At 52.0% G+C, this 141,027-nt stretch overlaps 5 protein-coding genes and 1 long non-coding RNA gene across 10 annotated transcripts; 3 read left to right on the forward strand and 3 right to left on the reverse strand.

Moving 5' to 3' along the window:
* The first annotated feature begins 4,641 nt into the window (after window positions 1–4,641).
* LOC308609231 (putative bifunctional dTTP/UTP pyrophosphatase/methyltransferase protein) lies at window positions 4,642–30,789 on the forward strand. 3 transcript variants are annotated; one of them, XM_081222869.1, is made up of 14 exons: window positions 4,642–4,787; window positions 6,308–6,439; window positions 7,559–7,606; window positions 9,592–9,656; window positions 10,397–10,458; window positions 11,913–12,021; window positions 13,880–14,267; window positions 16,437–16,517; window positions 16,991–17,153; window positions 20,216–20,403; window positions 21,508–21,625; window positions 22,419–22,562; window positions 25,792–25,914; window positions 29,589–30,789. In XM_081222869.1, exons 1-14 carry the CDS (start codon window positions 4,695–4,697, stop codon window positions 29,789–29,791), a joined length of 1,917 nt encoding a protein of 638 aa, XP_081078995.1. In that variant the 5' UTR covers window positions 4,642–4,694; the 3' UTR covers window positions 29,792–30,789. The 3 variants fall into 3 exon arrangements, with proteins under 3 accessions (XP_081078995.1, XP_081078997.1, XP_081078996.1); XM_081222871.1 differs by lacking the exon at window positions 6,308–6,439; XM_081222870.1 differs by lacking the exon at window positions 16,437–16,517 and having other exon boundaries at window positions 29,589–30,669.
* A 61-nt stretch (window positions 30,790–30,850) lies between these two features.
* On the reverse strand, window positions 30,851–33,780 carry LOC308609234. Its single transcript, XR_014014291.1, has 3 exons — window positions 33,309–33,780; window positions 32,721–32,980; window positions 30,851–31,678 (listed from the first exon to the last, which is right to left on the reverse strand). It is a non-coding gene; the product is annotated as an uncharacterized lncRNA (long non-coding RNA).
* Window positions 33,781–34,748: 968 nt separating this feature from the next.
* On the forward strand, window positions 34,749–37,733 carry LOC308609233 (ADP/ATP translocase 3). Its single transcript, XM_081222874.1, has 4 exons — window positions 34,749–34,985; window positions 35,580–36,066; window positions 36,619–36,759; window positions 37,184–37,733. The coding sequence occupies exons 1-4, from the start codon at window positions 34,875–34,877 to the stop codon at window positions 37,339–37,341; spliced, it is 897 nt and encodes a 298-aa protein (XP_081079000.1). The 5' UTR covers window positions 34,749–34,874; the 3' UTR covers window positions 37,342–37,733.
* On the reverse strand, window positions 37,596–61,092 carry LOC308609232 (interleukin-3 receptor subunit alpha-like; the record flags this gene model as incomplete). Of its 2 annotated transcripts, none has more annotated exons than XM_081222872.1 (11): window positions 37,596–39,648; window positions 39,925–40,006; window positions 40,945–41,041; window positions 41,678–41,798; window positions 43,498–43,524; window positions 45,948–46,066; window positions 48,187–48,365; window positions 48,453–48,585; window positions 49,893–50,007; window positions 52,737–52,864; window positions 61,029–61,092. In XM_081222872.1, the coding sequence occupies 11 exons, from the start codon at window positions 61,090–61,092 to the stop codon at window positions 39,574–39,576; spliced, it is 1,140 nt and encodes a 379-aa protein (XP_081078998.1). In that variant the 3' UTR covers window positions 37,596–39,573. The 2 variants fall into 2 exon arrangements, with proteins under 2 accessions (XP_081078998.1, XP_081078999.1); XM_081222873.1 differs by having other exon boundaries at window positions 49,893–50,026; window positions 61,029–61,055.
* A 26,550-nt stretch (window positions 61,093–87,642) lies between these two features.
* Window positions 87,643–106,643, reverse strand: LOC308608429 (granulocyte-macrophage colony-stimulating factor receptor subunit alpha-like; the record flags this gene model as incomplete). Of its 2 annotated transcripts, XM_081221468.1 has the most annotated exons (12): window positions 87,643–88,374; window positions 89,099–89,180; window positions 90,995–91,091; window positions 92,723–92,858; window positions 93,557–93,586; window positions 94,090–94,223; window positions 96,466–96,638; window positions 96,731–96,860; window positions 100,134–100,257; window positions 101,244–101,386; window positions 101,838–101,945; window positions 106,585–106,621. In XM_081221468.1, the coding sequence occupies 12 exons, from the start codon at window positions 106,619–106,621 to the stop codon at window positions 88,279–88,281; spliced, it is 1,290 nt and encodes a 429-aa protein (XP_081077594.1). In that variant the 3' UTR covers window positions 87,643–88,278. The 2 variants fall into 2 exon arrangements, with proteins under 2 accessions (XP_081077594.1, XP_081077595.1); XM_081221469.1 differs by lacking the exon at window positions 101,838–101,945 and having other exon boundaries at window positions 106,585–106,643.
* A 20,122-nt stretch (window positions 106,644–126,765) lies between these two features.
* Window positions 126,766–140,749, forward strand: LOC308609502 (cytokine receptor-like factor 2; the record flags this gene model as incomplete). The annotated part of the gene is made up of 8 exons (XM_081223143.1): window positions 126,766–126,892; window positions 129,214–129,316; window positions 131,381–131,544; window positions 132,604–132,737; window positions 134,633–134,795; window positions 135,561–135,666; window positions 137,986–138,070; window positions 140,080–140,749. Coding segments are annotated over 8 exons (1,149 nt in total), but the record flags the coding sequence as incomplete, so codon positions are not given.
* Window positions 140,750–141,027: the final 278 nt, after the last annotated feature.

Raw genomic sequence — 141,027 nt, forward strand, 5'->3', positions numbered from 1 at the left:
CCGGTGCCTGGTGCGGGCTCCCAGGGTGGGACCTGCTTTGTGGAATCCAGTCCCTCGGCTTGGAGGTGCGGCCTGGAGGGCCCCTTCACCCTCCTCCGCCCCAGGCCACGCAGCTGGGGCATCTCCACAGAGGACAGTGTCCGAGCCAGTGTCTGTGTTTACAGGGAGCTGAGAGCCACCCTCGGGAGCCTCAGAGGGACAGACGGACATGCCCCTGAGGAAGGACTTGAGCCCGTGGGCGGAAGGGACGAGAAAAGGGCAAGTGTCAGGGACCTGGATGGTCCGTGGATGGCGTGCCGTCCCCCGACTCTTCCCGACTGTCCCAAAGCCGAACCCTAGAAAGCCAGGTCGAGGGAGCAACAGTCTGGGGGTGGAAACCCTGAGCCGGAGAGACAGTGCCGCCCACGTCTGGGCATGGGCCTCCAGTGTCTGATGCTACAAAGCTGTGAAAAACCTCAAACCACCCTCACAGGACGTTCTGCTGCTGCTTTGTGCTTAAGCATCACAGCTTGAATTCAGAGGAAGCCAGTCTAGGTAGTAATACCCTCCCCCAGTGGATGTCACGTCCCTCCAGCCTTTGGGTCACAGAGGGCTCTGCCAGCCCTTATTTGGCTGGCGGCCACTCAGCCATCCAGGGCTGTCGACGCCCCCGTGACTTCTGCATTCTAGGGGCCCCCAATTCCACCGCAGTTCAGGAGGTCCGACAGGGTCTTTCGAATTGCTGGGAATTTCCATCCAGAACTTCAGGTGACCGTCAGCCTGTCCGAGAGGCCCGTCAGATCACCTGAAATCCCAGGGCGGGATCTGCCCCTCTTTCAGCCTTTTAATAATGTTGTGTGTGTGTGTGTGTGTGTGTGTACGTGTGTGTTCTCCCCACACACTCGTTCAATCTGTTGCCCTCTTAAGCCTCCTGTAAAAGGATAACACATTTGCATGTACATAGACATGAGAAAAAAACAAGATGTGATTCTGTGATTCAGCTCTTGGGAGGGTGTGGGAAAAGGAACGCAGGGACCCACATCCCTGACTTCTCCCTGTGTGCTGGGCGGACAGGTTTCTCCCTCTGACTCCTGAGACCCCTGCCTGACCAAGACCCTCCCATCTCACGGCCCAGACGTCCCATTACCCTCCCACCAGGCTCCCTGGAGTTTCAAGGACGGCAGAATCATGCTGTTCTGGGCTCCTGGCATGAACCGGGCCAGAGAACACGAACGGGGCACAGGTGGAATCCAGGATTGGTTGGGTGGGATGATGGGGCTTTGGCTTATGTTAAAAGAGATCCTAAAATGCTGAAGGTGTGAATGAAAATAGTCCTGGGCGGACTGCTACGACGGTTGATGCTTGCCTTAAAATATGAGAGCAAATACAGGCATGCACATACATATGTGCGTGCATACCCATATATGCACACTTCACACACATGTGTACACGTGCATGCGCCCACGTGTTTGTGTGTGCACACACGTGTGTGCATTTGTGCCTGTGTATTTGCGGACTGGATGAACGAAAACTACCAGAATGCCGATGGCTCGTAATGCTTGAGCCTGGGTGAAGGGAACACAGGGTTTCATTATATCATTCTCTTTACTTGAGCCTGTTTTAAAATATCCATGCTGAAAACAGGTGGTTTGTTGGAAACTCTCGCACGAAGACAATTGATTTATTTTTTCTTCCAGCGTCTGATTTGTCTTTGGAAACCTATACGATCCTGTAATGCCAATGAGATTCCTTAGTGCTGTTAAAATACCTCTAGGGTAGGAGTGGATGTAAATAAACGTGCAGGGCGGGGTCCTAAGGGGGGATGAGATGTGTAGGATTACTGCTGTGAGACTCACAGATAAAGGCCACAACGGTGGCCCGGAGCTGGTGAGTTAGCCAGCAGGGAGTCGAACCCAGCACCTGCCCCAGAGTCCCGTCCCACACCCGTGGGGACCCAGCTTTGGCTGGTAACTCCTGCTGGACGTCCCTGGCTACATCCCTAATTTACAGTGTGTCCTGTGCCAACCACCGTTCCTTTCTTGCCTTCCTCGTCACCTTGTTGAGTTTGTCTGTCACCAAGACTTTCCTACAGCGTAAGTCAAAGCCATCAAGACATCCGTCAGCCTGCTCCCTTCCTTGTCCACAATCCTGAGAAAGATGGAAGCTGGAACATCTAAGGAAAATGAAAGGATCGCAGACTGGATCCCAGAAGAGCACTGGGAAAACGGGCGAGATTCCAACACCGATCCCTCCTTCGAAATGGACCGATGTCGGTTCTTTGTTATGGTGGGAATGTCGGGTGTTAAGATAATGGGGAAGGGTGGGGAAGGTGGCTGAGGAGCCTCTGTACTATGCTGACAACTGCCCTGTACACCTAGAACTTCCTCAGAATAAACCGTCTATTTTTGTAAGCAAGATGTTCGGCTTGTGCATTGAACTGAACAGGAGTCTTCGGGGTTGGTTCTGGAGACTCGGGGGGAATTGACCCCATCGGACAGTGATCCTTCATTAAATGGTTTTCCAGTTTGCCTTTGCAATACCTTCTCTGATGTCTTCATCCAGATAAAACTCAGTGACACCAGCATCGACAGAGGAGAACCAGTAAGGGGGCCTCAAGCTCGGCTGGAGGGTGGGCAGTTTGACACCTTTTCTGCTGTGCAATTTGAAAACAGGTATTTATGCCTCCGTCCTGACCTTTCCAGCTAAATATTCATTGTCACTCTCTGAGGGAAGATGATTCAGTGATAAAGATGCTTCCTGACTGGTTGAACTTTTACATTTCCTTGAAATGCCTAGAATTAGAAAGAAGAAGAAGAAAAAGAAGAATTATTTCTAACTCTAGACATTTGAGGGAAACGTAAAGTTCAACCAATCAGGAAATGACTCCCCCAAGATGGGTAAAGTTTGGGGCAGGGTGAGTCCACATGGAGAATCAGAACTCACTGTGGAGGGCCTTGCTGGTGGGTGGTCAGCCCTCTGATGGGGTTAGGGTGGGGACCTGGGGGGCTTGGTGCACAGGGACCTGGTTTGCACGACCATCCGATGCCTCGTGCGGGATCACCCAGCACAGAAGTTTAAGGGGAAAAAAATAGGACATTACGATGCCATCAAAACATACATTAGGGGCTTCCCTGGTGGCGCAGTGGTTGAGAATCTGCCTGCCAATGCAGGGGACGCGGGTTGGAGCCCCGGTCTGGGAAGATCCCACATGCCGCGGAGCAACTACGCCCGTAAGCCACAACTACTGAGCCTGCGCGTCTGGAGCCTGTGCTCCGCAACAAGAGAGGCCGCGATAGAGAGAGGCCGGCGCACCGCGATGAAGAGTGGCCCCCGCTTGCCGCAACTAGAGAAAGCCCTCACACGGAAATGAAGACCCCACACAGCCAAATAAATAAATAAATAAATAAATAAAATTAAAAAAAATATACATTAGGATGTCACGTTGATATATACCACATACCATGATATACCATATATATATATACAGACACATGTACATCTACATACACATAGGTATGTATTAGTTTATATATATGTGCTATGTATTAGTCAGGGGTCATTTTGGTTGTCACCGTGACGGCGAGGGGTCTCCTGGCACCTGGTGGGTGGAGACCAGGGATGCTGCTCCACAGCCCACAGTGCATAGGACGCCCCGTATCAGAGCCCCCAATGTCAGTAGTGGGAGGCTGAGATCTCTGACTAGAATGACTCTATCTGTCATCTATCTATTAATTATCTGTGTATCTATCTATGTATCCATCCATCCATCCACCCATCCATCCGTCATATCTATTTGTCTCTATATTAATAAATAATCTACCTCTATCATTTATCCATCTAGCATTTATCTAACATCTATTTATCTATCTACGATCTATGTATCTGTAGCCATCCGTCCATCTAACTGCCCATCCATCCATTGTATCTATCAATCATCTATTCACCTAATCTATCTATCTATCTATCTATCTATCTATCTACCTATCTATCTATCTATGTATCATCTATCTATCTATAGCCCTGGCACACAACGAGGGGCGATTCGGTCCCCCAGTGGATAGGACATGCGCAGACGGTCGGTTGTCCACAACTTGGAGGGCAGCTACTGCCATCTAGTGGACAGAAACCAGAGATGCTGCTAAATACCCTGCAATCGCCCAGGGCAGCCCCACAAAAATGACCTGCCCCCAAACAGCACTAGCGCTGAGGCTGAGAAGTGCCGCACGCCCACTGCGCCCCGTCGACCCCCATATCCGCCCCCCACCGCGCTCCGGGGACCCCTCATCTCCGTCCCCCACAGCACCCGCGGGGACGCCTCCACCGATTCACACGGACACTCCTTTTTTTTCCCCATCGCCCGCTCAGTGCTCCCAAGGTGCCCCTTGGTCTCCGGGTTCTGGGGACCTGGAGACCGCTCTCGCCCCAGGCCCTCAGCCGGCGTCCAGCTCGCGTCGCCGGCTGCCGGGCGGGGGCGGGGCGAGCGTACGGGCGGGGCTTCGTGGGTGGGGCGGGGCTTCGTTCGGGGCAGCACGGAAGCGATCCGGAGCCGCTTCCTCCGAGGAGGGTCGGGCCCTGGGCGGGGCTTCATGGGGTGGGGTGAGGCCTGGGCGGAGCTCCAGTGGCCGGGGCGGGGCTTGGTTGGGGCGGAGCCGGGGCGGAGCCTGGGCCGCGGTGGCAGGCGCGGAGTCGAGCTTGGGTCGGGTCGCGGCGGCACCATGGTGCTGTGCCCGGTGATCGGGAAGCTGCAGCACAAGCGCGTGGTGTTGGCCAGCGCCTCCCCGCGCCGCCAGGAGATCCTCAGCAACGCGGTGAGCGGCCTGGGCCCGGCCTGGGCCGGGGTCTGCAGGGCCGGGGTCTGGGGCGGGCCTAGTGACCCGGGCCCAGTCACTAGGGGCCTAGTGACCCGGGGGCTAGTGACCAGGACTTAGCTGGGGGCGGGGTGGTGTCTGCAGGGCCGGGGCCTAGTAACCGGGAGTGTCCAGTGTTGGGGGGGGCAGGGTCTGGTGGCTGGAGATGAGTGACCGAGGGTCCTAGTGACCTGGGCTTAGTTGGGGGCGGGGGCACGGGGGTCGGTCGGTCTGCAGGGCCGGGGCCTAGTGACTGGGGCGGCCTAGTGGGGGTGGGGGTGTGCAGGCCGGGGCTTCCTGATGGGGCCTAATGACAGGGTCTAAGGTCCAGGGTCTGCAGGGCTGGGGCCTAGTGACTGGGGGTCTGGGGTCTCTGCAAGGCTGGGGCCTTGAGGGAACAGGGGGCAGGACCCTAGTGACCGTGGTCCAGGCCTGTGGGCCCGGGGGAAGGAGGAGTCTACCTGATCTGGGGGCCAGCGTCTTCCAGCCAGGGCCTGGAGACCTGGTGCCCTGCCGGCCGGGGTCTGTGGGCCTGAGCCGAGTCTGTCCAGGAGCCGAGAGAGGCTCCAGCGGGGGCTTGGTCTCGATGGGGAGGCCCTGCCTGGGTGGGGGGAGTGGGCTGGGGTAGGGGTAGGTGCCGAGTAAGGGGTGCTGCCTGTACCTCCCGGGGGAGGTCGGGCGGGTGCTGTGCTGTGTGGCGTGGGAGGGTAGGGGAGAGGGGAGTGGAGGCGGCCCTGGCTGGACATGGGCGGGGAGAGGAGCCGTAGGTGCAGAGTGAGGGGTGCCATCCGTACCTCCAGCGGGACGGCTGGGGTAGTACAGAGCCCGAGGGGGGCTCACAGTGTGGTCCCGGGGGACCTGGGGGTGCGGGAGGTCCGTGATGGAGGGGAGAGCGCTGGGATGCAGAGAAAGTAAGAGCCAGCTGGGTGCTCCGCGGGGTTCCCCGTGGGGATGGGAGTTTTACCCTCTGTGGGCAAGACCCGCAATCCCGTCCCCATCCCACTCTGGGTGTCGCTGTGTCCATGACCTGCCTTCCACAGGGGCTGCCTGGTCACACGTGTTAGGGGACCAAGTTAAAGCAGCCATATTCACCCTCGTGCAGCCCTCGTTAGTGGCATTTTTGTGGCAGTTCCTGCAGGCGGTGTCACTTCAGTAGTTTGACCCCTGTGGAGGCAAAGCCTTTGGGACTCTCTGGGAGCCCTTTGACCCCTCGCGGCTGCAGGCCCCAGCATCCCAATCAATACAGCCCTGCTGGCCTCTGCGTGTGCAGAGGTCTTCCCGCCAACGCCCCCCGGGGCCTCTGCAAGTCCCGCGCCCCCTGCGGCCGGGGCTTGGCGCTTGGTCAGCATCCAGTGCCTAGACCAGATAGTCAGGGGAGGCGGGCTGCGCGGGGAAAGGCCAGTTCCTGCAGAGCCTGCACATCCGTCAGCATCCTCAGGTTCCTCCCATAAACCCTCCTGACCCCTTCTGTCCTGTTTCAGGGCCTCAGGTTCGAGGTGGTCCCTTCCAGGTTCAAGGAGAAGCTGCATAAGGCCTCATTCTCTACCCCGTACGCATACGCCGTGGAAACGGCCAAGCAGAAGGCCCTGGAGGTGGCCGGCAGGATGCACCAGGCGAGCGCTTCTGCTTCGGCTTCTCCCTGGGTCTCCTGCTAGGAGGGCGTCTTCAGGTTTTAAACATACGGGTTATAAATAAGTGCCATTTGCAGCATGCAGTTAGTCTAGCGTCTGTATAGCTGAGGGTCCCTGTGTTGTACACTGCTGTGATTCATGTGATACTATCATTTATAGACCGTAGCTTATCCCTTCCTTTGCTACGACGTAACGTACTATTGCAATTCATATCATAGGACCATTTACGTAAAGAATCGATCTACCTGATCTGTTACTAGGTGTTACCACGTCATATGCTATTGTCACTAATATAATAGCATCGTTTATGATATAGAATTAATGTGGTTTATCTGTTACTAAGTGTTACTATATAATATATTATGTTTACTATAACAGCATCATTTATGATACAGAAATAACCTAGCTTATCTACTACTGTTACTATATAATATACTATGGTATTTAATATAACAACGTCATTTATGATATAGAAACAATACAGCCTCTGCATTCCTATGAGTGTTACTATGTAATATATCATTGCAATTAACATAACAGTATGGCTGACGATATAGAATTAACTATAGAATTAATGTACCTTATCTATTATTAGGTCTTATTATATAATATACTCTTGTAATTAATGTAACGGTATCATTTATGATATGGAATTAATGTAGCTTATCTATTGCTGTGTGTTACTATATAATATACTAATTAATATAATAGTGTCATTTATGATATAGAATTAAAGTAGCTTACCTGTTACTATGTGTTATAATAATACCTAATCGCAGTTAACATATATGACCCATATATTCAAGTTAATGCTGTAAGAAGTATTGGTATAAATCAATGAACATGGAGGGACTGATTTCCGGCCGTGGAAAGGTTAGAATTTAAGTGCAGCCAGAGCAGAAGGTTGTGTGCAGGTTTCCAATGAGTGTCTTGGAGTCATGTCTTCCTTGCTTGCTGTGTCGAGGACGCTGAAATCTTGCTTTCCAAAGTGAGGCTGGATTCGCAAGTGAGCAGCGATGCTGTGTCATGTGCGTCATGGCATGAAAACGTGTAAGATATGCAGAGTCGTCCTTTCTAAAGCTGAGTCTGGATTTCTTGCAGAAGGACCTGCGGGCCCCTGATGTTGTCATCGGAGCAGACACCATCGTGGTGAGTCTGCTTTCTGGCTCTCCGTGTGGCGGGCGTGTCCTTGGTAACCGAAATCCAGGCCTCGGCAAGGCTGGTTCTTTCTGGAAGACCTAAGGAGGAATCCGTCCCAGGCCTCTCTCTCCTCTCTCTCTCTCTCTCTCTCTCTCTCTCTCTCTCTCTCTCTCTCTCTCTCTCTCGGCATGTGGCCGCATCTCTCCCATCTCCGCCTCCATCTTCACATGCCTTCTCCTCTGTGTCCCAGTTTCCTTCTTCTTATAAGGACACCAGTCATCATGGATGAGGGCCCACCTACTGCAGTATGACCTCATCTTAAGTTTTCTTACATTTGTAAAGACCCTATTACCAAATAATGCCCTGTTCACAGAGCCGGGCATCAGGACCTCGGCATATGTTTTGGAGGGAAACGGTTCTCGCTAAGATAGGGCTTTTGGCCACTGCGGGTTGGACTTTTTGGTGGGAGGTCACAGTGATCGGTACGGCAGCTCTGCCATGCTGGTGACAACCGTCTGTCTGAGACCCTCACTGGCCTGATGGCAGGCATCTCCCAGGGATGCTGGGCCTCATGGCTAGGGTACCATCATGGTCTCCAGGCGAGGGACCACCTGTTTGAAAGAGTCTGGAGTTCCTGTGTAGAAGAGGGAACTATATTCAATATCTTGTAATAACCTGTAATGGAAAAGGATCTGAAATATATATATATATATATATATATACATATATATATATGTATATGTATAACTGAACCACTTTGCTGTATACCTGAAACTTACACAATATTGTAAATCAACTGTACCTCAATTAAAAGAAAAAAAAAAGAATCCAGGGTTGGAAAATGCCAGATGGGGTGATCCCAGGGTCTGCCTTGCCCTCACGTGGCATTTGTTTCTGTGCAGCCCAGGTGGATGGGACCTACCTGTGTGCAGGTGAGAATCAGACATCATTTCTGGTTCATGGTTAAGGCTACATGGAAGTAAAAAGTGAACGGTGCAGGTTCTTCAAAATGTTAATCGAAGAATTACTCTATGACCCAGCAGTTGTGTTGTGGGCTGACTTGTGTCCCCCAGCCCGATTCCTATGTTGAAGTTCTAGTGCCCAGGGCCTCACAACATGACTGTATTTGGACACGGGGTCTTTAAAGAGGGGATGAAGGTAAAATGAGGTCATTAGGGTGGGTCCTGATCCCATAGGAATCGGGTCCTTATAAGAAGAGGAGATTAGACACAGACACACACAGAGGGACGACCACGGGAGGACACAGGGAGGAGACGGCCGTCTACACGCCCAGGAGAGAGGCCTCGGGAGGGACCTGGATCTCAGACTCCAGCCTCCAGGACTGGGAGACATAATGTCTGCTGTTTAAGCCGCCCCGTCTGTACTGCTCTCGGGCAGCCCCAGCTAAGACATCTACTCTTAGATATAGGCCCCAAAGAATTGAAAATAGGTGTTCAGACAAAAATGTGTACGTGAATATTCATAGCATTATTCGCAACAGTCAAAAGGTGTGAACAACCCAGATATCCCCCCCTGTGATGGACGGATGGGGTCCATGCACACAGTGGAATATGGCTCCACCATGAAAAGGAGTGAAGTTCTGACACAGGCTACCACGTGGATGGACCTTGAACACAGGATGCTCAGTGAGAGAAGCAGACCCAGAAGGACACACAGTGTGTGATTCCATTTGCAGGGAATGTCCAGAACAGGCAAATCCACAGAGACAGAGAGCGGGTTAGGGGCGTCAGTGGCTGGGGAGCTCATGGGGATCGAGTATTCCAGATGATGAAAAAGTTCTGGGACTCAACAGTGGTCCTCGTCCAACCCTGGAAATGTACCACACAGTTTAGTTCAAAATGGTGAAATTCACGGTATACAAATCTCTCCTGCTTAAAAAAAAAAAAATGTGAATCTAAAAAGTGGACAGCGCAGCTTGCACAGACCAGCCCAGGGAGCAGAAAATGACGCTCTCCCTCCCGTTTCCCTTGCAGGCGGTGGGAGCGATGATCCTGGAGAAGCCTGTGGACAAGCAGGACGCCTACCACATGTTGTCAAGGTGGGTGGGTCTTGGCCGTCCTACGGGGAAGCATCGGATGGAGCCTGGGCCCGGTGGAGGGGCCGCGCTTCCTTGGGGTGGGGTGTGGGTGTCCGTGCATCACCTCCCCCATCTCCCACCGGCAGCCCCTCCAGGTTCAGGTCCGAGGATGGGCCGGTGCCCTCGAACTTACGCTGTGCTGGCTTTGCCCTAATGGGCTCATCCGGGAGCCCCCGTGTCTGCCCCTCCTCTCCTTCCTCATCCCGACTCCCCCTGACTTGTCTCCCCAGGAGCCCAGTGCCCCTGAGCTCCCGCCATGGGAGGCAGACCCTGTCCCTCTCAGCGTCCCAGAACCCTGGCCCTGGGCAGGCGGTGGGGGCCACACCATCACCCACCTTCAGGGTCTCTTCCTGGCTCAGCCCCCCTGTGTGTCCGCGCCCAAGAGAGCGGAGGGACCCGAGAAAGAGCCGCTGAGAGCTGCCAGGACCCGGGTCCTCCTGGCGTGGCCGGCGACTCCTGTCGGGGCCCAGGTGCTCCGTCCTTGCATCCCGTGAGACGGCCCCCCCATCCCCCAGGCCCCGCTCCGAGGGCACCGAGCGCCCTCTCGCCTGGACCTGCGCGGTCGCTGCGGGAAGGTTTCCCCGGAGGCCGCGTGGCCGGGGCCGGCGGGTGGACCCGGGGCTCGCGCCCGGTGGTGGCAGGGATGGCACTGTCTCGGACACCCCACACGGTCGCCCGCTGGGCCCCGTCGTGTCTTGCAGGCTGAACGGGAAGGAGCACAGTGTGTTCACGGGCGTGGCCATCGTCCACTGCTGCAGCAAAGGTACCACGGCCACCTCCGTCCCCGTCCCCACCCCCGGAGTCGGGCGTCGTGAGGGGAGCCGGGGGTCTTCGGGGACCCGGGTCCGCAGGGCGGCTCTGTCTTTGCTCCACGTGACCCTGCCTTCCCGTCCTTCCTGGGAAAGTCAGGGTCCCACATGGAAATCCTGGGGTTCACCCTGAGCGCCCGATGGAGACCATGCTGGGGGGCGGGGGCCGTCATAAAAGCCCATCCAACGCGACCGGCCCAGATGCTTTCTTTGAGGTTTTTGGTCTGGAAGGTGTGTTTTCTCTGTGTGTGTGTGTGTGTGTGTGTGTTGGCCGAGCCATGTGGCTTGTGGGATCTTAGTTCCCCGACCGGAAATGAAACCCGTACCCCCTGCAGTGGAAGCGCAGAGCCCTAACCACTGGACTGCCAGGGAAGTCCCAAAGTGCCTTTTTTTTTTTTTTTTTTAATGCACAATTTTTAAAGCTGCTTAAAAGACATTTTAGGTCCAAGAAGGACCCTGAGGCTGAGTGTGAGTCCTTGGGCTCCCCGAGCACATCCCATAGGTGGGTGACCGCGCGTCTGTCTGCTAATTAGCGATTGGGTTACTCTTACCCTCTTGGTCCGTCCTGGACTTTAACCTGTGCTCTTTGGGGAGAAAGCACTTGCTGGACAGTGCGGTTCCTTTACCTGGGGCTTGAGACCACAGGCATCCATCCTTCCCCATCCTGGGGACCACATGTCTGAGGTCAAGGTGTCCCAGGGCTGTGGTCCCTCCAGAGGCTCCAGGGGAGGGTCCTTCCCGCCTCTTCCAGCTTCTGGGGGCTCCAGGCATCCCTGGGCTCGTGGCCGCATCCCTCCCGTCTCTGCCTCCGTCTTCCCAGGGCTTCTCCTCTGTGTCTGTATCTCTCCTCTTCTGTGTCTTAGAAGAACCCTGTCATTGGATGTAGGGCCACCCTCCTCCAGGAGGACCTCATCTCAGACCCTTCACTTCATCACATCTGCAGAGACCCTGTTTCCTAATAAGGTCCGGTTCTGAGGTTTTCAGAGGGCATGACGTTTGGGGGGCACCATTCACGCCAGGACGGCTGGTGTGGAGAGCCCTCACGATTGGCCGCCACGCATAGCCACCGTACTGTGTGCCTGGGGCATTTCCAGCCCCACAGCTGAAAGCCTCGTGTAGACTGCAGCATGACCCTGTGGTAACTCTCCTCCATGAATTAGCACAGAAACCAGAGGCCCGTGCCATCCGGCTCTGCGGGCGGCAGCTTTTTCTCCTGCTTGCCCATTCTGTTGCCCTCTTTTCTGTTTTATTCTTTCTCTTTGCCCTTGTCTAAAAGGAACCGTTAACGACCGTGTGTGAATTCCACGCAAAGCTCAGGCCAGCTCCCCCCAAGGGCAGCGGCTAGAACCTGGGGACGCGGGGGCCTGGTGCTGGCCACGTACCCTCACTGCGGGGCCCTTCCTTGCAGACGGCCGGCTGGACACGGAGGTCTCGGAGTTCTACGAGGAGACCACGGTGAAGTTCTCAGAGCTGTCCGAGGAGCTGCTGTGGGAGTATATCCACAGCGGGGAGCCCATGTGAGTCTCTTGGGAGCCGTGGTGCCGAGTCCCCGCTGTGGGCGGCAGGCATGCCGGGTGCGTGGCTCAGCCTGTGTTGGGGGCCAGTGCTCCTGATGAGCCCGGTGCCCCGGAGCCTGGAAGGTGCTGGAAGGATGCCTTCCTAGGGGTCCCCGTCCCGTGGATGCAGCCCTCCCAGGACACCATGCCCGCTCCCATGATGGTGGGGCAGCCAGTGCCGGTCCCTGGAGGGCAGAGGTCACCATGACCCCAATGTCACACTGACCGCCCCAAAGCGCGCCGGGTCCAGGCAGCAATCTTCTCAAGGTCACGGAGGCTCAGCTTGTTCTGAAACCTCGCTGGCTTCACTCCCCACCCCCGCTGGGGCTGGGCTCGGCGCCAACTGGTGGCTGGTGGCCTCGCCACGGGTCTGACGGTGCCCCGGGGACCAGCCTCCCCATGTACCTTCAGGAAGCGGCTCAGGGTGCTCGCGAGGGGCCGGGCACCGACAGCCGTGGGGAGGTGAGCGCAGAAGCCCCGGGCTCTTGAGACCGAGGGTCCGAGCACGTGTTCTGCTGGTTAAAGCCGGTCTCAGGCCTGTTCAAGGTAAAAGCAGGGGAGAAGAGTCTCCCTGGGGTATTGATCTTGTGGAAGCAGCCACAGCAAAGGAACTCCCCGACCGGCTTGTCCTTCTGGTGGGCGTGGGGGCCCCCGTTGCAGGGTAGTGAGGGGTGTGCTGTGCGCCCGGCCCTCTTCTCACCATCTTCTGTGATGATGAGTCCTCACAGGAGCCTCCGATCTGTGGCATCCTAGTCTGCTTGGCGTCCTAAGAAAGCACCACAGGCAGGGAGCTTGTAAACAAGAGACATTTATTTCTCACTGTCCTGGAGGCTGGAGGTCTGAGATCCTGGCGGGGCCAGATTTAGCGTCTGGTGAGGCTGCTTCCTGGTTCATAGATGGTGACTCCTGGCTGTGTCCTCGCCTGGAGGAAGGGGCCAGGGAGCTCCCTGGGGTCTCTTTTAGAAGGACACTAATCCCATCCATGGGGCTGCACCCTCATGACCTCATCACCTCCCTGAGGTCCCACCTCCTGACACCATTGCGTTGTGAGTTAGGATTCCGCAGGGCACCGGGCTCTGGGTGGTGCCGGCTGTCCAGAGCGGAGCTGCTGGGTATCGGCGTGTCTGATCAGGACAACACACCAAAACGAGAGGCAGGGTCAGACCGTTCACTGCTGCAGCTGCAGCAGGACCAAGTGGCCGAACCAGAGGGCATGCCAGCTCCCCCGTCCCCTTTCCCCCAGGAAAGGGCCCGGGCGAGGGTTGGGGGGTGGGCGCAGGCGTGGGGACCATGGGGGTGGGTTCACTGCCGGAGGGGCCCCAGATCACTGCCCCTGTTGCTGGCACGGCGGGAGAGGCAGGGGGGTCAGGGCGGAGGGAGGGGCTTCACAGGCCCCTCTTCCCCCGTAAGGAGGTCTCAGCAGTGGCGCCCGGGGAAGACCTGGGCCGAGGACCCACATGAATGGACATCTGAGGGACGGGGATGCAGGTGGCAGGAGAGCACAGCCAGGGGCCTGGGTCCTTGACAGCAATCCCCCTCCCCTCAGAGAGCCTGCTGGTGGCCATGCGCCAGGCCTGGGGTGAGGGGCAGCTTCCTGAGTGGCCGCCAGGTGCCCCTCATCACGTCCCAGGGGCGGGACCGAGGGGTCACTTGGGATCTGCGCCCGGACGCCCCAGTGCACAGCCACCCCGGTCCAAGGTTGGCGGGTTCCCCTGCAGGGGTCCTGGCTGCAGGTCTGCTGAACCCAGGAAGGTCAACATCGCTGCCATCTTCTCTACTCTCCTTCCCTCCCCCTGTGGTTTCCCACCCTCCGCCCCAGGGACAAGGCTGGCGGCTACGGGATCCAGGCGCTGGGCGGGATGCTGGTGGAGTACGTGCACGGGGACTTCCTCAATGTCGTGGGCTTCCCCCTGAACCACTTCTGCAAGGAGCTGGCACGGCTGTACTACCCGCCCCGCCCCGAGGACCTGCGGCAGGTCAGGCACGACTCCATCCCCACCGTCGACACCTTCGAGAACCTGAGTGACATGGAGGCAGGTGGCTCGGACCCAGGTCAGAGCGCCAAGGGCGGCCTTGGTGGCGAGCAGGCGGACGCAGACTGGTCACAGACTCCAGGCGCGCTGGATGCAGCCCTTAACAGGGCGGACAGCCGGCCCCCGTTCCCCACGGGCCTCCTGGAGCTGATGGACGGCTTCAAAGCATCCAAGGTACTTGTGTGATTCATGACCACATGACCCCAACACGGGATTCTAAAACCGCAGGCATCCGTCCTCCCCCATCCCGGGGACCACAGCTCAAGGTGTCCCAGGCCCGCGCTCTCTCCAGAGGGCCCCAGGGAGGGTCCTTCCCGCCTCTTCCAGCTTCTGGGGGCCCCAGGTGTCCCTGGGCTTGTAGCCACATCCCTCCCATCTCTACCTCTGTCTTCCCAGGGCTTCTCCTCTGTGTCTGGGTCTCTCCTCTGTCTCTTAGAAGGACCCTGTCATTGGGTGTAGGGCCACCCTCATCCAAGGGAACCTCGTCTCAGACCTTTCACTTCCTCACCTCTGCAGAGACCCTCTTTCCACATAAGGCCTCATGCCCATATTTTGGGGGTCAGGGCATGCACATATCCTTTTGGGGCCACCAGTGAGCCCATAACTGTGGTCTGTGCCTGGAGGGGGCAGGGCGGGGTCTGTGCGGGTGTTTGAAAGTAAGCAGGGCCCACGTGACCCCAGCGAGGGGCCCATACTATGTCCCCAGCCCAGGGAGGTGGGGCTGTAATGCCGGCCGTGCGGCCGCCTCTGGGACCCTGCAGCCCTGCTGGCCGGGCAGCAGGTGGATTGTGGCCCCCAGGACACCAGCTGCCTGCAGGGCAGACCAGGTCAGTGTGTGTGTCGTCATCGTCCTGTGGCCTCGGGATCCCGGGCAGCTGTCCCAGCCAGAGGGTGTCCTGGGCAGGGGAGGGTGCAGCACTGGGCCAGCTCGATGCTTCCTGGAACCAGCAGGTACCTTTGACCACAGGTTGCCCACGTGCAAGGCAGCTGTGTGCAGGTGTTTCAGGGAAGCCCCAGGCCTGGGGCCCGACGGGAAGTGGGTTGGGCAGCGGCCCATCCAGCCGGCCTCCACCATCTCTGTGGCTCTTGCGGACGCACTTGTGCACCCGCCCAGCTGTCACACATGGCCCGGCCCTCCCCCTTCCCCAGCAGACCCTCTCCTGCAGCTCTGGGCTCCTGGGGGTTGGAGCAGGGGGCGGCCTTGCTAGTGCTGGGGCCCTGCAGGGGCAGCGTCAGTGGCTCGTGGAGAGACAGGACACTGGCTGGGGAAGGACTGGGGGCCTGACCTTCCCCCCTCCACCTTCCTGTCACCTCCTCCTCAGGAGAGGGGACCTGTGTGCCTAGGACAGAGGGTGGTTATGCTGCGTTGTAGGTCAGGTTCTCTGATCCACCTGGAAATGCTGGTGCAGACAGCGCTGCTGCAGCCCGTCAGGCTGGCAGTCGGTGGAGTTGTGCTGTGCTTCCACGGTCTGTCGATCTAGCATCTCTCCATCCATCCGTCCATCCATCTCATTTGTCTGTCATCTATAGCATCAATCTATATATACTGTCACTATCGTCTGTCTATGTCCCTATCATCTGTCCATCCATCCACTGATCTAGGTGTAATCTATGTCCGTCGTCTATGTGTGTCTACTATTTACCTATATCTATTGTTATTATCATCTATCTACCTTCTGTCCATCCGTTCATCCATCCGTCTCCCTACCTATCACTTATCTGTCCACCAATCTATCAATCATCTGTCCATCTATGTATCATCTATGTCTATCTATATCTATCATCTATCTATACGTATCATTATATATATATATATATCATTATCTCTCTTCTCTGTATCCACCATTAATCTAGCTACCATTTACCCATCTATACCTATCTGTTATCTATATTTATCTACCTACATCATCAGTGTATGTATACCTATGGTTATCTATCTGTATAACTATCATCTGTCTGTCCATCCCTCTACTTATCTGTGTATACTTTACATTTATTATCTCTCTATATGTGTTGTTATCATCTATCTTCTCTCCATTGTTCATCCATCCACGTTCCTATCATTTGTCCGTATCTATCTCTGTTTATCTACCATCTGTCTATCCAGTCTATCTGTATCTATCGTCTGTGTCTATTATTATTCCTATCTCTGTATCCACCCATTTATTTATCATCTCCATCTATCTGTACAGATCATCTACGTGTCTATTATTATCACCTGCCTACCTGTCTATCCCTCCATCCACCCATTCACCTATCTATCACCTGTCTGTATCTGTCACCTATCTACATACCTCCCCATCTGTCCATCCACCCTCGTGTGACACGGGTCTCCTTACAAAGGTCTCCCAATGGCTGACCACGCCGACCAAGCCGGGCTCTGTCGGGGGTCTTGGAGTGAGTGTCACCCACACCCCGCCCCAGGTCAATCGCGGTAGTTCTGGACGCAGCTCAGGTGGGGCCCTTTCCCGAGGTGCCCCTTTACTTGCCCCTGGAGGTGTCTGCGTCACAATGAGGTGAGAGCTCCAGGGAGGTTTACGGTGTCACGTGAGGGTGTGTCCTGCGCAGAGGCCCCGTCCCCACATGGTCTCATCCTGAGGTCCTGAGACTTGGGGTGTCGACATAGGAACCTTGCGGGGACGCCACACAGCCCCTGACAGCAGTGCTTTGGTCTTTCTCCGCTGGGACAGTTTCTCTGCTTGGTGTTCATCGACTTGGTCTTACCTGGAGCAAATCTTGTACCACCTGGAGCCTAAACCCACTCTCCTCTGCAGAAGTTTCCCTTGACGAGCTCGATGTTTCTGACCGTCCTGCCCTCCCTGTTTGGAGTCCCTGGGAATAAAGAGGAATTGATAAGGCACGTTGTGCGTCTAACGGTAACTGTTCTTCACGGACAGGTCCTGTTCACGGCCTGCAAGCTCAAACTGTTTGATGTGTTAAAAGACCAAGGCCCCCTGAAGGCCGTGGATGTCGCCCGCAAACTCAACGCCTGCGCGGGCAGGACTGAGCAGCTGCTGGATGTCTGCGCGGCCCTGGGTTTACTGGAGAAGACGCACAGAGGTGAGGGGCTTCCTGGGTGTCTTCCCAGCACCTTTGCCTGCGAGACCAAGTCACCAAGTGACAGTGGCTTCTGAGCCGAGGCGGGGAGGACAGACCATCCATCTTCCCTCTGCCTCAAGAATGCCCCAGAGGCTCAGGAGCAGGGGATGGATGGACGGAGGAAACGCGTGTGTGCATGTGCGTGTGTGTGTGTGTGTGGTGTGTTAGGAGACAGACTTCTTTATGTGCTCAGAGGGCCTGTATCAGCCAGGGTTCTCGAGAGAAACAGCCCATAGGGTATGTATGTGTGCATAGCATATAGATAGCTGTTTATTCTTACTCATTTGTTTAGATAGGCAGACAGATGAGATGGATGGATGGATAGATAGATATCGATTGATAATAGAGATGATAGATAGGTACATGGATGGATAGATAGATGATAGATAAACAGACGATACGTGGATGGTGAATGGACAAATAGGTAATAGATGGGTGGATGGATAAATAATAGATGAATAGACATGATAAAAAGTTAATAGATATGATAGATACATAGATACATACACAAATGCTAGATGATACGTAAATAAATAGATACATACATGGATACATGATGATGAAGATAGACGATTACTAGATGAGACACATACATGTAGATGACTGATAGGTAATAGATGGGTAGGTAGATGCATAGATAGAAAGACAGATAAAACGAAGTAGACGGCAGACGTGGTAAATGGACGGATGAAGGGTGACAGTGTGGGTTTGCTAGGTGCACAGAGCTCTCGAGGGTGTTCTCAGAGCAGAGGGTGCTACGGATGGTCCTTGAGCAGATGGAGAGAGGCAGGGGCTCAGAAGACCCCAGAGCAGGAGACACAGCATCCTTTCTGTGGTGAGCAGGGACGCAGGGTGCTGGCGGAAGCCCCCCAGAGCCGCCCCTCATATGAGAGGTGGACAAGTACACGCTAAAGATTTGGGTCGCAGGATGCAGAACTTCCCCCCAGCCAGAGCATCTTAGTAACGTTCTCCTCCATTTTTAAAAAAATATATTTATTTATTATGTTTGGTTGCGTTGGGTCTTTGTTGCTGCGTGCGGGCTTTCTCTAGTTGTGGTGAGCGGGGGCTACTCTTCACTGTGGTGCATGGGCTTCACATCGCGGTGGCTTCTCTTGTTGCAGAGCACGGGCTCTAGGCGCGCGGGCTTCAGTAGTTGTGGCTCGCGGGCTGTAGAGCGCAGGCTCAGTAGTTGTGGCGCACGGGCTTAGTTGCTCCGCGGCATGTGGGATCTTCCCAGACCAGGGCTCGAACCCGTGTCCCCTGCATTGGCCGGCAGATTCTTAACCACTACGCCACCAGGGAAGTCCCTCTCCTCAACTGAAAATAATGACCAAACATGGAGAAAGGGTCCGAGGTCCGGACTTTCAATCCCTGCTACCTGAGGAGCGTCTTAGAAGTCTTGCTGGCAGACGCCCTGCAGGGTCCTCACCTGAGCCCTATAAGCCACTCCTGTGTGTCTGCACGGGGCCTGGGGTGGGGCGGGCGCGGGTGGGTACTGCCCTTCTGAGGACCCCAGGCCTCAGAACTAAGAACACTCAATCATTAAGGAACTCTGCTCAGTATTCTGTGACAACCTAAATGGGAAAAGAATTTGAAAAAGCACAGATACATGTCTACGTACAACTGACTCACTCTGAGTGCGCCTCAAACCAGCACAGCATTGCTCACCAACTATACTCCAATATAAAATAAAAAGGGTTTTAAAAATGTATGTTTATATAATTAAAGATAATAGTCTTTAAAAAAACGTGTGAGGACTTCCCCGGCGGTTCAGTGGTTAAGGCTCCACGCTTCCACTGCAGGGGGCCTCGGTTCCACCGCTAGGATCCCGCGTGCCGTGCCGTGCCGCCACAAAAAAGAAAAAAAGAAAATTAAGCAACAGTAAAAATTCAGTTTCTAAAACAAAAAAACAAAACAAAGACAGCATGTAAAGTGCCAAATAGGGCTTCCCTGGTGGTGCAGTGGCTAAGAATCTGCCTGCCGATGCAGGGGACACAGGTTTGAGCCCTGGTCTGGGAAGATCCCACATGCCCTGGAGCAACTAAGCCCGTGTGCCACAACTACTGAGCCCGCTCTCTAGAGCCCGTGAGCCACAACTACTGAGCCCGTGAACCACAACTACTGAAGCCCGTGTGCCTAGAGCCCGCGCTCCGCAACAAGAGAAGCCACTGCAATGAGAAGCCCACGCACCGCAATGAAGAGTAGCCCCCGCTCGCCGCAACTAGAGAAAGCCCGCATACCGTAATGAAGACCCAACGCAGCCAAAAATAAATATAATTAATTAATTAAAAAATAAAGTGCCGAATAGACAGTTGGTTTCAATAAACTTTTTAAAAGTTCAGAAAAGGAGAACCGTAGACACCGTGCCGTTCCGTCTGTCCGATGACCGGTGTTATGTGGGGCTGTGGGGGTACAGGGGGTCTCAGCCACAGTCCCCTCTGCCTGCAGCCTCCAGTTCTGCAGGTAGGGGTGTCCCGGAAGGGCCCTTGGGGGCCGGGCCGGATGGACAGCCCGCCAGGAAGTGGGAGGAGAGCGGGCCGCCCCCTACCCCTCAGGGCTCCGGAGAGGCAGACCCCGCGGGATACGGACAGACGGGCTGCGAGCAGTCGCTGTCCGTGCCTTTGGGCTCCGGCGCGTCTGAACCCCTGCGGCTGCCCGCTCGGTGCTTCTCTGCTCTCAGGGCCGTCAGCTGATGGGATGAGACCCACCCACGTTACCTACCGTCACCTCCTTTACCCAAAGTCCGCTGACTTGCAGGTGCCAAGCACGTGACCAAACCACGCCCTCTCCCCGACGGGGACGTCTCACTGGGGACTGTAGCCTGGCCAAGTGACCGTCTCAGGGGCTTGGAGGGTCACCTCGAGGAAGAGCAGCATCCTTGTGTCGTTCTCTGGGCCGCCTGTGGGCGTCCGTGCGCTTGGCACTTAGTCAGATAGACGATGCTTGTGCTGACATCCCGATGACGCTGGCGGTGGCTCGCCCCGTGGTCAGCTGAGCCGTCACACGACGCCCTGTCCTTTCAGGTTACAGCAACACGGAGGTGGCGACCCTGCACCTGGTGTCAGACGGCGAACACTCTCTCCAGGGCCTGGCCGAGTACAATGACGCCCACGTCTGGGGCGTCTTCACACGTCTGGACCTGGCCGTGCGGGAGGGGGCAGACCAGACCCGCGGGGCTCTGGGGGCGATGGAGGGGGAACGCCTGTCCCAGGTACTGTAACCCCCGTGTTCCTTTTCACGCCCCATCTGTGCTGCGAAAGGACCAGTGGGCACGGAAACATCTCAGACTCTGGCTGTCGCGGGAATCCCAGCGGGAGGCTGCAGATGGGGAACAGCGGGGACGCCGTGGCGGGGAGGGTGCGGCTGGCTGGTCACAGCTCCTGAAAAGAGGGCTTTTCTAGGAAGGGGCTGCCTTGAATCAAGGCACCGTGTTTCCTGCGTGGCGTTGCATTGCACAGACTCCTGGTTCTCAGCGCAGCGCAGGGTGTGCAAAGGGCTTCCCGGCCCTTCCCCCGCCCCCTGGCACCCACGACTCCTGTTCACTGTTGTGTGGGAGGGTAGGGGTCTCAGAGGGTCTTGGCTGACCTTGGAGGGTCTCGGAGGGTCTTGGGTGGTCTCAGAGGGTCTTGGAGGGTCTTGGGTGATATCTGAGGGTCTTGGGTGGTCTTGGAGGGTCTCGAGGGGTCATAGGGGACAGTGTCCCGGGAGATGCCGAGGTCCCCAGGCCCCAAATCTGGGTGAAATGGCAGCAGCCCCCTCGGGCCCCGGCCTGCACCCCCCGCCCCTTGGGATTTCGGCTGACTCCCTGCCCATCCCTCGCCTCCTGCCCACCCTCAGGAGCCCTAAGAGTGTCCGGCCCAGGCGGGTCCCCTGCACGCTGTCCTGCCGGCCTCCTTCTCTGCCCCAGGGACTCATTCCCTCCCGCCCGGGTGGGGCCTGAGCACACATGGACCCCACGGGGGAGCTGGGCAGGGAGCCCTGGTCTCGGTAAACGATCGGATCAGCTCATCCTCAGTGAGACGACAGCTGAGGGGGCACGGGGTGCCCTACCCAGGACCCCTCCCCAGCCTCCTCTACCACAGACCCCTCCCCACCCTCCTCTACCACGGACCCCTCCCACCCTGCCCTACCCAGGACCCCTCCCCACCCTCCTCTACCCCAGGCCCCTCCCCGCCCTGCCCTGCTCCACCCCAGACCCCTCTCCATGATCCCTGCTGAGCTCCCCACCCACACAAGTGCCGGGTGGAACCTCATCCCGGGTGCAGGACGGCCTGGGCTCCGGGTGGGTCTCCTCAGACCCTGCTTCCACCACCAGAGCAGGGAGATGACGCTGCAGTTCATGAGGGCCATGCACAGCCTCAGCAAGCTGACTGCCCACCACGTGGCCACGGCCTTTGACCTGTCCCGATTCACCTCTGCCTGCGACCTGGGAGGTACATTCACCCCCTCCAGGAGTCGGGTACAAAGGGCTACATGCTTTCTTCTCTTGTATTAAATCTAGGGCACCTTACCTGCTAATAAGACTTGCAGAATGGGTTTATCTCTACAAACCATCTGAGGACCTAAATATATCCAGGGTGGGTGCGGGGGCTTGGGCTGATATTCCCAAGTGCTAGGAGGTCCCAGGGATGGCCCAGGACCCCCGTAGAGGTTATGGGACCCTTCCTGGTGGCTGCCAAGTAGAGGAGGGGCTGTGGAGCCCTCTGCTGCCATTGCATCAGGTCTAATTATGCCACACACACCCTCCACCCCATCCCAGCCAATCCTTTCCCCAGGACAGTGGGCGGAGGAGGATTAGTTGCCCTGCCCAAGGGGTGTAGTGGGGTGGGTGTCCAGGAGGGCTCCTGAGATGCCACCTTGCGTTTCCCCACCCTCTGCCCACCTGTCCTCCTGGTGGCCCAGAGTGGCTGCTGTGGCACCAGCCATTGTGTCTGCATTCCCGCAGCAGAAAGGGGCGGGGAAGAGTACAACTCCCTAGAGCTTTGCTGCCAGGATTCCCCACGAGTCTGTGCCCACCCCACTCACCTGCTCTGGGCCAGCACCTGCCCACGAGGCCCCGACTTTGAGACACCAGTGATCTCCCCACTGGCTGACCTCATTTCAGGGCACAAGCCTCAGGCCACATCTGAGAGCATTGTTTTGGTTTTGCCAGAGCTGAACTCTGGAGACACTCCAAGGGTTTCATACATGCCAGGAGGGTCCAGAGTCTGCCTTTGCTTCTCGCAGGCTGCACGGGCATCCTGGCCCACGAGCTCACCCAGGAGTACCCGCGTCTGCAGGTGACTGTGTTTGACCTCCCAGAGGTCATTGAGCTCTCTGGGGGCTTTCAGCGTGGCGGACGACAGGCAGAGCGGATCCGCTTTGTGCCAGGTTAGTGTGGCTTCATGTCCTCTGGGTGTCAGCATTTGGGTGACCTTATTTATGTCATATACAGAGCGGATGTGTGTGTGTGTTTGTATGTGTCGGTATATGTGAGTGTGTCTGTGTCCGTGTGTGTAGCCATCTTTCTCTGTGTTTCTGTCTGTATGTCTGTGTATGTTTCTGTTTGTGTGTTTCTGTGTCTCTGGGTATCTATCTGGGTCTGTGTGTATGTATGTGTATATATGCATGTTTCTGTGTGTTTCTGTCTATATGTGTGTATCTGTGTTTCTGTGTGTCTATGTACATACATATGTATGTATCCGTGTGTCTGTGTGTAGCTCTGTCTTTGTGTGTCTGTGTGTGTATGTATCCATGTTCCTGTGTCTGAATATGTTTGTATCTGTGTATCTGTATATCTGTGCGTATTCTCTGTGTGTCTGTATGTGTCTTATATCCATGTTTCTGTGTGTTTCTGTGTCTGTGTGTGCATATATACTGGTGTATCTGTGTGTCTCTATACATGTATGTATCTGTGTGTCGATGTGTCTATATGCGTATGTGTCTGTGTGTGTGCGTGTATCTTGGTGCGTGTGTGCACATCTGCACACAGGGGCGCATCTGCAAACCCCGAGGACAGGAGTTTGAAGTTCTCAGCGAGGGGAGTAGCCGGGTGGGAGGGCAGATGGGGATGGGCATGGGCCAAGATCGGCGTCTGCAGATGTCGACCAGCGACCCAGGCCTCACAGGGAAGTGACACGGGGGGGCTACAGCAGGAAGGCCTTGGGGTGGATGTGAGGAAGGACTTCCTGGTGGGACCGGATTGAAAGGAAACTCTTGGCATCTGGTGACTCATCCACACTGTGGCCCAGCCTGAGGGTGTATGTGCTAGACGGACCTGTGCCCCACGACCGCCTGATACTTTCCTACTTAAAAAAATAGAGCCAGTCACACTGCTGTGGACTGAATTGTGTCCCCAAGTGCCTATGTTGAAGCCCCACCCCCAGTGTGACTCTTATCTGGAGGTAATTAAGGTGAAGGAGGTCACAAGGGTGGAGTCCTAATCCAGCAAGACTGCGTCCTTAGGAGAAGGGACACCAGGAACATCTATCTATGTATCTATCGTTTATCCATCATCTATCTATCTATGTATGTACCGTTTATCTATCATCTATCCATCCATCATCTATGTATGTATCATTTATCTATCTCTTTATCATCTATCCATCCATCCACTTATTTGTCTATCAGTGTATCTATCTGTCCATCCATACCTATCTATTTATCCATCTATCCATCCAATTATCATCTATCTATGTATGTATCATTTGTCCATCCATCCATCTGTGTATCGTTTATCTATCTATCATCTATCCATCCTTCCACTTATTCATCTATCAGTGTATCTGTCCATCCATACCTATCTATTTATCCATCTATCCATCCAACTATCATCTATGTTTGTATCATTTGTCTATCCATCCATCATCTATCTGTGTATCGTTTATCTATCTCTCTATCATCTATCCATCCATCCACCTATTCATCTATCAGTGTATCTATCTGTCCATCCATACCTATCTATCCATCCATCTATCATCTATCTGTCTGTCCATGCATTATATCTACCATCTAGCTATACATCCATTCATCCATTTATTCATCTATCATTTATGTAACTATCAATGTAGCTATCTATCCATCTACCATATCTATCTTTTATCTACCTGTCTTTATATCAGTCATCTATCATTTATCTGTATATCATCTATTATTTATCATCTATGCATCCATCCACCTATCATTTATCTGTCCTATCCTATCTATTTATCTATCTAATATCTATTATCTGTTTATGTCATCTATGTATCCATCCATCATATCTATTCTATTATCATCTATTTATCTATCACATGTCTATATCTATCTGTCTCTCCATCCATCATATCTATTATCAATCTATGTATCATCTATGTATCTATCATTTATCTATTATCTGTATCTATCTATTCAATATTTATCAATTTATCAATCATTTGTCTACCTCTCTGTCTTTATATCATATATCTATCATCTGTCTACCTATCTCTCTATTATTTATCATCTATCTCTCCATCCATGCATTCACCTATCATTTATCTGTTCTTTCTATGTAGTATGTATGTATGTATCTATCATCTATCTCTCCCCACTGTGAGGACACAGCGAGTAGGCCACTACCTACAAGCCAAGCAGAGGGTCCTCCCCAGGAACTGACCCTGCCAACACCTTGATCTCGGATGTGCAGCCTCCAGACCATGAGAAATCAACGTGTATTGTTGAAGCCCCTATCTGTGGGACTTTGTTGCCTCTGCCTGAGCTGACAGAGACACACCCTAAAGCTTCAAGTCTAGGAGCAGCACGATGGAAGCTGTGCTACTGATTTACCATGTATAGGAAAGAGAACCATGAAAGCAAAAAAAAAAAAGAAGTGCATATTGTCCATCTCTGTGCAGCTGTCTGGGGCCACCCCGTGCAGACTTGTCTGCACCCCCGTGTTTACTCTCTCTTCATGCCAATTCGAAATGTTTTCTTTCTTTCTTGTTTTGTTTTGTTTTGTGTGTGTAAATGTGAGCTACATCTAATCCTTTGTGGAACAAGGCAGGGTTAGGAGTAACCAGTAGAAAAGGTGTCTGTGTCCACAGTTACAGATACACATTTGGTAGATGCAGGGACAAATGACCCCAAACTGGGGGCTTAAAATGACCCGAATCCATCCTCCCCCAGTTCTGGAGACCAGACGTCTGAGATCAAGGTGTCCCAGGGCAGTACTTCCTCCAGAGGCTCCAGGGGAGGGTCCTTCCCGCCTCTTCCAGCTTCTGGGGGCTCCGGGCGTCCCTGGGCTTGTGGCTGCCTGGCTCCCGTCTCTGCCTCTGTCTTCCCGGGGCTTCTCCTCTGTGTCTGGGTCTCCCCTTTTCTGTCTCTTAGAAGGACCCTGTCATTGGATGTAGGGCCACCGTCCTCCAGGGGGACCTCACCTCAGACCCTTGCCTTCATTTCATCCGCAGAGACCCTGTTTCCAGAGGGCACGTCCCCAGGTCAGCCCTTGAACGTCTCTTCTTTGGAGAACACAGATCTCCCCACTGCAGGCAGCGTCTCTTTCGGTTTCATCCCTTGTAGAACGTGGTGCAACTCCTTTCCGTCGGGTGCAGGACCAGTTCCTGTGGCCCTAACGGTTCAATCCCATTTGTTTCTAAACCAGGCGACATTTTCAAAGACAGCCTCCCGGAAGCAGATCTGTACGTTCTTTCCAGAATTCTGCAGGACTGGCCGGATGACAAACTCCACAAGCTACTGAGCCGGATCTCAAGCAGCTGCAAACCAGGTGAGACCACATCATGTACTTGCCTTTTTTAACACATAAAGACAGTTTCCAATTTTAAAAAAAGAGTACATTTTATAGAGGAAGCTCCCCCGTTCTCCAGCCCGCCGTCTGGGGCTCAGTTTACCGGCTCCCTGAGGATGTACCTGATTGTCGGGTATCAGTGATGCGTTTCTGAACTTTATGGCGCCAGCGTCTGGGGTCTCGGGCTCGTGGATGCCCCCCCCGCCCCGCGGCCGTGTCCCTCCCCAGGCCCCGCCGGGCTCAGGGTCTCCCTCCTCCGATGATGATGATTTTCCGGGCTGCTCTGTGGTACCCAGCCTCTCCCCATGGCGCTCGGGGCCAACGTGGGTCATCGGGCTCGTGGAGTCGAGGGCACCAAGCCGCCCGGGCCCCTCCCTGGGTCCCCACGTCCAGCAGCGCAAGACGAGCTCTCTTTCCACGTCCTGCGACACCGGCGTCTCCCGGGGCACCTCCACTGCCTCTTCTCTGCGGTTATGAAACAAAATATTCAACAATCCGGGGTCATTTTCAACACCCAAATGCCCCTCCTGTTCTCCACCTCTCAGGAAAACGACCCCCATTCCCGACCTCTTATTTTGGACAAAAACCAGAGCGAGGGTCGAGCCCATGCAGGTGGTGTTTGCAGGAAGTAACCATGTGGCAGCCGTCCTGGGGCCCCGTGTCCTATAGCCGTGACCTGTTCCCAGGACCTGTGTGGTTCAGTACGACTGCAGCCCCTGCCCTGGGGTCTGAGCCCTGCAAGCTGCGACGAGCACCTCCATCTGGGGTACCCAAAGGGCCTTTTTTTTTTTTAGTTAAATTTATTTATTCTTTCTTTAGAGTATAGTTGCTTTACAATGTTGTGTTAGTTTCTGCTGTACAGCAAAGTGAATCAGTTGTATGTATACATATATCCCCTTTTATTTTATTTTATTTTTATATATATTTTTTGGCTGCATCACGCGGCACGCGGGATCCTAGTTCCCCATCCAGGGATCAAACCCGCACCCCCTGCATTGGAAGCGTGGAGTCCTAACCACTGGACCACCAGGGAAATGCCTAGGAAAATATTAATAAAAGCATGGAAGGTTAAGTAAATTTTTTAAATGAGCCAGTTTTAGTCCCCCGAGCAACAACGTAGTTAAGGCATTCTTGTTGGTCCCTGTAGCACGATGAAGAGGGTCCCCCCAAAATTCACGTCCACATAGAATCTTATTTGGAAGCAGGGTCTTTGCTGATGTGATGCAGTGAAGGGTCTGAGATGAGGTCCTCCTGGAGGAGGGTGACCCTACATCCAATGACAGGGTTCTTCTAAGACACAGAAGAGGAGAGACACAGAGGAGAAGCCCTAGGAAGACAGAGGCAGAGACGGGAGGGACGCGGCCACGAGCCCAGGGACGCCTGGAGCCCCCAGAAGCTGGACGAGGCTGGAAGGACCCTCCCCTGGAGCCTCCGGAGGGAGCTTAGCCCGGGGACACCCTGACCTCAGACGTCTGGTCTCCAGGACTGGGGGAGGAGGGAGGTCTGTGGTTTTAAGTATTTTGTTCCAGCCGCCCCAGGACACCCACGCAGCCTGTGAGATGCAGGTTTTCATGTGGTCACAGGAGCATCACACGGACATTCGGGGTACCCTCCCCAAGAATGTGGCCCCAGGAGGGCCGGTTCCTGTTTGCTCCCTGCTGTGCCCCAGCCCGAGAACAGAGTCCCCACATAATGGATGGAACACAATTGAGAAGGAAGGAATCACAAAACAGGTGTGCCCCCGGGGGCGAGGCCGGGCCGGGAGATGTGAGAGCTGGATTCTCACCCGCCTCAGAGACAGGCCCTGAACCTGGGGACAGTCAGTTCCAAGTTGCCTTTATACTGCGAAGGGTTTTGGAGGGCGGTGGGGGGCATGGGTGTGTTGCAGCTTAGACCTGCTGGCTAGAACCGCTTGTTAAATGTTCAGCAGTCCTGCCAGCCAGCTCATCCCAAGCTGTCAGCGTGAAATTGGCAGTGGAGGAAATACTTAGAGCTCAGAAATTGGCAGGCACTGGCAACCAGGGCTTCCCTCCACCCCCGTGGCTGGGATTGCAAAGGTTCCCTGCACCCTGGGGACAGTGGGGGTCACAGATAAGAACTGAGCATGACCTCCTGGGAATTCCCTGGCGGTCCAGTGGTTAGGAGTCTGCGCTTTCAGTGCCGAGGGCGCGGGTTCAACCCCTGGTCAGGGAACTAACATCCTGCCAGCTGCACGGCAAGGCCAAAAAAAAAAAAAAAAAAAAAAAGACCTCCTTTAATATAGGGCTTTTGGAGCCTGCTGAGTTACTAAACCCGTGTATCCATGAGTCTGAAAAACATAAAAACTGACAGAAAACAGAGTGAGCACACCATATGATCCCAATTCTTTTTTGTTTTCTTTTTTGTGGTACGCAGGCCTCTCACTGTTGTGGCCTCTCCCATTGCGGAGCACAGGCTCCGGACGCATAGGCTCAGCGGCCATGGCTCACGGGCCCAGCCGCTCCGCAGCATGTGGGATCCTCCCTGACCGGGGCACGAACCCACGTGCCCTGCATCGGCAGGCGGACTCTCAACCACTGCGCCACCAGGGAAGCCCGATCCCAATTCTTTTTATTGAAGTATAGTTGCTGTACAATGTTATATACGTTACAGGTGTACCGTATAGTAATTCACCATGTTTAAAGGTTACACTCCATTTTTAGTTATTATAAAATATGGGCTCTATCCCCTGTGCTGTACCATATATCCTTGCAGCTGATTTTATACCTAATAGTGTGGAGCTATGATCCCAATTTTGTTAACTTCATGTTTACTTAAATGCTTAGAACCCAAATGAGATTTTGCACTAAAATTTTCCCAGTTACCGTCACCGACGTGCAGAGCTGGGGCTCCTGTGCCCCCACCTGCTTTGTGCCTTTTCTGGGGGTCTCCCCCGGTAACCCAAAAAGAAGGAAGAAGCAAGCGTAAGCTGCCTCCTGCCTCCTGCTTTCTGTCCCAAGGCTTATCTTCTCCCGGCTTGGTTCCCCCTTCGTCACAAGCACTTCTGAAAACACATATACAGAGAGGTGGACAGATACAGGTGTGTGTGCACACTCACACGCATACTTTCTACTTCTCAAGGCTCTCATGTAGGTTGTTCGCACCAGCAGTGCAGCTCCACATATAAACACCACTCTGTATGAAACAGAGAACCAACAAGGACCTACTGTACAGCACAGGGAGCTCTGCTCAGTATGTTGGAATAACCTATAATTGAAGAGACTATAGAAAAGAATATATATATATTTATATACATACATGTATAACGGAATCACTTGCCTGTACACCTAAAACTAACACAACATTGCAAATCAAGTATAATTCAAAAAAAAAAAAGATAATCTCGCTGAACCAATTAAAAGTCAGAAAAAAAAAAAATCGTGCTCCTGGCGCCCTCGTGGCCGGTGCCATCGCCGTGCCACGCAGGTCCGCCCGGATGCTGCTGCAGGGAAGTCCCGGTGCGGTTCCTTATGGCATCAGGGAGGCTGCAGCTGTGTCCCTGCATTCAGAATCCCTGCCGTCCGTGTCTTCCTGCAGCGAGTCCCTTCAGTGGGGAGCCCGGGGCACCCGCAGCCTGGGTCCTGAGCCTCTTCCCCCACCCCGTCTCTCTCTGTCTCTGTGTCTCTGGCTCCCAGGCGGTGGCCTCCTGGTGGCGGAAGCGGCGGCGGAGGAGGAGGGGGCGTCGCGGAGCCCCCGACTGCGGACCCTGAGCGCGGGGCAGCCCCGGAGCCCCGACGAGCACCGGCGCCTCCTGCAGCGACACGGCTTCCGGGATGTGCGGGTGGCGCGCGCGGGGGCCCTGCTGTGCGTGGCCCTGGGCACCCGAGCTGCGCCCTGAGGGGCACCGGGAACCCGGCGGGGCCCAGCGCCCGGGAGTGAGGGGCTTCTGCAGGGCAGGTGTCACCGGACAGATTAAAGGAGGCGGAAAGCACGGCTGTCTCCGCGCCTCTGTGGCGCTTTGGACGCGGGGGACGCGCCCGGGGGGACCCCGGGGCCGGCGAGGGATGCGCGCGCCAGGCCAGGTCCCCAGGTGATGTCAGCATCTCCCTCGCTCCCTCTTAGCTGGTGACTAGATCTCGGCGCATCTAGACCCTATTCCCCAGGGCTTCACTCGTATTTTCAGTGCGTTTGTCCTCTGCCCTCCCGGCCGTGTGGACCTTCTCTGACCCGCAGGGCGGCGGAACCCACCTCTGCCCCCGTCCCTGGTGAAACCGCGTCCGGGAGCTCACGCGGGGGGAACTTTCTGGGGTCAAGATGCTTGTTTACTGCAAACGTCCTCCAGGTACCGGTGTGAGGCTAAGTGTCTCTTCTCTTAATGACTAGGCGAGTACAGCGGTGACTGCGTAGCAATGTATACGTTGTCTGTTACGTGTACACCGTTAGAAAAAAATGCCCCGAATGTCAGATGGGGTCCTTTCAAACAGGCCCCCTGTGAGTGGTGACAGTTCACCTGTCAGCTTTCCAGCTAAAACCACCGCAGACTGTTAGATACATAACTTCCAAGAATAGAGACTATATATAATTTTCTAGGTGTAAGGATATATTTTAGGGAGTTCCCTGGTGGCGCAGTGGTTAAGAATCCGCCTGCCAACACGGGGGACACAGGTTCGAGCCCTGGTCTGGGAAGATCCCACATGCCGCGGAGCCACTAAGCCCGTGCGCCGCAGATACTGAGCCTGCGCTCTAGAGCCCGTGTGCCACAAGTACTGAAGCCCATGCGCCTGGAGTCTGTGCTCCATGAGAAGCCACCACAGCGAGAAGCCCGTGCACCGCAATGAAGAGTAGCCCCCGCCCACCGCAACTAGAGAAAGCCTACGCTCAGCAACGAAGACCCAACACAGCCAAAAATAAATAATTTTTTAAAAATCCTTTAAAAAATATATTTTATATATTTAGAGCATAGAAACTATGTATGTCATATATAAATGGATAAGTATATATTTATAACATATACACACACACACGAGTATATAATTTTGGATGGACTCCAATTTAAAAAAAATCACAAATTGTGTCTCCATGTGAGGCAAAGACAGAGGAGGGAGGAAATGAAACACTGGTTGTAAAGGGCGCTGTGCCATCGCGATGGGGTGCCGGCAGCTCTCCTGAGAGGGACAGAGGAGAGGGGCCCCGGTGTGGACCTGCAGCTAGGGTCGCAGGAGCGCAGAGCAGCGCGCTCCGCCCACCCGGGGCCCCTCTGCCCGCCCCGTCCCTTCACCTGGGCAGGGCGGTGCTCGGCTGCTGGCAGGGCCACATCCGCTGCGCGGTGGACCTGGGGTGACGCCCACCCTGTTCACCGTCCCCTTCCCATCCCGGGAGGAGAGGTGAATCCCTGCAGGTGACCCTGCCTCAGCCAAGGGCACCGTGCTGCAGCAGGGCTGGTACAGGGCACGTGGGACGCCCGCGCTCCGGCCGGTCAGGGAGCCGCCAGCCGTCTGGACCCTGGGTTTGCTCGAAGAAACTGCACTTGTAACCAGAGGTGTCAGAGCGCCTGCCTCGGCCGGGGGGAGGGGGTGGTACCCGACCCCCCCTTAGTCCTGGCTACTGGGAGCCCTGCGGGCTGCGGGCAGGGGGGCTGCTACAGACAGGGCTCTGACCCACCACTGTGCCCGTAAACCAAGGATGCGCCCGAGGGACACGCCCAGTCGGAAGAGTAACGGGCAGATGACGTTTGTGGAAGCAATGAAGGGCCCATGGCTTCCTTGTACTGCTCACTCTCCTTGTGCTGGAATAGTTTTCAGTAAGAAAAAAAAAAAAAGATAAGACATTAAAAGGTGAGAAAAGAAAGCGTGACTTACACACAACCTGTCTCTTCATTTCTTAGAAATACATGGAAAAGTAGGACTTTTAGGGACGCTGGCCTAAAACAGTGTACGGGTGTGGCTGCCAGCACATGCCTGTGTCTTTTAATCAACAGGGATTTCTAGGTTGGAACTGCCCTGGACCTGACCCCCGCCCTCCGGGTCACATTCATCCATCCATCCATTCACTCACTCAGGAGATGTCCGAGTGCCCACTGCAGACCGGGCCTGTCTGGACGCATCACTGGTGACATCTCTGTCCTCTCCACTTGTCTGGGGTGGACGGGCAGTGGGCGGAGGGGACGATAAGGATGACACCCGAGACAGCAGCGTGTGGTCCCCCCCAGGTCCCCCCACCAGGCAGGCGCCTTCCCTGAGCAGCCCCCGGCCCCTCACCAGACCAGGTCACTTAAAGGCCACCCCCCCCCCCGGAATGCCACCCTCACCCCTTCTGTGGCTCACTCTGAGCCGCCAGTGGAAACCCCATCATCTTTAAGTACGTCGTCCATTGCTTTTCGTTAGGCCACCCGTTTTGCAGATACTCAGCTTCTAATACTGTTCAGCTCGTAGTAAGACCTTGGGGCAGCGTGAGGAAGGGGGCGTCCCACGCCCTCCCCACCCCTGCCCCTGGGGATCCCAGAACATAACCCCTTCCTCTCCCCGCCGCAACCCCACCTCTCAGCCTCCTTTCTCCCTTTCCAATCCCCGGTGCGCTTCCCCAGGTACACGGTATTCTTGGGCGTGGTCCTGCCGCCCTCCCGGGTCAGCTCCCCTGAAGCACGAGGGCTGGGTCACCCCCGCTCAGCCCCACCCCGACAGATGCACATATGCACTGGGCAGACAGATGGGTCTGCGTCTAAGGCCCACATGAGATGCTTTTTAAAGAAAAACGCGTTCTGAACCCCAGTTAGCAATGAGGGAGGAGAGGTCACACCCATTCTTTCCTCCCAACAGCGAGGTGCTGACCTGCGCGGGGGGCGGGCGCTGGGAATGCAGGTGGGGCACAGGGAGGGGTGTCCCTTGCCTGGGGGAGGGGAGCGGATCGCTCAGAGGTTAACCGCTCCCCCCGGGGCTGGAGAGGCTCTCCAACAGAAGCGCCTCCTTCCAGGGCCTCAGAGCCGGAGCCTGCAGGACCAGCTTCGTCTGGTTGGCCCCGGTCGGCCCCTGTCGGCCCAGCGGGCAGTGATAACCATCACAGGGTACCTCCACGCCCAGTCAGGTGGCTCCTGCGTACAAATGCAGACAGGAGAGATGCTTTCTTCACCTGGGAGTGCCCAGACGGAGCCAGCGCCCTGTCGCTGCCCAGAACCCACGGCCGCCCTGTCCTCTACCCCAGAGCCCTGCGGCTGCTGCCAGCGGGAGCCGGGCAGGGCCCCCCAGCTCTGTTCTGTCCCCCAGTCCCGTGAAGCCTCAGAAAGCGCCAGAACATCAAGCCCGCCCCCCCCCCCACAAACACACACACACACACACCCACACACAGCAATCCTCGCCCAGTGCGTGCCCTGAGCCGCCCCACCCTCTGCAGCGGCACCGGCCTCAGGCCCCGCCTCTTACCTGCTTCTCCACGGAGGTCAGCAGAGGGCACAGCAAGGCCCTGCAAGGACATAGGGGGCCGGGAAAACGAATGGCAGGCTCCGGGTGCCCTGGGCTCTGGTGGGCCCGCCCCTGGCATCCATCCACCCAGCGTCACCGGCTGGAGGGGATGCAGGAAAACCCCTCATGAAAATATGGGGGGTGGAGCAAAGAGAAAAAAGAGGGAGAGAGAAGAAACAGGCCGGGAGGGAAATAAGAAATGAAAGGACGCATCCTTGCACCAAGAAACGGATCCTTTCTTGACCTGGGTGCTGAGACACCATTGCACTCACTTTGTGAAAATTCACAGAACGATACACTTACGACTTGTGCCATTTAGTTATAATTCAATAAAAAGTTCACAGCATTTCAAAACACCTAGGTCTCAGAAGCCTTCCTGGTGGGGGAGGGGGGCAGATGTGCTCCTGCGGGTAGCATGTGTGCCTGTCTGCGTGTGCGTGGGCATGTGTGGACACATGTCTAGGAATGGGCACGTGGGTGCATGCGTGAGTGAGCGTGTGCGGGCAGCACACATACCCCTGTCGCTCTGGGAGCCGCCACGTCGCAGCGCGCGGCCTGGCATGGGGACCCGAGTCTGAGGCCCACTGGGCCCCGGGAGGGCAGGGCCCAGGGAAAGCGGCCGGGTGGGTGGAGAGGGACCCCAGGGACCCCCCAGTGCCCGGCGCGCCCAGTGCGCCCGAAGTCTCGGGGTCAGGGTCGGGGGACCCCACGGCAGGGTGGGGTCCTCCGGGGTCGCTCCTACGGGCGGACCCGGGGTCTACCGGGCAGGGGACAGGCAAGCCGTCGAGAAACCGGGCCTGGGGGGCTCGGGGCGGCCTCCTACTCCGGCCCTGACCCCGCGAACTGTCGCTCCTCCCGCGGGGCGATCCCTGGGGTCGCGCCCGGGACTCGGGAGTCTACAGGGGTCATTAAGGCGAGTCCAGGGTCGCAGCCGGTCCTCAATGGTCAGCGGAGATAGACTGGGGGTCGCGGACGGGACTCGGGAATCACCGGGACGAGCCCAGGAATCCGAGCGTCAGATGCCGGGGCCGGGGCAGGATGAACATCCGGCGTGGGACTCTGCGACCCTCGGCCTTCCCCTTACGCAACCGCCGTCGGTCGCATCCCCCTGGCCCGGCGTGACCTTCATAAGGTCAAGGCGGCCGCCGCGCCCCCCAGTCCGCAAGGCGCATGGGCGGGGTCCGACTCCCTACATGCTCCGGGGCGCGGAGAGCGGGAAGGGGAGGGACGTCGGCGGCGGCGCAGCCAATGGGCGCGGCGCTCGAGGGCGAGGGGCGGGGCGCAGAGCTGCTCCCGGCAGCCCGTGGGGGCGAGGCGAGAGGGAAGGGGCGGGGATTGGGCCGCGGCGCAGCCAATGGGCGCGGCGCGCGGGGGGAGCGGGGCGGGGCGTGGGCGCCTTAGCGGCTGCGCGCTGGCCGCGCCGTCTTTTCGGTCCCGGCGGCGGCAGCGCAGACCAGCGGTGCCCACCCTCCGGCTCTCCGCGCCTCCCCTCCGCTCTCTTCCCGCTGCGTTGCCCGCCACGCCACCATGACGGAACAGGCCATCTCATTCGCCAAGGACTTCCTGGCCGGAGGCATCGCCGCCGCCATCTCCAAGACGGCCGTGGCCCCGATCGAGCGGGTCAAGCTGCTGCTACAGGTGGGAGCCGGCTGCGCACACGCGGACGCCGGGCGAGGTGCGAGGGTCCGGGGCGCGGGGACAGCGGGCCGGGCAGGCCGCGTGCACCGGAAGCGGGAGGCTGCGCCGCTTTGTCCGCCCGCCGCCGGCTTCCGGGGATTGCCCGGGCGCGCGTCACGCGGGCGCTATCGCATGCGCAGAAGTGGGGCCACGGGCGCGCATGCGCATGCGGCAGCCGCGTGGACGGGCCCCGCGGCGCGAAGGCCGTGACCTTGGGCGTTGCGCGGGTCACGAGGGCAGTCCTCGTGCCCTTCGTTGGACTTCGGTTCTTTTCCCCTTTTTGTACCCCTTTTTGCGGCTCTGAGCCGGAATAAGCTGTTTTCGTGCGGGGCTGTCAGAAATGTAGCGCTAATGGAAACATCTTTGCCAGTTTCTTGTTTGTAACACTTGCAGGGACCCGTAGTGACCAAAAGATGGTTTTCTCCCGGTAGGACGTTTGGGCAGCTTAAAGGCCCCATGCACATGTTGTCTTACGAAGACAGCGCCTTTCGTTGGGGGTCTTTGGGGGCGTCTGACTTAGGCCCTCGTGTAAAACCCCCGTCTCTCTACCCCCAGGTACAGCACGCCAGCAAGCAGATCGCGGCTGACAAACAGTACAAGGGTATCGTGGATTGCATCGTGCGCATCCCCAAGGAGCAGGGTGTGCTGTCCTTCTGGAGGGGCAACCTGGCCAATGTCATCCGCTACTTCCCCACACAAGCCCTCAACTTCGCCTTTAAGGATAAGTATAAGCAGATCTTCCTGGGGGGCGTGGACAAGCACACGCAGTTCTGGAAGTACTTCGCCGGCAACTTGGCCTCCGGCGGGGCGGCCGGAGCCACCTCCCTCTGCTTCGTCTACCCCCTGGATTTCGCCAGAACCCGGCTGGCGGCTGACGTCGGCAAATCCGGCACGGAGCGGGAGTTCAAAGGCCTGGGAGACTGTCTGGTGAAGATCACCAAGTCTGACGGCATCCGGGGGCTGTACCAGGGCTTCAACGTCTCTGTGCAGGGCATCATCATCTACCGGGCCGCGTACTTCGGCGTGTATGACACAGCCAAAGGTGAGTGCGCTCTGCTGTCGGGGCTGATTGTCAAGGTGCTGGGCCGGCTGGAATCTGAGATCCAGGTGTGGGCAGGGCTGGTTCCTCCCGAGGCCTCTGTCCTGGGCGTGTAGACGGCAGTCTCCTCCTTGTGTCCTCACAGGGTTGTTCCTCTGTGTGTGTCTGTGCTCCAATCTCTTCTTAGAAGGACACCATTCCTATGTGATCAGGTCCCACCCTGATGACCTAATTTTTACTTTAATTATCTCTGTAAAAGATTTTATTTCTTAGTACAGTTATACTCTGAGGTCCTGGGCCTTGGGGCTTTAGCATATTTTGGGGGGAGGACACAGTTCACGGCCCATCTGTTTCCCTCTAGAGAGGCCCCTGCCGCCGGGTACCAGGTTGGTCTCTGGGGCCGTCCTCCCAGCCTGCAGGTGGCTTCCCCGTCTCTGGCTGGTGTGCTGACCCCAGTCTGACCGGTCTAGTGTCAGCTGGTGCTGGGACCCAGCATGGAGCTGGGGGCGGCCACGTGTGCGGCCCCGGGGCCTGACGCTCACGGTGACCCTGCAGGCATGCTCCCCGACCCTAAGAACACGCACATCGTGGTGAGCTGGATGATCGCGCAGACGGTGACGGCCGTGGCGGGCGTGGTCTCCTACCCCTTCGACACCGTAAGGCGGAGGATGATGATGCAGTCGGGGCGCAAAGGAGGTACCGTCTCTGCCTTGCTCCCGGCATCCCGTGCTCTGGGGGTGGGGCATCGCTGAGTGGCCCGGCGTTCGGCCCTTCGGAGGTGCATAGCCAGCACGTGAGGTGCTTCGTGCCGAGGCGGGGGGGCGGGGGGGGCAGCATTTCGTCCCAGAGGGAAGTAGCCGGGCTTCGTGGGGAGGCCTGGGCCGGGTGCCTGCCACCTCTGCCCTTGACCCTCGAGTGTGCTGGGCCCTAGGGAGGCTGGGGCTCGAGTTTGCGTTTGATCCCCACCCAAACGGTGGGTGTCCAGAGCTTCCTTTTCCTGCGGTCGAAACGCCTAGCCACCTGGATGGCGGCAGCTGGGGCTCAGCATCTGTACCGTGTCTCCGGGGTCTGCTTCGCGCCGTGTGTGACCCTCTCCATGACCCCCGCCCTCTCCCCGCAGCCGACATCATGTACAGGGGCACCTTGGACTGCTGGCGAAAGATCTTCAAGGACGAGGGCGGCAGAGCCTTTTTTAAGGGCGCCTGGTCCAACGTGCTCCGCGGCATGGGCGGCGCCTTCGTGCTGGTCCTGTACGACGAGCTGAAGAAGGTCATCTAGGCGCCCTGCCCGCCCGCCACAGCGACCAACACCTCCACATAGAGGAGTACCTGTTACGGACCGTCGACCTTCGAGAAATTCCAGTGTCCTCGCGGAGGGCTGGGGCGGCCCCCGCAGAGGGCTCCTTGAGACCATCGGCCCTGGGTCCATGTATTGGTTACGGGGGGAGGGGAATCGTGATGTCTTCGTGGGTCCACGGGCGGTGAGGCGCCTCTACCCGCCAGACCTAGACTCCAGGTGCTTGTAGGACCGACTCGTGTTTAAGTATTTATTTAAGAAAACCTTGTCTCCATTTGTACTTAAGCACTATTCTCTTTTGCACAGCCGAATATTTGCAATTATGTTTTACGTCGGGCATTCTGCTGCGAAACAATAAAAGTAGGACACACGGACGCTGGTTTTGTTTATGAATCGAGCGGCCTTGTGGGGTGGGAGCAGGAAACAGCAGGGTCTCAAGCTGGGGAGGGGGAGGCCCTGGCTGCCCACCTGTGGCCTGGCCTGTCCCAGGGCTGCCCTCGGGTGCTGAGGGGAGCACGCGGATGCGGGGACCCTGGGGCTTCCTAACCTGAAGTTCCCTTCCCCCAGCGCCCGCCCTTCCAGGCTTGTCCCTGGGGTTTAACCACAGAGGAGCCCCCCAGGGTGGCAGCAGCCGTGTGTCCCGCGGGCCACCCCTGCCCTGGGCTCGCGGGGGAATCCCTTGCAAGGTGGGCACGTGCTCCCTCTCAGGTGTGCCCGACCCCCAGCCCCAGGCAGGCAAGCATCCTTCCCCCCTTGGAGCCGTATCTGCGGGAAGCCTGATGTCTACTGCACGGAGAGAACTTGCTTTGAGCGTCTCTCCCGGGCTGACCCCAGGGTCCTGGTACGTTAGCGTGGGGGGAACGGGATGTATTCTGGGGCCTGCTCTGGGTGTTCTCAGGGTCCGGGACTGCCTGCGGGGTCATCACCAGTCTGAGGCCTCAGGGTCGCACATAGAGCCGCCCAAGAACAGAACTGTCCCCTGGGTCCACGTGGAGCTTCCAGCACCAAGTGACCTTGCAGAGGTCAGACGGGTCCACTGCAGGGGCTGGAGAGGGGAAGCCAGCTGCAGGCCACAGCAGGACTGCCCCGAGGCTGGCTGAGTTCATCAGAAAGCAGAGCTTCCATCTCCAGCCCAGGGTGAGGTCGGTCAGAGAAGACAAGCTGGAGCTGGCTTTCCTCAAGGTTACCTTGCTGGTGCTGGGTGAGGAACAGGACAGGACCAGCCACCACACACCCACGTGGGTCCCACAGAGGAGTCCCGAGGAGCCGCCTGGGCTTCTGACCCGCCTGGGCCCCAGCCCTTGGGGTGGAGTCACTTGGAAGGGGACGTCATCTCTCTACCCAGACCTGTGCTGACTGCCAGGGTCAGAACTGGGACACGGTTCCACCCGTGTGCATTTCGGGCCATCGACTGTGCGCCATCCTGCAGACTCGGCAGGGGTGCCTTCCGCAAAGCTTAGCAAGTGTGCATCTGACATTTGGGGTGAATTCTTCCCTAAAGAACTTGACGTGTTAAGTGTGTAAACAAGGGAACGAAATTAGAGGTCCTCCAGGGAAGCCTTGCCTCTTGGAGACTCGGGTTCCCGTGGGCCAGGCTGTGCACGTGGGCGTCCTCTTCCGTGGGTGTCTTCACTGCCCACCACGACCATGTCTGGACGCAGGGCCGCTCCTTGGCACCTGTGGGCCCCCAAGGCCCACAGGCCACGCTGCCCTGACACCCCCTTTCCTGCCTCCTTGACGCCTGTCTCCCGTGTGCCTTCCTGGGGTCGCACACGTAGCCAGGGGAGGGATGTAGACACTGCCCCCTGGCCCCGCGTTGTCACGCAAGTGAATTAAGGGGCTTACAAAGGGGAAATGCAGCAAGAAAACAAAGTTCAGTTAAAGACAGAGAAACCAGGCAGGCAGGGCCCCTTAACGGACTTGGGAAGGAGCAAACGCAGTGGACATGTGAGCACCAGCCAAGTCCAGGAGGCTGGAAAGTGGGTCTCAGCGGCGTTGGGGGGTGACCCCCACTTCCGGGGGCCACGGATGAGGAAAACAGCCCTGTATTCGAGACATGAGCCCAACCCGTGTTTTGTCCTTTCTTCCTGGAGGCGACCCCGTGTCAATTGCACCAGGCTTGCGCATCCCTGACCCCGCTTGAAACGTCCACGACCCGCCATGACCAGGCTGTGCGCCCTCTGCCTGGCGGAAAACCGGGCCTCTGCATCAGCTTCATGTTTCCCCCGGAACATGCACCTCGACCACTGGACACTCCTCCTGGCTGTCTTGGTCGGGGTCCCAGGTCATCTGCGGGGTGAGGGAGGCGAGGTGAGTGGCAGAGCCACAGGGGGGGGCAAGTGCACCCTGGAAAGCCACGGGGGCTGGGCCAGCACACAACACACCTCGCGGGAGGCTCCCGGACCCGCACCTCGGGGTGACCGCCCGTGTCACAGGACCGGAGCCGGCTCCTCCCCTGCCCATCGCGTCCCAGGCCACCCTCCAGGGCCAGCAGTGCCCTGCTCCCTGGGCGGGGCTGCGGGCACCTGGCCCCAGATGTGTCCCACGGCGGGAGCCACCACGTACCGTCCTTCCGTTCTGAAGTTTGCCATTGATATGGTCTTTGATGTGAGGGATGGGAGGGAACAGCTTCTGCATCACCGAGAACCTCGGAGGAGAGAGAGAGACACCGGTTCTGAAACCCGCACCCACCAGCGCAGGGGAGACGCCGCGTCCACTAGAGGACCCCAGCGAGGCCCCGATGGAGCAGGACTCCAGCCTCCTTTGGGAGGGGTCCCTGCAGGAGACGTGCGGGAATGCGAAAGCGGAGCCCTAGCAGAGCTGCATCTGCTCGGTCAGCTGCACCGCACCCACCACGTCGCCTCTCCCGAGACCCCATCCTATCACCATGGCAACCTCCCCCTCCCCACAGCCTCCGCGAGGAGCCGGTGGTCCCCTCCCTGGGGCGGTATCCCATCCGCTCCCAAACCAAGCCCCTGGGCGGGGCGGCTCAGCCTGAAGCGGCTGGGTGGGGTGGGCGTGAAGCCAGCAGACAGACGAGGCGGGAGCCGGCGCTCGGGGCTGGGGGGTGAGGCGGGGCGGGGGGGGGCGCAGGTTTGGGCGGGGCCTGTGCCGGGCACACCCTTTCGGCTCAGCGCGCAGGTCCCAGTGGAAGGGACCGCAACCGGCCTGGTTGACGCTGCCGCGCGCCTGCTGCCTGCCGGGCTGGGGAGGGGTCCCGGAGCCCCGTCCTGGGGGCGCGGGTGGAGGGGGATGCGTCGGGATGAGGTGTGAGGGAGCGAACAGCGCGGGCATGTGGGGACCAGCAGGGCAGTCTGACTGCAGACCCCGCACAGGTGCTGGGGAGGGAGGGGCCCGCAGGGTGCTGCACGGGGGACCCGACTCCTTGGGTTCCGCGGGCGGCAGGGACCAGATGGCAGAAACCAGGGTCTGGTTGGGAAAAGACCGCTGGGGCGACGAGAGGCGGTGGCCTGCGACCGGCGGGCGCGCCGGGCGGGGGCAGCGGAGAGTGGGCAGCGCGGGCTGCGTGGCCTGCGGATCGCGCTCCAGAAAACGACCGCGCAAACCAGGGGCCCGCGGGCTCACCTGCAAAACCGGAGCACGAGCCCCATAGCCAGCAGCGTCCCCAGCGCGATCAGCAAAGACGTCAGCCAGACGGGGAGGCGCGCGCCCTCCTCACACACTAGGGAAGAGGGGCGGGACGCGTCGGGCAGGTCCCGGGAGGGCCGGGGTCGGCACCTCCCCGGGGGCTCGGGGAGGAGGTGGCCGGCACTGGGGGCGGGGGGCGCGTCCAGGAGCGCCGTCCACCTGGGGACAGCGGCCACCTGCGCACCGGGCCGGGCCCCGCGGGAATCCCTCCCAAGTCGCCAGAATCCCGATACTCCCCGACCACCGACCGACACTTGGAGTTGGGGGCTGGTAGCCCCGACCCCTCGGATCAATTCGGGTCGCGGGCGGGGGGAACGGGGTGTCAGCCTCGCCTATTGGGAGGGGCCGGGCCGAGGTTGGTCTGTTCCCCACCTCCCTCCCTCCCTGCCGCGCTGCGTCCTGGGTGCTCGCTGCCTTAGTTCTTGAATTTAATATATGGATTAAACATCACGGATTTTTCGCCTCAATTTCGATTTTTTTTTAACTGCATTAAAAGGTTTTTCTTGTAACTCAGAGTGTTGGCGATAGCCGTCTCCGCGCGCCCAGCGCAGCTCCATGGAACAGCTTGGACACACAGAGTCCATCAGAGACGGGAGGGAGGCGGTCACAAGCCCAGGGACGTCTGGAGCCCCCAGAAGCTGGAAGAGACAGGAGGGACCCTCCCACTCACCGAAGTGTTGGGGGACACTCCACGGGCCCCAAGGTTTGTAATGGGAGAAGGTGGCATCCCTGGCCCTTACTTGCACCGTGTAGGTCCCAGGACTGTTCAGCTCCAAGAAGGCTTTATAGGTCTGCAGTTTAAAAGAAAGTAGAGGGGAAAGTCCATTCCTGGTCCGTGGCGGAAGAACGGGGCCTTCACGGGGTTGAGTGGGTCCTCCCCACATTCACGTGTTGGGGTCCTAACACTCAGCGTCTCAGAAGGCGACTTTATTTGGAAATAGGGTTGATGCGGATGTGATGAGTTAAGAGGAGGTCGGATAGGGTACAGTGGACCCCTAGCCACTATGACTGGTGTCCTTATAAAGAGGGGAAACTCGGAGACAGACACATGCATACACACAAGGAGACGCCTTGTGGATATGGAAGGGATACGGCCACAAGCCCGGGGATGCCTGGAGCCCCCAGAAGCTGGAAGAGGCAGGAAGGACCCTCCCCTGGAGCCTCTGGAGGGAGCGCGGCCCTGGGACACCTTGACCTCAGGCTTCTGGTCTGCAGAACTGGGGGAGGGTGAATGTCTGTGGTTCTCAGTCACCCAGTCTAGGGTCGTTTTTACGGCTGCCCCAGGGAACTAAGACAGCCGCCCAAGAGAGAGCCCGGCCAGCCCCCCTTGGGAGACAGGAAGGTGCCTGGTGCTCAGAGGGGCCTGGAACCTCAAGCTCCCTTTGCGTCTCAGCCCAGGCTCTTGGCATCCAAACAAAAATATTCTTTCTAATCACTAGAAGGTCAGCATCCGTGGTGGCCACCGCCGGTGAGGTCAAGAAGAGTGGTGGCATCTCGGGTGTCAGGCAGTGAATGGAGCCCATAGAACATTCAGTGGGGTCCCCCCAAGAAGATTCGTCCCCCCAGAACCTGGGAACTTATTTGGAAACAGGGTCTTTGCAGATGTAATGCAGTGGTCCTCCTCAATGAGGGTAGCCCTACATCCAATGACAGGGTCCTTCTAAAAGACAGAAGAGGAGAGACACAGATGCAGAGGAGAAGCCCTGGGAAGACAGAGGCAGAGATGGGAGGAAAAGGCAGAGACGGGAGGGACGCGGCCACAAGCCCAGAGAAGCTGGAAGAGGCCGGAAGGACCCTCTCTGGAGCCTCCAGAGGGAACTCAGCCCTGGGACACTTTTATCTCACTCAGACGTCTGGTCCCCAGGACTGGGGGAGAATGAAGTTCTGTTGCCCACACTGTGTGGTCCTCTGTATGTACACACACACAATATCTAGTGTTGATTTGAATCGTCTCCCCTAAAACAATAGATAAGTTCATATTCTAACAGCTGGTACCCGTGAATGGGATCTCACACGGACAAAGGGTCTTTGCAGACATGATGCAGGGAAGGGTCTGAGATGAGGTCCTCCTGGAGGAGGGTGGCCCTACATCCGGTGAGAGGGTCCTTCTAAGACACAGAAGAGGAGAGACCCAGACACAGAGGAGAAGCCCAGGAAGACAGAGGCAGAGACGGGAGGAAGAGGCAGAGACAGAGACAGAGAGACAAAGGAGAGACGGGGTCATGGGGTCTGTGGCTGGTAGTTACGGTACGGAAGCAGCTGCCTCTGCACATTAGAGGCGGTTAGTTAGTGAATTAGGGCATGGTGACACTCCCACCGCATCCTGAGGGATTTGGGGGCCGGGGGGTGGACCTTTAGGGCAGCACCAGGCAGGTGATGGCATCTGGTCTATGGACTGGGGAGCTTCATCTCAGAGTCACTGGACAGTAACAGACATAAGGAACCTGCGCTTGGGATGTCAGATTGGGGCGGGGGTGGGGGGACACCCACCTCCTGTTTGTAGGCGAGCTCCATACCCTGTAAGAGAAAAGCAGAGCATGGGTGCCTGACCCCATCCCCAAGAAGGGCCCTCATTTGTCAGAGCATCTTCAGGTTTACAGAAAAATCGAGGATAAAATAATCAGTCATTGAGTAGAAATCATAAATAGAATAATACTTCTTTACACAAAAATAATAAATAGAGGTAACTGAGTATAACATATCGATGAACTAAAAAGTACCAGGGGGAGGGATAAATTAGGAGTTTGGGATTAATGGACACACACTACTATATATATAAAATAGATAAATAACAAGGACCTACTGTAGAACACAGGGAACTCTACTCACTATCTTGTAACAACTTATAATGGAAAAGAATCTGGAATATATATATATACAGTTAATATGTGTATATAACTGAATCACTTTGCTGTGACCTGAAACTAACACAACATTGTAAATCAACTATGTTTCAATTTTTTAAAAAATCTTTTAAGTACCTGGTCTTTTATTAAAAAAATAAAATTTATAGACTTGATTTTTTTGAGCCGTTTTGGTTAACAGAAAAATTGACCATACGCTAGTTGAGCCTAAATAATAAATATAATACATACATCAGTAGAGAACAATAGTAAATGTAAGTAAATCGTAGAGTATAAAATACCAACTACCTCAAAAATATTTGGTCTTTTTAATCAATAGATTTGACTTTATTTGAGTGGTTTTGGGTTTATAGAAAACTTGAATATAAGCAGTAATTGAGTATAAGTAATAAGTATATAAATACATTGACATAATGAATAAATATAAGTAAATAATTGAGTATAAAAATACCAATGAGCTCAAAAATACTCATTTTCTTTTAGTTTATGGACTAGTTTTTTGAGCAGTTTTAGGTTTATAGAAGAGTTGAGTATGAAATAATCAGAACATGAATATAAATAATAAATATACACAAACAGGTACATGCACATAAAAGATAAATATAAGTAAATAATTGAGTATAAAATGCTGATTAATGCAAAAATATTTGGTCTTTTAAATTAATAGATTTTTTGAGTAGTTTTAAGGTTGTGGAAAAATTGAGTATAAGCAGTAATTGAACATAGATAATAAATAAATGTAATAAATATAAGTAAATAATTGAGTATAAAATACTGATTGACTCAAAGTGCTCCGTCTTTTTTTAACTAATAGATTTGTTTGAATAATTTTGGGTTTATAGAAAAATTGAGTAAACAGCAAGGTCCTACTGTGTAGCACAGGGAACTATATTCAATATCCCGTGATAAACCATCATGGAAAATAATATGAAAAAGAATGTATATATGGGTATAACTGAATCACTTTGCTGTGTAGCAGAAATTAACACAACAGAGTAAATCAACTATACTTCAATAAAATAAAAAAAAGAAGAAATGAGTACAAGCAGTTTTTGAGTATAAATAAATACAGAAATAAATAAACAATAAATAATTACAAGTAGACAATTAAGTACAAAATACCACCTAGCTCAAAAATAGCTGGTCCTTTTTTTTTAATCTATTGACTCCATTTTTTTGAGCAGTCTTAGGCTTATGAAAAAGTTGAGTATAAAGTATAAATAAATGTAACACGCACAGAAAAATAAACATAGTCACTAACTATGTCAGCCGTTGAGTATAGAATACCGGTGATCTCCAGCATATTTTTTTAATAGTAGCTTTATTCAGGTATGATTTGCATACAGCAAAGCACACCAGCAGAGCATATAATCTGCTGACTTTGGCAAACGTGTGCACGAAACCGGCACAATACAGGAAACGTGTCCATCACCCCCAAATCCCCTCCAGCTTCTCCTCCATGCCCTCCTCCCTGCACCCCTGACCCAGCCCTCAGATCTGTCGCTACAGAGCATTCTGAATTTTCCTGTGTAAATCGTTTCTTTCATAACACTTTTAAACATACACACGGGACCCTCCAGTTCTTGGCGGATAGGATTCCACCGTGTGGCTATATTTTGCTCATCCCTTCCCTAGGGTCGCGTCCTGTTTAGGGACCACTATACACGTAGGTGCTACAAACACTTAGGTCCCATCTTTGGGGGCTACTGGTTTCATTTCTCGCAGGGGAATTGCAGGCTCTGTGACATACGGTCAGAGAGAGTTTCGCCAAGTGGCTGTTTCAACCTTTTGCTCTTTTTCTGTAGGGTTGTGTATCTTCTGAGTGTTGACAGGTAAACATCCCTCCTCTACCCCAACCCTGACGGAACATATGCAAGCATTTCCTTCCATATCCTGACTTCCTTTCCAATGTCAGCGGTGTCATTCAAACGGCCAAACACTTAGAGTTTTGCTAAAGCTCATTTATTTTACAGTTCCTCTTTTTTTTTTTTTTTGAATGTTTCACCTACCCCCAAGGCCCCAGAATCCAGGGGGGGTGTAAGAGTATAAGAGATGCCCACCCAGGAAGCCGTTTACCTTCTGTATCTGCAGTTCATACTTGAAGTCATCATTAAGGTGACTCCTCACTTCCCACTGCATGAACAAGTAGCTTTGGTTACACCACCTGCTAGTGATGTTGGGAGCAGCTAATACCTCTAGGGGAGAAAAAAACACTTTTATGAGTAAAGCACATCAAAAAAGAATCCCCCCGCCCCCCGGAGATACCTTTAAAACAGGCCTCCTACAAACTCAGGGGGGGAAAAGAGAGGAAAATGTCATTCCAAGGTTAAAAAGTATCAAGAGACAGAGACAGGGAGAGAAAACTGTTGGGATGGTTAGGGTCACTGAGCCTGTGGACCAGCTCTCAGACACTGGCCCGGGGGGACCCCTCACCCACTCGGAGGCCCTCGCAAAGCTTTCTTCTTGTCTGTGCAGGGACACCCCTCAGAGCAGCCCTGTTCTTTTCCCTCTCGGCGATTCAAGTCCCTGGGGCTACGCTTCTCCAGCAGGGGGAGCAAAGCGCGGTCCAGCTGCAAGCTCCCTCCCTCCTGCCCACTGGACCAATGGGCTCTGCTCAGACCCCACCTCCAGGGCAGCCTGGCCCCCTCCCCGAGCTGCCCGGGGCCAGTCCTACCCCCATGACCTTGGCCGCCAATTCCACTCCCAAAAGTTCACCCGGAATCTTCTGCCCCAGACTTGGACTCTGACCGGGTCCCATCCCCTGCTTTCTTCTCACCTGCCCCCCCCCCCCCGCCCCAGCGTGGGACCCAGCTCCTCCAGGACCCTCAGGCCCCCCTCTGTGGGCTGTCCCAGGGCTCCGCCCTTTGCCCTCCCTGGGGTGCTCTAAATCCCTGATTCCAGCTCCATCAGTTTCCTGAGGGACCTCGTCTAGGTCTACAGGTCTGACCCCCCACCAGGACCCCAATGGTGTCTGCTCAGCATCCCACCTGGACCCCTGGCAGGAAACCCAGGCTCACCATGGGGTGGTCCCCAGTCCCGGGTCCCCCCACTGATGTGCACTCAAACCTCCGGCCACCTCCACTCCCACTGTCACAGGGGCTGGCATCACCCCACCACCCCTGCTGGGAACCAGGCTGTGGACACCCCACGTGGACAGCAGGGCTGGAGCGGGAGCACAGGTGCGGAGTCGCGGGCAGGGCTACACGTGTAGGGCTGCACTCTCCCAGGGGCGCTTGGTGTGTGAGGGACGCGGCATCAGAGTGAGGTTGGCTCCGGGCCGGGGGGACACCACAGACAAAGGCAGGAGCCCCATCCAGGCTTCTGAACCGGAGGCCCCCATCGTCTCCCCTTTTGCACCCACCTCTCTGCTCATATGCTTCCCGGCTACACGTGGACCAGCCAGGGTGGCGAGGGGCCAGGTTTCATGGGGCTTGAAGCTGTCCTAATGTGGGGGGCGGGGGGGGTCTAATTTAATGTAAAAAGTATTGACAGAGCTTTGCTAAGATGGGTTTGGTGTTCTGAAAACCTGCAGTCGATAGATTCAAACAAAAAGAACAACTATTTTTGAGCTATTTTTGAACACAGGGCCTGGAGAGGGGCGACCCGTGTGAGACCCCCAGCCTCAAGGTGCGGCTGTCCTCGGTGGATGGGGTGTACAGAGCCGCCTGCTAGGTGCGTTCTGGAGATGCTTCCTTAGGTCCAGGGAACACAGAGCGGCTGCTGTGAGCTAGGTGTCTGTGACTCCCCAGATTCATGTGCGGAAGCCCTGACGCCCAGTGGGACGGCTTCGGAGGCAGGGCCTTGGGGACATACTCGGGGCTAGATGAGGTCCTGAAGGTGAGGCCCCCACGATGGGATCAGTACCCTTATAATCAGAGCAAGGGGGTGTGGGATGAATTGGGAGATTGGGACGGACATACGTACACTAAGGTGTGTAACATAGATACCGAATGAGAGCCCGCCGTACAGCACAGGGAACTCTACTTCGCGGTACAGCAGAAACTAACACAACATTGTAAAACAACTCTACCCCAGTAAGAAATAAGAATAAGAAAGAAGCGGGGGGAAGAGGCACCAGAGCTTGCTCTCCACTGTGTGAGGACACAGCAAACGTGGAGCCACCCGCAAGCCAGGAAGAGGGCCTCGCCAGGAACTGACGTGCCCACGCCGCGAGCTCCGACTCCCAGCCCCCAGGACTGTGGGAGAGAAGTGTGTAATCTAAGCCCCCAGCCTGGGGTATTCGGTTGCAGGACAGCACGCAGCATCTCCCAGCCAAGTGCGGCACACGAAGAAGGTGTCACATCGTCTTACTCACCGATTTTGGCTAATCTATCGCTTGTTTCAGAGCAGGGGATTTTGGAGCCACTGCTGGTGCCGTTCACCAGGAAACGCGTTTGATCCTTGGACAACACAGAGATGTTGTGAAAACGGCACTGGACGTTCGTCCCTTGCTCATCTGTTGTGTACTGGGAGCACGGCCACTTCTCATAGGAGCTGTGAGGGGTGGGGCTGCGTCATGACCGGCCCTGGAGCCCCCGCTCCAGCCCGGGGGAGCCCCGGCGAGCCCCAGGTCACACCTACTCCAGGTTCTCCAGGTACAGACTGTACTGCACGTCCCCCGGGGCCTCCCGGCCCACCGCCCAGCTGCACGTCAGGAAATCCACGTCGTGAACCCAGCAGGTCAGGTTTTCTGCAGCCGCCCTGGGATTCCCTTCTGGGCTTGCAAAGAAGAGGGGAAAAAAAAAAAACAAAAAAACTGAGTCCCGGATAAACACCAAGGTCCTACTGTAGAGCCCAGGGAACTATATTCAATCTCCTGGGATAAACCATCATGGAAAAGAATATGAAAGAAAATTTATGTATAACTGAGTCACTTTGCTGGACAGCAGAAATTAACACAACGTTGTAAATCAACTATACGTCAATAAAATTTAAAAAAAATTTTTTTAAGTGAGTCCCTTTTTAGCGATCCTTATGAATTCTCACGCGGTTCTAAGAAATAATAGAGGGGCTTCTCAGGTGGCGCAGTGGTTGAGAGTCCGCCTGCCGATGCAGGGGACACGGGTTCGTGCCCCGGTCCGGGAAGATCCCACGTGCCGCGGAGCGGCTGGGCCCGTGAGCCATGGCCGCTGAGCCTGCGCGTCCGGAGCCTGTGCTCCGCAACGGGAGAGGCCACAACAGTGAGAGGCCCGCGTACCGCAAAAAAAAAAAAAAAAAAAAGAAATAATAGAGACATCCATGTAGCGCTTACCGTTTCTACAATGGTAACAACTCCCGTCCCTGCAAGGCTCCCCGCCCATGGCCCGCCCCACCATGACCCTATATACCCTCACCGGACCCCTCCTGCCCCCAACCCTGCCCACCTAACCCTAAGCCTAAGAAACGCCCAACAGCCTTTTAGGAACTATCTTTCTCTTTGCCTACTCCTCAGCTAAAGTCCGTTGCCATCAGAACCCTAAGAAGTAACATATTTTGGATGAAACCTGGATCAGCTAGAGTCACGAAAGACACTTTTTTTTTTTAATGAAAGGGGAAAAGAAAAATCCAACAACGTAAACTGCATTTGCAACAATTTGGAGCCAGAGTTTATCTTCCTCGTTTTCCCATTCTCAGAAGAGCACAGTTTTGTGATATTACAACTTCCTGACAAAGAGCACAAGAAGTGTTCAGACTTGCTATTGGTGTTCTCTTTGTCCAAACTGTATATGGGATCAGACAATTTGTTTGCTTGGCATGAGGAAAATGATAAGACTCTGTTCTCAAACTAAAAAGACAGAACAAAACAAAAAAGCAAAAACACAAAAACAACAACAGCAACAAAAACTGCTCTATGTTTCTACAGCTCTGTTCATTCAGGCAGGTGCCATGCATGAAATTGCAGGAGACCCTCCGAGATGGTCTTTTTTCCACGAAGCTATGTCCCTGGATACCCATCCAAGGTAAAAGCCATTATTTTGGTATTCAGAGCACTAACGGATGATTGAAAGCAAAGGAAACCCTGAAAGAGCATCTTCCCCTCACCTTGACTAGGATACTGAATCCACGTGGAGAATGGCTGACCTTTGGTCACCTTGATGCTGTAGTTTGTAGCTTGGCATGACAAGTCAGGAAAACTGCAATACGTGCTTTTCCGTGCCTGAGAGAGACAGAACAATCTATTCATAATTAGGGGAGAACTAATAAGACACTGAGACTTTAGATTAAAAAAAGAAAGAAAGAAAGAAAGAAAGAAAGAAAGAAAGAAAAAGAAAGAAAGAAAGAAAACTATAGGTTTTCTTTAGTTTTCCTCAACATCCAAAGCCAGAGGCTTGGTATTCATGCAGAGAGAGAGAGAGAGGGAGATGAAAATGAAGAAATCACTCACCAAAAGGAAAAAACATCCTAGAAGGTTCTAAGACAGAGTTGGCAGAATGCCTTGATATTTTTAGATGATATTTAGCCATTTGGCCAAGAATGTGATGGTAAAGTAGTGATGGACAAACTGGGCAAACAGATAAAAACTTAAGGAAACGGAAATTATTAAATGTAGGAGAAACGAACATTTGTATAAGAAAGGAAAGAAAAATCCCCATTAACCACATGGCTCAGGTGTGAACAGTGTTTATATGGTTATAATAAACTGAATATTTGTCGAGAGAGGAGAGAGTGTGAGCTGAGGATGGCAACTGCTGGGGAGGTGAGTTGGGGATCACTTAGGAGAAAAATCAACACATTTTGGCTAAACTGAATGAATCAAGAATGTGTGTTATAGAGAGATGCAGAGGTCTAGAACAACAGCATCAGGTGTAAAAAGGGAAAAAGTGATGTCTCACTGAAAAGTTGCTATTTTGTCATAACGAACCCCGTACGACTATTTTCCTCTTTAAACTCTGTGCAGGTATTGCTTTGATTTGAGAACAAAAAAACAAAAAACAGGAAAAGAGGCAGGAAAATTTGAGAAGCAAAAAGAAGGTTTGAGAATTGAGTGGTCCTTGTCCTCAAGGGAGCAAACTGTGGTCACCGCTGCCCAAGGATGCAGATACAGCATACGAGGGAATCTCAAGAGGGTCCCATATTTTGAAATTGTCCGCTATATTGGCTTCTACTTCAGCCGTTAGAAAAATAGCTAGATATTTTATATATTTAATATACGTACCTTTAAATATGTATTTAATATATTTGATTTCTATTGATGTCATGTGTGAAGGAATCATCCAACTTAACTTTAGTCCTATTTATTTATTTATTCTGGCTGCGCTGGGTCTTAGCTGAGGCACGTGGGATCTTCGTTGCGGTGTGAGGGATCTTTAGTTGCGGCACGTGGGATCTAGTTCCCCGACCAAGGATCAAACCCGGGCCGCCGGCATTGAAAGCATGGAGCTTTACCCACTGGACCACCAGGGAAGTCCTCAATTTTAGTCCCTCTGGAAACTGGGCAAGTACCGTTTCTTCTATAGACTGTCATTTCTCCACTGATCAGAACTATTTTCTTAATGATGTAGAAAATTCCCCCAAATGCCTGTTTCTGTTTTTGGATTGTTGTGTTCCTTTAATCCACACCACCCCTTTCAAGCCAATACCTCTCTTTGGACGATGGTAGCTTCTTAGTACATTTTGATACTTGGGAGGGCAAGTTCTTAATCGCTAGCCTTCCTTATCAAAATTTCTTGGTTCTGGGCTTCCCTGTTGGCTCAGTGGTTAAGAATCCGCCTGCCAATTCAGGGGACACGGGTTCGAGCCCTGGTCCGGGAAGATCCCACATGCTGCGAGCAACTAAGCCCGTGCGCCACAACTACTGAAGCCCGTGTGCCTAGAGCCCATGCTTTGCAAGAAGAGAAGCCACCGCAATGAGAAGCCCATGCACTGCAATGAAGAGTAGCCCCCGCTCGTCGCAACTAGAGAAAGCCCACGCGCAGCAACGAAGACTGAATGCAGCCAAAAGTAAATAAATAAATTAATAAAAAAAATTTATTGGTTCTTCTGCAACATTTGTTCTTGCAGATAGAGTTTAGGGTCAACTGGCCAAGCTCCATTAAAATCCCATAGGGGTTTGTCATGAACTGGATTGTGCCCTAACCACCACCCCCCCCTCCGCAAAAAACCTCATGTATTGAAATCCAAACCCTTAATGGAAATGTATTTGGAGTTGGGGGTCTTTAAAGAGGGAATGAAGGTAAAATGAGGTCACTAGGGTGGGTCCTGATCCCATAGGACTGCTGTCCTTGTAAGAAGAGGAGATCAGGATCCAGACACACACAGAGGGACGACCACGTGAGGACACAGGGAGGAGACGGCCGTCTACAGGCCCAGGAGAGAGGCCTCGGGAGGGACTAGCCCTGCCCACACCTGGATTTCAGATTCCAGCCTCCAGGACTGGGAGAGATACATGTCTGTTGTTTAAGCCGCCCTGTGTGTGGTGCTGTGTTACGGCAGCAGCCCAAGCAGACTAACATGGGGTGTGATTTGGATGGTACTCAGTTGGGAGTAATTTGAGGGAACCAAGGTTCTTCCCAAGGACGCTGATAGGTGCGTCCTTCTCATGAAACTGCTCAACGGTTGGAATTCTCACCACGGCCTTCCCGTGAGATGTGTCACAGTTCTCATGCCCTCCGAATCCTCTGATACAGGAGGGGATTTGAGTGGGGGGCAGGGGATGGTGGAGGGGGACAGTGTTTCCCGAGGTCTCACTTTCAACTGGGCTCAGTTCTCTACCTGCAGTATCTCAGCCCATTTCCACACCAACCCTCTCCAGTGGGTACCATTCTGGATGTCTTACAGATCAGGAGCCCCAAGCCGCAGTGCCCGTAAAGGACCCCACATTCCACAGCTGAGCCCAGGAGTAGAACCCGTGTCTCTGTGATGCTAAGTGCAGAGAAGACGGTTTACCTTAGTGAAAACTTTTGAATTGATGAAGCACATAATTTCGGAAATGTTTCCATGGAGGTCCCAGGTCAATCTTTTTCTTTCTGGCTCCATCCTTAGGTTCTTAACTGGTGGGTCTGGATCTGAAATGTCTATAGCGTAAGAGTCTGGGGAGAGGCACACAACGCTTAAACTTTGTCCTACCCACTTACCCCTTGGGAAGTTGAGTTCCACATGGAGAAGTGGTTGCCTGAAGCAGGCAGAGGCCCCGAATCTGTAGGACCTTAGTGAGCTCACCAGCTCACCCTCCCAACAATGGGGGAAGAAAGTCAGAAAAGCAAATCACTTCTGCCATCCACGTTGATGTGAAATGTACCTTTCTTAACCATGTAGGTCAAAGAAGGTCGTTTTCACTGAAAACCAATTCAGGCTTAGAGAGTTGGCTCAGTGTCTGCTCTACAGACTGAGATTTCAGAATGCTTTGCAAGTTGCAATAGAAATTTTAATGTAGGGACTTCCCTGGCTGTCCCGTGGTTAAGACTTCGCCTTCCAATGTAGGGGGTGCGGGTTCGATCCCTGGTTGGGGAGCTGAGATGCCACATGCCTCGGGGCCAAAAAAACAAAACATAAAACAGAAGAAGTATTGTAACAAATTCAATAAAGACTTTAAAAGTGGTCCACTTTTTTTTCCATCAGAAAATCTTTAAAAAAAAAAAGAAATTTTAATGTGATATATTAAAAATATATAAATTTTAATGTAATGTATTTCTAAATGTAATATATACCATGCATATATGAGATGTAATATATAAAAATATATAAACTTATATACAAGTATATATAATGGAATATATATTTTCATAAAGTAGGAGACCTGATCATTACACAATGATATTTATGTTCTTATACAGAGTGCCACAGGAATTCTCATCTTCTTGGAAAACCACCCAAAATGCATACATCTTCGTATGATGCTGTCAGTGGGGACGGAGGTCAGAGTTTGCAGACCAAATAATTCCACGTGTTTTATCATTGACTTGCTTCATGAAGCAATCACATAGGGCCAACAACTCAGAGCTATAAAGGTCCATCAGACATTTCTTTAGCTGTTATCTGTGACCCCTCATTTAGAGGATTTCGCAGAAATGACTGTTTATAAACCGCAAGCAGTGTGATCAGTTATCAGGATCAAAAACCTTAGTTTGAGGGCTTCCCTGGTGGCGCAGTGGTTGAGAGTCCGCCTGCCGATGCAGGGTACATGGGTTCGTGCCCCGGTCTGGGAGGATCCCACATGCCGCGGAGCTGCTGGGCCCGTGAGCCATGGCCGCTGAGCCTGCGCATCCGGAGCCTGTGCTCCGCAATGGCAGAGGCCACAGCAGTGAGAGGCCCGCATACCACAGAAAAACAAAACAAAACAAAAAAAACCTTAGTTTGACAAGTAAGACCAAACCCTATGAATATCCTGGTTTCTGGTATTATGGTCTCCCAAACTATAAGGATAATTTATTCCTTAAAAAACAACTTCCCTAGGGAAATTTCTTACAAGTGAAAATGTAATTTTTAATGGATTCTTACGCCTCAGAACTTATATTCACTTCTTCCAAAACAATAGTAAATATCATTAAAACAGCTATGACTGATGCAGTAGAAAATATGAGTTTTAGTGTATTTTTATTACATTTCAGTTTGTTTTTAATTTTTATAACTTTACAACTTTAACTATTTTAAAATTAAAAATTTTAAATAATCTTCATAATCTAATATGAAATATACATATATAAAATTATATATATTTATATAAATACGCCCATATATATTTAAATAATGTAACAAGGGATTTTTCTGTCACTATGTTTTCCATAAAATCTACCTATGCTCCTTTAGAGTGGTTATTATCCACCCAATTACAGTTGTGCTCGCAAATAAAAAAGAACTTTAATGCAAAAAGAAGAAAGTAAAAGCAAATCTGTAAAGACAAAATGAAACAAAATCAATGCAAATACACATAAGAGTGTTTACTGCAATATACTCGTGACCGTCCAGTACTCTGAAAGAAAAGGGACATAGTGTTCTCAACCCTAGAGCTTCTGAAAAACTATAGTTGGTGGGAAATACTCTTCCAGTCATGATAAAGTAGTCTCAGATGTATCTGTCACCATAAGCCCCTAGAAAACTGGGCCAAATATATAAATCAACTATTTTTAGGCTTTCTGAAAACTAAGACGAACAATTCTGAGAGTGTATTTTGGGGTGGGAGACATTCGCAATCCAACGGGACAAGGTAGAGATTCCTTGCTGAACACTGAGAAGTCAGTAAAGACCCCAGAAGAGTCATGCCTTTGTTGTCGGAGAGAAAAAACTAAAGGTGACTCACCTTGAAAAAGCTTCAAAACAAGGTGACCCACCAATAAAGGAATGGCCTGTTGAAACAAAACTCACCATCTTTAAAGAAGGCAACCAAAGCAGACCCTCACCAACCCATCCTTCACAATATCCAGCACCCAATAATTACTAGACACGCAGAGAAGCAGAAATGTGTTCGCTGTGACCAGAAGAAATATCAGGTCATAGAAATCGTCCCCTAAGTGGCCGACGATGAAATTAACAGAGAAGTCCATTAAAACAGCCACTATAAATATGTTAGAGGACTTGAAGGAAAACAGGAACACTATGCAGTGAGGAATGGAAGATATAAAGGAAGAACCAAACAGAATTTTTAAAGGTATAACATATAGCATCTGAGATGAAAAAAGTCACTTGGATGAACTGGAAGACAATGGAAATGATCTACACTGAAGCCCCCAAAGAAAAATATTTGAAGAAGTTATGGCCAAACATTTTCCTAACTTAATGTAAATTATAAACCTACAGGCCCAGGAAGCTCAAAAACCCTACCTAGGATACACAGACACACACGTACCAACAAACACAAACGCTAAGACACATCTTCCTCAAATGCCTTTTTAAAAAGTGGTATCAAGAAAATCTTAAGAAACCAACGGAAAAAAGACACAGCACCTATGAGAGAACAAAGATAAGAATTTCTGCTGATTTCTGTTTAGAAACAATGGGAGACAGAAGATAACAGAATAACTTCTCCAAATGCTGCAAGAAAACAGTACAAATCCTGGTCAACCTAGAATTTATATCTTAGCGATAAATGGAAGGTGAAATATAAAGGCTTTTTATAGTAACAAAAAGTGAAAGGTTTTTTTTTGTATTTTTTAATTTGTTTGTTTTTTTGCCAGAAGAGCAGGTCTGTAAGAAATGTTTTCAAAAAAGGCTTTTCTGGCTGAAGGAGAAATCACCAGATGGAAACTCACGAAGGAATGTGGAAACAAGATGAGCAGAGATGCAACAAAAGCATACCAGAAATAGTAAAAATGTAGGCAAACATGGAAAGCTTTCCCATTTTTTAATGTTTTAAAAAGATAATTCTTTAAAAGAAAAATATTGTCTTGTGTATTGTGGGCTTATAGAGATGTAGAAGTACATGTGCGACAGGGCATAACGGATGAGGCAGGAAGTAAAAGTATACTGTTTTGAGATTCCTATGTTCTATGTGAAGTAGAATAACATTATTTGAAGAGAGTATGTACTGAACGAATCATCCCAGAGGAGCCACACAAGCCACGGAACAAAGAGGGCTAGCCCCAAAGCCAATGGTAGAGAAAAACACAAAAACAAAAAAAGCACTAAAAAAGTAACTGAAAAGAAGTCAGGAAAGGAGGGGGCGAACAAAAAAGAAAAACTGAAAGAAAAAAAAAAAACAACCAGCAAACAAATAGCAAAATGGTAGAATTACATTCCATCATATTAATAAGTTCATTGCATGCAAAGGGTGTAAACACTCCAGTGAGAAGGAAAGTTTGTCAGCCTAGATGTTAAAAGTACCCCACAGTATGCTGTCTGCAAGAAAGGTACTTTCAATATAGTTTAAATGGCAATAATAGGAAAGCATATGTTATGCAAACTCCAGTTGTAGAAAACCTAGGATTTTATCCCAGGATTTTATTTCCAGGGGTAAGAAGGGACCATTTCAAGTGATTAAGTGGCCAATTCATCCTCACATATGTTCTCTCAATACTCATTTTCAAAATACATAAAGGATAAGCACCACCTCCCTGTCTAATAGAACAGACAGAAAACGGAAGGGATATACAGGACTTGAACAAAATATCAACAATATGACCTAATTGACATTGTTGGGACATTCTAACCAATGACGGCAGGGTGCACATTTTTTGGGGTTTTTTTGGGGGGGTGTGGCGAGCCGCACGGCTTGCGGGATCTTAGTTCCCTGACCAGGGCTGGAACCCGCGTCCCCTGCAGTGGAAGTGCAGAGTCCTAACCACTGGACCACCAGGGAAATCCCAGGATGCACATTTTTATCAACTACAAACAGAAGATTCATCAAAGTAGACCTCGTACGGGCATGGGGAGTGTCAGTCCTTTTAAAAAGGTTTAAATCATTCACTGTGTATATATTCTCTGACTACAGTTCTCTCTTCATTAAATTCAAGATCAGTCTTTTAAAATCTGGAACACACCAGATATTTGCAAACAAAACGACATACTGATAAATTACCATGTGCATCCTAGAAGAAATCACAGGAAATGTAGAAAATATTTTGAACTGAATGAAAATGAAAGCAAAAAAAAAAAAGAAAAGAAAAAAGTGTGATGCAGCTACAGCAATGCTTACAGGGAAATTTTTAACATTAAATGTTTATGTTAGGAATACAGTTTAAATTCAAGAATCAGTTTCCATATGAAGATGATAGAGAAAGAAGAACAAATTAAACTGAAAAGAAATTAAACCTAAAGCAAAATCCCTAAAAAAAATAAAGGGAACAAAAAAAATCAGTGAAAAAGAAAATGGAAAAACTATATAGATTGTCAAGGAAACCAAAAGCTGGTTCTATACAAGAGACAATATAATTGAACAGCCTCTCTCTCGCTATACCGATCAAGAAAAAAACAAAAAAAAGACCAATTTTAGGAATGAAAGAGGGGACACTGATACACATCCTGAAAGACATTGAAAGAAGAATTGGGGGTAATCTGAACAAAAGTTATGCCAATACCTTCAACAATGTATGACATGAACCAACTTCTTGAAAGACACACGTTAGCAGTACTGACATAAGTAGCAAACCTGAATAATCCTGTTAAGTATTAAAGGAATAGAATATATAATGAAAAAGCGTCCCCAAAAGAAAGCATCAGGCACAGATGGCTTTGCGGCTGAATTCCACCAGCAATTTAAAAAAGAAATAGTAACAATGTGCACAAACTTTCCAAAAACAGAGGAAAGGCGGGAAACATGTTCTGACTCACTTTATGAGGGCAGCTTTATCCCGATACCAAAATCAAAACATTAAAAGTAAACTGAAGCCCAATACGCCTTATACTCCTAGACACAAAATTCCTTCACAGAATACTAGCACATAAAATCAGGTAAAGTATAAAAGTGGTAACACCTCCTGACTCAAGAGATTTACTCCAGGAATGCAAGGTTATTTTAACCATCACTATAATTTGCCCCTTTAACAGAAAACTGGTGACCTTCTCAACAGAAGCAGGAAAACATTTTGACAATGTTTAACACCGCTTTGGGATTAAAAACTCTCAGCAAACTAGACATGGACGAAAATATCCTTCCCCTGATAAATCTATGAAAATCCTGGCGCTAATTCAGACTCAGTAGGGAAAGACTAACCACTTCTTCGTATGATTCGAACAAGACAAGGTGTCTGGTTTCAACGCTTCTATTCCATGATGTCCTGTACCCACGGCCCCTCTAATGCACTTTGACCAACGTTGTAGTTTTAGGGCGCTTTGGGGGGAGATATTAGAACTGTACAACATGCTGACTGCTTCCTTCAGCTTTTGGCTCCTAGAAAGCTACTCACTTCCTGCCTGTGGTCAGTGACCCCAGAATACCCATGGGCCTGAAGTCACCACAAAGGTGGCAGCGGCCTCAGCCCAGAACAAGAGGGGCAGACAAAGAGAGGAGGCGGGGGTGGGAGCCTCAGATGTGGAGAAAGCCCCCTCCCCTCCCAGACCTCCCACATCTCCCGGCCCCTCTGGTCACCAGGTGCGGCCACGTGACTGACTTGGAGTCCAGGAAATGGACAGAAGCAATGTGTGGTCCTTTTAGCTCAGACCTCTAAAAACTCCCGTGTGATCCTTCTACAAACTCCTCCAAGGAGATGATGGAGCTTCCCGGGTCCATCCGTATGTAAGGATCCCGGGTCTGTACATGGAACAGAGCCACCTGGGATGGACTGAGCTGTGTCCTTTCCCCAGCCCTCCCCAAATCATGCTGCAGTCCTAACCTCAGAATGGGACCTTAGTTAGAAATAGGGTGAGTGCAGATGTAATTAATTAAGATGAGGTCCCACTGCCATACTGTGGCCCTAACCCAATCTAACTGGTGTCCTTATGAAGAGGGGAAATTTGGGTACAGGGACACACCCGGGGAGAACCCCCTGTGAAGACAGGAGGGAGGCGGCCACAAGCCCAGGGACGCCTGAGCCCCCAGAAGCTGGAAGAGGCAGGAAGGACCCTCCCCGGGAGCCTCTGGAGGGAGCGCGGCCCTGGGACAGCTTGACCTCAGACGTCTGGTCTCCAGGACTGGGGTAAATAAATGTATGTCACTTAAGTCCTCCCGACTATGGTATTTTGTTAAGGCAGCCTGAGCTGAGTAAGCCAGCAGTCCCCAGAAGAATGATACCTATGCCCCAACACACACACACACACACACACACGCACGCACACACACTCACACCATCTGAACTCCACGACTCTTTGAGGAAGGAACGAACTTCTCGTGCTTAGGCAATGCTATGGCCGTCACAGCAGCGCAGGGCACCGTGCCTGATGCAAGCACCCAGCATCCATGGTGGGGGGGGGGGGGTACCAGCTCCGCTCCACATGTGCGCGTTGTGCGAGCTGGACAGGAGGCTTGGTCACTGTCCTGGGTCCACTGGTCACTCAGCGAAGCCCTGATGGGAGGGGCTTCTCTGCAGACCCTCTCCAAGGCAGCATGCCCGCCTGGAGGACACCATATCTCTTGTTCTCCTGTAAGCATCCCGGTCTTTGCACCCCGAGTTGGGTGCCCTCACTACTGGGCGCCCAGGAAACGTAGACTCTCCGTACCCCGGGGCCGAGGGCGTGGCTTCCCTTGGGGGTTCTGATGCCTGGTCGTGGGTGCTCTCCACCAGCAGCAGACTGGCTCTGCACCCCACCCCACCTGGGATATTCTCTCCCAGCCACACCTGTCACCCGAAGTCAGCCGGACGCTGGCAGTCAGAGGCGGGCACGGCAGCTTCAGAATCTATATCACTGTCTTTTCGCCTCCTTAACGCGTGTCACGGTCGAACTTCACTATCACGTCGTGAATTGTTTCCTATCCATCACCATCGTGCTTGAAGATGGTGGGAACTTCCTGGACGCCACGGACACCCTGGTTTGCACCCTATCCCCCATAAATCTCCCTTACGAACGCGAGAAAAACAGGATGGAGTTGCCCCAAACGCATCTTACGTGTTGCTCATCTGCCTGTCCAAGCTCCAGACGACGCATCTCTTATGACACCTGGATTTATATCTCCCAGTCCCGGAGGCCAGGATGCTATAGGATTGGTTCCTCCCAGAGGCTCAGGGGGAGAATCCCTTCCAGCTGGAGAACCTCTGCAGCTTCTGGGGGCTGCGCCACCCCAGTCCTAGGCGTTCCTGCACTTGTTCCTGCACCCCAATCTCTCCTCTGTCGCCACCTGGCTTCTCCCTGTGTCCATGCCTGGGTCCAAATCTCCCCTCCTGATAAGGACACGCATTGTTCTGGACGGGGATCCACCCACATGACCTCATCTGAACTCAGGGACGTCTGTAAAGACCCTATTTCCAAGTAACTCCCATTGACAGGTTCTGTTCGTTAGGACTTGAGCGCATGAATCTGGGAAGGACAGAGCTCAGCCCATTGCCCTAATGTCTGCTCGGGGTTCTTCTGACCCAGAGAGAGGGTGACGATAAATCCAGGAAAACTGATGGGTCCCAGCGCCCTAGCTACACCAAGAGCTCTGGATGTAGTGTCTTGACCGTATCAGGATGAACATCCTGTATGTGAGGTACCAGTTTTGCAAGATGAACCCGCCGGGGTGACTGAGGGGAAGGCTACATGGGAGGTGTCTGCACTATTTCTTATGGCAGCCGAGTGGCTCGACCGTGACCCCAACGTAAACAGTTTCACTGAAAAACAACACAGCCCCAGGGACCCACAGACCATACGTGGTTTTCCTCCGGCTTTTCCTACCGTGGTCCGGTGGCAGCAGGCTGGAGACGGGCACCAGGAACACCGCCAGCCAGACAAAAGCCATGGCCAAGGCAGCTCCCACAGGAGGGTGGGCGCCAGCTGGAGGAGAAGAGACAGTGGCCACATGGGGTGGCTGCAGGGAGGGAGCTGAGTCCCCCAGGGGGTGTCTTGCTCAGAGGGCAGGGAGCTGCTTCTGGGAGGAGAGCCTCCCGTGCGTGTGCACGTGTGTGTGCATGTGTGCATATGCGTGTGTGCACGTGTGTATGCATCCGTGTATACTGAATGCCTGTGTGCATGTGTATGCATGTGTCTGCACATATTACTTGTGTTTATGTGTCTGTGCACTATGTATGCATATGTGTGCACGTGTGTATCTGTGTATATCTCTGCGTCTTGTATACGCATCTGTGTGCACTGCATGTCTCTATATGCATATGCATGCGTGTCTGCACACATTACATGTGTTTGTGCGTCTCTGTGTGTGCTGTGTATGCATACGTGTGTCTCTCTGTGTGTGCACACATTACACAGGTCTTTGTGTGTATGTCTGTGCATGCATGTCTGTGTGCATGCATGTGTGCACTCATGTGTGCGTGTGTGTATCTGTGTGTATTGTGTGCACACATTACACAGGTCTTTGTGTGTGTGCATACATGTGTGTGTGCATGTATCTGTGTGTATTGTGTGCACACACTACACAGGTCTGTGTGTGCATGTGTACATGCATGCCTGCGTGTATGCAGGTCTGCACATATGGGTCTGCATGCCTGCATGCCTCTGTGTGTGTGTGTGTGTTTGTATGTGTGCTCCCGCCCTGGGGTCTGAGCTCACCCTTGGCTCCCGTCCCATCCCGGAACCCAGAAAGCACCCTCTACGCAGCACCAGGAAACGCTGGGCTCACAAAACAGTGGAAGGAAGTTTAGTTAAGAGCATGAAGTGCAACGTGGAGTTTCCTGAACAGACGAGTTACGGTCAGTAAATCCCACGCTGTCTCCTCGCTCCTGCCAGAGTTTTTCCCCAGGTCCCCATGAAGCCCCCCTCTGCAGGCCGGCTCTCCTGGACCCTCCCCCGGGGGTCCACCTCCTGCACCTTCCGGGCCCCAGCGGCAGGGTCTCCCGACGGACCCCACCCATTCCCCCCCAACCCGAGTCACTCATGCAAATGCCCTTGGCGCCTAGAGGCCGGCCCCGGGCTGCCACCCAAGCAGAGCCTTGGACCGTCAGCTGCCTCGGGGGCCACACCCTCAGCAGGGCCGCAGGCTCTCTGTGCCGGTCAGGGTCGCCCAAAGACCTGACCGCCACTCCCCGCCATCCCACCTGGAGCATCTTGGCTGGGATTGAGGAGGGGGCCCAGGACGCACCCTACCTCATTTAGGGCCTGTCCAGCACCCCCATCATGAGACCCAACCCGGACTCCGTCCATCTGGGGTCTCACCTGCTCCCCCATCCAGGGCTGGGGCTCCCACCAGATCCCCCAGGACTGACCTGGTCCCCCAAAAGAGCCAACTTTCACACAAATTTGACACCAGAAGCCGACACCCAGCGTCCTTCTTGCTAAACTGGGCGGAGGGAAGCCCGAGAGACCCCTTTCCAGGACAAGGCAACGGGTCAGGTCCAGAACTGTCCATCACGGGGAGGCATCCCGGGACAGATGCCACGCAATCCATTTGTAATACAGGGATTAGGGTGAGGAGGGCAAGGCGTCGGGCACAAAGCTTCAGAGGAGGGTGCCTCCAAGCCGAGCCCCACGATCCAGAGCAGTTTAATGCCGTGCTTACAAAAGGCCCAAGCAACAGATCCACGGGCAGGAAAAGATCAGAACTGTGACCAAGTATCAGATGAGCACAGCCTCGGGCTCCTCTTTAATGGATGGAGACAGGCCCCCGTGGGTGTCGAGGCAGGGGTGGGTGTCTGTTCCTGGCGTCTGCTCAGGTGAGCCGAGCCCCACAGGTACAGACGGCTCCAGCCTCGAGACACTGCGCACCACCCGCAGGCATCTCTCCCCGCCGCTCGGAGAAGCTCACGTCCTTTAAAGACCCACACTGCATGAGGGTCATCGTCGTATCCTGCTGCCCCCAGATCGCGACGGGAAGGGGCGTGCCTGGGCAGAGCCACGCCCCCAGAGGCCGGGGATGGGGCGGGGCTCAGCAGGGGAGGGGCGAGATAAGGGGCCTTGGGGTTCTGCTCCCCGGCAGCTCGCCTGCCTGCGTCTGGGGGCAAATGTGAGCCTGCAAGAGTCGGGGGCACTGTGATGAGGGGGAAGCCTCTCGTCCGGGGAAAACCACTGCGTACCGTTCATGCATTCGGCCAACGCATAAGACCCGGCGCGAGACACAGAGGTGGTCAAGACGCCCCGGGCATCCAGCCTGGTACCGGGTGACACCAATGTCGGATCCCGTAACTGGGGTCAGCGAGACACTCAGCGTCCTCCTCGGGCATAAAGGCTTTGAATCCGTTGTGTGGTGCCCCGGATGACACATCTCAGCTGCCATGAGCTGTGTTCAAATCCTGGGGGTCCCCTCCCCCGCCCCCGGCGCTGGCGGTCAGTACTGAGTCTCGAGGGACAGCAGTCGATGACGCTGCCTGCTTTCTGCCCCCCAGCCCGGCCCCGGGGTCTCACCTGGGATGCAGAGCACGGTCTGGCCGGAGAGAGGCAGCCTCTCCTGGTGCTGGTCCAGCTGGCCTGGGGGTGCCGGGCCCCGAGCTCTCCTCGCTTCTCGGCTGTGCTGCAGGCAGTCTCCCGAAAGAGAAAGAACCTTGTCTCTTCTCTCACCAGTATTTTTGTAGCCTCCGGGGTCAGCCCCACCCCTAAAAACTAAGCCCCAGTGAGCCCGGGAGGAGGGCAGACTGTGTGGGGGGTGTGACCCGGTCCAGGAGCCCTCTCCACCCCTCAACTCAGAGTGACGGTCTGGGGTCAGGAGCATGACTGCAGCTCTGTGATCTCCTGGGCGCAACACACTCTCTTCAAAGTCTTCTTTTCCTGTTCTCACTTCTGTTTGTAGGTTCCTCTTTGTCACAATCCTAATGGCTTCCCGCCATTCACCCCCGCTTGGGCAGTTTCCTGGAGCGGTGTCGTGGGTAAAGCCGGTCAGCATGAATGGCCGGGGCCCTGGCCCCCTTCCTTCGAGGTCCCATTGGAATGACCGCTCGTGCCCAAGGGGACAGGGAGGTGACCCCGGGCCCCCGATGCGCTGGCTGCACGGGACTCACGCAGCCCTCAGCCTGGCCCCTACCAACCTGCTCCCAGGTGGCCTCCCCTCACCCGGGCCCTCCTGGGCATCCCTTGCCCTCGCCCTACACCTGTCATCCGCCTGTCACCGCTCCCAAGCTCCAGCCCCACGTGACCGTCCCTCCACCCCCTCCCTTGAGGCAGGTCTTCTTGTCTCCTCCAGTGTTGCCTGTCTATGTCACAGCCCCAAGGCACATCCACCTGGACTCTCAGAGCGCGACTTATTTAGAAACAGGGCTGTCACAGGTGTAACGGATTAAGGTAACACAGACTCCCACTGGAACAGGCTGGTCCCTATGTCCCACGGGACTGCTGTCCTTATGAGAAGGTGGCCCCCGGGAGACAGGGACACAGGGAGGACACAGCCACATGAGGACGGAGGTGGGAGGGGGGCGGCCACGAGCCCAGGGACGCCTGGAGCCCCCAGAAGCTGGAAGAGGCAGGAAGGACCCTCGCCTGGAGCCTCTGGAGGGAGCGCGGCCCTGGGACACCTTGACCTCAGACGTCTGGTCCCCAGGATGGGGGAGGATGCAGGTCTGTGGATTTAAGCCGAGCAGCTTGGGGTCCTTCGTGACGGCCGCCCACTTCCCACAGAGCATGAGTCTTGGTGGCTGACCAGCCCCTTTGAGAGACAAAAGCCGTGTCTCCGCAAGGGAAGGACCAGACGCCCAGCCCCTCAGCCCTCTTCAGGGCTGATGTGCATCCTGCTAAGAACTGAGGCAATTCTGAAATGCATGCTAGGCAGTGACCACTCTTGGTGGACACCTCTTGTCTGCCCAGGGTCCCTCTTCGTCTGGGACTGAAGCACAGTGATGCCGGGGCAGGGGGTGTCTAGGCAGATGTGGTGCGGGGCAGGGGCGGGCATGGATGACAAAGCTGAGGAACGACAGTCAGTCCAGAGTGGACTTCACCCACGGGGCTGAGCCCAGGCTGGACCCCTTTCCTGGCAGTGCGCCCCCAGTTGCTGAGGGGGTGATGTTCAGATGTGGATTCTGACCCCTGGGTCTGGGGGGGATGCCCCACGACCCTTCTTTCTTTCTTTCTTTCTCTTTCTCTCTCTCTCTCTCTTTCTTTCTTCCATTTCTTTCTTCCCTCCCTCCCTCCCTTCCTCCTCTCCTTCCTTCCCTTTTAGTTTTCCCCTAAAAGCCCAAAACCCCAGTAAAAAAGGAAGACACAACAGAAAAGCACCGCAGGGCCTCCAGGCCACAGGACAGGTGCTCATTGGCTCCGCCGATCCAAAAAAGCTGAGCCCTGACTGTCCGTGGGGAGATCCAGCCCCAAGGCAGCCCAAACGTGCGGGCACAGCACAAACCCCGGGAACCTTGCCAACGGGAGGCCCTGGGCGTGTGTACGTGGGGTGAGAAGGGGACAAACAGGGGCCACTGGTGACAGGTCTGTTTCATGAAGGCCACGCCCCCATATCCGCCCGCAGCCCCGGCAGTGTCCCTATAACCCGGGGGAAGACTTGAGGTTCAGTGTTTTGGGGGGGTGTCTCTGGATGGGGGGTGGGACCGGGCGAGGCGGAGGATGGCGCTACCCAGAGGAGGCGACAGAGGCCCAGGGGCGCATGCGTGCTGAGCCGTCTCCCTCAGTGGGACCGCAGACCCCTCGGCCGCCCACTCCGGGGACCCCGGCTCCGTCCCCATCAGCGGTTTAGTGCCGTCAGACAAGCAATGACTAATTTCAGAAAAGCCCACACACACCCGGGGGCTGGCGGCGCGGGGAGCGTGCGTTGTGTGCCTGGAATCCAGCCTCCATGTGGGGAAGGAGCTACGGGGAACAGAAACGGGGAACCGGGAAAGGGGCTGGGCGAGGCCAGGGCACGCAGCAGCTGGGCCGGGAGAGACCAGAATAGCAGCCTGTCCGGCCAGCGCCTGGCACCTGCCACGCGGCCCCGGGGGCATGGCCGGCTCGGCGAGGAGGGCGGGGCCGGAGCGCCTCCGCCCAAGGAAACCCGTGGCCCCTGGACGGCAGACGACAACCCAAGGCCGCATGCCCGTCGGGCGCCCGACGGGGCTCCTAGGGACCTGCCGAGGGGCTGGACGCCCCCCGCGGAATGCAGTGGATCAGTTCCCTGGGGGCTGCCTCCCTGTGGCCACGGTCACTGCCCAGAAACGCAGCCCCTAAACCCCTTCCCACGTGGCCTCCGGCTGGACCCGTGTAACCAGAACGCAGGCCTCGGCACAGAGCTTCGACCTGCCCGTGGACATAAAAGTGATGGGCTCCCATCCTTATCATCCAGGCGCCCAGGCTTCCCATCCTCCCAACAACGTTTGTGGGGCAGGGTTTGGCCATGAGATGATGCTTTTTTGCTTCATGTCCTCCAAACACCACAGTAAAATGCTGAAAATACTAGTGACTGATTCTATGATGAAACAGTTGCAGGACCACCGTGTATCCAAGTAGGCTCACGTATTTAAGGGAATATATGTACACAGTGCTATATATAGGATGGATAACCAACAAGGACCTACCGTGTAGCACATTGAACGTGTATTGAATGCTATTCAATATCTTATAATAACTAGTAATTGGAAAAGAATCTGGAAAAGATTATATATAGGTAACTGAATCACTTTGCTGCACACCTGAAACTAACACAACACTGGTAATCAACTATACTCCAATATAAAATAAAAAGTTTAAAAGTGGGCTTCCCTGGTGGCGCAGTGGTTGACAGTCCACCTGCCAATGCAGGGGACATGGGTTCAAGCCCTGGTCCAGGAAGATCCCACATGCCACGGAGCAACTAAGCCCGTGCGCCACAACTACTGAGCCTGAGTGCCACAACTACTGAAGCCTGCGCGCCTAGAGCCCGAGCTCTGCAACAAGGGAAGCCACCGCAATGAGAAGCCACCACAATGAGAAGCCCGCGCACCGCAAAGAAGAGCAGCCCCCACTCTCTGCAACTAGAGAAAGCCTGCGTGCAGCAATGAAGACCCAACGCAGCCAAAAATTAATTAATTAATTAATTTTAAAAAAAGGTAAATAATAACTAAATTAAAAAGAGACTACATGTATATAGTATATTATTATAATCATGCAGGTCCATTAATGTATGACTTACATGGTGTACATTAATGTTTGCATCAATGTTATATAGCACTAATGCCTATTGATTAACCCTGGTGTATAAGGACATTCATATACATTAAATATTAAATGTGTGTTTATTTATTTAAGGGCAAACGTTCCATCTGTCTGTCGCTACAGACACACGCGTGTTTCTGGCGGGGTTCAGCCCGTCACCCTGTGGCCTGCGTCTCACACACCCTGTTGTGTCCAGCGGGTCCATCCAGAGGGCAGAACCTGACCTTCCTGGGGCCACCATCCCCACCCCCTGGGGGGCCCCGGACCCACTTCAAATCCACTCTGGTTTAGACGCCAACACCCACCCCTGCTCTGAAGCGTTTCAGGAACCTCTCTCTCACGGGCAGACTTGTATCCAGTTTTCCGTCCAGAAAAACGTGCAGAGAGAAATTCATGTCTCCGGGAAGTACCCCCACCCCCGCCTTCCCCCTCCCCCCACGCCTCTAAACCGGAAGTCCCTCGATCTTGCACGTGTTCTCCATACGTAGGTGGTCATCACCTGGTCCGAGAGCAGGACCTTCGGGGAAGCCAGGGTCGGGATGCGAGGGGGCCCCCTCTCCGGGGAGGGAGAACACAGCTCTGGGCGGGGAGTTGGGGGGAGAGGGGTGTGTGTCTCAGGCAGGAGGCTCCGAACCGCAGCTCATGACCTGGGGCGGGGGCCCACCCCGCACCCCTGAGCTGCGCCGCACCTACCTCGCTGGCCGATGCCCAGCTCTGCAAAGCTGCAGATGGGAGGGCTGGGGTGCACGTCGGGACCTGCAGTCCTGCCAGTCTGAGAGCCCAGGGCAAGAGCGAGAAGTGAACATCACAGGCTGAGGGGACTTACCTGGCCGTCCAGTGGCTAAGACTCCACGCTCTCCATGCAGGGGGCCCGGGGTCGATCCCTGGTCAGGAAACTAAGATCCCACACGCGTGCCGCAACTAAGACCCGACGTAGCCAAATAAATAAATAAATATTTTTAAAAACATGAAAGAAAAATTGGGCTTCCCTGGTGGCGCAGTGGTTGAGAGTCTGCCTGCTGATGCAGGGGACATGGGTTCGTGCCCCGGTCCGGGAAGATCCCACGTGCCGCGGAGCGGCTGGGCCCGTGAGCCATGGTCGCTGAGCCTGCGCGTCCGGAGCCTGTGCTCCGCAACGGGAGAGACCACAACAGTGAGAGGCCCGCGTACCGCAAAAAATAAAAAATAAAGAAATAAATTAAATAAATTAAAAAAATAAAAAAAGAAAGAAAAATAAAGAAATTCGCAGGCTGAGATACAGGGTACCCCGTGCGGTCTGAGGTCCCCAGAGACCCTCCAGGGCCACTTCCCGGCACAAGGCTGGCCGTGCCCTTGGGGTCGGGCCAGCCTGGTCTCCGTGACTCCGACCGCTTCCTGGATTCTCCCGAGAGGAGAGGCTGCCCTCATGACCTTTCCCAGCAAAAGCACTTCCGGCCGTGGTGGCGGAGCGTTTTCCTGGAGGAGGGGACACGCCTTGCTCTAAGATTCCTGGCCTGGTGCTCCGGACACGGCTCAGGTGAGCTGCGCCCTCTGCATCCTTGGGGAGCCTGCAGACCTGTCCTCCCAGCTGCTGCTTCTGGGGGCCCCGGCACTTAGGGGTCACCAGCTCCCTGTCCGCTGGGGGTGTGGATCTTCGCTGCACTTTTTAATAACTGTACTCAGTGAATGGTACTCTCCAAATTCACATCCCTTAGAGCCTCAGAACGGGACCTTATTAGGAAACAGGGTCTTTGCCGATGTGATAAAGTCAAGGATCTGAGATGAGGACTCCCTGGTGGAGGGTGGCCCTACATCCAGTGACAGGGTCCTTCTGAGGAGAGACACAGACACAGAGGAGAAGCCCCGGGAAGACAGAGGCAGAGACGGGAGGGACGCGGCCACAAGCCCAGGGACGCCTGGAGCCCCCAGAAGCTGGACGAGGCGGGAAGGACCCTCCCCTGGAGCCTCCGGAGGGAGCGTGGCCCTGGGACACCTTGACCTCAGGCTTCTGGTCTCCAGGACTGGGGGGAGGATGGATGCCTGTGGTTTTAGGCCCTCAGTCTGTGGTTGTTAGAGCCGCCCTGGACTCTGCTATAAAAAATAACACTCTTCTCCTGACACTAACCAGGCACCCCTACCCCCTCCCTCGGGCCTCCTGAAACCTGCCCGGGTCCCCGGCCCCATGCCGGGGAGCAAACTCACCCTTCCCATAGGGTCCCTGTCCCACTGGTGCACAGGTACGCTCTGGAACCTGCCGGTAGCCAACCCAGGCTTGGGCTGACTTGCCAGGTTCTGATTTTTATTGTAAACCCATCCGTGTAAATAAGAGTCTGACGGGGCCAAGCCCATCTGTAGCCAGAGCTGATGCTCCCACGAGAAGCCCATCTTTCCAGGTCCAGGTTGTCTCCGGTGGCGCCTTGGCCAGAGGCTCTCTGGGGTGATGACTCAGGGTATCTTGGGGTCACGGGTTCTTCGGCCACAGCGATAGCGTGCGTTTCCTCAACTTAGATCTCATCTTTTCTATTTTCTCTGAAGCACCACACGTCTTTCGAAAGAGGTGGCTTCTTAGCTCTGGTCCAACCACAAACATGGAAGTTTCTAAATGAAATCTTCCTTATCAGTGGCCGCGGCCTTTCGTGAAACGCCTGTTTCTTCGTAGTGTTGACTTCGGTTGGGCTCAGGTCATCGCAGGAAATCAGAGTGGGCATCTCCCTCTGTGTCTAGGGCACGACTCTGCTGTTTGCTTCCCTGGCCAGCAGCCTGAGCGAGCCCCGCCTGGGAGATGGGTCTCTTCTGGGTGTGGACGGAACCCAGCCCGGATATTTAATGTGGGGTTGTAGAGACGTGCCACCAAAGAGAACTGTCCGCAGCTGGGCGTTTTCCATCCTCATCCTGTCTATGCTCCCTTTTTCCTTTTTCCCTCCGTGGCTGGAACATGGGCAGGGAGATAGGTGTCTTTGTTGTTCATATAGAGTTTTGGGGGTGCCCCGTGTTGGCCACCTTGGGGGGCAGCTTGTGATTATTTTCCTCAATGACTTCGCTCATTCTTTCTTTTTTAAAAAAATAACTTTATTTATTTATTTTTGTCTGCATTGGGTCTTCGTTGCTGCGCGTGGGCTTTCTCTAGTTGCGGCGAGCGGGGGCTACTCTTCGTTGCGGTGCGCGGGCTTCTCATTGCGGTGGCTTCTCTTGTTGCGGAGCACGGGCTCTAGGCTCGCAGGCTTCAGTAGTTGTGGCGCGTGAGCTCAGTAGTTGTGGCGCATGGGCTTAGTAGCTCCGCGGTATGTGGGATCTTCCCAGACCAGGGCTCGAACCCGTGCCCCCTTCATTGGCAGGTGGATGCTTAACCACTGCGCCACCAGGGAAGTCCTGTCACTTTTTAATTTTACTAAAAATACACCACGAATATCCTTCCTTAGGCGCAGAAATGAATCTACGTCTCCTTACAATTTCTACAGAGCCCACACCATTGCATTCATACAAATCCGTGAATAAACATCCAGGCAATTTTTCGTTTTCTTTACTTATTATAAACGGTTTTCCCTGAAAGGGAAAGAGGTCACACCCTGACAGGGGAGGGTCAGGGCGGAGCACAGATGCCAGCTCCAAAGTCTGCACATGGTTGTGTGACGGCAAGGATGGGGCCATCTGTCGTAAGTCGGAGGCTGTCAGTCTGTCTGCCCTCCAAGAGACGGCGAAAACCCATCCCTCCACCTGGTTTGCAGGCATCTCGGAGATGAAGATGCCCATGATGTGTTCGTTCTTCTCTTTTTTAAAAACAGCTTTATTGACGTTTAACTCACAAGCTGCAGAATTCATGCTAAGTGCACAGTCTGAGGGCATTTAGCACATTCACAATGTTGTGCAGCCATCACCTCTGTCTGGTTCCAAAGCACTCTCATCCCCCCAGACGGAGACCCTGGGGACCCTACACATTCCCAAGCCCCCCCAGGACTCCCCAGGTCTCTCCAGATGTCCCCCAGGGCTGCATGCTGTAGGATAACCCCAAGTCGCTCCATCAATGATTTTGGTCCTTGTGTATGCAGTGGTCCACAGACGTCCGCAGCGGGCATGGGATGCCCCCCACCTTCCTCCACATGCCCACAGCCCCCTGCCTGGGTGGTCTCCTAGGGATGCCCACGCTCCAGGCCCTCCAGGTGGTCACCTGGCATTCAACACATCCTGCACAGGTGTGGCGAGCCAGCCGGCCAAGGGGACCGAGCCTGCATCTGCAGCCAGGGCTGATGCCACCACCCTGAGTCGACCCCTCGGGCCAGAGACCACCGCCCTCTGGGCCTGGGAAGCTGAGAAACTGGGGCCGGGAAATGGGCGGGTCGCTCACCGCTGCCCCCGTGTGGTGGCTGTGACTATAGCCGGCCTCCATCGCCTGTGCCTGGACGGTCACCCAGCAGGTGGTTCTGAATTGTGACACCAGGGACAGCCCCTAACCGGTACTGAGCTCACAGTCACTTTGTCCGGTGGCGTCCTCAGGACCCGTCTTCCAGACACACGTGTGCTCTCTGCAGAGACCCCTGGCTTTGCCTCTTTCTTGAAAGCCTCTTCTTTTTAATCAATACACTAATTTATTCATTTTTTATTGGCATATAATTGCTTTACCATGGTGTGTTAGTTTCTCCTGTACAATGAAGTGATTCAGCTATATGTATACATACATCCCCTCCCTCTTGGACCTTTCTTCCATCCCCCTCCCCCATCTCACCCACCTTGGTCATCACAGAGCACCGAGCTGAGCACTATGTGCTATACCGCAGGTTCCCACTGGCTATCTGTTACCCATGGTAGCGTGTTTATGTCAATCCTAATCTCTTTTTAAAGTTTATTCTTTCAGGCACAAAATAATGACTGCCTTTTTCAGGAAGCGTCAAGCCCACAAGCACACGGGAAAGTCAAACTCCCCCCTGACCCGGCCATCAGGAGAGAACCAGTGCGGGTATTGGGCCACGTATGGGGCTCAGGCAGCAGACGGGCCATCCCATTAGCAGCCGCCCCCCACCCTCATTCCCCTCCCTCCGCCCTAAGCAACCTCAAATCTGCTTTTTGAATCTGGGTTTCTGGCCATTCTGCGTGCACGGGGTGACAGGCGTGGGCCCTTTTGTGTGTGGCCTCCGTCATGCTGTTCTCGAGTTTCTTTTTTCTGGCGGGGGGCGGGTGTTCCCTTTTACAGAGGAACTTCAGGCCCATGCTGGGCAAAAACGCTGCCCTCACCAGCAGCCTGATCCGGACCACAAGGAAGTTCTCTGGGAAACCTGCTGCGGCAGAGGCGCAGAGGGTCAGGAGTGACCTGGTGGTCAGGTTTGCACACATCGGCTGCCAACCCGTTATCAGACTATGGGGTGGGGGAAGCAGGGCTGAGCAGGGGAGGAGAGAACTTCCACACACAGGGGGCCTGAGGAAGGTGGGAATCTTGGCAGTGAAGAATCGATTCTTCTGGGATCCTGTCCCACCCCACCCCACCCCTTTTCACTGTCCCTATCTTTCCCACCCTGCTGCTCACAAGAGAGGACCCACCAATTACATTTCCACGAGGACACAGCTAATACCACACAATGCCTTCCTTCTCAGTGGATATTAACTTCCAATACTGCACTGCATAGCCAAAGGAATGAATGTGTAATTGTGATATGTCAAGGATGAGAGAAAGATATGTGTGTGTGTGTGTTGTTTTCATTTTAATTGCAAATGAGGCTTTTCTGGGGGAACTCTGACTTGACTCGTGTAGCCTGGACCCCTTCTGCAAGCCATGAACCCACTGCCTATGGGGAAGGAGGCTCAAACATGGATTTGGTAGCTGCTCTCTGGGGAAGGGTGGGCAGCCTGTATGTCTTTTAGGCATTCAGCAGGTGCATACTTAGAGCTCATGCCCTGTTGGCTCCCAGTGAATCCCGAGGGAGTCCTGCAGGGAGGGACTGGGTGGATCCCGACCTTGTGGGGTTTCTGCTGGTCCTACAGGGCAGGCATGAGGCTGCATGAGGTGCCCAGTGGGTCTGCCAACCTTGAGCTTACGGGGCCAACCCTTGGCATTTCCTGCCCGGAGCCAAGCCAGCCGTGCTGACAGACGGCAGCTGTCAGATTTTCAGGCAACTCACTTTGTGATACCCCTCCCGGCCCCCTGAGGGAGGGAGGCACTCTGGAGGTCAGAGCCCCCTCATGTGGGGAGAGAAGTGGGGACACCCTGGCTGACCCCACGAGGGTGACATCCCTGGGGTGGGGGGTGACCGGCAGCCAGAGCCTCAGAGACATCCCAGTGAGACTGAGGCAGGAGTGACCCAGAGCAGCTTGTGTCCTTGTGCTTGCAGCTGAGAGGGGCCCTCCCCATAGGGTGACCCCAGAAACATGGGAGGGGGCGTAGGGCCGCAGGACAGGCTGCAGATAATGTGTTTAATCAGAGAGCTTGCGGGACCCACCCTGGGGCCCCTCTGCTGGGAGGGGCCCTGCAGTTGGCTCAGTGGACCCCCGTAAAGATGTGTCCCCATCCTATACCCTGGGAACGGGACCTTATTTGGAAACAGAGTCTCTGCAGACGTGATGCAGTGAAGGGTCTGTGATGAGGTCCTCCTGGATGAGGGTGGCCCTACATCCAATGACAGGGTCCTTCTAAGACACAGAAGATTCTTTCCTACCAACCAACCTCTGTACTGTGACCATTCCATAGGAGGATGGTGTCCAGGAACACATAATCTTTTAACAGTTCAATTATTATTTTTTTTTTTTTCTTTTTGCGGTATGCGGGCCTCTCACTGTTGTGGCCTCTCCCGTTGCGGAGCACAGGCTCCGGATGCGCAGGCCCAGCGGCCATGGCTCACGGGCCCAGCCGCTCCGCGGCATATGGGATCCTCCCAGACCGGGGCACGAACCCGTATCCCCTGCATCGGCAGGCGGACTCTCAACCACTGCGCCACCAGGGAGGCCCAACAGTTCAATTATTAATGTGCAAGTTTTTAATTTATAGAACAAACATTAAAATTGCACTTACAGTTACCTCCTCGCAAAATGGAGATTAAATGAGATAATGCATATACCCGACCGTTTTGTAAGCTCTTAATGAAGGTGAAACTATTTGAAATAAAAGAGAAACTGCCCCCCCACCCCCGCCAAAAAAAGGAGGGTCAAGCAGTAGGATTCAAAGGAAGGCCCCTGCTTCCTTCCCTCCTGGCCAGGCATTGGTGGCCTCGGGCGTTCCCGGGAGACTCACCGAAATGCTGCGTGGAGCTCCATTCTCTCCAGATTTTATAGAACACGCGCTTCACCTACATGCGGACGGTGTGCTCTACCGTCACGGCAGAATCGGGCATTCGGTGCTCATTTTTGTCTCCTCCTCTTTGGAAAACCTTTAAAAGAAAAGAGGATCTTGTGATGGACTTTGGTGACAAACGCCGGGCTGGGAACAGGGAGAAGGTAGAGGATGTGCGCCTCGCAGGAGAGCATCCTGACACCGGGCGGGCACAGGGGACCCGCTTCCTCGGTCCATATGCCCCCACCCTTCCCCGCAGTGGCGGGGCCCTAAGGGGCTTTGCCGTCTTGCACCTGGGTCTCACAGCTGTCCGTCTGTGCCCACATCTCGGGCAGGGTCCCCATGCCCTTGGGAAGGGAGGTTGGGGTTATTTCGACTCTTTCTACACAGAAGACAGACCCTTCACTTCATCACATCTGCAAAGACCCTGCTTCAAATAAAGTCCCATTCTGTGGTTCAGGGTGGAATGACTTTTAGGGGGACGCTTTTAGGTCACTACACTGTGTACTGAGAAGGTGTCCGAAGCTCCATTAGGAAGAAGGATGTTGCCCTCTCCTCGGGGCGGGTGCCAACCGGCTCCTTGAGCTGAGTCAGAGGCATTCGGGAAATCGCAGCTTCACCATCAGAGACAAAGCCCGGTGACCCCTAAAGGGGCTCAGTGGGACCCGGGGCTGAGCTGAGCCTGCTGCCCGCTGAGGGCTCAACTTTGAGCATCTATGACCCAAGCAGGGAGGCTGCAGAGAAAGGAAGCGGTACTTACGGGGTCTCTCTCAGAGAGGCCGCCCTGTAAAGGCAGAACAAAGGGAAGATGGTAAGTGGCTCTCTTCTCAGCACTGTCTGCAAATGTGGGAACCCCCTCGGAACCCCAGGATGGGTATGAAATTATTTTAAGCGGAAGATATTTGGGGTTCAACAGATGCAGGAAAACAAAGGCTTCTCGGAGTTTCTCTTATCAAACTGAAAGCAAAAACTTCTGGGAGTGACGCATGCCATCAATTCCCTCTGGGGACACTTCACTCCCAGGAAAGAGTTGAAACCATCATAAATTCTGTCTCCAGGGAAGTTTTATGGCCTCGAAGAAAGTACCACTCGTACTGGCATAAACAAACATTATCACAGATTTTCTTTTGCACCATTTGTTCTCCTAGAAACCCATCTGTCTTTCCTAAAGATACCCATCTGTAGGAAATTCCCTGGCGGGCGCTTTCTCTGCCATAGACCCGGGTTTGAAAGAAACCCATTTTTTTTTTTTCCCCATTGAAGCCTCTTCTTCTTTCTTTCCTTTCCCCTGTTCATTTAGGAAGAAAAGTCCCTAAGTTCAGCTATTTAAAAGTGACTTCTTGGGGCTTCCCTGGTGGCGCAGTGGTTGAGAGTCCGCCTACCGACGCAGGGGACACGGGTTCGTGCCCCGGTCCGGGAAGATCCCACGTGCCGCGGAGCGGCTAGGCCCGTGAGCCATGGCCGCTGAGCCTGTGCGTCCGGAGCCTGTGCTCCGCAACGGGAGAGGCCACAATGGTGAGAGGCCCGTGTACCGCAAAAAAAATAATAAAAATAAATATGGCACCCGCTCCCTCCAGACACCTGGGAGTTAGGGAGTAAGACCTCCACCCAGATGGTGACCAAGCTCCATCAGATGTCAGGAGCCAGAGCGGGCAGGAAGGGATGCATCGGTCGGCATTTTAATTTATAAATTCCACAGATATGCACTGCAGATCTGTGCCGGAGCTGGTGCTGTCCAAGGCGCTGGGGATAAAGGAAAAAAGAAGAAGAGATGGACAAAGCTCTTGTTCTGACTGAGTTTACATTCGCACATGAAGGGTGACAAAAATGGAGAAAACCGTCACGTAAGGTGGTGATGCTTAACCAAGACAAGTAAGGCAGGAACGAGGTGGGGTAAGTAGGAACGGGGCTTCGTGGTGATGCCACATAAGGATGCTCTGAGACGGACCTGCGGAGGCGGGGACCATGTGACCAGCAGATTTTCCAGTCATTCTGAAGACAGAAACCCTCACTATCTTCATGATTAGTTACACAACTTGTGACACAAGAGAAAATGACTCAAATAACGGCCAAAAATAAAAAAGTTTTTGTTCTGACAAGGATAGATGTGGAACCTATAATTTTTGGTCAATGAAGTGCCACTTTAACAATGCTCAGGTGGCCTGGGGATGGGGGACACGGTAGGGAAGTGTCTGTGGGCTACAAAGGGGCACCCAGAAATTGATGCGGTGATGCAGATGCTCACCATAGGGGCTGTGGTGATGATTTCACAGGTGTCTACCTAAGTCAAAACTGACTGCATTTCACATTATAATCATGTGTAATTCACTGTATGTCTAGTGATCCTCCATGACAAGATAAGAAAACAAAACCCCTTTGGGGGTCACAAGAACTCTTGTCAAACCTGCACCTTCATCAGAGAGCTCGAACGACGTTCGTTACGGGGTACCATCTGCTATAGGTTTTAGACGCACTTGATGAGCACACTGAATATACGGCAAGATGATTTTGCGGGGTAGGGGATGTTTAGGGTGTTATGAAAATTTAACTTCACACACAGGTATGGTATAGGATTCAAAAAGGTTTTTTATAAATTAAACCAGCAAAGTTGTAACCAAATTCCCAGGGAGGGCAGAGCCCATAAGACGGTATCACTGAGCAGAGAAATCATTCTTTCTTTTCAGCTAAAAGCTACTGACAGGGACTTCCCTGGCGGTCCAGTGGCTAGGACTCTGCGCTTCCACTGCAGGGGGCGTAGGTTCCATACCTGGTCAGGGAACTAAGATCCTGCAAGCTGCAGTGCGGCCTAAATAAATAACTAAATAAAGCTACTTTTTGGAATCACTATTTTAGGCAGGCAGACGTTTTGATATCTAAGGGTAGGCATTCTATCAAAGCTCATAAATATATAGAAACAAGCAGCGGGAAGGTTATGAAAAAGATCATAACAAGAGCTGGTAAGGATGCTGACGACCCAGAACCCTCAAGCGCTGTTTGTGGGGATCTAAAATAGTGCAGCTGCCTTGGAGAACAGTCTGGCATTAATCTGCTCGAGCTGCCATAGCAAATACCATTAGTCGAGTGGTTTAAACCACCGACACTATTTCCCACAGTTATGGGGCTGAATGTCTAAGATCAGGGCGCTGGCATAGCTGGCCACCTTCTCACTGTGACCTCACGTGATGGAGAGAGGGGCTCTGGTGCATCTTCCTCTCTTTTAAGGACACTAATCTCATCATGGGGGTCCCACTCTCATGACCTCATGTAACCCTAATTAATCACCTCCTAAAAGCCTCACCTCCTAACACCATCCCATTGGGGGTCAGAGCTTTGGCATATAAATCTTGGGGAGGACACAGCAAAAAGCAGGCAGGTCTTAGACCTTATAAAGTCAGACATACAATTCCTATGCAGCTCGGGAATTTCACTCTCAGGTATTTACCCCAAATAAAGGAAGATTCCCTTCCACAGAAAGACTTGTACCCAAATGTCATACAGCGGCTTGATTTTTTTGTCACCCCAAACTGGGAATGACCAAAACGCCCATCAGTGGGAAAATGCACCTAGCAACTGTGACATAGCCATGCGCTGTGGTAGAGTGAGACTCATCCATGAAAAGCACTGAGCTACCCGGATACTCAAGGACGTGGACCAATCTCAAAAACACGCTGAGCTGAAAGAAAGCCAGACAACAGAATTCATACCGTGGGCTTCCCTCTCTAGGAAACTTGGGAGATGGTGCGTCTCATCGACAGGGGCCGGGGTGTCCCCTGGCTGAGGGAGGCACAGGGAATCCAGAGGGAAGCGTTCCACATCGTGCTTGTGACACGGGTTTGTCCACGTGCTAAACCTCGCGAGACTGCAGTTAGGAAGTTCAAGTCATCCCCCCGTCCGGCAGGTTTTCCAGAAGACCTTAGAGCTGTTACCTAGGAGAGGTTGAATTAGGAGAGATGTGACTGCCCCTCCTCACTCACCGCCCTCCGCCCCAGGATTAGAAAAGGAGATCCCAGCCCTGGTAGATGTTTGTGCCGCCCTCAGCCATGGGGTCCCCGGCTGCCCCGAACTTTTAGGACCGCACAGGGTCATGCGGGCTGGGAAAGACCCCGTGCGCAGTGTCACCACGCAGAGTACTAACCCCACGGGCTGGCTGGTCCCCGGGACCCTGAGGGCTGCATCGCCCTGAAAGCTCAGGGGTGGGACGCCTTGAGGGCACCCTGGGGGAGAGACAGGCCCTCCCCCTGCAGGATGGCGCCCTCCCCCTGCAGGGTGGCCTGTGGGTCAGGGAGCGAGTCAACGAGTCCACGTGCCGTTTCCCCCTCTGACCTGGCCGCCCACGATGGACCGGGGTCCCTGGCGTGGACCCCAGAGGCGGCAGACTCCACCCACGGCCGGGGTCTGTCCCCTGTGTCTCAATGAGAGGGGGGGCCTCCCCGGGACCCTCAGGTCCTGCAGGTCAGCCACTGCCCGCTGGGGACTCCACTGAGAAAGACAGAGACAGAGAGACAGCTCCGGAAACAGTGCGAGTTGGCGGTGACTCAGTTTGTACTGCGGTCTGTCCGCAAATGACATTTCCTGAACTGTCACTATTCTGTGTTCCTTCTGTGTTTCATCACCTAAAAGAGAGAGTCTGCTGAGACACGGTTTTCCTTCCAAAGACCCTAATACACTTTGGAGATATTCGCCTTTTGTTTTTCTGCTGTTCCCCTAGCCTCTCCCCCTTGGGCCTTTAATATTATTATTCGCCTCATTTTACTAACAGACAAGTTTTTCAGCAGTTTCGCTTTTCGGAGACGCTCAGCGCAAGGCACGGAGGTCCCATGGACCCCTCTCCCACCCTCTCCCAGTTTCCCCTGTTACCCTCCTCTTATGGGATATCCTGCACTGGGTGGTGCATCTGTTACCATGGATAGGTTAATACTGATAACATTGGTCTTAGCCAACAAGTAGTGTAGCCACGCAGAACCGGTTCCCTGTCTGAACCAGGGCTTCCAAAGCCCCAGAGCCCACTTTTCAATTTCTTTTTTTCCGCATATAAGACAGAGAAGTTGCAGTTGCCATGGGGAGAGGATTGGGCTCCAGACTCTACCCTCATCCCCGCTTTCCTTACCCTCCTTCCTGCACCCCCAACCCATCTATGAATTTCTTTTTCTGTTTCAGCAAGAAGTGGGACCCTTTATTAATGAACTCAGCCGTGTTCCTTCCTTAGGGGGTTTTACAGCCATCTGGTGTTTTGTGGTTTGTGGGCAGTGACTGTGCTGGTCACAGAGCACGGTCCATCTGTCTGGTCTGGGCGGCCGGGCTGGACTTCAGAATTTGAGCTGGCGGGGGGGGGGAAGGGGCTTCTGGATTTGCTCCCTGAGTCCAGGTGGGTGGTCATGGGTCCCTGGTCCTGGACACCCTCCCACCGTGTGAGATGCCCTGGCAGGTCTTGTCTTGTAGGGCTGGACCCCTGCGTCCCTGTGGGGGGGTGATGTCTGGCCCCTCCTCCTGTGGGTGGTCTTCCTGTAGCACCCCAGCGTCTCCATCCCAGGGAGGCATCAGCCCCCAGAGCACTGGGGTCCCCGGTACAGCCCTGAGGTGCAATCAGTGTGCTGGGGTGAGGCAGGAAAGTGTATCCTCAGGGCTCTGAGAAAGTCAGGAAAATGCTGGTTTTATTCCGGGCTCTTCCCTCCCCACCCCATCCTGGCCCCTCCAGACCCAGTACAGACAAAACTCTCTGCGCAAGCCCCTCCCCTTCCACCCCTCCCCTCCCCAAGCCTCGGGGCTCTGTTCAGGGACTTTGTGGGCCTCCCTGGAATTCCCACAACCCAATGGAGCAAGCACTGTCTTCAATCCCATTTCACAGATGCTGCCCAGAGAGGGCAAGCAGGCTGCCCAAAGTCACACAGCCGTGATGGCATATCCCCTGTGCGCACCTGGGGACTGTTGCCCGGAGTTCCGAGTCTGCACGCAGCGAAACAAAGGAAGCATTGCTCTGTGAGCAGGTATGGCAAACACGCAAAGACCCTGCAGGGCGGGTATGGCCCAGTCACTCAGTGCCTGTGGGGATGTGCAGAGGGGTCCCTAGAACGGGGTGGAGGTCATTTATGACATTGGGGGATCCACATAGCGTGATGCCATAGTGAGCAGATTCTCAGCCTCACGCTGTTGGGGAAATATAATTAACCCCAAGCGTCCTGTGAACCCAGAAAACCTTCCCACAATGACTGGAGGGGAAGAACACATTTTTATCACTGGAGGAGCCCAGCACCAGGAAGGGACGCCCATCACAGGCTGAGACCCGGCAGGGACCGGAAGAGTCCCACCCTCTCGCACAGCCCGGAGGGGACGACCAGCCCCAGCCTTGTTCTCGGGATAAACGATCTCTATTTCCTGAACCAGCAGGTCTTGACAGCCCCGTGGGCCGCGCAGGGTTTGTCCTAAACCCCCCGGTTTATCGGGGCCCCATCTACGTTAACCAGTTGCCTCTCTCCGGAGGAAAAAACCACGCGTCTCCCAGCTTTCTGCCAGTAGGTACGCTTGCAGCTTGGAGCGAGGTTGTACTTGACCTAATGTCGCAGAAGAGAGAGTTTAAACGATCTTTCTTGGCCTCTCACCTTCTGAGGTGGCCCACACTCTGTCTGTGGTGTGTGTTTCTCCTAAATAGAGAAAAACAAATATCATATAATATCACTTATATGTGGGATCTAGAAAAATGGTACAGATGAACTTATTTGCAAAGTAAAAACAGAGTCACAAGATGTAGAGAACAAACGTATGGTTACCAAGGCGGGGTGGGGGGGGGCGGGATGAACTGGGTGATTGGGATGGACATCTATACACACTACTGTGTATAGAATAGGTAACTAGGGGCTTCCCTGGTGGCGCAGTGGTTGAGAGTCCGCCTGCCGATGCAGGGTACATGGGTTCGTGCCCCGGTCCGGGAAGATCCCACATGCTGTGGAGCGGCTGGGCCCGTGAGCCATGGCCGCTGAGCCTGCGCGTCCGGAGCCTGTGCTCCGCAACGGGAGAGGCCACAGCAGTGAGAGGCCCGCGTACCGCAAAAAAAAAGGTAACTAAGGAGAACCTGCTGTACAGGCACAGGGAACTCTACTCAGTGCTCTGGGGTGACCCGAATGGGAAGGACATCCAAACAAGAGGGGACAGGTGTATAGGTATAACTGATACACTTGGCTGCACAGTAGAAACTCACACAACAATGTAAAGCAACTCTAGTCCAGTAAAAATTAATTTTAAAGATAAATAAAATTCTTTTCCTTAATGTTAATTTGTGTTTTTCCTTACAATTCTCAGTTACCTGGCCTTCACCTCAAAGAGGACATGCACTGGGGTTACCGGACAAACGCTGGCCTGTGTTTGGAGGGCCTGTGAGCTAAGAATAAATTGTTACATTTTTAAAGGGTTGTTAACAACAAAAAAAGAGAGACCGGATCTGGTTGACAGATGCGCGTGGCCTGCGGAGGCTTAAGTGTCTGGTTTTCACAGGAGCGAACGTTTGCGGACGCTTGGGGGAAGTGGATGGAGGTAGGGCTGTGGGTGCAGGTTGGGGGCACTTTAGGGCAGGGCTGGGGGTTGGGGGTGCACAGTCGGAAAGGAGCCTCTTTAGAGGGGCGAGTGGGAAGATCTCTGTTCCTTCCAAAGCGGTAAGTCCACCTTCTGACCCCCCAGAACCTCAGAATGTGACTTAATTTGGAAACAGGGACTCTGCAGAGGTGATGCAGGGAAGGGTCTGAGATGAGGTCCTCCTGGAGGAGGGTGGCCCTACATCCAATGACAGGGTCCTTCTAAGACACAGAAGAGGAGAGACACAGAGGAGAAGCCATGTGAAGATAGAGGCAGAAACGGGAGGGACGCGGCCACGAGCCCAGGGACGCCCGGAGCCCCCAGAAGCTGGAAGGGGCGGGAAGGACCCTCCCCTGGAGCCTCTGGAGGGACCGCGGCCCTGGGACACCTTGACCTCAGACGTCTGGTCCCCAGGACTGGGGGAGGATGGACGCCTGTGGTGTTTCGCCCCCGGGTCTGCGGTCATTTGCCGCTGCCAACCCAGGACACTGTCCATGCTTCCCCCCACCCCGGCCCTCCCGCCTGTACATCCAGACTCAGATTCTCCTCCAAAGGTCCCCATTTCCCCCCCACCCAGCCATCACTGCCCTTGCTCCCTGATCCCTGGCAGCATCTGGAGACCCCTTGCCCTGCCTATGCACGTGAAGACACCCGGAATCCCCTCTCCGGCCTCCACGAAAGTCAGCGCTTGCCCAACTTTAGTTTTTCCTGGGAGAACCCTTTCCCCCCAGCACGGGGCTGAGAGCTCACCCTCAACTACAAGGTGTTTCTGAGTCCAAGCGCGCTCTGCCTGAAAACGAGGTACGACTTTATTTGTAAAGCCGGCAGCCTGAAAAGATGGCAGACGAGTGTCTCAAAAAGACCATCTTATCGGGGTTTGGATGCCAGTTTCTTTTATAGCACAGAGAGGGGGAGGAGATGAGGAAGTAAAGTAAAAAGGCCGTAAGCTTTGCAAATATCCCCTGGAATGGCCAGCCTCGGGGAGGGGGTGCGTTCATTTCTTCTTTCTTGCAGCCAGCCGCAGGTGGGCAGGGTCCGGATGCTTCCCTGAACAAAGACACTTCGGTTTAACATCCAGGCAGAGCGGCAGGGTTCCCCGAGGCAGACCACTGTGTATAGACAGTATCCTTTTCGTGAACAAAAGCAGCGGGAAGCAAGGGTTAAAGTGAAAGAAACAGATCCAACGTGGAGTCAGAATTGGCTCGTCCCTGTTACACCTTCACAAGACTTCGTCGACCACGTGACTGCACAGGAGCCACCTGGGCGCGTGAGCTGGATGCTGATAGACACCTCAGCCCAGGTGTGTGATGGATGCTTCTCCCCAGAAGCAGGTGGAGGTAGGGCCCCTGTTGTCAAGGTAAAGAAGCTCCAAGGAGCATGGGCTGCAAAGACAATCATGGCAACCATGACTGGGGCCCAGTCCCCGCCATCCCCAGTGGCACATCCCATGGCCTCTGCCGTGGTCCCCAGCCCCTGCCGTGGCCCCCAGCCCAGGTGGAGCAGAAGGAGGGTCAGGATGGACAGAGGGGAGGTGGGCCTTGGGCACTGCAGCCCATAGGGAAGGCTGCCCTGTGATTAAAATACAGCATCATTGCCAAAAAAAAAAAAAGACTTTCCTGAAAGTCCAGTGCAGGGGGCATGGGTTTGATCTCTGGTTGGGGAAGATCCCACATGCCATGCAGTATGGCCAATAAAATTTTAAAAAATAAAATAAAATAAAATGCAGCATCATCACCAGATGATTGGTTGAAGGAGATGTGGTGTATACATACAGGGGAATATACTGGGAAACCAAAAAATTCAAGTGACTCACTTTATGGAACTACTCGATTTATTGCGATGGTCTGGAACCAAATCCACAGCACCTCCAAGGTCTGCCTGTTTACCTGTATGGACAGGTATTCTCTATTTTAAATAAGTTGAAATCTGGGTGTTCACAGCAACACACTTCTCACATGGCCCCAGCATCTTCACCTTGACTAAGTTTGTGTGGCCTTGGTGAAAATGATTTCTAGCTTGAAGTCCCCATAAGAGGGCAGAGCTGGACCAGTCTCCCAGGAGCCCTTGACAATCAGGGCGCTTCGTGTGCATGACCCAGGGAGGGGGCTTTGCAGAGACCAATCAATCAGAGAGAGAGAAGTTTGTGAGGGTTCCTGATCTTCCGGATGACGATTTCACCAACTCTTTCTCATGGTGTTATTTCGGGGCCACTGAAAACATCTCCTGAACAACAACAAAAAATGTGTCCAGCCCCTCATCCCCCTGAATTTAAATTCCTTTAACGGGGACTTAGAATAAAATGCGCCTGTCTGGGAGGCGTTTTGCAAATTCATACTAAAGTGGTAATGACTGATATGGATCTGCTCATAAATGCAGGAAGTCAAGATGTTAAGAAAGAATGGAGAAGAAGAGTGGAATAGAAAGAATCCTAAAAATAAAATGTCTCTAGTTCACCATGTCCTCTGCATGGCCCTGTACCCACTGTTTGCTGTTGGGTAGCTGTTACCAGAAGTTGTTTTTTTTCTGTTCATAGAATTTTTTTTCCCCATCTGGACCACTCTAGGGCAAAATTTCAAAGCGGAAGGAAATTTCGAGTTCCTTTGTCCCCTCTCAACCCGGTGTGTGCCCTGATGCTGTTGCTACACTCCCACTGCACAGATATCCCCTCCTCTACCCTGGCCCTCGGATGGGCAGACGGACGTCTGGTCATTGGGGAGGGCAGTCTAGTCTCTCAGGCTTCTGGGCGCACTTCCTTTCTGATGACAGGTCTTGACCTGAAGGAATGGCCCATAGGATGGGACCTGGGGCACTTGGGAGTGAGGGGGTGATGCACTGGAGAAATAAAGGAGAGGTGAGTTTCCCGGCTCACGTGCTTGATCTTACAGGCGGGTAGGTGGATGGGAACATCAGCAGTGCTTCTCCTCGTGAAGTGGGGGTGAGCTGCAGCCCCCTGGTACCGGATCTGAGGTCACCTTGACCATCCAGGAGATTTGGGAGCTGCTGTCAAGCCCTTGGTAGCTGCACTGGGAACCTTTACTCCACAAGAATCTGCGAATGCTTGAAATCAGGACTTTTTTTTCCCTCGGTGAACCAATTTAGGGGGACTCCATGCCTCTGAAGTCATGTGCAGGAGCTGGGAGGTCGCTTCAGGACGTGGACATGCAATTTTTTTCCCTGGGGTTTTGTCAGGAGCAAATGCCGTGGGAGGGGACAGGTGCTGGGGGTACAGTTGTTGGGGGTAGGTGTCCATCTTCCTGGTGGGCAGTCTCCAGGAAGAGCACAGGGACCCACCGGAGCCTGGACGGCCCCATGTGAGGACATGTCGCAGTGTCCACCTGCTGTAAATATTCCTGTGGTGGTCAGTTCGTGTGTCCGGATGTCCAGGTGACAGCCCCACTCATTCAAACACTTACCTGGGGGTGGCTGGGAAGGTGTTTGCTAGGTGTGACTCAAGTCCACAACCAGCTGACTTGAAGTAAAGAGAAGATGCGCCATATGGTGGCGGGCCTCATCTAATCAGGTGACGGTCTTAACAGCAAACGCCGAGGTTTCCCAGAGAAGAAGGAATTCTGACTCATGATGGCAGCGTCAGCTCCTGTCTGAAATTCCAGCCCAAAAGAAGGACTAAAGTCCTTCTTTTAGAACCCCGTGGAGAGGGTTCATGCCAAAGTGAGATCATCCCTGGGACATGCTTCAGAGTTCCCCATCAGGCCATGGCTCTCCTTGGATACCACATTTCCTAGGATCCTTCCCTGGCAGCCCCTCCAAGGCCACACACGGCCCTGTCTCCCCTCTGCCCCCGGAACATGTCACTCACACGCTGTCCACGGCTTTCCCTGCTGTCCAGTGGTCGGCTGCCTCAGCAGGAGGGGAGCTCCATCGGGGCGTGAGTTTTCTTCAGTCTCCCCCTTCCAGTGCCCCTTGGTACCCCGTGATCCTAGGACAGAGCCCGGCGCGTGAACCTGTGCCAGGTCAGTCTCTGCTGACCGAGTGCCTCAACTGTCTATTTAAGGCTGCAACTTAGGCAGCTGCACAGCTGCCCCGAGAGGGGTCCCCAGGAAGCACATGCTCGCCCTCTGCCCTCCCACGGGGAGAGGATGCCGGGGAGGCGGCTGGTGTCACTGGGACCAGTCCCACCACCCCAGCTGTGCCAACCTCACACATCCTGTTGGGCAATGCTCTGGCCTGCAAGTTCCTGAAAGTCTGCCTCTGCAGCCGCTGACCCCTCGTGTGAGCACAGGGGCACCACTGTGCAAACCACACAGTCACCAGGAGGGTCCAGGCTGGGCCTCCTGGGTGGCAGAGACGGGCAGGCACCTGCAGCCTGAGCCTATCACCACCGGGGCCACAGAAAGATACAGGGGCGTTAGGTGCTGAGTGCCTGGGGCATCAGTCCAAGAACTCGTTTTTTTCCATTAGAATGACCTTAGTTTCTTTTTTAATGTTTATTTTATATGGGAGTCTAGTTGATTTACAATGTTGTGTTGGTTTCAGGTGTACAACAAAGTGATTCAATTATATATATATATTTTTTTTCAGATTATTTTCCACTCTATTACAAGATATTGAATATTGTTCCCTGTGTTACAAAGTAAATCATTGCTTATCAATTTTATGTATAGTAGTTTGTATCTCTTAATCCTAAACTCAATTTATCCCCTCCCCCACTTCCTTTCTCCTTTGGTAATCATCACTTTGGAATCTAAAAAATAAATGAATTTATATACAAAGCAGAAACAGACTCACAGACATAAATAACTCATTTCTCTTGAGATGTGACATCTGTGCCGTAAAATGCTCAGCTGCTGTGTCTTTCATGTGGGTGTGTGCATTCTTCTGGGCCATTTTCCAACACCTACAACCGGCTCCCCAAGACTCCAGACCTTACTCCCTTCAGACCCCCAGTTGGGAGTCCCGGGCAGCCCGGACTTCCGACCGACTGGCTATAAATCAGGGCTTCCCATGACCCGCCTCCGCAGGGTTGATAATTTGCTAAAACTGCTCACGGGACTCAGGCAAAGACTGGAATTGAAAACAGACTTTGCTGGTTTATGATAAAGCATGTAACTCAGCTGGTTTTGACTTAGGATCCAATCAGATCGGAGGGATGCACAGGCCAGGTATGGGGAGGGGACACAGAGCCCAGGGTGTCAGGTGCGAATTCGGGGGAGTGAGGGCGGCTCTGAGCTCGCCCATCACAGCCGCTCAACCAAGCTTCCCTCCTTGGGCTCTGTGTGGTGCACAGAATCATGTCCCCAAAGAGGTCCACATCCTAATACCTGGACCCTATAAAAATGTTGCCTTCTGACAGAAGGGACTTTACAGATGTGACTAAGTCCTAGATCTCGAGATGGGGACTTGGTCCTGGATTACCCAGGTGGGTGTGACATAATCCACAAGCATCCCTTATAAGAAGCAGGCAGGAGGGCTTACAGGCTATAACAAGTAGGCACCCTTTGTGTCGACTCAGTAATTGTGGTCCTGTTAGAGCAGCCACTGGACAGTTATTCCTTTCTAAACTGCAGCCAGTAGAGAAAAAAAGAGGATGTAAATCTTCTGCCAGTGGAAGCGGGCGGCGGCACAGACCCTCATCCCAGCCCCAGCAGCCAGCAGCAGCTCGGACCCCTCCCTGTGAGGAAGGGATGGTGTTTCCCTGGAGGAGCTGGAAGGCGCATCACGTGGTCAGGATCGACGGGCCTCGAAACATCCCTCCAACTACAAAGCATCTTTGCAAAACATCACATTATTTTTTAGAGTAAAAAAACGAAACAAAACAGAAAGGTAGAAAAATGCTCAAAACAATTTTTAAAAGCTACATTCAGGGCTTCTCTGGTGGTGCAGTGGTTGGGAGTCCGCCTGCCGATGCAGGGGACACGGGTTCGTGCCCCAGTCCGGGAAGATCCCACATGCTGCGGAGCGGCTGGGCCCGTGAGCCATGGCCACTGAGCCTGCGCGTCCGGAGCCTGTGCTCCGCAACGGGAGAGGCCACAGCAGTGAGAGGCCCACATACCGCAAACAAACAAACAAACAAAAGAAAACCTACATTCAAAAAAATTAAGCAAAACATTGAAAAAACATTAAAAGAAACTGTAAAAAAACCAACTTCCAGAAAGCCCCGGGGATATAGACATCTGGAATTCACGCATTCGCTGGGGCTTCTGTGACTTCTTCCACGGCTAAGACCTCTTCCTTGTCACCTTTTCCCACATCATGTGTAAACTTCTCCCAGAGGATCTGATGGGGAGAAGGATGGGGGTGTCAGGAGCCCCGTGAGCAGTGGCCACGGGGGGTTTAGCTAGAAATCGGAGACGGCTCTCTGTGTCAGATCTTGTAGCTGGCAGATGAGCTTGTGGGAGGGACATCTGAGCCTAGGGTACCACACACGCTAGGGCCACCCGGAGCTCAGGGGGAGTGGGACGTGGCTCATCTTGGCCCCCTGGGGTGGGCGGGACCCTGGAGGTCCCAGGGGCCCGGAGAGGGTGTGGATCGGTGCTCCTGAGAGGAGAGATGCCCAGCTCAAGAAAGGGGGTGAGCAAGCTGAGAGCTGGGGGATATGATGCCAGACAGCGGAGTCGGTAGACGTAGCCCCCGCCCCACGGAGAGGCAGACGTGATGGGTGCACCCAAGGGCAGTCTCACGTATGGGGGTGTCCCTTGTCCCTTGTCCTTTTTCATCCTGTCTGGAGCTGTCCCCTCCCGGAGGTCTGGTCAGAACCCTTTCAGTCTGCCTCCACCTCTCTCTTTCTCTTTCCCCATCTTCCGTCTCTCCTCTCCCCCCACCCAATTTCCCCAGACACAGCTCGCAGGTAAAACCCCCGTCCCTGACTCCTGAGAAGGCCAGGGAGCAGGACACGGGATGGCAGCCACTTCCTGTGGACCCCTTTGGGTGGACACAGTTGAGATTCTGGGGTCACTGTTCCCTCTTCTCCATCCTGGTTTGCCCCCCACCCCATATGTACCTCGTGGTCGATTTGATGGTTATCGTTCAATTTATCTTTGATCTGTGGAATTGGCGGGAATAACCTGTGCGTCCCTAGGAACCTGGTGAGACAAGAAATGTGTGAAGAGAAGATCTAGACGTCCAATTTCCTTCCTGCACCCAAAGGGGACATGTTGTCATGTCATGTGCAAACACGCCATCCAGGCTCATTTCTTCAGAACAATTTCCTTTCAGAATCACAGAAGGACCAACTCCAGGCTTAGACCATGGAGAAAATGATAGACTCTGTGAGGGTCTTTCTAGAACCTTCACTCACTCCCTTGGGCCCAGGGATGGGAGTGGGGAACATGTCCAGTCTCCAGCAGCTTGGAGGAGTCTGGGGTCTCTGGTGTTTAAAGACCAGGAGGCTTATCCAACCTTGAAACCCACGGGTTCCAGATTGGGCCGCCTTCTGTGGATGTCACGTATTTTCAATGCTATCTTTTAACCAGCATATTCCATGGTCCCGCAGCACCCTAGTCCTGCTGCATGTTCACAGGGGCGTTTATTACATGAATGGTACCTCCAGTCCTGTGACATCATCAGGAGAGGTTGTACTGAGTTGAAAGGTAGCCTCCAAAGATATATTCAACTCCTGACCCCTGAAACCTGGGAGTGGGAATTTATGTGGAAACGGGGTCTTTGTAGGTGTGATGCAGTGAAGGGTCTGAGATGAGGTCCCCCTGGAGGAGGGTGGCCCCACATCCAATGACAGGGTCCTTCTAAGACACAGAAGAGGAGAGACACAGACACAGAGGAGAAGCCCCGTGAAGACAGAGTCAGAGACGGGAGGGATGCAGCCACAAGCCCAGGGATGCCTGGAGCCCCCAGAAGCTGGAAGAGGCGGGAAGGACCCTCCCCTGGAGCCCCTGGAGGGACCGTGACCCTGGGACACCTTGACCTCAGAGGTCTGGTCTCCAGGACTGGAGGAGGATGGATGCCTGTGGTTTTAAGCCTCTGGCTTGTGGTCACTGGTTCCGGCAGCTACAGGAAACTCACACAGCTTTCCTTTAAGATAAGTCTTCCGTGTAAAGCATGAGATCTGTCCCTGTTACCACAGCCAGTGACCGGGCTGCCCAAACGCCTCTTTGCTCCCAGGTCCAGTGTCCCTGGGAACAGGGGTGCCTCTCAGTTGCTTTCACAAGGCAGACCAGTGTCTCGCCTGGTCCTGGGGGACATTTAGCACAGGACGCCCAACCAAGACAGGGGCATCAGGACAGGGGCCGCAGGTGGACTCCCACAGCATCCCCACATCCTGCAGGAGGGTCTCCAGGTGCAAAATCTCCCCATGCTTTGCAGAGTGCATCATGCCATATGCATGCAACTTTAGTCTACATGTTCATTGCAAAGCATTTGCCCGGTGGTCACAGACCCTGTATGATGCCAGGGTCACACAACAGGAAAGATGTCTGCAGAGGTGCCCGTGGACAGGCTGATTGCAGTGGTCTGGGAGCCAGGGCTGAATAACTTGTGCTGGGGGAAATGAAAGTCAGAGGAGGAGAGACATTCTGAGAACCCCAGAAGCTCCAGGGGCTGAAGGCAGGCAGAACTCGGAGCACAAAAGAGCTGTGAGGGGTGCCCGGCAGGAGTCTGGGGGCAGGAAAGACCCTTGCTGGTTGCCAGCCCGCCTGCCACTGATGGATGGAGCATCAGAGCTCTTTCTCTCCTGTGTGTTTTTCCATCTCTCCAACTTCCTTCCCTTTTTCCAGACAAGTTTTCCTCCAGAAAACCCACACGCCAATTGGCTGCTAGGACTGCCTGGGATGTTTGCAGGCTGCCCTCTGTTTTTTGCCAGCCGATTGGGGCTGCCTTTGGAATAAACACCGGCCCCCTCCGCTGACCACCGGGATGCCCACCTAGGACGACCTGGGGTTACCTTTTGAAAAGGCAGCTGACGATCAAGCCACAGACAAGGGTCCCCAGGACCACCAGCAGGTAGACATGCAGCAGGCTGGATTCTGGTTCCGCAGAGCCTGGGGAGTGAGAGGGGAACACGCCAAGTACGCCGGGGGCCGGGGCATGAGCGGTCACCACTCAGCCAGCTTATGTCCTCACTAGCTCACGGAGGAGGAAACATGCCCAGAGCAGGACGGACATCTAAAGAAAGGACCCAGTCCTGCAACTTTCACAAAAAGATGTTCGTGAGACAACACGACCCCGGGATCACGTCCAAAACACATAAAGTGATTTTAAGACACAGCAACCCAAAGACCGAGAATTCAATTTAAAAACGGACCAAAAAAGGATGAATACACATTTCCAGGTGTGCGGTTTTAAACAAAATTGCGTCCCATCTATTCTTAAGCTTTAATTTCGCATGTCATTTAGAATAAGTGCTCTTTACGGTACATTATTTTTTTTTAAAGCAATATGTTAATTGTCAAAAGTGCATATTCTGGAGGGGAAATGAAACCAAAAAAAGTCACATGGATGTCAGCCAAGTCTGTTTAGAGCTCTATTCCGGGAAAGGTCTATTCTTTTTGTCTATTCTTATTTTGTTGGTGGTGCGGGGGGCATATTTTAAACCCATTTTTAAAGTGGGTTGTCAGTGTTTTTGTTCTTGGTTTCTCAGAATACTTTTTATGCTTTGGAGGCTTGGCCCTACTCAAATGATTTGAAATATTTTCTCCCCTTTCATGGGTTGTTTTTTCACTGTCTTGAGCGTGTCCTTTGATGCACAAGAGTTTTCATTTTTGATGAAGTCCGGTTTACCTATTTTTTTCTTTTATCTTTCCTGCTTTTGGTGTCACGGCTAAAAACCCACTGACAAATGCAAGATGGCAAATCAATTCCGTATTGCACTCAGCTGTCCCTTCCAGCTTATGAAATATTGCTGAATCCTTATTTCATTTCATAAATTCTACACTGGCATGTATCAAAGGCATTGATCTTGGATCAGAAAAAAAAAAACAACAACGTATGCATGCTATGCTTGCTAAAACACTGAAGGTGTTTGAGACTGCATATAAGGGAAGGTAGACTCTTAAGTATCAGATTGGCTTTAGGGCCAAACCATTATATTCTTGCCAACTAATCAAAGTTAGAAGGAGGAAGGCAGTAAAATCTGTCAGGCTAGGGCTTCCCTGGTGGCACAGTGGTTGGGAGTCTGCCTGCCGATGCAGGGGACGCGGGTTCGTGCCCCGGTCCGGGAAGATCCCACATGCCGTGGAGTGGCTGGGCCCGTGAGCCATGGCCGCTGAGCCTGCGCGTCCGGAGCCTGTGCTCCACAACGGGAGAGGCCACGACAGTGAGAGGCCCGCGTACCGCAAAAAAAAAAAAAAAAAAAAAAAAAAAAAAAAAAAATCTGTCACGCTAGCCCTCCCCCGATTAGAAAGAAACAGAGCCAGTTTGGATGTGAGCTGTATCCTGACCAGAGGTGGACCGTGATGGCTGTCTGGCGTGACCAGGAGGGATGGGTCATTTCCTGGTGGGGCGGAGGCTTAGGAAGGCTCTTAGTTATTCTTAAAGGGTCCCTCTCATGAGCCCTTGCTGTTGCCAGGGGAACAGTGTTGCAGGGGCCGGTGGACAGGAACCCCTCCCAGAATGGCTCAGAGATGAATTCAGGATGCCAGGATCTGTCCAGTGATGATCTTTGGACACGTACCAAACTCAGCTGGCTGACTCCAGGCACCCCAGTGGGCTTTCCGGGCATCTGCCGTCCTGATCTTCACGGTATGTTTGGCTCTGAACCCTGGTCTCGGAAAGCTGTATTTATTCCCCGAGTCACCGGACACCACAATCTTTGGAGAAAACAGAAAGTTAGACAGAGTTGTTGCCTGTGTTGAGAAACAGAGTGAGGGTGTCTTTTCAGTTGCCCAACTGAAGTGAAAGATTCAAAGCCACACCCTCCCAATCTGGACATGAATGTGGTACTTTACGTCCTGAGAACTTGGGAGGAATGCTTAAGGGAATAATGACAATGAGTGATTCTGCCATTTTCCGAGTAACCACTCCTGGGGTTGCTAGGATCATAAGTATAGAAGCAGAAATGATTCAAGAGCTACAGTGGATATGAACGAACCCATGGATGGCTAATGTCCCTGTAAAGGATGTTAAGAGGGCGAAGTTCAACTTCCTCATCGGACAGAGGAGGATACTGAGGTCAGAGTGGTGGTGAAACTTAGAAAAGATCAACAAAAAGTACTTTGATGATCAACCTCGAGCGGAATTTTGGAAGAAGATATCATCTCCTTGACACTCCAAGGAATATTTCCTTGATGAACATGGATAGAAGAGGGAGACCCCATCCAGGGGGCTACTGGGGGGTGCCCCTATATCACTGACTGGACGGTACTCTAGGGAACCTCCATCCTCTGGTTTTTACCCCATCCCCATCCTGGCCACCACTGGACCAAGTTTGCAGTTGGCATGTGTACATTGCCCAACATTGTACACTTAAGCTACAAGGGTGATATTTTGGGTCAGAGTTGTAACTCACCAGTTGATTTCTACCGCTTCCGGTATTACTCTAGAAAAAAAAAACCCAAACCAAAATAGAATGTTTATTTCTCTCCATTTTGAAGGTTTTTCATAGTTATCATCCAATCTCTCCCTTTGAGTGCAGTCAGGAAAAACCGAAACAGTCAGGGCCCAACAAAGGGTTGAGCTCCTTTTGTCCCCCCTAACCTACAGTGGACTCCACATAGAAGGATGGAACATGTCCACAGGAGGGAGGGTGCCCCTGTTCATGGCTCCTTCTAGAACCTCAGCTGGAAATGGATACTAATAAGAATTCAGGTGGGCTTGGAGCAGAGGTTCCTCCTTGTCTGCACTGGGTGCAGGTGGACATAGGGAGAGGGTTCCTCCTTGTCTACACTGGGTGCAGGTGGGCTTGGAGCAGACCCTGAATTTTCCCAGATGTTCACCCATTCTGAGCCCACCTCATGTGCCCCACATTCTCACGGTGGGTCATGGGGGTGGCTGCCAAGCTTCTTGAGGCATGGTGCCCTGCTTGGAGCAGTGTCCACTCACCTGTCTCTGGATGTCCAGCTGGTACTGGAACTCCCTGATGGACAGTGTTTTTCGGGTCCTGGGCTTTTCCCACCGGATGAAGCAGTGTGATTCGTTGCAGTGCACGGTGATATTGGTGGGGGGGTTGTATTGCTCTGTAATGAGAACCCAGCAGACACCTCTAACCCAGAATGCTTCCCCTGGACCACAGAGAGGAGACCCAGTTCTGCCTTCCCAACATTGATGGTAGCTCACCAAGGTCACCGGGAGGCAAGGGTGGGTCTGAGTGTTGGCTCTTGGGGAAGATGATGAATCATCAGGCCACCATGTGCAGAAGGGAGGAAGTTTGGGTTCAAGAAGACCTGGGGAGACTTCCTTGGTGGTGCAGTGGTTAAGAATCCACCTGCTGATGCAGGGGACACGGGTTCGAGCCCTGGTCTGGGAAGATCCCACATGCCGCAGAGCAACTAAGCCCATGAGCCACAATTACTGAGCCTGTGCTCTAAAGCCTGTGAGCCACAACTACTGAAGCCCACGCGCCACAACTACTGAAGATCGCGCGCCTGGAGCACGTGCTCCACGACAAGAGAAGCCACCGCAATGAGAAGCCCGTGTGCCATAACAAAGAGTAACCCCCGCAACTAGAGAAAGCCCACGTGCAGCCATGAAGACCCAACACAGCCAAAAATAAATAAAAAGTTTAAAACAGAGGACCTGAGGAGGTAGGTGGTGATGGGTTTGGAGGGCAGGAGAGAGGCTGGTTTGAGATGTTTTTAGCCTTAAGAGGCCTGGACTATCTTATGGGGTCAGGGAGCCTGCAGGTAGAAGGAGGGGGCTGGCGTTCAAGAGAAGACATTGTTTGGCATAGGGGAGTATCTTCCAGAGACCAGCCTGCAGCAGAGCGGTAGAAAGAAGAGAAAGAAGACGAAGCCGTGACTTCACAGTGGTCCAGGATGGGTGGAGGGGCTTGGAATGTCAGATCCTACGGAGAGAAAGAGGGGGTGGCATCTGGGCAGATGCACCTGGGTGTACACTTGTCCTTGTAGCAGGTTACCCAAAGGGAGGGAAGGAGGGAAAGATGGGGGCTTGGAGGAATCGGGTCCACGTGGAGCTAGCAAAGTTATGGTTTCCAAATGGGGGAGTTGATGCATGTTTGAAAAGGTCAAGGAACTTTAGTGGCCTTCATCGTTGAACAGATATCCAAAGAGTGACCCCATGACGGTGCATGCCAGCAATCAACAGGATGGAAGTTCTGTATCTGACTGCATTCTGATGGGCGTCTGTTCCATTCTAAAAGCTGAGACTCAATTCGGTTGTTGGAACCTTTGAAGGTCTGTTTGGACAGCTTGGCTGTGTGAAGCTTCTCTTGTGACTGTGAATCTCATGGACTCCACATCCACCTCGAGTAGATCTGATCGTCTTTAACTTTAGAGGTGAGATGCTCTATCCCTAAGATACTTACACTGGATTTTCCAGCTCAGAACAAAGTAAGGGATATAACTCTTCGGGCCCATCATTGTGATCTGGACTGAGGATTCTGCACCCACTTCTGATGTGTGGGACTTCCCTCTGACCCCCAACACCACCAAGCAATTCTCTGACACCAGCTTGGTGTCCTACAATTCAACTCAATTCTGGCACTATCTACCTGGAGGTAGCGTCAGATTCCACAGGTGAAGGGCTCAGTCCTCCCACTTCAGATGTCAATCCCAAATCCAGGTCATCACCTGTGCTTCCAACTGACCTGCTATAGATCAAAGGTTCCCCTGACCTCCTCCGTGGGTTTGATTAATTTGCAAGAGAAGCTCACAGAACTCAGGAAACATTTTACTTACTAGATCACTGTTTTACGATAAAAGGACATAACTCAGGAGCAGACAGACAGAAGAGATGCATAGGGCAAGGCATGGGCAAAGGGTCTGGAGCTACCATGCCTGCTCTTCTCGGGTGGTTGTCTCTCTAATTTGTGGACATGTTTGATTGAGTAATTAAGGATCTTGAGATGAGGTCATTCTGAATAAGGTGAGCTCTAAATCCAATGACTGGTGTCTGTATAAAAGGAAGGAAGGGAGATTCGTGATATACCAGGAAGATGGACATGTGGACAGAGATTAAAATGATGCATCCATAAGCCAAGGACTCCTGGCCATCACCAGAAGCTAGGAAAGAGGCATGGGAGCAGAAGTTCTTTCAGACAGTCCAGAAGGAACTAACCCTGTCAATGCCTTGATTTTGGATTTCTGGCCTCCAGAACTGCAAGAGAATACATTTCCATTGTTTTAAGCCTCCCAGTTTGTAGTCATTTGTTACAGCATCTCCAGGAAACTTACGCAGATTTCAACGCAAATTCTGTCGGACCTACTAGGCAGTGGTTAAATCACAGGTGGTTGCTCTCACCTATTTCTTTTAACAACAAAACCGAATCGAAGAACTGGATTCCTGTTTCTTGGCTGGTACCGTTAACCAGGAAGTAACTGTACGAAGTTAATCCCGAGAGGTCTTGGAGGTGACATCCCACATGGGTTCCCGAGTCTTTTAGGTAACAAGGACATTCTCTTTCGATTTTTTTCCTGTAAGATTCCAAAGTGTTCAGAGGATAATCAGGGCATATTTCTTTCTTCACTGTATTTCTCAGGGTTGTCTACGTGAGGTCAACACTTACTTTGAGCCTCTTATATACAAAAAATATTGAACGTCATTGGGCGCTGCTTGGCCCTTGGCCCAGGTGCAGTTCATGAAATCCGCATTGTAGATAAGACAGGAGAAGTTTTGGGCAGCTGTGCCCTCCGCACCTGGGAAGAGACAGAAACAAAATAATTTGTATGTGGAGTTTAAAGGGGGATGGACCGGATGGCTTCATGGTTCAAAGAAGAATCAATACCAATTCTTCTCAAACTCTTCCCAAGAAGAGAAGAAGAGGGAACACCTCTAAACTCATTTTCTGAGGTCAGCATCACTCATCACTCTGATACCAAAGCCAGAAAAAGACACAAGAAAAGAAAATTACAGGCCAATATCCCTAATAAGCATAGATGTAAAAATCCCCAACAAAATGTTAGCAAACCATATCCAACAGCATGTTAAAAGTCAAATTTATCCCTGGGATGTAAGAATGATTCAACATACGCAAATCAATCAATGTGATGAACCACATTAACAGAGTGAAAGTGATAAACCACATAATCATCTCAATAGATGCAGAAAAAGTGTTTGACAAAATTCAACATCCATTCAGGATAAAAACTCTCAACAAAATAGGTATAAAAAGGATCTACTTCAGCACAATGAAGGCCAAATATGAAAATCCCACAGCTAATGTCATACTCAATTGAGAAAAACTGAAAGCGTTTCCTCTAAGATACTGTACAAGGATGCCCACTCTCAACACTCCTATTTAACATAGTACCTGAAGTCCTAGCCAGAGCAATTAGACAAGAAAAAGAAATAAAGTTATTCAAATCAGAAAGAAAGAAGTAAGATGATCTCTGTTTGCAGATGATATGATCATATACGTAGAAAACCCTAAGACTAAACAAAAAAAATTATTGAAACTAATACATTTAGTAAAGTTGCAGGATACAATATCAACATACACAAATCAGTGGCATTTCCACACAGTAACAATGACATAGCTGAAACAGAAATTAAGAAAAAAAAATCTCATTTACAATAGCAACAAAAAGAGTAATGTACCTAGGAATACACTTAACCAAGGAGGTGAAAGGCTTGTAAGTTCTATGTTACAAGACATTGATGAGGGAAATGAAAAAAGACACAGATAAATGGAAAGACACCCTGTGTTAATGGACTGAAAGAATTAATAGTGTTAAAATGTCCATACTACCCAAAGTGATCTATAGATCAATGTGACCCCTATCAAAACCCTAATGATAGGCTTCACTGGTGGTGCAGTGGTTGAGAGTCCGCCTGCCGGTGCAGGGGACGTGGGTTCGTGTCCTGGTCTGGGAAGATCCCACATGCTGCAGAGCGGCTGGGCCCATGAGCCATGGTCGCTGGGCCTGCGCGTCCGGAGCCTGTGCTCCGCAGCGGGAGAGGCCACAGCAGTGAGAGGCCCACGTACCGCAAAAAACAAACAAACAAACAAACAAACAAAAACCCAATGACATTCTTTAAAGGAAAAGAAAAAGCAGTCCTAAAATTCGTATGGAACCACAAGACTCCAAATAGCGAAAACCATGTTGAGCAAGAAGAACAAAGCTGGAAGCCTCATGTTGCCTGATCCCAAGATATATTACAAAGGTACAGTAATTAAAACTGTACTATGATGGCATAAATGTAGACATAGAGATAACTGAAACAGATTAGAGAGCCCAGAAATAAATCCCCACACTTATGGTGTACTGATATTTGATAAACCTGCCAAGAACACACCAGGGAGAAAGGATTAGTGTCTTTACTAAATGATGATGGGACAACTGCATATCCACATGCAGAAGAATGAAATTGGTTCCTTATCCCACACCACATACAGAAATCAAGTCAAAATGGATTAAAGACTTAAATATAAGATCTGAACCTGTAAAACTCCTAGAAGAAAACATAGGGAAAGAACATCTTGACATTGGTCCTGGCAATGATTTTTTGGATTTAACACCAAAAGCACAGGCAACAAAAACAAAAGTAGAAAACTAGAATTGGATCAAACTAAACACTTCTGCACAGCAAAGGAAACAATCAACACAGCAGAAAGCCAACCTATACAATGGGAGAAAATATTTGCAAACCATATGTATCTGATAAGGAGTTAATATCCAAAATATATAAAGAGTTCAAGCAACCCAATAGCAAAAACCAAATTTTTAAAAAACAAATAATCTGATTAAAAAACAGTCAAAGGATCTGAATAGACGTTTTTCCAAAGAAGACATCCAAATGTACAACAGGTACCTAAAAAGATGCTCAACATCACTAATTGTCAGGGAAATGCAAATTAAAACCACAGTGAGGTATCACCTCACACCTGTCAGAATAGCTCTCATCAAAAAGACAAGAAATAACAAGTGTTGGCAAGGATGTGGAGAAAAGGGAACCCTCGTGCCCTGTTGGTGGGGATGTAAATTGGTGCAGCCACTATGGGAAACAGTGTGGCGATTCCCCCCAAAATTAAAAGTGGGATTACCATATGATCCAGCGATCCTTTTTATGAGTGTATATTCCATGGAAATAAAATCTGGATCTCAAAGAGATATCTGCACCCCCATGTTCACTGCAGAATTATTCACAGAAGCCAAGATATGGAAATAAACTAAGTGTTTGTGTGGACAGATGAATGAGTAAAGAAGATGTGATACACACACACACACACACACACAGGAATATTATTCAGCCATGAAAAGGAGGAAATTCTGCCATTTGCAACAACATGGATGGACCTGGGGGGTATTATGCTAAGTGAAATAAGTCAGACAGAGAGAGACAAATACTATATGATTCACTTATATGTGGAATCTAAAGAAAACTCATAGAAACACAGAATAGAATGGGGGTTCCAGGCGCTGGGGAGGGTGGGGAAAATGGGGAGATGTTCGTCAAAAGGTACAAATATCCAGCTATAAGATGAGTAAGTTCCAGGGATCTAACGTACAACATAGTGACTATAGTTAAAATACTGGATTGTTCACTTGAAATTCACTAAGAGAGTAGATCTCCAGGGTTCTCACCACAAAAAAAAAAAACAAAGAAACAAACAAAAAAACCTACATGACAGGATGGATAGGTTAATAGCTCAATTGTGGTAATCATTTCACAAAGTATACATACATCAAAACACCAAATGTGGGACTTCCCTGGGGGTCCAGTGGTTAGGACTGTGCACTCTCACTGCTGAGGGCCCACGTTCAATCCCTGGTTTGGGAACTAAGATCCCACAAGCTGTGCAGCATGGCCAAAAAGATTTAACAAAACAAAACAAAACACCAAATGTACATCTTAAATATATGCAATTCCTATGTGTCAATTCTATCTCCATAGAGCAGAAAAAAGTGGGGGAATGTACCCTGATGCTCATGTGGGGAGGAGAAGAATCACCACCATGTTTTCCCTACCTGGGTTCAGGTAGACCAGTGTTTCTGAAATTCGTCTTTGGTTGATATTTACTTCGACAGTGAGCGTGACTCCCCCATGGAGAGAACAGTCCTGAAAGGTGCACTGACATTCGTTGTCTTTGACCTGAAAAGATGTCATCCGTCAGTGAATTAAGAACCAGCCTTCTTTCGTTACATCCTGATGTTGTTTGCTCCTACCCTGACCCTGTGATGACATCCACCTCCCTCTGTGACATCTCCCCCAGGTACCTTCTTTGGGAAGACACCACCTAGCAGCGTTCAGAAGGTCAGAATAGAGCTCACCTTTTTTTAAAAAATAAATTTATTTATTTTATTTATTTATGTTTGGCCGCGTTGGGTGTTCGTTGCTGCGCGCAGGCTTTTCTCTAGTTGTGGTGAGCGGGGGCTCCTCTTTGTTGCGGTGTGCAGGCTTCTCATGGTGGTGGCTTCTCTTGTTGTGTAGCACAGGCCCTAGATGCGAGGGCTTCAGCAGTTGTGGCATGCAGGCTCAGTAGTTGTGGTGCATGGGCTTAGTTGCTCTGCGGCATGTGGGATCTTCCTGGACCAGGGATCGAACCCGTGTCTCCTGCATTGGCAGGCGGATTCTTAACCGCTGTGCCACCAGGGAAGTCCCAGAGCTCACCTTTTAATATGAGAGCCCTCATCCCTTTAAACTGTATGGGAACTTCACACTCTCTTTTATGGGATTGACTTTTCTTGTCCTATCTCATACCCACCGTTCTCTCACAGGTGTCATGTTTACCTTGTATCCAAGTCAGTCTGTTTACTGTATTTCCATTGAACAGGCAGAGCTAATGCTATTTCTCTCTCAGGATTAAGTCTTGCAGATGGACCAACTGAGCAAAAGGCTGCCATTGCAAGCAGCCAGGAGCCCCCAGGTTAATTGGAATAGGGATGCCTGAGGGAGGAATGGGGTTCTCTCAGGGAATCAGCCCTCTGGACACATGTTGGACACGAGCAACACTTTGCTGGTGCACTTGGAACCGTGAGTCTGTGATGTGTCCCAATGTCACACGTATGTTTCTTATTTGTCCTGCTTGATGAGAGCTCTACAAAGACCAGTGACTGAGCACACCCAATCCATCTTACCTTTTTTTTAATCTGTCCTTTCTCCTTGTGAATCAACACACATTCCCCATAGGTAGCGTTTTCCTGGCAGTCCCAAGTTAATTTTGTCATCTTTGGGTCAAACTTCACATTTAGACTGGAGTTCTGTTCCACGGTTGGAAGATCTGAAACATACAGCCTCAGGAGTCAGAAACTACTCTTCTCCGGTCTCCATTCTCCCTTAACCAAGGCGTCTCCCATCTTGTGAGCAGAGATCAGGTCTGGGAATCACTGTCCCCCTACCCCTCTCACATCCTCATCACCCCCTACCCCTTTCCCACCTCTCCTTCCTGCCCTTTCTACAAGGGGAGATGTCAACAAAGCAGGAAGCAGCAAAGGCTATTTATTCAGATCCTGCCATAGTAAAGGGAGTCGGCCACCATCACCTGTGTCTGCAGAATGGGTGGGGGAGAATTCACATCCCCAGAAGGGGGGGGAACACAACAGGAGGCGTGATGCTGGTTGACCGTTGCATATGAGGATAAAATGAAATTAGATGCAGGCATTGGGATGTGTCCCCCAGAACCCAGGGTCGTGGGAATGGGAGCAACAGGAAGAGGTCAAGCACATTCATACGTTTATCCCAGTGCTCCTGGGTCAGGAGGAGTGAGGGGACCAGCAGCGTGGAGAGCAGAATGGCCATCGCCAGGGCACACATGGGGCTGCCCGAAGGACATGGAAGTGCTGGGGGAAGAGAAAATCAGCTTTCATGGAGGTCTGGACATGGAGACCAGTGATGTTTCCCTGGGGGGATGTCCAGGGAAAAAACACAGGACTCTCTCCAGGGTGATGGTCAGCATGGTGACCTGGCCATCCTGGGTCACTGTTGGCGACAGAGGGTCCTCAGGCTTCAGTAAACCTCAGAGATGGCCCCAGAACCAAGAGCCTGTCCTCAAGCCTGAGCACCAGGTCCAGTCTTCCCAGTTACCCTCCGAATCACTTTGAGCAAGCTGCCCACCTGCCTGGTCTGTAACCTGGTGGCAGGGGTGGGGGGGTGGGGGGATAACTCCCAAGTCAAAGGCAATGAAAAGCCATGTACCACGCCCAAGGATGGGGCTCCTTCATGCAGTGGGAGACCCTTGGGAGACCCTCCACCTGAGCCTTCAGCATCCTTTCTCCAGAGCCTGAGGATGAGGGTCGCTCCATGCAGTGCATTTGGGGAAACCCAAACCCTGAGTCTCCAGCGTGGTTATCAGAGTCTGTGGATGGGAACCCCTCTGTGCTGTGTCTTTCTCTCTGACCTGAGAGACTGTAAGCCCCCAGCCATAGCTGTTTCTCTATCCCCAGAAATGTGTCCCCAGCATATGGGTATCAGGGCGCTGGATACACATTTTACAAATTGAGTGGATTATTTCTCCAGAGCAGACTGTGCTAAAAGCAGGTATAGCCCCTGGAGCAGCTGCTGAAGTTGGGAACAGAATAGCAGGGATGGTCTATGTAAAGAAAATATGAGCCATTTATATACATATATACATTATTATATAATTCCCCTATGTATTAATTATAAAATCTATCTCTTCATTTATACTATATATCTTCATATAAAATTGTATATATAATGTGAATTATAGAGAAATAAGTCATGTTTGTATGAATATGAACAATTTTATAAATAATATTGATACTTAAGGACATTCTGACCCTTATTTATATTATCTTTATGCTAGGAGACTCTCTCTCTGACACACTTTGATCCCTTCATTATTCACACCCGATGAGGGAAGTTGATAAATGAGCAGAAAGACAGACACAAAATCAGACAGATGTCATGAGTTTGTAGGGGCTGAGCCTGACGTGGATGTACAGCTCCCCACGGAGCGTGGAAACCGGGGAGATTTTCCTGCCCCCCAAGAAAACTGTGGCCTGTGTTACTTTCCTTGTGCTCCTGTAGCAAATTCCCACAAACTTGGCATTTTATTTTTTAATTTTTTGATAAATTTATTTTTATTTATATTATTTATTTTTGGCTACTTTGGGTCTTCGTTGCTGCGTGCGGGCTTTCTCTGGTTGCAGCGAGCAGGGACTACTCTTCATTGTGGTGCGCGGGCTTCTCACTGCGGTGGCTTCTCTTGTGGCGGAGCTCGGGCTCTAGGTATGTGGGCTTCAGGAGTTGTGGCTCATGGGCTGCTTAGTTGCTCCGCGGCATGTGGGATCTTCCCGGACCAGGGCTCGAACCCGCGTCCCCTGCATTGGCGGCTGGATTCTTAACCACTGCGCCGCCAGGGAAGCCCCGGACTTGGCATTTTAAAAACTCCGCACTTAATCTCTTGCAGTGCTGGAGATCAGAAGTCTGACAGGGTCCCTTTGGGGTAAAATCAAGGAATTGGCAGAGAGCTGCTTCCCTGTGAAAACTCCACAGGGGAACGTGTTGCCTTGCCTTTTCCAGCTTCCGGAAGCCACCTCCTTCCTGGGTGCATGGTCCCCCTCCATCTTCAAAGTGCATTAGTCCAGCCTCTTCATCATCACAGCACTGCCTCTCTCTTATAAGGACACTTGTGATGACACTGAGCTCAACCAGATAATCCAGAATAATCCCCCATCTCAATACTTTGCACTTAGTCCTGTCTGTCATGTAAGGTAACATAGCCAAAGTTTCTAGGGATTAGGACATAGGTGTTTTGGGGGACGTTTTCTGTCAACCATACGGGGATCAGGACGTGGAATTCGTGGCTCAGGTGACCCATGAAGCCACGGCTACCACATCACAGTGATTATAAGATGCTTTGGGGGGCTTCCCTGGTGGCGCAGTGGTTAAGAATCCGCCCGCCAATGCGGGGGACATGGGTTCGAGCCCTGGTCCAGGAAGATCCCACATGCCGCGGAGCAACTAAGCGGCCTGTGTGCCAAAGAGTGGCATTGCACTCTTTGCCTGTGTCACCCTGGGTGACTTTGGCATCTATTGTACAAGGGGGGCCTCCCGACTTCCGTGAGCCATCTCCACCAGCAAAGACCCTCCCCTGCACCCCAGCTGCCCTCATACGCGCAGTCTCCCTGGCCTGTGATCACCTGGACACCCCCTCTCGGAGACGTGTTCATGAGTGTCCCAAGCCTGCTGATGCTCCACAAGCACCGGACACCCTCTCCTCACACCCCAGCTGCCTCTGCTAAGAAGCCGCCAGCACCTCCTACGTTTAATTCGCTGTTTCCATGAACGCGCCTCCTATCCCACCTCCTCTGTCGAAGGCTGGACTGGCTCATCTATTGGAGCCGGGAAGGGAGGAGGGAGGGAGGGAGGGAGAAAGGAAATAGATTCCCTGAACCTTCACCATCTCCTCCTGGCTGGATCCCAACAGTGGAGGACCCCACCCACTCCCTTTTTCAGGTGTGCACACCTGGGCCACCGCACACCCGGAGACAAGCACCCAGCCTCAGATTCCTGCCCCCAACTCCCCCCACCCCGCCCCCTGGGACCTCACTTGCTATCAAAGAGGAAATAAAAGCCACAGACCAGACCTGTTCCAACTTCCCCACCTGACTGACATCTCCTGCCCTCCTCCCACGGTGGGAAAGCACCCAGCTTCCTCCACCTGCGAACGGGACCGTGGACCACCCAGCTTTCCTCTGGGTCTTGTCCCCGATCCTCTGTGCTGGGGCCGGGGCACCCTCCAGCTGCACCCCAGAGGCTCTGGGTGAGGACCTTCCTGGGTCAGTGCACGCCCACAGCGACTCTTGCCTTGCCTTGATTTTCACATCCGCAATTTGTGCAATGCCCTTGCAGTCTGAGCTGAGCTTCACTTAACAGGACGGGGGATGGGCCGCAGAAGGGCCACAGTCCAAACATCTTAGTCCTCAGTGGTTACAGCACCTGCGTTCATCACCGGACCCTCCGTCCCGTCAGCTTCCTGGGTGCACTTTTCTCCTCCTCAGTGTCTCGCTTCGTCCCTGCCTTGGGGAGGGGGGTGGACACGCAGCGGGCACCCAAGGATACACACTATCTTAGACTGATCGACAGCCTACAGCCTGGTTCCCCATTCAGCTTCCTCTCAACTGAAACTCCCTTGGCTTCTTGCTCATTATGATGGGGCAAAACGAGAAACTTCTGTAAACTTGACTTAAAAAAAAAAACAACCGAGTTCTCGCACACCACAAAGGGACACAGAAACCCACCCAAAGGTTGCTGCTTGCAATCATCAGTTCATCGCAGCCCCCGGCTCTTGGTCGAGGATGCTGAGAAACCTCCAGAGGACAATTCTTGCAGAGCGTGAGATAATCAGTGCTATGATATATCATGTTCAGACATAACCTGGTTTAATTCTCGCCCCCGTCCTATGAGGCGGCTCCTGGTACCCGCACAGAAGTGGCTGGAAGACCAAAGCAGCCCAGTGAAATCTCATTCTTTTACTTTATTTGTTGCCTTGATTTTTTTTAAAGTCGAGGCAAAATTCACATGGTATAAAATTTGCCCTTTGAAAGCGTACAGCTCAGCAGCACTTAACACATTCGCAATGTTGTATATCCCACCACCTCTATCTGGTTCCAGAACCTTCTCATCCCTCCAAGAGGAGACCCCGACCCCATGAGCTGTCACTCCCCATCCCCCTCCCCCAGCCCCCGGACACCATGAACCCACTTTCTGTCTCTGTGGATTTGCCCATTCTGGTTGTTTCCTATAAATGGAATCATGCCATATTTTGCCTTTTGTACCCACTTTCCCTCTTCTTTTGGTTTTCACCAGGCTGGGTTTTCTTTCCTCTTTTAAAGATTTCAGCTTTCCACAGATGTCAGCTGGAAAGACCTTGTCTCAGAACAACCTCTCTCACATTCGAGGCACACAGGAAACACCTTACAGGGGCGTGGGTCCATGGGTGACCCCTGCACAAGCTGGCGTTTTGATCTCGCTGTGGCTCTGGGGATACCACGCACCACTGTGATCTGGCAACACACAGACACAGAATGCAACGCCACCCTCTTCAACAGCACCTGTAACCTGGCCAGGCTACCCGCTCCGCAGGACACACAGCTTCACGAAGGCGTCCCACCCGAGCCTTTGGACTAAATCCAAGCCGCGTCCCAGGCACAGGCTTGTGCGGCGAACTCCACAAACTCCCACTGCAAGCTGGCTCACTCCCCGGGACTCATTCAGATCTTAAAATGCAGCTTCACGTGCTACGAGACGTACCCATCACCGGTAACCATCTTCACCTGGGTGCCATTCACCCAGAAGCTTTTATTGCCCACCCTCAAGTTCTCACCCACCTGAAGCGCCAGCTGCCCGGAGCAGCAACAGAAGCAGGAAAAGGTCCCCTAGTGACTTGACACTTTGGAGGACCCCAGGATCAAGGGGACCGGACTACCCCACCGTACCACGCTCGCCCCTGCCAACCTGTGTTCCTCCATGCTGCTGCCTGAAGCTCCCACATCTGGCCGATCTGATAACTCAGTCTCTTCCTCGTCCGAAAGCAAGTGCCCAGATTGCACGATGAGAACGTTTCAGCTCAATATCTTCCTTTTTTTTTTTCCTCCTTGATTTCCTCCCCCGTCTGTGGTGTTTCTCATTACAAGGAATTGGGAAACCTTCGTGGTGGAGTTGCCCCCTTCACCGTAGACACAGAGAAGGTCACCTTCCCTAAAGTCCAAGCAGGTGGCCCATGAGGTTGCCCAGACCAGCTACCAGGTGGGCCTCTCGTGTCACTGCCCATTTTCATCATTGACGTGGAGAAGGTCATCCTCCTAAGAGTTGGACCAGATAGTTCACCAGGTCTTCACAGAGTGGCCACCATGGTGGGGCTTCATGTCTTTGGTGGAGGACACCCCCTTGCTCACATTCACAACCAACCCAGTTCCATTCAATTCAATTCATCAGAACGTTCCTGAGTATCCCAGGGATTTAAAACCAGCCAGAGTGGGTAGGAAGTGGCTTTCCAGCTCATGATGGGACAAGGCTGAACAGAAGGGTCATGGGGGCTGGGGACACCAACGCAGCACTGGGTGTCCCCAAGGAGGGTCCATCACATGAGGGGTTGGACAAGAGCGGGGGTGGGGTTTCATGGGGAGTACATCCTGGCTGTGAGGGAGAGATGATGTCTCCCAAGCTAACGGGGGCTTCGGGGCTTCAGAAATGCAGGAATGCTGGTACAGATCAGAGTTAGGGAAAGAGGAGGTACTGGCAAAGGGGATGGAGCTGGGGGAAGGCTCAGTCCTGCCATGTTTAAGTGGCTTCCCTGATGAGCCACGAAAGGGAGGCGTCCATCAGGGAGTTGGATGTAGGGCTCAGCCTCAAGGGAGACATCTGAAAATCTGAGCAGTGGACGTTCTCCTGAGCTTTCCTTCCGGGCAGGACTCCTGTTCCTGATTCTTACAGGATTTGAGTGGCTGCAGAATGAACACACTTGGGTAGTAAAGAGTTACCTCAGCAGCCCTGGGTGGTCCACACCCTGCCCACTGCAAAGAAAGGTCTGACCCTTGACCAGCTCCTAGGAGGTCACCTATGAAACCTTGGAACATCCTGCCTTGTTTGCCTAGAGCCTTGGGTCATGCCCAGTGGTCTGTGTTCCAATGTGAGTTATGATGGGACTGCGTGTCACGCCATATCCAGACCTCGGGAGGGGCTGAGTAACTCAGGTCAGCCATGTGGACGCTCCGTGCTATGTGACCGACCCCAATAAAAAGGCTAGACGCCAAGGCTGGCTGAACTTTCCCGTTGACAAATACCCCATGCCTGTCAGCAGACATCATGGCTGGGAGAAGTAAGCCCTGTCCAGACAAGCCTACAGGGAGATGACACTGAGAAGCCTAGTCCCTCCTGGACCCTGCTCCTTGCATCTTTTGCCTTTGATGATTTCAGTCTGTATCCCTTTGCCGTATGAAACCAGAACTGTGAATATAACGGTCTTGCTGATTTCCGCAGGTCCTTGTAGTGAATCATAGAACCCGAGGGTGGTCTTAGGGACCCCGACACACTACCTGTTTACCGTCGTGCAGGCCGCTATGTCTGGTCAAGCATGACACACACGAGAGAAGGTGAATAACTAAAGGTCTGGACAAGCGACAGCGTGATGTTTCTCGGGACCCCCTGGTGCTCATCTTTTTTTTTTTTTAACTAATTTTTATTGGAGTATAGTTGCTTTACACTGTTGTGTTAGTTTGTACTGTACAGCAAAGTGAATCAACTGTATGTATACATATATCCCCTCTTTTTTGGATTTCCTTCCCATGTAGGTCACCACAGAGCACCGAGTAGAGTTCTCTGTGCTAGGCAGTAGGTTCTCATTGGTTATCTAGTTTATACATAGTAGTGTATAGATGTCCATCCCAATCTCCCAATTCATCCCACCACCCACCTTTCCCCCTTGGCCTGCATACATCTGTTCTCTACGTCTGTGTCTCTATTTCTGCTTTGCCAGTAAGTTCAGCTGTATCATCTTTCTAGACTCCACATATCTGCGTTTCTCTTTCTGACTTAGTTCACTCTGTATGACCCTCTCTCAGTCTGGTTTTCATCTTCTGTGCTTTTCCCTGGCTTTTTCAGATTCGCTCAGAGTTCCCACCAGGGTGTAGACAAGGGGAAGGAGAGTAAAGGAGATGCTGCCTGGTCTTGGGTGTCTTGTAAGGGTCCTTCTGGGACAGCCTGGGGAGAGCATGCAGGGTGGGGTGGGGGCATGGGCGCCAGAGTCCTCTCTAGCCACCACCAACTTCACAGGGCTTCTCACCATTAGACTGTCACTTTGGCACAATGCACTGTGTGTTCTCATTTTCACTTTCCCTGTTTGGGGCTTGGGTATTTTGTTTTGTTTTTTTCTGACCCAATACATTTTACCCTTTATTAAAGGGTAAGTGTAACCTTTGTCATAGGTCACATTCTGAGAACTGAATGTGGACCTGGATGGGCACACTCCAGCCTTCCAGGAACTCACAAAGGAGGAGGAAATGTTAAACTATTCCCAACAGCTCCATCCCTCCGGTCCAGTGCTGCTCCGGGCATCAGGATGGGGTGGGTTGGAAGCACCTCAGGGCCCGGGGACAGGCCACCAAGGCTGGGGACTCAGCAGCCATCACGTGCTCCAAGGAAGCATGAGCCCTCACTCCTTCTTTTTTGTCGAGAATATTTTGACTCTTCTGGATCCCTTGCATTTCTGTGTGAATTTTAGGATCAGCTTGTCAATTTCTGCAAAAAAAGGCAACTGGGCTTTTTTAAGGGATTGCATTGAATCTGAAGACCACGCGGAAGATTTCAGAGGTGTCGGTGTCTTAAGATTAAGGCTTCTGATCGAACACAGGATATCTTTCTATTTATTTGGGTCTTCTCATCCCTTTCAGCAAAGCTTTGTAGGTTTCAGTGTATAAATCTTGCACTCTTTGGTTAAACTGATATTATTTATTTATTTATGGGTAAAATTACTCATCAGTAAAAACGGATGTATTTTGTTCTTTTGGATGCTATTGTAAACGGGCTTGTTTTCTTAATTTCATTTTTGGATGGCCCACTGCACATGTGTGTTTACGTGTGCATCTCATATCCTGCAGCCAAGCTGAATCTGTTTATTAGTTCGAAGAATTTTTTAGTGGACTCCTTAAGATGTTCATAGCCATCTGCAAATACATATAGTTTTACTTCTCTTTTCTGATCTGCATGTTTTAAAAAGATTTTTTTTTTATTGAAGTATAGTTGGTTTACAATGTTGTGTTAGTTTTGGGTGTACAGCAAAGTGATTCGGTTATTATATACATATATATTCTTTGTCAGGTTCTTTTCCCTTACCGGTTACTACAAAATATTGAGTATAGTTCCCTGCGCCGTACAGTAGGTCCTTGTTGGTTATCTATTTCATAGATAGTAGTGTGTGTGTGTTAATCCCAAACTCCTAATTTATCCCTCTCCCACCCTTTCCCCTTTGCTAACCATGAGTTTGTTTTCCATGTCTGTGGATCTATTTGTTTTGTAAATAAATTCATTCATATTATAGCTTAGATTCCACCTGTAAGTGGTATCCTATGATATTGATCTTTCTCTGTCTGACTTACTTCTCTTAAGTGTGATCATCTCCAGGTCCATCCACGTTGCTGCAAATGGCAATATCCTCCTTGTCTTGCTCTCGATCTTGGGGACAAAGCTTTCACTCTCTCCTCACTGAGTAGAATGCGGGCTGTGGGTAGACGCCCTGTATCAGATGGAGAACACACCCTTCGACATCCCGCGTTTGTTGACTGTTTTTATCCTGCAGGGGTGCTGGTTTAGCCCTGGCTGTCCCCTCTGCCCACAGAGCCCGCTGTCACCTTCTTGCTCACTCAAGACACTGGATAATTTACAAACCCATCCCTGTCCTGAGGCCCTACACCTGCTGCTTTTCTCCACAGCGATTAAAACTTACATCTTCTATATAATTTGCTTTGGAAAACTTAGTTGCATTGCTGATTGTCTGGTTGCCCGGCTTGGGGTAGGGAATCTTGGCTGTAGGCACAACCCCTGCAAGGTGGCTGGAATATCATCGTGAGTGTCTATTTGCGGAAAGAATGAAGGAAAAGAAAGAGTGGATTAATGAATGAGTAAAAGAAAGAAACAGTGCAGCTGATTAACATTTGTGGAATCCGCGCACGGTTGTCCCATGACTGTCATATGATTTTCCTCATCGTTCCTTTTCAAAATATTCCAAATGTTGATGAGAAACAATAAAGCATTCTCTTCTTAATCTTTTTTTCCTGATGAGAAACAGGTTATGTCTTTCTTTTTCTTTCTTTTATACTAAATTAAGACTTTATTGAATAAAGAACACTCTCCAGAACACACGATCAGATGGACTAGGTCTACCTTACATGCAATGAAGCTGAACGTCACAGCAGTTTAACATGGAAAGTCACACAAATGAGTATTTCTCATTGCACAAAACTGCTTCTGTAGTTGACGTGCAAGAAGAAAAGTATGATGCTCTGCATTTTCACTAATCATCTGTGGTGAATTGTAAAAAGACATTTGAAGAAACTGCTAGATTTCTTTAGGATAGATTTCAAATAAATTAGTTACATGTGTACTATTGAAACATCTTTCAACCTCTCTTGCATTCCAAGGAAAATCTTAGTGCAAACATCGAAGTTGCTGCTTACTCCAAAAGACTGTCAAACTCAGGTTATGTCTTTCTGTGCGTGTCATGTTGAAAAAACTGCAAGATGCTCATTCCTTTTATTTATTTATTTATTTATTTATTCTCGGCTGCGTTGGGTCTTCGTTGTTGTGCACGGGCTTTCTGTAGTTGCAGCGAGTGGGGGCTACTCTTTGTTGCGGTGCTCGGGCTTCTCATTGTGGTGGCTTCTCTTGTCGCGGATCACGGGCTCTAGGTGCACGGGCTTCAGTAGTTGTGGCACGTGGGCTCAGTAGTTGTGGCTCAAGGGCTCTAGAGGGCAGACTCAGTAGTTGTGGTGCACGGGCTTCGTTGCTCCGCGGCCTGTGGGATCTTCACGGACCAGGGCTCGAACCCGTGTCTCCTGAATTGGCAAGCGGATTCTTAACCACTGAGCTACCAGGGAAGTCCCGCGCATTCGTTTTCAAAGCATTCCTGATTGGGGCAGTGGGGTGAGGCTCTCTACGTGCGCAAGATTAAATGATATTCAGGGAAGTTGGCCGGAGCGTTTTTGACATGTCCACCTCCCTGAGGCTAGAAAAATGGGAATGCACTTCAGTGCAGACTGAATTGTTTTCAAAAGGTGGTTTTTCGAAGTAACTCAGACAAAGCAAATATCATATGCTATCACTTATACCTGGAATCTAAAAAAAAAGGGTACTAATGAACCTATTTACAAAACAGAAATAGAGTTGCAGATGTAGAAAACAATCTTGTGGTTACCAAAGAGGAAAGGGGTGGGGGAGGGATAAAGTGGGGGATTGGGACTGACACATACACACGACTATATACAAAATAGATAACTAATAAGGCCCTACTGTAGAGCACAGGGAACTCAATACTCTGTAATGACCTATATTTGTGAAAAGAATCTAAAAAAGGAGTGGAGATATATATATATATACATATCTATCTATCAATCAATCAATATATGTATGTATAACTGATTCACTTTGCTGTACAGCAGAAACTAAAACAACACTGTAAATCAACTCTACCCCAATAAAAATTTAAAAAATAGGGCTTCCCTGGTGGCGCAGTGGTTGAGAGTCCGCCTGCCGATGCAGGGGATGCGGGTTCGTGCCCCGGTCCGGGAGGATCCCACATGCCGCGGAGCGGCTGGGCCCGTGAGCCATGGCCGCTGAGCCTGCGCGTCTGGAGCCTGTGCTCCGCAACGGGAGAGGCCACGGCAGTGAGAGGCCCGCGTACCGCAAAAAAAAAAAAAAAAAAAAAAAAAAAAAAATTTAAAAAATAAAAGGATTAAACCATATTAAAAGATAAAAATAAATAAAATTTTAAAAAATTCAAAGAAAACACACCCCTCTGCAAAGCGGCTTTTTCTAAAGCACGTTTGGGACAGCCAGTCTGAAAGTCACAGCTGTAACAGAAACGACGAGGCGCTGCGTGTCTACGTTGGGATGGTTTTTACTGACGTCACCCCCTGTAGCAGTTCCCCTGACACTGGTTGATCAACAGGGCCGCGGCGATGACTCATGGGCCTGCAGCCAGGTCTGCCCACAGCCTGGCGCTGAGATGCCCACACCCACTGAAGCCCGACGTCCCCCCCCATAAGAACGTTGATGTGTCAGGCACTGGTGGGGAACCTGTGTCCATTGCATCACCTGGCAACAGGATCCCACGGTATGCCTTCAACAGGGACGGGCGCTGGGGGTGTATTTACCACCCAGTGTGGACGCTTCTCTTCCCCACCCCGACATCGGGGAGCTTCATGGGGCCCCCAGCTTGCGAAGAGCTTCCGCGTCTAAAGCCCAGTTGCTGATACACAGAGCCGGAGATCACAGTCGTGACACCAGACGGGTGAGGACCCGTCTTCCGCCTTCCTTTCCCACGTCAAACCCGCCTTCCTGCAGGATTAAATTCTGCTTTACGCTATTTCACACCAGACCTGCCCTCACGCCCCACCTCCCGTGGAACGTGTTCTTTAGACAGGTTTGCTGACGCTCCCAATGGGGGGGGATTTTGCTTTCTTACCCCCAGGGGACACTTGGTGATGTCCGGGGACATTCCTGGTTGTCACAGCTGGGATAGGGGGTGCTCCTGGCACATGGTGGGTGGAGACCAGGATGCTGCCCCACACCCCACAGGGCCCAGGATGCCCCATGTGAGAGAGTCATCCAGCCCCAGATGTCAGCAGTGCTGAGGCTGAGAAACCCTGACCGAGCATTAGAGACTATCTATCACCTATCATCTCTCTACCTATCTATCCATCTATCCATCTATCTATATTCTCTACCATCTATCTACCTACCTATGTATCTGTCTCTTGTCAATCTCTCTGTGTATCTATGTATCATCTATCTCTGTGTATCTCTTAATACGTACCTGACTATCCATCATCTACCCGTCATTCATCTATCATGTATGTCGATCATGCATCTGTCTATCCATCCATCTATCACCTCTCTATCTGTCTGTCAGTCTCTGGCAGTGGTTCAAAATCAGACATGACTTTGCCCCCAGGGGACACCTGGCAACAACTGGAGACATTTTGGCTGTGAGACTGGGGACGCTGCTCTGCCCCACACAGGGCACAGGACGCCTCACATCAGAGAGTCACCCAGCCCCAAATGTCAGTAGTGCTGAGGCTGAGAAACCTTGACCTAGCATGAGAGACTATCTGTCCATCTATCTATGTATCTGTGCATCCCTCTATCCGTCATCTATCCATCATCCATCTATCATCTCCACCGATCATGCATCTGTCCACTTATCAGGCTGTCACTCCTCTGTCTGTCTGTCTGTGGCAGTGGTTCCAAACCAGAGGTGACTTTGCCCCCAGGGGACAAATAACAATGTCCAGAGACGTTTTCGGTGTCACACTGCGGGGAGAGATGCTCCTGGCACGTGGTGGGTGGAGACCAGGGATGCTGCTGCACACCCCACAGGGCTCAGGACGCCCCGCATCAGAGAGTCCTCCCTCCCCAGATGCCCGTGGGGTGAGGCTGAGAAGCCCGCCCCAGGTGCTGGGTGAGCCTAACCGTTTGCCGACACCTGCCCCCGCCCCCTCAGAGTCACACTTTTCCTGCTTCCCCAGACTCTCCTCCTGGGCAGAGAAAGGGGGTGGGAGAAGCAAGTCAGTCACTCTTCCAGAGAAAAACAGACGTGAGAGCAGCAGCTACTTAGAAGCAGGACCTCTGTGAGTGAACGTTCTGGGGAGGGTGTAGCCCGGCAAGTTGTACCATAGCTCCACTTCGTCCCAGCTTCCAGAAGGAGCGTCTTCAGGGCACAGGAAGGCTGGGCTGGGCTGCTCTTTTTTTTTTTTTTTTTTTTTTTTTTTTGCGGTACGCGGGCCTCTCACTGCTGTGGCCTCTCCCGTTGCAGAGCACAGGCTCCGGACGCACAGGCTCAGCGGCCACGGCTCACGGGCCCAGCCGCTCCGCGGCATGTAGAATCCTCCCAGACCGGGGCACGAACCTGCGTCCCCTGCATCAGCAGGCAGACTCTCAACCACTGCGCCACCAGGGAAGCCCTCTTCTCTTCTTATAATGACACCGGTTATACTGGATTAAAGACCCACCCTTAGAAGCAACCTCAATGTCCATCGACAGACAAATGGATAAAAAACATGTGGCATGTACATACAAGGGAATATTACTCAGCCATGAAAAAGAATGCAATTATGCCATTGGCAGCCACATGGATGGACCTAGAGATGATCATACTAAGTGAAGTCAGACACAGACAAATATCATATGATATCACTTATATGCGGAATCTAAAAAAAAATGATACAAAGGAACTTATTTACAAAACAGAAACACACTCCCAGACATAGAAAACAAACTTATGGGTACCAAAGGGGAAAGGGAGGGGAGGGTTAAATTAGGAGTTTGGGATTAACAGATACACACCACTGTACATAAAATAGATAAACAACAGGACCTACTGTATAGCACGGGGAACTCTACTCACTATCTTATATAAAGTATATAAAAACAAGGAATTACCATACAGCACAGGGAACTATTCATATCTTGCAGTAACCTATAATGGAAAATAATCTGAAAAAAAAAATATATATATATAAAGTTTAAGGTCGGTAGACATAAGCAAGACCCATTCTTAAAAACGTTAAGACTCTTCATCCCAGCCTTCTGCCTTAGTTTACAGAAAGAACTGAAAAGCCTCAGCAGAGATGAAAAGAACAAGAAAATACATCGACCAACATGGCAAGACAGAGTCAAAATCACGTAGTGCATAGTTTGGACCGAAGAAAGACAGGGCAGGACCCAGAGGACAGCATCCTCTGCCCAGACCGTTAGGAGAACGTGCTGGACACACAGTCAGAAATCCCCAAACAAAACCAACTGGGACCCACACCCTCCAGGATGCCTGATGGAAAATGTGACCTCCTTACTTTCAGGTCCTGCCTTTGAGCTACACTTCTCTCCAACTTCCTGAGAGGCAGGACTTAGTCTGGTGCTGGCCCATTACTCTGGGTCCCCTGGAGGGGTCGCTCCTGGGGGACGGCTCGGACAGTGTGCAGTGCTCCTGGGTCACCTCTGAGCTGCCCTCATGAGATATTCCGGGGCTCCAGACGTCCCTCCCCACCCTGGGGGCTCCCAGGTGTTGGACTGTGCCCCCCAGGCTCACAGCTCGGCCTCCCTCACCACTCCCACCCCCGACCACGGTGCCCAATTCAAGCTTCAGTTTCACTTTTGAGCCCAGCGCTCCTGCACCGGGCTTGCAGAGAGCGCTACTGGCCCCTAGTGACCAAAACTTCCCAATGAAAGCACAAACCCCAGGACACGATGCTAGCCAGCCGGGCTCCTAGCCCAGCAAGGCAAAGAGCTTTCAGCACAGACCGACCCTCCCAAGTTCCGCCCAGCAGGACCTGAGTGCAAAGGCCTTCCTTGTAGCTCAGGATTTGCTGAGTCAGAAGGTGCAGGAAGCCCCTGGATGCTTTGGTGGCTGGGTGGGTGGTCATAGCTGCTCTGGCCAATGTCCCCTGGTGTGGGTTTAATTGTCCCCCCAAAGATATACTGAAATCTGACTCCCTGGTACCTGTGACTTTGACAGCAGTGGGAAATAGGGTTTTTGCAGAAGTAATGAGTTGCGATGAGGTCCCTAGGGTGGGTCCTTTATCTGACTGGACCAGCGTCCTTAAAAGAAGAGACAAATTCCGGTACGGATGCGTCTCAGAATTCCAGTGGAAGGACCCTGCTGACCTTTACGTCCGGGGTTCCCTCTGCACCCCTCCGTGCAAGGGTGGACAGCTCAGGGCGACCCCCCTGAATCTTTCTTGCCCAACTGTCTTGTTGCTGAAAGGTCTCTCTCGTTTGGGGATCCGTGAAAATATAGGGTGTTTTTTGGGGGGTTGCATCTTCTGAAATACTTACATGTCACCCCTTAATTATTCAACCCCAAAGTCTTCAAGGGGACGCTGAGAACTGGGTTTCTATTGGGAATCGGTCTGTTTCTTATGATGCTCACACCGCCATGGGTAGACCCTGGTCCCTGTGGACGGAAGGCTCAGGGGCTCAGGGTGAAGCTTGGGGGCAGGCGCTCTGGGCAACACCTTCAGGCGGGGCATCATATTTAGGGTGCTCTTGGCCCCCAAGGAATGGTAAATGTTGTTAAGCTGCCCGCCAGGGAGCAGGGCGGCATCCTGTCCTGGGGCTTGTGCCTTGATTGGGAAGTTTTGGTCACTAGGGGTCAGTACCGCTCTAGGCAAACCGGGTCCAGGCGAGCTGGGGTCTGAAGAGCTGCGGCCAGTGAAGGGGGCCTCCCTCGTCGCAGGACTTTGGCAAAGCAGGGCTGGTGCCCCATCGTGGATGGCTCGCTGTAAGCAGTGGGGGATTGGGATGTGCCCCTCCCTCGTGGGAGAGGTACCACTGGGCACAGGGGTCGTTCTGGGCCGGTGGGCTTCTCAGAAGCCCCAGATTGATTCTCTTTCGAATGCAGAAACTATTCTTCCCGGGGACGCCCTGGGATGCAACCCAGGAGAGAAATCGTTGGCCGTTCCGTTTTTGGGTTTCCAACCTCAGCCAGACACCGCGCCGCCAGGGGCTGGTACGAAGCCCTCGCCCAAATTTGGAGCCCGGGAGAGGCCACCGGGCCCAACGAAGGAGGCCTCCTTCTCCCATTTGCACTTTTTCTTCCACACCAGGCACTCCCTCACCTGCAGGGGGAGCTGCAGAACAGGCTCGGTAACAGTTTTGGGTTTTTTTGTTTTTTTAATTTAAATAGGAGAAGGGCATGCTTATCTCCCGGGTTTATCTCCTTTGCTGCTGCAGTTTCGGAAACTCCCTCCCAGCCCCCGGGGCTGTGTCTGAGCGGAGCTTCTGTTCCTGGAAAAGCAGGTAACCCGTGGGCAGAGGTCAGATGCACGAGAGATTGCGGGGTGACGGGGGAGGGGTTCACAGTGGAGACAGCGCCCCGCACCCCTCAAGAGTGCGAATCTCTGATAGGCGCTGTGACGGTCACCCCAGGGGTTCCCCCATTCACCCCAATTTCCATCCCTCACCCCAGAGACCCCCATCCACCCTACATTTCCATTCCTCATCCCTCAAGACCCCGAAAATCACCCCACATTTTTATCACTCAGCTCAGAGACCCCCCCCAGGATCATCCCAAATTTCTATCAATCACCCCAGAGACCCCAGAATCACCCCAAATTTCCATCCCTTATCCACAGTCCCTGAGGCTTGCTGACAACTTCCAGGATGGGAGGAATGGAGCTTTTCTACGGGGAGAGGGCTGCGTGTCAGCAACTCAGCGTTAGTCTCTGCTTGAAAAATCTCCTCGGTCTAGAGCCTCGGGGGCCCTGGGGTAGGGATGCTGCCGACACCCCCTGTGGGTGGGAAATAAAACTGTATTCTCCACACGGTGCTGAGGTCTAAGCGGAATTTAGAGACCACCACTCACTTTGCCCTCAATCCTTCTTTCTCTCCATCCCATAAACCTTTTATGACCTCGCTTTTCCAGGGGACGAGCAGAGCGGGGATGGAGGGGTCCCGGGACCAGGAGCATCAGCATCCCACGGGGCAGGTTAAAAACGCAGAGCCTCAGGTCCCAGCCAGATCCACCACTCGGAACCTGCATTTTCCCCAGACCTCCCCTCCGCGTGGTTCAGACGCACCTCACTGTTGGAGAATCTCTGCTTATCCCAAATTAGCTTTCGCCTCTCCTGAATTCTGTATTTCCTGCCCAGCTTCTTTGCAGAGTTTCTCTTTCTGTGAAACCAAAGCGGAGGATAGATTCCTGTGTCCTAGACGTGGTTGCAGAGACGCACTCTGTTGTTTCATGATCCCGGGTGGTGGATTACTAACCACTTGCTGTGTTCCCTGAGAGGGCTGCTCTGTGGGATTTCAAGGTCCTTCCTGGGGGACAGTGAAACGCTTCTGAGATGCGGACAAAGCATTGACAGAGAATGTCAGGGACTGCTTTGTTTGCCCACTAAAAAAGAAAAATAATAATCGGAGGAGACAAAACCAGAAAAATCCATGTCTCTCTTTGCCAGACACACATATTAGGTTCTTTGGATGAACCCAGCTAAGCAGTGTACACAACCTTAATTGCGTTTTCCACCCAGGGTGCTTCCATGTAAATGAAATGGACAAGATAACTGGCAACCCAAGTACCGGAAGCCACAGGGATGTGGGTACCAGGGCTGCAGGCGTTTTGGGTAAGGGGCAGAAATACATCAGCAGCAAGTTCAGTGTAATTGCCCCGTTTTCCACCTGCCATCCTATCTAAGGCACAATCTGGAAATGCAAAGGTCACGTTTTCTCCCCCAGACTCGGGGCATCATTGCACGGCCCCCGGAGGTTTTAGAATCCCGCGTTAAGGAAGCAAGGGATCACTTGATCCCAAGGTAATTTCTGCAGCTTTTCTAGGTGCTTAACTCTGGTTAATAACCGTGGGGTTTCATGGTTCATACCTGCTTAGGTGCACCTGGGTCGTCGGCTCCAAGGAGCTCGAAGGAGACAGCCCCAGGACCAAGCTGGGGAGGTCTGTGTGTGTGTGTTGGGGGGGTGGGGGGGGGAGTAGGGACACAGCCTCCCAAGTTTTCCAAACCAGGAGAGCAGAAGTTTGCAGGGCTGCCCCGGGATTCCAGAAAGCCCTCTCTGAGCCGGTCGATTAAGTTATCCGTGTGCTTCCAAAAGTTACAAAAGCTGGTTTCACTAAGTCAGCCTCCGGGGACGATCCCCTGGAGGGCTGTTGCTTGGGGTAAAATATCCATTTTCAGGGTAAAGAATTTCGGTGTCAGGAGGCCTACGCTTATTTTACAGTTACTTCATCTTGGGCTGTAATTTCAATCACTTCTATACACGAAAGTTGCAATGTATTCCGAAGTGTGTCTCCTGATTTTTTGGAGGAAGGGCTTATAGGTTTTATTTTTTTTCACGCCCACTTATAATGCTAATAAAGTCTCTGTAGCCGCTCGGAGGAACCTGCTTAATGATGAGAGAGGAATATTATGGGTGTTGGCTGCCACGACAGGGAGAAGGAAAGACCCACATAACGATCAAAACAACAGCGAAGAAAAGATGTGATTTTCTGGGGAAAGGAATGTTAGTTTTCCTGCATTTTAGAGCATCAAACTGCTCACTTGCGGGGGGCAGGTCCAAGCAGTGAACATGCGACAGGAAAGCAGACGTGAATTTGGAGCAGAGTGAGGGAGCACAAGCAGGGGCACATTTCGAAACGCTGACAGATTCCCAAATATCCCAGCGTCCGGGAACCAGGTCTGAAACTCTGACAGACAGGCTGCTGGGTACGGCTCTGGTGCCTCTTTCCACACACCGGCTTTGGGCTCGGTGTTCCGCATCTTCACACGTGCTCCTGGTGCATGTGCCCTGACACAGAGATGTGTGTGCCCTGACACAGAGATGCGTGTGCCCTGACAGAGATGCGTGTGCCCTGACACAGATGCGTGTGCCCTGACAGAGATGCGTGTGCCCTGACACAGAGACGCGTGACTACCACTGACCCCTGGCCCCTCCCACCATGGGCCGGTGAGTCAGGACCGTGGGTGGTAGGGATATTCACAGATGACACCCCACTGGGCTGGCTAGCGACCACAGAGTTAGACGCGGCTGTGACACATCCCACAAACACCCACAAAGGCAGCCCTGCCCAGCTCCCTGCGGCCAATCCCAAAAGACACTTGCCACAAAAGGGAAGCAGGAGCCACGAAAAGTGCGAGGGGAAAGATACCACGGCTGAATGTGGCTTCATGTCACACAAAGCTCAGCGCCAAATAAGGGCCAGTGGTACCTAAGGCGCGACCTATAACGTCACTTTTCGGCTGTTTTACAAACGTCAGAGACTTTAGGGTTTTGCCGGCTTTGCTTACTGTTGGCCCTGCCTTCCAACGTTGGGTCCTTCCTCTAAAAGAAAACTCTTTTTATACTTCAGAGGCAGAACGTACACTTGTAAAAATTTATTTTTAATTGTGATAAAAACACACAACATAAAATTTCCCATCTTAACCATTTTTAGGTGCACAGTTCAGGGGCACCTTGTGCAACCCTCCCCAACGTCCGTCTCCAGAACTTGTTCATCTTCCCAAACTGGGACTCTCCCCATGAAACACTCACTCCCCATCACCCTCCCCCAGCTCCTGGACCCACCATCTACTTTCTTTTTTAATAAATTTATTTATTTATGTTTGGCTGCGTTGGGTCTTCGTTGCTGCATGGGCTTTCTCTAGCTGCGGCGAGCGGGGACTACTCTTCCTTGCGGTGCGTGGGCTTCTCACTGCGGTGGCTTCTCTTGTTGCAGAGCATGGGCTCTAGGTGTGCGGGCTTCAGTAGTTGTGGCACGCGGGCTTCAGTAGTTGTGGCACGCGGGCTTCAGTAGTTGTGGCGCACGGGGGCTTAGTTGCTGGGATCTTCCCGGATCAGGGCTCAAACCCGTGTCCCCTGCATTGGCAGGCGGATTCTTAACCACTGCGCCACCAGGGAAGCCCAGAAAAAAGGATTAAGACTTTATTTATTTATTTATTATTATTATTATCTTTTGCGGTACACGGGCCTCTCACTGTTGTGGCCTCTCCCGTTGCGGAGCACAGGCTCCGGACGCGCAGGCTCAGCGGCCATGGCTCACAGGCCCAGCCGCTCCGCGGCATGTGGGATCTTCCCGGACCGGGGCATGAACCCGCGCCCCCCACATCGGCAGGCGGACTCTCAACCACTGCGCCACCAGGGAAGCCCCTAAGACATTTTTAAGAAGAAAAAAATGGAGAGATAGAGGAGTACCCTCCTGAATATTGAGATTAGGGTTATGAATAGGCAAACACACTAACAGAACAGAAACACATTCTTATATAAACGGAAACTCTGTTTATGGCAGAGAGGGCCACACGGTGGGGAAAGGGTGGGTGCATCAGTAGAAGGTAGTAGACAATGGGCCATCCATAAAGAAAAAATAAATAAAATTAAATCTCTGTGATCATGAGCACGCAGCCCCCAGACCCACTAGCACCTGAGGACTGATGACCTTAACCCCTGTGACCGTATCCTGGTACCTCACCATCAACCAGAGAATTGTGCAGGAGCTGATCACACCTCCTGGGACACGCCTACTGCACTTTGCCTTTAAAAAGGCTTTGCTGAAGCCCTTCGGGGAGTTTGGGGTTTTTGAGCACCAGCCGTGTTCTCCTTGCTGGGCCCTGCAATAAAGCTGCACGTTCCTTCGCCACAGGGGTGAAGGAGATTGGCTTTACTGCACACAGGACCCGAGTTTGGTTCCGGTACAGAGTTAGACCAAGAACCTGGGAAAGGAGAAATCAAAGAAAAAGCCAAAACACCATATTTTTAGGTTTTTATTCGTGTAAAATGCACACAACATAAAACTGACCATGTTAACCATTTCAAGTGAACAGCTCAGAAGCATTTAGGACTTTCACAGTGTTGTGCAAACATCACCTCTATCAAACTTTCTCATCCCCCCAAGGAGACCCCGTCCCCATGAAAAGTCACTCCCACTCCCCCTCCCCCTCCCCCAGCCCCTGACAACCATAAATCTCCTTTCTTGTGTCTAGGGATTTGCCTGTTCTGGACGTTTCCTACCAACGGAATCACACACTGTGTGTCCTGGGTCTACTTCTCTCACTGAGCATCGTGTGTTCAAGGTCCATCCACGTGGTAGCCTTGTGTCAGGGCTTCAGTCCTTTTCACGGACAAAGTTATCCTGTTTAGAGGCATCCACACCTGAGAAGGTAGAGATCCCTTTCTGAGCACCCAGGCTGGGTTCTGGTCCTCTCAGAATGTTTAGTTCATCCAATATTGTCCTATAAAGGATCCATTCCTTTAGGAACACAGGAAAGGTCCTACACAGATGGACCATGTGGTCAGTGGTGCCCAGGACATGAAGTGCTGGCCTTGCCCCGTCCTTGGAACAACTGCATCAGCACAGGGGTATTTGGTGCCCTAGGAAGAGCCTTCAAGGGCTCCCGAGGCCAGGCACGGCCCCGATGACACCCTTGTGCTCAGGACACCCTTTTGGGCCCACAGGTCAGAGACGTAGTGTGGTCTCTGAGCCTGTGGCTGAGGGGTGAAAGGACTAAGAAGGAAATTGTGACCCCAGATTGCAGAGCCCTGGACGTTAACCCCTCAGGCTCTGGCAAACTGGGGGTGATGCGTTACTATCCCTGGAGAATTACTCCACATCCTAGGCAAGGCTTAGAACCCTAAATCTAGGCAGCATCCCAGAGAAAAGGTCCTGGACTTTGTCAGTCACCCCTCCACACCTGCAGCCCCTCTTTCTCTTTGCCAGTTCTCCTGGCTAACCCAGAACTCTAAAGGTTATGCCTATACAGGGGCTTCCCTGGTGGCACAGTGTGCTGTAAAAATGCCGCTGTGCTATGTTCATGGCTCCCAGGTCTCTGCTCTCTGCTGGGGCAGGGAAATCTGCCTGTTACGTAACAGTTCTCAGTACACAGTAAACCCTGACACGCGTTCGCTGAGGTGAATCTGATAGCAAAGCGCGCAGCTCATGGCGTTCGGCTGCGCCCCCTGTGCCTTTTTGACGTTACATCCAGCAGCGCTGGGCAGATTCAGAAACAGACTGGTGCCGGAGTAGAGGTGAGAGGTCGTGTCACGCTGCACATTCTGACACAATTCGGTACGGCAGAATCTTGACATTAAGGCTGGTGGAACCAACACTGTGGTTCATTATCATTGCTGTGAACACATCTTATCTTGACTTCATGTAAGAATGAACTTTTTTTGGAAATCACGTGGAACCTGATCAAACAGAGATCGCTATTGTGGAGAAATCTGGAAGGGTGTGAATTCTTTATAGCTCCTCCAAGGGGGTTCATTGTCGCTTGAGTCTGGGCTGGCCCGTGGCTTGCTTTGGCCAATCAAAGATAGCGGAAGTGGGCTTCCCTGGTGGCGCAGTGGTTGAGAGTCCGCCTGCCGATGCAGGGGACACGGGTTCGTGCCCCGGTCCGGGAAGATCCCACATGCCGCGGAGCGGCTGGGTCCGTGAGCCATGGCCACTGAGCCTGCGCATCCGGAGCCTGTGCTCCGCAACGGGAGAGGCCACAACAGTGAGAGGCCCGCGACCCACACAAAAAAAAAAAAAGGTAGAGGAAGTGACCAGACCTTGTGGAACATTCCATGCAGTCAAGTCTTCCGGTCAGGGAAGGGACCAGTCAAACACCAGTCCAGAGGCCAGGTGTGTGAGTGAAGCTTCTAGAACATTCCCACTCAATCAATCCTCCCATTGACAATGGATCCAGCCAGCACCAAATGGAACATCTGAGTCCCATCCAGCCTCTGAATCAGGAGACACGACAAGCTGCTATTCATGGATGCCTCTAAGCTTTGGGGTGTTTTGTGCCACATCCATAGATCACCAAAATCATTCCCACATGCAGGGGTAGTGGGCAGAATAGAAGAACTAACAGAAGCACTGGCGTTTTCAGCTCCATTCACACCCACGTTTTATAACCTCCCTCCCCTTTGCTTTTCTCGCTTGCTGACTCACCCTGCACATCTGATACGGAGAAAAACGCACAGCACAGCATCCGCTTGTGGCTTTGAGCGCAGAGGGCGGACAGTGGTGGCCCGTGGGCTGATGGGTCATCTCCACGAGAGATGACCGTGCCTCCGGGATTCACGTGCAGTTTGTTTCCATTCTGGAATGCAGAAGGGAGGGGAGGGCTCGCCTGCTCGTTTTCTCCCCCCGCCCAGGTTTATGCGCCCGTGAAGGCAGGACCAGAGAACATAACACCTTCCCGCGGAGTTCACCGGGGTAGCACAACCCCGGCCGTCATGCTTTTCCCACCGGGTCACCCTTCTCGGAGCGGTCCAGCGTCTCAGAGCCGTCAAAACATGGGGGGACAGCCTGTCACAGTTTTCCAGGAATTGCTAGAGAGCACCGCGGACTCCGCACCTCTCTTTGTGCCTCTCTGGTCCTCCCAAAGGGCAAACTCCCTTTCACGTCATTGACCCAGGGAGCTGTGAGAGCCCATCTTCGGGGACCACCCGTCTCTGTTCCCATAAAATCCTAATCTCACAGGATCCCCATCCCTGCTGCAGAAGCGCCACGGTGAGGCTTGGCTTTCTTCTCCGACCTCAGAGTGGCCTCCCAGGCCTTTTCTCCCCGTGTGGTCTGCCTGAGTATTTCCTTTTTTAGGTAAAATTTCTGAAACGAACAGTTCCTGCAGGGCAAGGTCCGCTCTGGAAAAGAGCTAGAAGCTGTAGCTGCCCGGGATGGCGGGAAGCAGGGAGCAGTGGGGGGAGATGAAGGGATAAGAGTTCCCCCCAACAAAGGGAAGCTTGGGGATGCCTGGAGCCCTTTGGCTGTCCTGGCTGGGGGCGGGGGGATGGGGAGAGGGGAGCTCCTGGCACCTGGTGCGGGGAGACCAGGGATGCTGCACACCCCACAGGGCCCAGCACGCCCCACATCAGAGAGTCCTCCAGCCCCAGATGCCCGTCGTGCTGAGGCTGAGAAGCCCTGACCTAGCATCAGAGACTTTCTATCAATTATCTATCTATCTATCTATCTATCTATCTATCTATCTATCTACCTACCATCTATTGCACTATCATCTATCTACTTATCTATCATCAATCTGTCATCAATGTACAGGAGTATATATGCATGCCTGTGTCTCTCAATCTATCATCTATCACACTAAGGTGTCCACGTTGTAATCCCTGGGTAGTAGACAGACTAATGTCCCCAAAGATGTCCACGTCCTAATCCCTGGCAACTGCAAATATGTCACCTTGCAGGACAAAAGACCTTTTGCAGATGTGATTAAGAATCTGGAGATGGGGCCTTCCCCAGCGGTCCAGTGGTTAAGACTCCGTGCTTTCACTGCAGGGGGCCTGGGTTCAATCCCTGGTCAGGGAACTAAGATCCTGCAAACCGCCACGGCATGGCCAAAAAAAGAATCTGGAAACGGAGTGTCCTGAGTTATCCAGGTGGGCACAAGGGCCCTTACTTGCAAGAAGGAAGCAGAAGGTTCAGAGTCAGAGAAGAAGAGGTTGGTGTCACGTGGGGACATGAGCTGAGGAATGTGATTGCCTCTAGAAGCTGGAAAGGCAAGAAGACAGATTCTCCCCTAGAGCCTCCGGAAGGAGCCAGCCCTGCTCACACCTGGACTTCAGCCCAGGGACAGCAGTGTTGGACCTCTGACCTCCAGAAGGATGCCCACGGTGGAAGCACCCCTGATCTGGGGCCAGGAAGACCCGAGTCTCAGCCTGCCTTGCAATACGCAACTGGAAGTCAATCGGCCACTGTCCGCTTCTGGGAAACTGAGTTTTTAACTCTACAATGGAGCAATTCGTGTTTATTCCGCCCATCTTCCGCTGCCCACAGATTCTGTCAGTGGATATCTGTGAAAGGGCTTTGTAGTTTTGACATGATTTGACAAGCATAGTTATCACGGTGGGTGTTATGTTTCCTTAGAGTCACCCACTCCCGGGGGCACATTTGGGGGCAGACATGGGGGCCATAAACCGGCCGCTGAGGATCAATCCAGGCTTTGCTTCTGTGGGAAAAAGCCCGTCTACAAATCTCCCTGGTAACATCTGGGAAACGATTCTCCTTGGGATTCTGCAAGTCCCCAAACTTTGTCCTTTATAGATACCATGCTGTCCCCTGCTTGGCTTGAGGCCGTTGGGAGGGGGACCAAGTCTCCCTGCTTCTGGGTGAGCAGCCAGGAAACCTCAGCAAGATGAGGGCTGCAGGACGGCGCTTGGACCTCGACCTCCACACACAGGATTCTCACAACCCACCATAGTGTGAGAATCCTGGGTGTAGATCATATCTGATAATGTTTCAAGTGAGATGTATCCGTCGGGGCTGCAAAAGTGCTCGGCGGGGCTGAAAAAATGATCCTGCACTTTTTTTTTTTTTTTTTTTTGACGAGAGTCATCTTTTAAAATAAAGCATGGCTGTTTCCTGTAGTCATTTCCCTAGTTTCTTTTCCACATTTTAAAGACGGCATGACCTCAGTACGATGAACCGACGCGCTGACCTTCTGCTCTCTGCTTTCTCCTCCTTCAAGCATGAGGCGTATCTTTCTGCCCTGGGCAGCCTCAGCTCTCTTCCTGCTGGGACATTTGAAGGCTTCAGAAGAAATGGAGCTAGGTAAGTCAACGCTGGCAAATGTAGCCATTTGTCTGCCTGAAATGCCCTTTCTTTGAACATCTCTGCTCTTTACTTTTTATGGTATCTTTTGCAACTGCACTGTTTTCTTTGTGAGAGTGACAAGGGCTTACACAGGTTTCTGAGTCTCCGGCAAAGCTACATTTGCCTGTTGCAAAGGACCCACTCTTTCTTTTTTCTTTTTTTTTTAAAATTTATTTATGGCTGTGTTGGGTCTTCGTTTCTGTGCGAGGGCTTTCTCTAGTTGTGGCAAGCGGGGGCCACTCTTCATCGCGGTGCGCGGGCCTCTCACTATCGCGGCCTCTCTTGTTGAGGAGCACAGGCTCCAGATGCGCAGGCTCAGTAGCTGTGGCTCACGGGCCCAGTTGCTCCGCGGCATGTGGGATCCTCCCAGACCAGGGCTCGAACTTGTGTCCCCTGCATTGGCAGGCAGATTCTCAACCACTGTGCCACCAGGGAAGCCCCAGGACCCACTCTTGACTGAGCTCAGGATTAGGTTTGAATGGAAAAAAATCAATAGAAGAGCCCTTGTCTGCAGAACTGAGAATCTGGGCTGCTTTGCTGTTCTGTCTGCCTCCAAAGAGGTGAAAGGCTTTTGTTTAAATTACCTTCCCGTGATGAGATCATGCCGCCACAGTGCCCCCGAGAAAGACAAGGGCTTCCCCAGTCACCCGTCGGCCCGCGGGGTCATCCTTGAATCCCATGGCTGGCCGTGCCTTCTGAGAATGATTATCAGCATCACCTTGCCCTCTGTCCTCAGAGCCTGGCTCCTGGGGCTTTTCCAGAGAATTCTTTCCAGGCTGCATGATCACCTTACAAGCTTTGTCAAAAGGCAGCAACGGGAGGGGGTGGGCGGGAGGTATCTGGTCCCGTCTTGCACTAGACAGCTTCGATTTGCTTTCCAGCTCAAGGGAGGCCCGGATGGGAGCTGGTGGTGGCACGTTCGTGACATGTAGCTTCTGAACTGTCCCCAGGCATCACCCCATGCTTGACCGTCCACGTCCGAGCTGGCCTCTCGCCTACCTGGTTTGGAAGGGTCCCTAGGGGCCTTCTTTGCTGCAGCCCTGGGCTTGCAAACTGGGTATCAAGTGGACATGGTGAGGAGGGTGAGAGAGCCTGGATGTGGGGTGTCCCCAGGGCTGGCACCCACGTAATTCCCTGGCTCTGTGCAATGCCTCGTGCTCTGTTTTCACGTGGCCGAATCCAGGACTCCATCTGCCAGCGACAGAAGGCAGAGGGAGTAGAGATTTGGCTGTGACTGGAGCTCCCCATGGCCACAGATTCCTTGAGATCCATAGCTTCCTTCTGACAGCCCCCCTATACCTGCCACCACTGCGCACGTGGAGTTTGAGTGAAGAAAGAACCCTTTAGACCAGTTCTGGATTCTGACCCACTTGAAGCACATCCGTGCGCAGAAGTAGGGGTTAAGGTTGCGGTCTTTTTGATGATGGCCATTCTGACAGGTGTGGAGCCTAAGTAACATCTAAAGCAAACATTGAAGGGATCACTTGACCTTGAGCTTTTCCTCGACTCATCATATGTGGTGTTCTGAGTAAGACAGTGACTTTGGTGCATGGGGGACAGTGTCCAGTTCCTCTCTGTGTGCCCACAAACCATGGTGCCGCTGGACACACAGTCGGCACTCACTGTTTAGTCTTCACACTAACCAATGATCATTACCTCTTGCCAACGAGAGAAGAAAGTCAGCTGTAATCTTGCACTGACTGTTATCTCTCAGAGTGATTGAGTTTTCTCACCGACACTCATAGATCCTGCAGTTCTTACTGACATAAGTCATGACCGGTTTGTTGGTGAGAATCTTGGTTTTCTCTGTCCCTTTAAAGCACTCTATCATTCTTGTATTATAAGTATGAAACACATAACAGACTCTGGACACATAGTAAGAATATAAAATATCTTGTTGATAATTACAGATAGATGACATAGGTAACAGATAGATGATGATAAGATACATGATAGGTAGGTAGATAGATGATATAGATGGTAGATACATAAATAGATAGTAGATAAATAATAGCTAGATGATGATGATGATAGATACATAGATAGATAATAGAGATAGATAGATAGATAATAGAGGTAGATAGATGGATAGATAGATATAGATATCATGTTGAAATGATAATATTCTGGATGTATAGGGTTAAATAAAATATATCATCAATTTTTTTTAAAAAGGTGCTATATCGTTCTTATAACATGAGTGCTGACATCATTTTACAAATTTCAAACTCTTTCCAGCATTGCCTCAAAGTCTACTCTATTTGTCTCTTTTTATCCAGGAGAAGCATTGCAGCTTCAACTCATCAACTTTAATTTCGAAACTGTGAAGGTTACATGGAATGCAAATGAATACTCTGGGACTAATTTGACATTCCTCCACAGGTACGTGCCCTGAGGAAGGGAAAACCATGCCTATGGCTAAAATATTTCCTCTTCTAAGATGTCAACAGCTAGGAGGCCCAGGACGTGAATGTGTGAAGTATCAGAATGTGCAAGTGTGAATGTGTGTGCCCTCTTCAGCTCCCAGACCTCACCACAGCTGCAGCCACAGCTCCCAGACCTTCTAACGGAGTGATGACTGACTCATGCTTGAAACCACCTAGATTCTTTTTTTTTAATAGATATTTGATTCTATCTTTTTTCTTTTTTTAAATTACTTAATTAAGTTATTTTTGGCTGTGTTGGGTCTTCCTTGCTGTGCATAGGCTTTCTCTAGTTGCGGCGAGCAGGCGCTACTCTTTGTTGCGGTGCGCGGGCTTCTCATTGCGGTGGCTTCTCTTGTTGTGGAGCACGGGCTCTAGGGGTGTGGGCTTCAGTAGTTGTGGCTCGCGGGCTCTAGAGCACAGGCTCAGTAGTTGTGGCGCACGGGCTTATTTGCTCCAGGGCCTGTGGGATCTTCCTGGACCAGGGCTCGAACCCGTGTCCCCTGCATTGGCAGGCAGATTCTTAACCACGAGGGAAGTCCCGCATCTGTTTCTTTAATCATAAAGGAGATAATTCTTGGTCTCGTCACTGCTTGGGTTTGAGATCTTAAGGATGAAGTATAAGCTGGTCACACACTGGGTCCTATAGGCTTCTTCTTAATATTGCAGGGAAGCCTCAAAGATATACCCAATCTTGGGACATCCCTATTAAAAGTGTCTCCTGGAAGGGATAGTTAGGGAGTTTGGGATTGACACGTACACACTGCTACCTTTAAAAAGGATAACCAGGGACTTCCCTGGTGGCACAATGGTTAAGAATCCGCCTGCCAATGCACGGGACACGGGTTCGAGCCCGGGTCCGGGAAGATCCCACATGCCACAGAGCAACTAAGCCCGTGCACCACAACTACTGAGCCTGCGCTCTAGAACCTGTGAGCCACAATTACTGAGCTCGTGAGCCACAACTACTGAAGCCCATGCGCCTGGAGCCCATGCTCCACAACAAGAGAAGCCACCGCAATGAGCAGCCCACGCACCACAACGAAGAGTAGCCCCCGCTCGCCGCAACTAGAGAAAAGCCTGCGTGCAGCAACAAAGACCCAATGCAGTCAAAAATAAATAAATAAATTTTATCTTTAAAAAAAAAGGATAACCAACAAGGACCTACTGTATAGTACAGGGAACTCTGCTCAATGTTATGTGGCAGCCTGGATGGGAGGGGAGACTGGATACATGTCTATGGACGGCTGACTCACTTTGCTGTGCACCTGAAGCTATCACAACATTGTTAATCAGTTCTGCTCCAATATAACATAAAAATTCCTCCTTGAGTCAAGGGCTGGGTTACTCTGCAGGTCAGTTACTTTCCTAGGGTGGCCACAACAAAGTACCCAAGACTGGGCAGCTTAAAACAAGGAAAATTCATCCTCTCCAGTCCTGGAGACCAGACATCTGAGGTCAAGGTGTCCGAGGGCCACACTCCCTCCTGAGGCTCCAGGGGAGGGTCCTTCCCTCCTCATCCAGCTTCTGGGGGCTCCAGGCATTCCTGGGCTTGTGGCCGCGTCTCTCCCATCTCTGCCTCTGTCTTCCTGGGGCTTCTCCTCTGTGTCTGGGTCTCTCCTCTTCTGTCTCATAGAAGGACCCTGTCATTGGATGTAGGGCCACCCTCCTCCAGGAGGACCTCATCTCAGACCCCTCACTTCATCACATCTGCAAAGATCCTATTTCCTAATGAGGTCCTGTTCCCACGTTCTGGGGTTAGTATTGATCCATAGACATGCCATTTGGAGGGCCACAATTCAAGCCCTACATTCAAGGAGTGTAAACATTTGTAAACATTTGAGAGAGGGCTACTCTTCTGTTCCGACAGGTCTTGCTGTAGTTGTAAGGGGAGGGGGTCATTGAAGCGAGTGACGTGGTACCAAATCTGAGTCAGTGACAGAGTCATAGAGCAAAGGAACGGCCCTTAAGATGTTATTTTTAAGATGCTACATAGCTGAATTTTTCTCTTTTTAAATCACAGGTTAAACAGCAATGAGGCATACAGACCATGCTCCAAGTATACCCTTCAACAAGGTTACACTGCTGGGTGCCTCTTGGAAGTAGAAAAAGATGAAGTTCTACAGTTTTCCATCAGGAATGGAACACACACTCTTCTCAGCAAGAGTCTATGGATTAGCAGTTACTGTACGTGCTTTAGTACCTTGAGGGTTGACTGTCCATTTTGGATTAGGATACATCATACAAAGGTAGTGAAACCCTCTCTCCAAAGATTCATGTTTTGGTCTGGATTTCTGTGAGGCAGTGTTTCTTTTTTTCCCTCCCTTTTTTGAGGGATGGGATGTCACAGGTGCATCTCAGAATCCCATGAGAGAAAAAAAAAATCTTCTCTCTCTGTATAAAAGAGAGATATTAAACTAATTAGGTTTATTGGATACCTTAATTTACATGGGAGGTATTATCAAATAAAAACGAATACTAAACTTAAAAAAAAAAAAGAATCCCATGAGAGCTACGGACCCCCTACTGAAAACAATCCCTCATAGACATTGTATAAGTCTCCTCGGGCTGCCATAAAAAACTATCAGAAATTGGGTAGCTTAAAATAAACATTATCTCCCAGTTCTGGACACCAGAAGTTCCACAGTCGAGATGTGGGTAGGCTTGGTTCCTTCTGGAAGTTCTGAGGGAGAATCTGCTCCAAGCCTCTCCCTGAACTCCTGGGAGCTGCTCGTAACCCTGGGCATCCCTGGGCTTGGGGCCGCCTCCCTCCCGTCTCTGCATCCATCTTCTTGTGGCTTCTCCTCTGTGTCTGTGTCTCTTCTCTTCGGATAAGCACATCCCATATTGGATTAGGGCTCACGCTACTCCAGGGCGACCTCATCTTATCTTAAACAATTACACCTGTAATGATCCTCTTTCCAAAGATTCTGAGGTGCTAGGGTCCAGGACTTCAAAGTATCTTTTCCTGGTGGGACACAATTCATCCCATAACAGATACAGAAAAGTTTTTCAAGCAATTTCAGAGAGCTCTTTCCACGAGACACCTAAGGGTCCTTGGAGAGCTGGCTAAAAGTTCTATTGTCAATGTACTAAAGACAAGGAAGCCCCAAATCTCATAAGGTATTAGAGGAAGGATTGGAACAGAGGAAAGTGAATCCAAGCCCAGTTACCACTGTAATTTTAGACATGTGGAATGTTTATCTTTGTAGAGGTGTTAGTCATTGTGCTCTTTCTCCTTCTTAGTGAAACCCAGATCCCTGAGTGATCTGAGCTTCCAGTGGCATCAGGGAGCAGTGACAGTGACTTGCTCTGACCTGTGGTACAAAGATCTCGTGTATGAAATCCAGCACAAGAGCACCTTTGACACTGAGTGGCAGGTGAGGGCAGGGACGTCTTCTCAGGCCAGGTGTATGTAAGTATCCCCAAGATGCGAACGGTGGAGAAAGATGGAGAGACACAGAGAAAAAGATATTGAGATTTATTTTAAGGACTTGGTCATGTGATTGTGGAGCCCGGTGTATGTGACAGAAGCAGGGGGCACTCATCCAAAAAGGGAAAAGACGGACAAATGGCTGGAATCAGTAGAATAGAATCACGGCTCATCAAAGAAATATACATTAAAATAGAGGGATACTCGGCTTCCCTGGTGGCACAGTGGTTAAGAATCTGCCTGCCAATGCAGGGGACACGGGATCGAGCCCTGGTCAGGGAAGATCCCACATGCTGCAGAGCAACTAAGCCCGGGAGCCACAACTACTGAGCCCACATGCCGCAACTACTGAAGCCCGCGTGCCTAGAGCCCGTGCTCTGCAACAAGAGAAGCCACCGCAATGAGAAGCCCGCCCACCGCAACAAAGAGTAGCCCCCGCTCACCGCAACTAGAGAAAGCCCGTGCGCAGCAACGAAGACCCAACACAGCCAAAAATAAATAATATAAATAAATTAAAATTTAAAAAAAAATAGAGGGATACTGGAGTTCTCCTAAATAGCTGGTCATAAAATGTGATCATTCTTAATGATGTTGAACATCAGGAAACTTTAAGACCTCCATCATGGTCCTTGTTCTGATCAATTAATTCCCTTTGCAGAAATCAATCCTCAGGGAATAATTCAAAATGTGGATGAGGCTGTATGCACAAAGACATCTATCAAAGCATTATCTAAAATAAACACATGGATTTAGGGACCACCTATGTGGCATACAGCAGGAGAATAGTCAAACAAATTATGGTACATTTATAATAAAATATTTAAGAGCCATCAAAAGGTATTTTAAAGAATATTTAGTGATAAGAAGCAATGCGTACATTAAATATTGTGTTCAAGGAACACCATACCCCCGGAAGGAGAGAAATGATATCAATTTGTTAATGGTGATTGTATTTTGGAGCTAGAATAAAGACGGGTTTTAAGTGTCTTATTTTGCCTTTGTGTGTGTGTGTGTGTGTTTTCTAAAGTCTCAAATGTAAGCATGCATTACTTTTCTTTATTTTTTAATTAATTAATTAATTAATTTTTTGGCTGTGTTGGGTCTTTTTGCTGCGTCCGGGCTTTCTCTAGTTGCAGTAAGCGGAGGCTACTCTTTGTTGTGGTGCACGGGCTTCTCATTGCAGTGGCTTCTCTTGTTGCGGAGCACGGGCTCTAGGCACACGGTCTTCAGTAGTTGTGGCACGCGGGCTCAGTAGTTGTGGCTCGCAGGCTCTAGAGCGCAGGCTCAGTAGCTGTGGTGCATGGGCTTAGTTGCTCCATGGCATGGAGGATCTTCCCAGACCAGGGCTCGAACCCATGTCCCCTGCATTGGCAGGCGGATTCTTAACCACTGCACCACCAGGGAAGCCGCAGCATACATTACTTTTATATTCATAAAAAAAGTTACTTGGGAAATATAGCCAATATTTTATAATAACTGTAAATGAAGTATAACCCTTAAAAATTGTGAACCACTATATTGTACACCCGTAACATATAATACTGTACAGCAACTATACTTCTATTTTTAAAAATTACATTTTTTAAAAGAAAAAACTTAGTAATTCTTCAAAAGTGTCTGCCATCATGTTTGTCATAACGAATTTTTTTTCCTTTTTGGAGAGAGGTGTAGAGGTGCTTCCACATTTGTTTTTGCTGTTGTTTGGAGGATAAAGTTCTGGGCAGAGAGAGGAAGTGAAACAAGAGAGGGAAATCCTGCAAGGAGGAATCTTGTGTGAATCCCTGGTAGAAGATGAAAAAGTCTGGGTCAATCATGGGTCATCGTGTCTGTTTTTCCCACTAGTCCAAGGAGGCAAAAACCTGCAATGTCACGCTCGACAGTTTGGATGCTGAGAAGTGTTATTTCTTTCGGGCCAGAGTGAAAACGCTGGAACCCAGCTACGGCTCTGACACATACCCAAGTGACTGGTCAGAAGTGATACACCAGCAGGGTGGCAAGCTAACAGGTAATGTCACGCAGCTTCGCTGCACAACATGGTCCGGCACCCTACTTTGGGGGGAGGGTGGAATGGGGCACCTGAAAACACGGATGACCCCAAGTCCTGCTCCAGAGGTCACAGTGGAAGCAATTCCTCTTCTGGATTCCATCATTATTGGACTAATTTTCATTTTTATTTCATAGCAAGAATAATGTGTCATTTATGAATGTGATTCCATGGATATAGGTATAGATGCATAGAGAGATCTATAGATAAATAGGTGATAGATGGATAGATTGATAGATGATAGATGATGATAGATAGATGACAGATATAAATAGATGATAGATAGATGACAGATATAGATAGATGGATAGACATGGATGGTAGGTAATAGATAGATAGTTAGCTAGATAGATGGATAGGTAAGTAGACAGATATATATCATAGATAGATAAGTAGATAGATAGGTAGGTAGGTAAATAGATGATAGATAGATAGATAGATGATAGATAGATGATAGATAGATGATAGATATAGATAGACCAAAGCAAGCCCTGATATCCTCAAATACCCCTGGCAGTGAGTTAAATCTACACTCCCTCCTTCCTGATGTTTGCCTGTCCAGTGTCACCATCTCTCTTTCCAGGATATTTCACACCAAAATCAAGATTTGCTGACCCTGACATTTATAAAGGAAAAAAAAATGGGGGTGGCAGGGTTTGGAGTGTGATCTAGTATTATGTTGAAATTATCTTGATAACGTACAGCCCTCATTCTGTTTTGCTTTAGATTTGTGCCAGGAAAACAGCCTTTTCCCCAATTTTATTTTAATTGCTGTCATGGTCACCTTCCTGATAGCCTCCCTTCTCCTTCTGCCTTTATGGAAACTACGGAGGTAAGGATGACCCTGCCAGAATCCTCAGACACGTGGGCTTTGGTTCCAATATGTCCATGAATTTGGGGAAAAAAAAAGAATTGTCTGCTATGATTATTTACCTGAATATCACTTTCTCTATAACACACACTTTGCCAGTGGTATATGACAAGAAAACTGAGAGGGAAATAATGCCAAAGGTGCAGAGATATCTGCAGAATTCATTGACAAATATTCTCTTGGGGACAGTAGGATATAAGAATGCTCATTCCTATGGGAGCGTTACCTTGCTTCAAACACACGCCCCACTGAGCCGTATCCTCCTGTCATGTTACAATGGCAGGTACTTAAAACACCTTTTAATTTTTATTGAGATTTATTAAATGAGACAATTTGGTGAGTGACGTGAGAAGAACTGGACAAGAAGAAAGCTTGTCTGGTTTGTAAATCCATTTACAGATACAGCAAAACAATATTCTTTGAGACCATAGAAAGCATTTCAAAAATATGATATTAAATATTTCTCCCCATTAACCTTCTGTGCAATACTTTAACAACCGCTATTTCCATCTTTCTTTAAACATACTTGCGCCCGGGCCTTTTACTTCTTGATGATGTTTGAAGGCACTGATGCCCAGGGCCGTGGGTGTCATCTTTGTTTCTTAGGATGAGGTTTCCATAGCAATGACTGGAGTGAGGCATAGAGAAACATGGACCGCCATTCTGGACCACTCAGGCTGGGTCTGAGCTAGGCTAAGTTAGACAATTTCAAGGACGTCCCATCATGGTTGGATACAGTATGGAGCAGCTTCCCTTGATTCTTGCAAATCGCCCCATTTTTTCTTCAGTCTGCTCTTCTCTCTTTGACCAGCTCAAACAGATGCCTGCAATATGGTTCTCTGCAAGAGAGTAGATGAAGCAATCAGATAAGCTTGTTGACAGGTGACATGTCTGATGTTTTTAAGACAAAACTGAAATCACCCCTGAGGGAATCGGAGGGGTACACTTCTTGGAAAAAACGAACACTTGTCCTGTCTTCAAGGAAGTCCCTATTCTCGACGAGTGGTGAAATCAACAGTATTATTTTCCTGGGGCTGCCATAACAAGCCACCCCAGACTGCGGGGGCTCAAACAACAGACATGTATTTCTCCCAGTCCTGGAGGCTTGAATCTGAGGTCCAGGTGTCAGCAGGGCTGGTTCCTCCTGAGGCCTCTCTCCTGGGTGTGTAGACGGCCCTCTCCTCCCTGTGTCCTCACACGGTCATCCCTCTGTGTGCATCTGTGTACGAATCTCTTCTTTTAAGGACACCAGTCACATAGGGTTAGCATCTTATTAGATGAGAACCTCTTAGGTTCTGCATCTGGGGGCCTGCGAATTAAACTGACCAAAGACAGAGTAACATAAGAAAATGCATGTTTCTTTACCAATGTAATATTGTCAAGCACATGGAGATTCGTAGAAAGGAAGTGAACACCTAACAAGGCCGTTAATTCAGGGGCTTCTATACCATTTTAACAAAAGGTAATAATTTGTGGAGAAGTGGAAAAGGAAGACAAAGGAAAAGGGAGTTTGGATGTGGGTAAATTGTAGGAGGGTGACTAAGAAATGTGTGGGGGAAACTACAGGCAGATAAAGGTTGTCTATGTGGAAGCATCTTGGTGCCATCTCAGTGATGTGACTCATTGTCCATGTCCCGGTAAAGGAGGGGGGGGGCACCTTTACAAATGGAATTTTTTTTTTTCTAAAGAGGGAAATTTGTGCTCTGCTTTTAGGTGGATGGGGGAGGGCAGAGGGCTTCTCCTGTCTCTGCTGTTTCTCAAGTACCTTCACCTCCAAATACACAATATCCCCAAGTGGCATATTTTCAGGGTGGTGTATCCTGATCACCTTCATACCCCATGTCTATGACCTCATTTCACCTTAATTACCTCCTAAGAAGTACAACCTCCAGAGACGGTCAGATTGAGGGGTTAGGGTTTCAAGCTATGAATTTGGGGAGGTGGGAACACAATTCAGTCCATAATGTCAACAGAAATAGTGATTCCTAGGTAATAAGAATCGCTCTTTTGCAGAGATGGGCACCATGACCCTAATATCACATTCCTGGTGAGGGCTTCACGTGGATGCTGGGAGCAGGGTACCTGAGGGGGTAGGAGTGGGGCACATGTTTTGAAATTGGGGACGCGGTTCTGCCAAGGTGTGCAGCCTCTGGGGTCAAAATCTGCAGCCATCCTGGCCCCCTCATGGTGGGGCGGTGGGTGGGGTCTGTCCGCCTGGACGTCCACAGCCCTGCTCAGGGGCGCCCGCCTGTCTGACCAGACTCTCCATGCCCATTTCAGGGTTAAGAAGGTTCTCATGCCCAGCGTGCCGGATCCCAGATTCACCTTCTCTGGGCTCTTTGAGTCTCACCAAGGTAACTTCCAGGTAAGCGCCATCTCCTTGGGCATGAAAACCAGGCTTGCTTTGTGCTGTCCTAATATCTCCCCTATGCACCATTTAAAAACCCGCTTTTATTCCAGCGGCCTCTTTAAATGCCTGTGAGCCTTTTTGCATTTGAAAGCAGCAGCATGTTCTTTTCTCTTTTGGTCTTAGAAAGTAGATCCAAGGGCCTCCGATGGTGGCTTCTCTTGAAATCAGCCCCAGAGATCAGGGGCCCCCACTACGGGATTTTCCAGCCTAATTGCTTTCTGATCTTGTCAGGAAGTTGTGTTCTTAATCTGTTCCCCCCACAGGGCTGACAGCAAAACCTACACTTCCTTTTTCAAACTTTATGGTTGTTATTTCATTCACATGATAAATGCTTAAAGGGGGGCTGAGGAGGAGTTGGGAGGAATGAGAGAGAGGGGATCAGCACCCCTGTCCCCAGGAGATTGCCAGGTAGTGGACACCCAGGCGTAGATTTTATAGGACCATGGGATCAGAGTTATGCCAGTTCCCTGCGGCTGCCACAAACTGCGGGGTTCAAAACATCACACATTCATCCTCCTCCATCCTGGAGACAAGACATCTGAGATCAAGGTGTCCCAGGGCTGAGCTCCCTCCAGAGGTTCCAGGGGAGGGTCCCTCCTGCCTCTTCCAGCTTCTGGGGGCTCCAGGCGTCCCTGGGCTTGTGGCTGCATCCCTCCTGTCTCTGCCTCCGTCTTCACGTGGCTTCTCCCCTGTGTCTGGGTCTCTCCTCTTCTGTGTCTTAGAAGGACCCTGTCAGTGGATGTAGGGCCACCCTCCTCCAGGAGGACCTCATCTCAGACCCTTCACTGCATCACGTCTGCAGAGACCCCATTTCCAAATAAGGTCCCGTTCCCAGGTTCTGAGGATTAGCACTTGGGCATATCTTTATTTTGGAAGGGATGCACTATTTAACCTTCCACAGGAGCAAGGTGAATTTTAAAACTACGTAGGTGTGGGAGAGGGGAAAAAAATGGGAAGAAAACCCCCCAAACATTCCTCTATCCTGTTAAGTTTTGTCCCTGATACCTGCAAATTAAATGGACAAAAAAAAAAAGATTAAGAAAACGTTTATTTTGTATGCACATGAAAACAAGTGAAAACCCCCAAGAAGTAGTTACAGACCTGGAGGGTGATGTGCCATTTTAACAAAGGGTGATAGAGTGTGGAGAAGAGACCAGGTAAAAGAAAAGGGGTTGGGGACTTGTGGGTGGAAGGCAAGATATGAGAAGGTGACTAGGAAATGCATGAGAAATAAGGGTTCTTTAGTAAGATTTTATGCAGACTCAAGTTCTCCCAGGTGATAAGTGTTGTCTCTGGAGTTGGAAGGGTCAGGGTGACCGTTTACAAATGTACATTTCCTTTCCAAAAGGGAGATTCATGCCCTGCTTCTAGGGAAGATAAACGGAGAGCAGAGAATCCTCTCCGTAGCGGTTCATTCTCCATTGCCTGCAGCTGAAAATAATCCTTGTGCCAAAGCGGCATATTTAGGGGTGTCCCAGTTCCTTTCAAGGGAGAAGAGAGGGGGTTACAGCAGAGTTTAGGACAGGAAATCTGAAGGTTTTCAATACTTGGGGGCTAGAAAAAGAGATGGGGGAGGCTGGGCCAGGGAAGGGAGATGTTATAGGGATCAGAAGAGTCACCTGGTGGAGGACAGTCCCGTGGAGCACCCTATTCCAGATGTGCCCCCGGCTAGCTTCAGGAAATCCCAGGGCACTTGTTAGAATTCAGCATCTGGGCCCCCTGGACCTGCTGAGTGATAATCCTCCTTCTGAAAAGTCACCCCCATCTCAGAGAACATACCTGCAGGGCGGGGGAGGGTGAGGAATCTGTGTTTCCTGTTTTGGGTTCTGGAAAAGCCCCTCAGGCAGTCCTCATATGTGAGGAGTGACCACAGGCCAGCCGCTTTGAGGGTCCCGGGGATGCACGGGCCCCGAGGGGAGGGGTTTGTTGCATGGAGCCTGAGTCACAATGTTTCATCATGGCAGGAGTGGATCAAGGACACGCAGAACGTGGCTCACTTGAATAAGATGGAAGACGGGGAGCAGGAGTCCATCCCGGAAGAGGCCGTGGTGGTCCAGCTGGCCGAGATGCCCAAGACAGCGGTGACGAGCCCTGTGTACCGGCAGACAGAGGAGGAAGAGGCCACCGGGGAGCCCGACCAGCTCCCTCGCCAGTCCCCCCAGGGCGGAGAGGTGGTTTCTCTCGGGGATTTTATGTTTGTGATGAGTGACAACTCATATATAATGTTCTGAGGGGGTGCAAACTCAAAAGCCAATATCAAAATCTACGCTGACATTGTAGGACCCAGGACAACATCTCAGGGACTAAAAACCACTGTGAACGGGACTCCCCAGAGCTGAGGATGCTGGTGTCTGGGGCCACCCAACACCCCCACCATCCAACCAATGCATCTCATCCATGTCGGTATCCAAGGGCTTGAATGCGGATCCCCTATAGGTGGCAGACCGTTGGTTGGGCTTTTTCTTGCTCTCACCTGGCACGTTGTCACAGTTCACTTAAATCGTAAGGAAGGACAGCCAGCAGCCTGAGACCACCTTCCTTCGCACGTGCCCACCCAGTCCCACCCTTACGCCATTACTACTCGCACCTGAGTGGTTCCTCAGATCTTTTGCTACGCGGCACATGTACCCAGCAGGTGAGGCACGGCACCCCCAGGTACAAAAGGAATTCTGCGTTACCAACAAAAACCAGCCACCCAGCTCTTGCTCCAAAAGGGAAAAACCCTGTTTGCAACCATTGAGGCATTTTATTAAGCAGACTCTGTTTTAATTCCTGAGTCCACACTCAGGACATCATTCCTAAGAGATATTTGAATGTAAAAACCCTGCATGAACATTTGAAACATTCCCCACTGAGTGTGCATTATTATTATTTTTTATATTGAAATAAAAAGAAAAAAAAGAGTTGGCTTG

This window comes from Mesoplodon bidens (genome assembly GCF_964165515.1).
Source record: "Mesoplodon bidens genome assembly, chromosome: X".
Taxonomy (NCBI): domain Eukaryota; kingdom Metazoa; phylum Chordata; class Mammalia; order Artiodactyla; family Ziphiidae; genus Mesoplodon; species Mesoplodon bidens.

What these genes read in the sequence shown, in the direction of transcription:
- LOC308609231 (XM_081222869.1), top strand. Translation starts at nt 4,695, where the DNA reads ATGGTGCTGTGCCCGGTGATCGGGAAGCTGCAGCACAAGCGCGTGGTG. An exon ending in AGGGGGAACGCCTGTCCCAG is followed by an intron (nt 20,404 to 21,507) that starts GTACTGTAACCC and finishes TTCCACCACCAG; the next exon opens with AGCAGGGAGATGACGCTGCA. An exon ending in GCGGATCCGCTTTGTGCCAG is followed by an intron (nt 22,563 to 25,791) that starts GTTAGTGTGGCT and finishes TTTCTAAACCAG; the next exon opens with GCGACATTTTCAAAGACAGC.
- LOC308609233 (XM_081222874.1), top strand. Translation starts at nt 34,875, where the DNA reads ATGACGGAACAGGCCATCTCATTCGCCAAGGACTTCCTGGCCGGAGGC. An exon ending in GGGTCAAGCTGCTGCTACAG is followed by an intron (nt 34,986 to 35,579) that starts GTGGGAGCCGGC and finishes CTCTACCCCCAG; the next exon opens with GTACAGCACGCCAGCAAGCA. An exon ending in GCAGTCGGGGCGCAAAGGAG is followed by an intron (nt 36,760 to 37,183) that starts GTACCGTCTCTG and finishes CTCTCCCCGCAG; the next exon opens with CCGACATCATGTACAGGGGC.